This window comes from Heterocephalus glaber, unplaced genomic scaffold (genome assembly GCF_053883595.1).
Source record: "Heterocephalus glaber isolate CG9 unplaced genomic scaffold, H.glaber_assembly_v1.0 deba00001461, whole genome shotgun sequence".
Classification (NCBI taxonomy): Eukaryota; Metazoa; Chordata; class Mammalia; order Rodentia; family Bathyergidae; genus Heterocephalus; species Heterocephalus glaber.
The window spans coordinates 19532580-19650318 of record NW_028258308.1 but is presented as its reverse complement, the minus strand read 5'-3'; the positions used below and the strand labels follow the sequence as shown (position 1 = coordinate 19650318).

Genomic DNA, 117739 nt, shown 5'->3' with positions numbered 1-117739 from the left:
TTACCACTAAATATGATTCTAAGGATTAAGCTTCCAATACAAGAAATTTGGGCATGCATTCAAACCACAGCAATCACCAATACCTTCCATGTGCCTAAATATTTAGGTTAATTTTCTGACTATTTAAATTGACTTCTCAATGGCATTCATTATATTGAGTCCCTGATGCTTCTTTGAAACACCCTGCCCTACTTTTACTTTGGGAATTCTGCATTATCTTGATTTTTAATCTCCTTTTCTGGCTGTTCATTCTCAGGGTGCTTTGTTGGTTTTTCTTCACATCACAGACCTGTAGATTTTTAAGTGCCCAAGGCTCAAAAATTTTTTATCCCTGGGCCGGGATTTAGCTCAGTGGTTCCACTGCCTGCTTTGCAAGTTCTAGGTCCTGAGTTCAATCCTCAGTACCCCCCCCAAAAAAAATTTACCCCTACACTTCTCTACATTCACTCTCTTGGTTGTCTCATCCATTTCACATTTAAATAAAATTCCCAGCAGAATACACAGATGATAGTTACCATATGATGCCTTCATTTACAAATTTTAACTTTATGATGGTACAAAATCAATGCACATTCAGCAGGAACTAGACTTGAATTTTAAATTTTGATCATTTTTCTGGCTAGTGATGTGACAAACAATAATCTTGTGGTGCTGAGCAGCAGCAAGCTGCAGATCCAATTGGTTGTGTGGTCCTGAGGGTAAATAACTGATATTCTAGTGTACTGTGTAGTCAGCAATTTTTGGATACAAGTATACATTACATGAAAGCACCAACACTTTATTATAAAATAGGTTGTGTGTTAGGTAATTTTGCCCAACTGTAGGTTAATTCTGAGAATGTTTAAGGTAGGCTAAGCTATGATGTTTGGGAGGTTAAGTGCATTAAATACATATTTGAGCTAGGATATTTTCAATTTACAGCAGGTCTATCAGGATTCAATCCCATTCTAAGTCTAAACACATCTGAACATGTTGATAATTTCCAAATTTATACACACTATCTATACTTACTCACCTGTACTAGCTTCAAATGTCCAATTAATGAACATGTCTCCTTGGCCATCTAATAGGCATCTTTTTTTTTTAAATGCATTGCTTCTGTTTAGATAAGCATTTGGAATCCACAAATGTGTGAATGATGTGGATAAAGTATTTCCATTATACAAAGATTTTGATTTCTTTTTTTTCCCCTTAAATTCTTTTATTGGTACATTGTAGGTATACAACACAATTACATTTCTCATTGGGAACTTGTACCATTTACATGATGCATCTTGGTTCTTATTTTTTCCCCTTTCCTAGCCCTCCCTTCACCCCCTCCACCCGTCCCTAATTACAAAGACTTTATTTCCATTTTTTCCATTTTTCAGCATTTTTTCTTTCCCTTCTTTCCTTTCCCCTGCCCCTCCCACTATCCTTACCCCTTTGGACCTTTTCTTCCTATTTTGCATTATCGATTATTCATTCTAATCATTGGTACATTTTAGGTATACAATATAATGACATTCATCATTGGAAATTTGCACCTTTACATAATCTCTCTTGGTTCTTATTTTTCACCCTTGCCCAGCCCTCATGTCAACCGCTCCATTCATATTTTTCCATTTTCTCATGTTAATTCCATTCCCTTCTTTCCTTTCCGCTACCCCTCCCACTCCCCTTTGCCCCTTTTCTTTCTAGTTCACATTACCTATTATACATTTTAGTCCTTATTTACACTTTCAGTTTCTCACACCAGAGAAACTATTCAGTATTTATACGTGTGTCCTATTTATTCCACTTAAGAGTATTCCCTCAATGTGGATCCCCTTAGCTATGAATGTCTCTAATTTCTCATTTTTGATGGCTGAGTAGTACTCCATTTTATAAAAAAAACATATTTTCTTTATCCATTCTCCAGTTGATGGGCATTTGGGCTGTTTCCAATTTTAGCTATCACAAACTGCGCTGCTATGAACATGGGTGCACATATATCACTGTGGTATGATTCTTTTAATTCTTTGGGGAAGATCCCCAGCAGTGGAATAGCGAGGTCAAATGGGACTTCCAGTCCTACTTCTTTGAGGTATCTCCATATTGATTTCCACAGTGGTTGCACCAGTCTACACTCCCATCAGTAGTGGAGAAGGTTCCTCTTTCCCCACAGCCTCGCCAGCATTTGTTATTGGTTGATTTCTTGATAGCAGCCTAGCAGCCATTCTTTCTGGAGTGAGGTGGAATCTCAGCGTTGCTTTCATTTGCATCTCTCAAATGACCATTGATGGTGAACATTTTTTCATGTATTTATTTGCTATTTCTACTTCTTTGTCTGAGAAATGTCTGTTCATTTCAGATGCCCAATTTCAGATTGGGTCTTTAAATTTGGGAGGTCTGATCTTTTTAAGTTCTTTATGGATTCGAGATAGTAGACCTTTGTCTGAGGAAAAGCAGGTGAAGATTTTTTCCCATATTGTGGGTTGTCTCTTCACACTGCTGGTGGTTTTTCTTGCTCTGCAGAAGCTTTTTAATAAGAAGAGATCCCACTTGTTGATTTTTTGTGCTAGTTCACAGGCAACTGAGGTTTTATTAATAAAATCTTTTCCTACACTGACGTCTTCAAGAGTTCTACCTACCCTCTGTTCCAACTGGTTCAGAGTTTCTATTTTAATATTTAGATCTTTAATCCATTTTGGTTTTAGTTTAGTGCATGGTGAGAGATACAGGTCTAGTTTTAATCATTGGCAAGTTGAAACTCAATTTTTCCAGCACCATTTATTAAAGAGGCTGTCTTTCCTCCAGTGAGGGTGTTTGGCTCCTTTATCAAGGTGAGATGGTTGAGTGTGTCTGGCATTATTTCTGCATCTTCTGATGTGTTCCACTGGTCCTCAGGTCTGTTTCTTTGCCAGCACCATGCTGTTTTGATCACAGTAGCTTTGTAGTATAGTTGCAGGTTGGGGATTGTGCTACCCCCTGCCATGTCTCTGTTACCTAGAATTGCTTTTGCTATTCTGGGTGTCTTCTTGTTCCAAATGAATTTTTGGATTGTTTTCTCAAGGTCCATGAAGTATGCTGCTGGGATCTCAATTGGAATTGCATTGAATCTATATAGCAGTTTTGAAGTATGGCCATTTTCACTATATTAATCCTTCCTACCCAGGAGCAGGGGATGTCTGTCCATTTTCTGATATCATCTTCAATCTCTCTTTTCAGAGTGCTATAGTTTTCAGAGAACAGGTCTTTGATTTCTTTCATCAGGTTGATTCCTAGGTATTTCAGTTTTTTGGATGCTATTGTGAAAGGAATTATTTTCCCTATCTCTCTCTCAGTGAGTCTGTCATTGGTGTAGAGGAAAGCTATTGATTTTTGTGTGTTGACCTTGTAATCAGCTCCTTTACTGAATTTGGTTATTAAGTCTAGAAGACTTTTGGTGGAGTTCTTGGGGTCTTCTATATAGAGTATCATGTCATCTGCAAATAATGACAATTTGACTTCTTCCTTTCCTATCTTTATTCCTTTTATTTCTTTCTCTTGTCTAATTGCTGTGGCTAATGTTTCCAGAGCTATATTGAACAAGAGTGGTGATAGTGGACATCCTTGCCTTGTTGCTGATTTTCATGTGAAGGATTTCAGTTTTTGACCATTTAGTATGATATTGGCTGCTGGTTTTTCATAGATGGCTTCTATGAGTTTGAGGTAGAGACCATCTATTCCAATTTTTTGTAGGGTTTTTATCATAAATGCATGTTGGATTTTGTCAAATGCTTTTTCTGGGTCTATGGAGATAATCATATGGTTTTTGTCCTTGGCTCTATTGATATAGTGTATTACATTGATTGATTTGAGTATGTTGAACCATCCTTGCATCCCTGGGCTGAATCCCACTTGATCAGGGTGTATGATCTTCTTGATGATCTTCTGCATTCTATTTGCCAGTATCTTATTAAGGATTTTTGCACCTATGTTCATTAGTGAGATTGACCTATAGTTCTCCTTTTTGGTTGGGTCTTTCTCTGCTTTGGGGATCAAGGTGATGCTTGCTTCCAAGAATGAATTTGGGAGTATTGCTTCCCTTTCAATTTCATTGAAGAATTTAAACAGTAGTGGCAGTAGTTCCTCTCTAAATGTCTTGTAGAATTCAGCAGTGAAGCCATCAGGGCCGGGGCTTTTCTTAGTTGATAAGTTTTTAATTACATTTTCAATTTCATTTGTTGATATTGGGTTGTTTAGAACTTTTAGGTCTTCTTAGTGCAACTTTGGTAATTCATATGTATCTAGGAATCTGTCCATTTCTTCTGTGTTTCTTCTGTGTTCTCATAGACATCTTAGATATGACATGTCTCAACATTCTCCCAAACTTGTACTCATACTCTTCTCAATTTCCGTAATGTGAACATGATTTCCAGGTGATAACCCAAAAGCCTTTCTTATTCTTCATGTAGTTACATTCCATATAAAATATAATGATCTCAGATTCTAAAATGCAGATTTCTTACCAACCTAACCACTATCACTTAATCTGAAATATTTAATATCTCCTGTCACATTCTATCACTCTGTCTTCAAAATTTTGGTGGCTTATTTCAGATTACTGACCATTTCCTACAGCATCAAAAATAGACTTAATCTCTCAGCTCCCATTACTTCACTAATTTCATCTTGTATTATTCATCTTGCTAATAGTATCACATGTCCCCCTGGCTTCTTTGTTGTCCCTTAAGCATTCCAACTATGGATCCTGTTTTGGGCATGTTTGTCTTGTCTTCAATCTAGAATTCTTTCTCTCTATATTTACATAGTGTCTTTTCTTATATTTGAGTTTTTGCTTGCCTTGGTAATCTAGCCTTCCCTGATTGCACTGTTTACAATTGCACTCTGTCACTTTGCTTTGTTTTGTTTCTTCAGAGCATTTATTGCTAACTGACCTTACATTATGTTTTTATTTATTTGTTTGTGATCTATCTCAACTAGAATCTAAATTCTTTTAGAGCAAAAACTTTGTCTTTTTTAGTCTTCTTTAGTCTTTTTTAGCTAAGAACATTTTACATAAAGTAATAAATATTTGAAAAAGCAATAAAGCCATTGTGATTATCATTTTAAAAATCATCTGAAATAAATATTACGTTGGAGTATATATATTTTGAATTCACTGGGAAAGATGTGCTATGCAATTAGATATAATTGAATGAATGCTTGTGTATTAGAAACCGTGAGAAATAATTGCATAAATTATATACAAATTGAGAATGTAAAGATGCTTTTACAAATGTGAAGAATTTTTGAAAACTTTCAACACTTTTATATTTTATTTAAAAATATGAAGAGTCTTGAACAATGATCTGAAGACATAAGAAAACACTGACAATAAAAAATTTACCCAAATGATTTATGATATTATAAAAAGGTATCTCAATTGGTATAGAACTCCTTTCTAGTTCAGAATGACATTAAAATGGATGCTTCTTTTTATAGTCTTTACAAAATCTAGCCATTTTTCTCTGTTATTTTATAGTTTACCAGATGATTTTTAAATTTTTTCAATTCTACTTTGGTTTTGCACAAATTAACAAATATTTTAATTGATGCAGTCGCTAACCTGAATTCAAAAATTGATAATAGAAGTAATTAAATTTGATTTTTAAAATTCTTAGCACAAATTCTGAGATATGGCTCATTTATCAAAGTAGATTATTATGAACATATGGCCCTAATTTTCATATTATTATAATTTTTTAAAACACTATCCTTGATAAAAATATTATTTAGTAACCTCTAAATATCATTTAACATATAAATAAAAAATTTAACCCAGGTGAAAAAAATAAATGCTACAAGAACTTCACTTCTGGAAGAGAGCCAGGTTCTTATAAAATCTCTAATAGCACTTTATCTTCCAATCAAACTGTTTGGAAGATAAAATTCAAGATTTTTGTATTTTTCAGTTTTTTGTCATCATATAAATAATAAGTTCTCAACCGCAAACCTCTGAAGCCAAATAAATTAAAGCAATCATTGGATAGACTTCGCTGATCTTGATTCACTCCCTGTTCACTTAGGCTGCCTATCAGCCATCTCTCTTTCAAGTTTGGGCTGAATGGGGAAGCAGCTGGATGGTGCCTGGAAGCTGTACAAAGTAGCCTGAGTAGTTGGGAGAGAGCAGGGTGGACAGCTCTTTTTGGGGCAATGATGGACCTGAGAGCAACTAACCAGGGATCCATTGAACAGATTCTTAGGCCACTCACCTGTCCAGAAATTCCTCAAAAATCGCTCTATCAAGATTGGTATTTTCTCTTAAAAGCTTCCATAGCTAATGCTGAGAAGTAATTAAAAAAAATTCCCCAAGTGCTTTGATCTATTTGGTGTGGATGACTAAGCTCTGGACATATTTATTCCCTAGAGTTAAGGAGTTTTGGCCATTCAAACAGGTCTGGATGTTTCCACTCCCAAATAGGTTCCATGGCTATGGAAATTGGAGTGGAGAATATAAAGGAGACAATATTCAGTGGAGGCAAATTACAGGTTCATTTTTTGTCACTATGATAAAAGATGATGCTAATTGTAGTCTCAGCATATTTTTCCCATTTCCAGGCATCTATAAATAGACAACAAACCCCTCTCCTTAAAGCCAGAAATAGGTCTGAAAATAACTCATTGTATGTTTATGTCATATATATGTGTATATAAAGTTTTGATTTGAAAATTAGAGCAACAAAGTATAAATATGTGATGGAGAAGAAGAAATTATGCTGATTTGAGATGTGAGAATAGCAAAATGAATCTAAAAACTCATATCACTATAAAAGGAGCCTTGAGTCCAACTGACATTTCTCCTTTACACTCTCCACTCCATTTTCTGTATAATGTCAGACAGGGAGGCTTTCTCTGAAGAAGTACAGCCAGGAAAGATGCTGAAGGAGGCTGCTGTTTTAAGAAAAAAAGGTTAAGGGGTCTCTTTGCAGACTGTGATGACAGAAAGACCTTGGTGCTGTAAAGCCTTCCTTCCAGATGGACATTTCCATATGAAACCATATGCAATAGATTTTAATGATGTTTATGTTCATCTTTAAAAATCTATAAATGTGAGTGTGTACATGTACCAACTCCCCAAAAGAAAAGTAATCATTATGTAATGCAAACGTGTAATAAAAAATTTTAAATCTGAAAAAAAATCAATAAATGTGAAGCATTTTTAAAAGGACTGCTTAATTTGAAAATGAGAACTGGTAAAACAGAATTGACTTAAGGGAATTAGCCACTGACATTTCTTAAGGTGGTTCATAACTAAAACACTTTTTAACAAACACATAAGAAAGTCAGCACAATGACTGTAGCAACCAGAATCTTTGCCAAATAGACTGTCTCAAATGTGACTTTATCCTTTTATAAAGAAGAAAGTGATCTCTTTGGTTAGGGTTTTGATGAATTACTAAGAGAATTAGATCAAAAAATATGTTAAAGTACAAACTTACAAAATGGTGTATTCCTAGATAATATACTTATATATTGTTAGTATATGAGTACGTGAACACAATAGTTGTGTGTATAACTGATAAAGTGATGGAATTTAAACACATTATTATCTTCTCAATAAAGCCTGAAAAACCTCAAGAATGCTTTCAGTAAAGATTAGGGAGTTTGACCTTTATTCTCTGTGCAAGGCAAAGTGTTCAAAATTAAGTTACTGTTTCCATTTCTTTTGGGTAGACTGACATCTCAGACTGTCAGACAAATAGTATAATACTTGTTCTTCAGCTTTTCAAGTGGTAAGTGATATGCTGAGGTTTAGAATGCTCCAGTACGCATAGCTCTGATGAAGAAATATCAAGATGCCACTTGGAACTTCTTTCTTGAAGTCAAAATCGTTCTCTGAAAAGATTTAGGGAGATACTGTGAACCTGAAATATAACAAAGAAAGTAATTCTCATTAAAATGTTTAAAAAAACATCAACTCTCAAGAAGATTGTTTTATACATTCCATGTAGATGATACTTTTTAAACAGGAGAAAATATTTTATTTTAATGTCAGTTTTGCACAAACCAGGAAATAGTCATATACAAAAACAGCCATTTGGAGTCCTAAGAAAAAGGCAAGTGCTCTCCTTTACGAACCCTAAGCACCAGCCATGTGCTCTCCTCAGCTAGCACCCCCAGAGTTAGGGCCCTAAAGCCCAAGTTCAGCAGGAAGCTTGGGCAGCTCCCCTATTTTATAGGAGTAGCCATGCCAGCTGACTTCGGAGATCTTTCCCACTACCAGAGAATACCTCTACCCCAGGATCTACATTACTTTTCTTTCCAACACAGAACAAATGACAAGCTGATATATTTATATCTTCCTGTGCTTCTTGACCTGGAAGCAAACTTAACAAAGAGGCCATGTGCCTGCATATTAGAGAAAATAAAAATCAACACTTACCCATACAGGAACATGTCTTTTGTGTACTCTTAGTCACTTTACAGATGTGAGCAAAGGCCTCTGACCATCAGCGATAATAGCTATCTTTAGTATTTGCTGAAAGATTAGGGGTACAGGTTTCTCTCTCATCTCAACTGTCATATGCCCCAAAAAGCCTATTAGACATCTTCACCTAGCATGGCACAGTCAGCATCTCAAAAGCTGACTTCAAAATTCCTCTGGTTCCCGCTTTAAACACAGCTAGTCCTGGCCATCCACAGAATCTCAGTTGTCTGTTTTCACTCCCTCTTACACCCATGCCCTCTGGGAAGCCTCTCTGCTCCCCTTACTAACAGAAGATTGAGGCTGGTGGTTTCTTTGAGTCACCACTCTTGCGGCCCTTCCTTCCCATCTTCCCCCATGACACTGAATGTTTCTTGATGGAGTTTCTGATGTTGGACCACAGAATGCAGACACTTGCTGTTTCCTCCCCCATGGTCAACATAGGCCTATCCAGTTAGGCAACCTTCAATTTCATTTTCTAAAACTCAAAATATTACAATTACATCATTATCTTGATAGGTGGCAAAATCTTACCTGTCAAAACACTCTGACCTGTCCACGTGTGGTGGGCGAATTCCATCAGGGTCAAGGAACCTTTTCGAGGTGTATCTGACTGTGAGGAAGGAAATAAAATGGTAGATGAGCTTTATTTTTTCAAAATTTTTTTTTAAAAATCGAAGTTATGTCCGCCACCTGCCTCACAGATGCAAGGTCCTGAGTTCAATCCCCGGTACCAAAAAAAAAAAAAATCAAAGTTATGGTTAACAGAGAACCCACCCGGAAGGTGTGAGTTGTGCTGGGCCTTGAAAGCTGCTCCAGGGCAAAGGTTCTTTCATGAAGAGGTGATCGCTCTACACAGTCAGGCATGGCACTTAACACACGGCTCTGTGGGTGCCTCCCTTTGTACTAAATGAAAGATAATAGGTTCTTGTTTAGAATAAGTGCATTCCATAGGAAGACAAAAGAAAATCTATAGAAGCTTCAATCATTTGCTCATTTATTCATTGACATGTTTATTTGGTAATTTTATTTAGATATTGCTAAGTATATGGACTATTAAGGGTCAATAGTTACATGTCTTAATTACATTCATTGTTTTATTAAACCACTTAAAATGGTAGCACCACAATAAATAAACAGGGATCAAAAAACTTAACTGCAGATACAAATTTTCTATGATGAATGTGACCAATATGTATGACAAATATGTTCTAATAAAAAATAAAGTTTAAAAAAAGCTTAACCTCATAAAATTCTTAATATTAAATTACACCAGAAATGTAATTCTGGATTTGTGAAGCATCAGACTTGTTTATTTGACATTCACCTTCTTTTATTAATTCATCCTAAATTTAAATGTGAAAGCACTGTCGCCCTTGCCTTCTGGGACTAGGCTCTATTGCTGGGCTCAGCTGGCACAAGGTTAGGTAAAGGGACAGGCAGATCTGTCTTTGGATATTGGCATGCAACTTGGCAATAAAAATCTCTTGGCTGAGTTGGCTTTCGCTCTCTGTCTCTCTGTCTCTTTCTCTTTCTCTGTCTGTGTTCTTACAAGTGGGATTCTGTGTGTTTTATAAAGTAGATATGAGTTACTTATATCAGAGTGAAGCATCCAGGGGAAGCCTGGCTAGACATATTTCCAGAAGCACACTGTCCCCAGATGTGCTGTGACAGCAGGACCAAATTGAGCTTAAGTGAAGAAGTCACTGCCTCTACCCTGCAGCAAACATGCCAAAGGTCAGTTGTGAAAATGATGAGGGTAATAATTTACTCGGCTATTAATCTATGCCTGGCATTATTTAAAATCTATGCCTGGGTCTTTCTAATCCTTATAATTATTCCTTGAGATAAGAAGCATTATCACCCTTTTATAGATGAGAAAACTAAGATTCAGGGAGATTAAACTAACTTGTACCAAATCACTTTGCACGGCAGGATCCAAACATAGACCAGCCTTCCTTTGACCCAAAGTGACCTCCACTCTCTTGTCATCACTACATCATCTTGACTATCAGACATTTCCTTCATACCTGGATTTTCTGATTCAGTTCAAGCCCCATTTTTATTTCACAAAATGATGAATGAATCCTCTCATCCCCTGTAAATTCTCATAAATCATTTACTTCCTGGAAACAATCATGAAGACAGAATACAACTGATCAGATCATTGCCTATGTTACTGATTTCTCTGGGAAGTACCAAGATTTTTTTGTTTTCCAACAGGTTATCTAAATGGTTACACTTAAAATGATATCTGACTTACGGTTATAGACCAGGATCCAGAAAGTGCTGTGTTCTGCTCCCCACTGTCTGAGCCAATGGGGGGCAACCTGCTCCGGGAAGTTTGAATTGGAGAGGAAGACATATGGTCCACACTAGTTTGCCTGTAAATACAACAAAATACAACTGAATATCCAGGTTCTGAGAGACACAGGAATAGACCCTACCATGAAGCTCTCAATCTGAGCTACTTACTGATCACAATCTACCTTCCAAAATCAGTGCTCAAGAAGAACAAGCTTTATTTCAGGACAATAGATGTGAGGCTACTGGGAAACAGATTGCTGCCTACACTGTCAGTGGGGCTGTAAAATGGCATAACTACTCTAGGAAGCACTTTGGCAAAGTATTTCAAGAACCTTAAAAATATTTATAACCTTGACATGGTAGTTTTCCTCCTAGGACTGTACCCCTAAGAAATAAGTTAAAGACATCCTCATTAAGACAGATATAAGATGATATTCACTGTACATCATCAGAATGAAAATACAGGAAAAATAAAAGCTTGTACTAATAAAGAAATTCATACATAATAAATTGCCATAGACTCATATGTTTGTTTTGCACTCATTAAAATTATGCTTTTGAAAATATTTGATAACATGGAAAATATGAGGGATATAATGTTAAGTGAAAAAGTGTTACATTACACAACAGCTAATGCTAATGTTAGGAGAAAGAGAAGAAAAAATATAATCCTAGGCAAAACTGATAGGAAATTTATCAATGGCTGTCATTGCCATGTTTATATGCGACGAGCACACAAGTGATCTTTGATTTCTGTTCAGAGTTTTGATTTTGTTATCTTTCACAGTGAACTTTCAGTACTTAGATAGCTAAGGAAAATATTATTTAATAAAAATGAACAATAAGGACAGAGGGTGTAGCTCAGTGGTAGATAGCTTGCATAGCAAAAGGCAGATCTTGGGTTAGATACCCAGCACCACAAAAAAGAAAAAGGGGAAGGGAAAGAGAAGGGGAAGGAGAAGGGAAAGGGGAAGAGGAAAGAGAAGGAAGAGAAGGAAGAGAAGGGGAGGATAAAGGAGAAAAGAAAAAATAGTGGAAGACAGCATAAACAAAATCATGGAAGTCAGAGGCTGTATAACTTGTATGCCTGTGGAACAGAAGGAAGATAAGGCTGCCCAGGATCAGGATAGGGGAAAGAAGTAACAAGAAATAGCTACGAAGATTCAAAGAGGGTGAGATCTCCTCTGAAGGGGGCAAGAAATTTGACTCATGTATAATATATTAAAATTCCATGGGTGGGGGAACAATTAGGGAAAATACTAATCCAAAAGGCACTCTTAGCATGGCAATAACGAAAAAAAAAAGTTGAAAAATGCTGGTCTACAGAGAGAGGGGCCAAAACATGGAGGGGATGTACAATAGGAAGGGTATAAATAATGTCAATAGGAAACAGCAGTGGTTTTTGATGAAAGTCATTAGCCCCAGGTAGGCTGGGGGAAGATTACAGAGCTGTTCATATGCTACTGACATGGAGTGAAGAGAGGGTGGGAGGTGACCACAAATGGAAAAGGAAGAGATAGTTTAAAAGAATGAACAAAGCCAACCCAAGCACAACTGGAGATATCAGTCTCAACCCGTGAAAGAAACAATGGTCTAGCAAATAGCTGAAATGGTGCTATAAATGCATCATGAGAAAGTCAAGATACTGAGTAATTGATTGTTGGAAGGTGCTCAGCCCTCCAAATCTTGAGAGGACCTGAGTGCTGCACCCTAATACCTCCCTCCCTTACAGTAGCAAGCCTAAGGCAAGTGGTCCAAGACTGAACCAAAGCCAGAGAGCACTGGTGAGTGTCCTGCCCCTGCCTCCCTGAGCTATAATCTTTAATATATTGTTCAAATTCTTTCAACCAGATTTTTCATTTTAGATTTGGAATAACCAGAAAGATCTGTGATGGGAAATAAACAAGATAATAAATGTAACCCATTTACCTGGTGCTGGTAACAAAGAAAGAAGTCAATGAACACTAGCTACTGGTATTACCAAAGGTACTGTCTGATAGTGAATAAGTCAGCTGGAAAGCTCCTTTGGAATTCTATGACAAAGGAAGAGACACATAGCTTTCTAATTAGAGAATGATTTTGATGTTAATTCGTAAGGTCTAAAGCTTTTCTGAAATTCCTACATAGGGTGAAACTTTTCCTTAAAGATAAATAAAAACAATATTTTAGGTGTATAACCCTTTTATTAGTAGTAGTAGTCGTAGTAGTATTGTTATTATTTTGAGACAGGGTCTTGCCATATTGCCCGGGCTGATCTCTTAATCCCTGGACTCAAGAGATTCACCTGGCTGTGCCTACCAAATAGCTGTGAATATATGTATGAAACCACACCCAGCATTATATAATTTTTATTTTCAAAGCATCTTATATACAGCCATGTGTGAAATAATCATAAGGATACTTTCCAAGAAATTCATCCTAAGGCAAATTTCATCAGGGTGCACATATCATACAATGTATCTACATGAACAGCTATGACATCACTAAGAAACATAATCTCACAGGGACACCATTACATATTTAGTCTGTATTGGACTTAAACATCATTATGCAATGCATGACTGTATACTATTTAAACCTCCTCATTAAAAGTCCTAATTATGTAATTTAAAAGCACTAATTAATTATTAGTTTTAAAGATGAGTCCACTGACATCCATCCAAGAGCACCCTACCACCAAAGTTTCATTTTATTTATGAGCTACAGGTACACTGTCTGACTTTTCATTCTAGTGTACAGCTACTTATACTACTGGAATAAAATTAGTGTTAAACACTGAAACAAATTTATTAGAAGAGAGTCTACATAAAATCTGATAGGGATCCTCTGTCCAGAATAACCCACCAGTCCTAACTGACAAGTGTCTCTGTCCTATGGGCCCTTCAGTTTGTCATGAAAGAAACAAGACTTACAGCTTTGTTCCCCTAAGAATTTCATCACTGTAGATATTGGGGGTTTTTAGTCTCTGTGAATCTGAAGTAAGAGAAGGCAGCCTCCTGTGCACCACTGTTTTCTTGGCAGAAGTTTGTAATCCTCTCACATCTGAGGTCCGCCCCATTCGGTGGCGAGCAGAGGAAAGGGCACTGACCACTCCTCCAGCAGATGATTTGTCCTCCTGCTCACTCCTGGGGAGAGAGAAATCCAGTTGTAAGTGCTTGAGAACAGAGAACACATCTACAGCAGTGGCTAGCACACACAGCACACACTCCCCTGAGTATGTGTTGAGTGAATGGACAGACTATCACTTCCAATTCTATGTGAAAGAAGAATCACTCAGGAAGAAAGATCTAAATTTCTTCCTGTTGGTAATCAAATTTCTTTACCTATTGGTAAAGCCCACAGATTAAGAATTCACAGCTATGGTTTGGTTTTCTCATCTCTCCCAACCTAACATGCAACAGTAATTATTTTGCAGTTGACATTAGAAGAATCTGCTTTTATTCTTACATGCTGGCTATACCCTCTCTGGAATGTGCTCAGGCACATCTAGAGCATGAGATCAAATGGGATCTTCCTTGTCGCATGTCTCTGAAGGCTTCAGTACTCAGTGTGTTACCAACATAGGGAAGTGGTTGAGTGAGATTTTCTTATACATACTGTGTTCTATCTGCAAAGTAGGTAGGTCTCTGCTGAAGAGGTTTTGCTTGAATTGTCATCACACCATTCAAGTCACTACAGAAATTGTTGGAGAAGCGATGAATCTGAAAAAAGTAAAAAATAAGTAAAAATGAAAAATCAAAAGAGAAAATATCCAGTACTATTACAATCACTGATGCCTGTCAGGAATCAGGAGGAAACAAATTGCACAAACTGGCTAATTTGAGAAAATTTTAGTAAAGGGACTATATTGTACACATATAAATCTCATTTTATAAGATTCATACTGCATACTAAACAAGGTAGAAAATACTATATTGGACTTAACAGAGAAGTTTAAAGAGATAAAAAAACATAATAAATAGTTAACACCTAAATATTTTGAGACAGTGTCTCAGTAAGTCTCTAAGTTACACAGGCTGGGCTCCTTGAACTTGCATCCTCCAGCACAGCCTCCCCAAGTGTTGGATTACAGGTGTGTGCCACCACAACCAGCTCAAACATATCTTTTGAACAGAAAAAAACAAATATTTATTGCAAAGCCCCCATACCCACAGAGTAAAAGCAACCCTAATAGATATTGTCTTACTCTCTGTTCTCTGAACCACAAACCCTGTTTGGGCAAGTCTCCTCTCAGTTTTTTTGAGGATGTTCCATCTATTTGCTCCTATTCTAGGTGCATATTTTTGTCTCTCCTTTCACTTTTTTAATTTAACAAACTGTACCTGCACTTAGGGCTTAGTTTATGTCTTACTCTAGTTAGGGAAAGGGATATTTTTACTCATAATTGTACAGCACTCATGATTTAAAGGACATCTAATTACAAAATAAAATATATAATAGAGGATTTGATTATAATAAAAGCTAATAATTAAGAGTGCCTACTTCACACTACACTACCCACTGTACTGTCTTATTTCCTTTAATTCTCACACCTTCCTACTGCACAGATGATACAGGTAATGAAACTGAAGTTTTAAGAGAAAGGGACTAATTTGAGATTATACAGCTAATAAGTGGTGACATCAGGCTCCAAACTTATAATCTATATGCAAAGCCCAACTTTTCAGTCTACTCTCAACTACAATTCTTCATACATGCATGTATGCGTGTGTGTGTGTGTATCTGTGTTTCATATGGCTTGATGCCCCCTCTAAACTGTAAATGGTATGTAGCTGAAGACCAGCCATCATTTCTAATCCCTTTTCTTTGCTCTGCACACAAGATCCGCTATGTGAAACATAAAGGTCAAATTCCCTAGCATACTAAAGACCTCCCATTGACAAGTCTATCCTTTCTAGCTTCACTTGCTACTTCCGTACTTCTTTGAATAAAGATATAATTCAAGAAAAAATCTACTGAGTGCTTGAAATATGCTAAATGCAGGAGATAGAGAGGCATGGGCGTTGGTGAGGACAGACACAGTAGACCCCCGGGACCAGACCCTAGATTCTGTACTTTGTAATTGTTGTGCTGACTTTGATCATTTGTTAAAGGGGCCTGATCACCTCACTGGGTATTGTATTCCATTTGGTGGACATTGTCCACAATTTGATTTTGTTCTGATATTCTGTATCTTAGGAGGTCCCGGGGTGGAAATGTTTAACCTTGAATGTGAACTGACAGCATAACAAATAGGCTGATCCATCTGTGCCTATGACTAAAGGGGGGGCACCTCTGTGCTTAAATATCCCCCTGAGGTTACAGACGTGAGTGGGCCTGATCTGTGATTCTGTGGACATGTCTCGCAAGGGCTAAGTAGGTGCTCTCGCCACGAGATAAATACACCCTTATGGCTGGATGGTCCTGAAAGTGCTGGTCACGCAGCCAGACAGGCGCCTGTGTGGGTTGTCTCTGATGGTCACCGCCTTTTGTTTGTCTTGTGTCTCCGTACAAGGGTAGCCACACACACACCAACAGTCTGATAGGCCGATCGTGGGGACAGAAACATCTCGTCCTACTGTTTTGGAATGCATGCTTAAGAATTTTAAGAAAGGTTATACTGGAAATTATGGTATTCAGATGAAACCCCAAGACTTAGAGCCTTTTGTGAGTTAGAATGGCCCAAGGTTTGCCCAGCTTGGACAACTGAGAGATCCCTAGGTGAGGGTCTCCTCTGGTCCATCTTGCTAACAGTCACCATCCCTGGACAGGAACATTCAGATCAATTTCCCTATATTGATTTATGTCTCAAATTGTGCCAAAGAATGCCTCCTTGGCTTCATATGTGCACCCTGGAAGCAAAAAGCAATATCCTGGTCCTCCGTCAGAAAGGGGACGATGCTGGAAAGAAACTGGCCCTTTCAGACCCGGACTGAGAGAATTTAGACTTTCCCCCTCCTTACCTGACTTCCCTGGCCCTTCCCTGGGCCCCTACGACAGACATCAGCACCAGCCCCTGTGGCCTGGCCTCCACCTCACCTGATTCAATCCAGCCTCTCCAAGACCCAGGTACCCCAAGGGAGGCAAATAAAAACAATGGAACTTAGGGAGCACGTCAAAAGTAACATCCAGACAGCTCAATGAAAAAAGTTATCTCCCTTGAGACTTTAACTGAGACCTTGACAGCTTGGAGCCTTGTGCACCGAGCCTGGGAGCCTCTCAAGCTTCTGCTCCATGGCCATCAGCGGCTGATGAGAACTGTCTAGTTCCCTCCTCAAAACTACTGCTTGCCAAATCTGCTGTCTTTCACACCATAGACTCACCTCTCTCAAACATGTAACATCGTTACAGACAAATCCTAGGGCTCCCCTCTGGGGGAGGTCAAGCTGCTTTCCCTTCCTTTTGAGTTGCTAAATTCACCGGTGCAGAGGAGGTGGGGACAAAAGCCTGAGAACTGCTTGGCTTTAGAGCACCAGAGGGTGCGTGCTGTGGTCAGACTCAGAGGACAGAATAGGGCTCACACTCAAATTGGAAAAAACTAAAAAAAGAAAACAAGTAATAGATTAAAAACAGCTTAAAAAAGCTCTGAAGAACATAAGAAGAAAAAAAACACTCTTGGCTTTATAAGCCAAGGTCAACGCTATGGTATCAGCTTAATGCTACCGTGAAGGTCTGGAATCCAAAACAAAGCCAGAAAAACTGCAACTGTGCTCTACCAGACAGAAAAGAGATTTTACAAGAGAAATCAAGTTACAAATTTTAGCTAATTGATAAATGTATCTTTGTTTTCAGTTTGAGTTGATGTTTAATTGGTGTGCTTAAAACATTTCTTGTACATTGCAAATTCTTCAGTTGTAATTACAGGGTTAACTTGCTCTTTTCTGTACCTTGTTGATTAAAAATCCCTCAAGGTCACTACCATTCTATTGGCAGCCAACCAAATTTAAAGTGTAACGATACAAGAACAAAAAAGGGACACTTTAAAATTTTAACAGCTAAAGACAAGTTTGTGATAAAAAGTCTATATTAAGTGAGATAAAAAATATTAAAAAGCTGTAAGTAAAAGAGATACAATTTTTTTGTTTTGGTACAGGGGATCAAACTCCGGTCCTTGCGCTTGCGCAGCAGGCGGCGAAACCACTGAGCTAAATCCCCAGCCCGATACAATTTTGATATAAAAAATTTTGTATGTTTGTCTTGTTAGAAAAATAAAAAAGATATACAAGACCAGAAGGCCTAAGTATGTCAAAAAGATGTGCGGAAATGATTTATCAAAAAAAAAAATGTATGTTTGTTTGTTGGTTTCAAGCTTGCTATAAACAGTTTACATATGTTTACATTGGTTGTCATCAAGGAGTTGGATTCTAAATGTGTTACTATAGTATGTGTACATTGGTCATCTTCAAAGGGTTTAAAGAGCCAACAGGTTACAAGATAACCTCCTCTTTTACAGTGAGTAAAAAAAAAAGAAAGACTGTTGGGAAGGGGCCAATGCCCTCCTTGAGTTCCTGAGGGATATAAAGTCTCATGGAAAAAAGCACAAATTTCTAGACCAAAGTGTGGTATTTGGGATTTGACTTAGGAAAAGGACAAAGGAGGCTTGGTCCAGAGAAAAAGAAAGTCGTTTACTCTCTGCCAAGACCCACAACCAAACAGCAGGATTCTGCAGACTCTCAGTCCCTGGGTTCATGGAGAAAACAAAGCTGCTATATGAGATGCTAAAAGACAAGGAAAAGGACTAAACAAGATCCATCCTTCGGAGAACTGAAAAAGGCTTTAGGCAGAACTCCTGCACTGGGCATCCCAGTTGTCACCAGACCCTTCAATTTGTTTTTAGATGAAAAAATCATGTTGCCTTGGAGGTTTTAACTCAGAAAATGAGCCCTTGGGAAAGACCCATTGCTTACCTCTCAAAAGCTTTAGAGACTCCATGACAAGGGGATGGCCTCCCTGTTTATGAGCTGTGGCGGCTGCAGTCATATTAATAAAAGAAGCTGACAAGCTGACTTTAGGGCAAGAACTGTGTATACTTCTCATTCAATAATGGAGTTATTAAATAGTAAAGGCCAGAAATGGCTCTCCAATAGCCGCATCACTCAATACCAAGCCCTGCTGTGTGAATAATCCCCACGTCAATGTTGTAACGGTAAGGCATTAAATCCAGCTACCTTCCTGCCTATGGAATTGGGAGCCCCTTAACATGACTGCATCAGCCTGACAGAAGAATTATGCTCCATTTGACCAGATCTCCAGATGACCCCACCTCCAGATGCTGAGTATGTCCTGTACAAGGATGGAAGTAGCTTCACGGAAAATGGAAGCTGCCGAGCTGGGTTTACAGTCACCACAGAGACCCCTTCCTCAGGGATGGTCAACACAAAGAGCAGAACTCTGGGCACTAACCCGGGCACTTTGTTGGGTGGAAGGAAAAAGAATCAATATTTATACTGACTCAAGATAGACCCTTGCTACCATTCATGTGCATGGCGCCATCTACTGGCAATGGGGGACTTCTCACAACAGAAGTAAAAGACATCAAGAATAAGAATGAAATTTTAAAACTCTTGGAAGCATTTCCAACAAGGTCTGAAAAAGCCTCTGAAGTGTGCAAAACATTGTTGAGAGAGCTAATTCCAAGATATGGACTCCCTCTGACCATCCACAGTGACAATGGTAAAAGTAGGAAGGATGAACAGAACTATTAAGTTAACTCTAAGTACTGCCTACAGACCCAGGGCCCTTGGGTAGATCTCTTACCCTTTGCCTTGATAAAAATTAGAAATGTGCCCAACAAGGGAAAGTTCTCCCCACTTGAGATCCTGTTTAAAAGGCCACCACCTTTGATTAAAAGCCTTAGGGACAATATACACAAAATAGGAAGTCTGATGCTTAACCAACAGCTTGAGGCTCTAGGATAGGCTTTTCATCATCTACACAAATATGGGGAAAAGGATAATATTCCCATGGACACTCCTGCTCATTTATTTGAGCTAGGGGACCAAATTTATATAAAAGATTAAAAAAAGGACTCCCTCACCCCAATGTAAAAAGGCCTTATGTTATTGTTACAACAACTCCCACAATGGTAAAATTTGCAGAAATACAGCCTTGGATCCATCATTCAAGAATTAAGGAATTTCATCTAGAAGACTCCTGAACGTGGCAGCCGGATCCAGCAACCCCGTTGAAAGCGACACTGCTGAGAATGCACTCTCAAAGCCCTACTCCTGTCACTCCAGAAGCTCACAGGTCAATGCATGGCTGAAGAAATTGAAGGAGATAATGTTCTCAAAAGCCCTGCTGATAGGCTGAAGTACAGCTAAAAGCTCATAAATAGTAGTACCGCTTAGTTGACTGGGACTTTTCTACTCACTATTGTTGTTATTTACTTTTATTATTGTTTTGTTATTATTGCTGTGTGTTTAGTTCTAATTGGGTTCCTCTTTGGCATTGCTCTGAGTGCTAGTGCCCCAAAAGACTGGAGCACTTGCCAAAAATACTGGCTTACTATCACATATTGATGTAGCATCCCACTTTTCTGTGTGCTTATATGTTTAAGATAAATACAGGACATTGGAACTTTGAACTGAGTATGTACAAGCCTAAAGATTCAAAGTTTGATGCCCAAACCAAACTAAGGTAATAAATGGAAACCCAAAGGGCATCCCCTGCCCATTACATTTGATGGATACTCACGCCAGCACTATGGCTGGCCAGAAGTGATAGATTGTGGAGGGCATAATAGGGAATGACTATACTGTGCAATGAGGTCAGAAGGGCGAACAAGAATGGCTATAAAGTTCCAAAGACAACAAAAGGCTTAAATGGAAAAAACACACAATCCCCAAATTGCTATACTTGTAAAGAAACAGAAAGTAACCCCATTTAAAATAGTTATACCTAAATAACTGAAAGGACAGGTTAATTTGCTGGCAGATATAGTACTGCAAAATAAAAAAGCCCTCAATTTATTAACTTCTAAGTATGGGGAACTTGCTTATATCTAGGAGAGAAATGCTGTTATTATACCAGTAAGTCTGGAGTAGTAATGGAATCTATGGATAAACTTAAAAGGGGGTTAGACAAAATGGAAGCGCAATTTGACACTGAAAATCCAAATTCATGGGGTGACTGGACTCTATCTAAATAAAAACCATGGTTAGCAGTCCTCGCTGGACCACTACTCACTTGCTACCCTTAGCTACAGTAGGCCCCTGGGTTATTAATTGGATAACCAAGTTCATCACACAGAGAATAAACTATCCAAAACTACCAGGTGTTAATCTCCACAAGATATGTAGAGTACAGGGACATTAGTAATCCCAATGATGAAGAATCATCATGAATCAAAACAGATGGGGGAATGTTTAAGGAAAGTATAAAATAATATAAAATAACTGCCTGCCTCATTCTGCTTCTGTAACTTGCTTCACTTGCTTGTTTTGCTTCTCAGAATAGCAATACCAGATGCTTCGCCATTAACCACAAGTTTGTGGGCACGAGATAAGCCACTGCCTGCAACATTGCCTAACCGCATAACAGTGACCGTGCCTCACAAGCAAAAATACATGTAGACCCTAAGCTTTCTGTAAATCACATGACTGGACCTAGTTTAAAGTATAAATGTAAGCCTCCAATGTGTCCCAGGGTTAGCCATTGAAGGCATGTTCCTGTGGGGATGGCCTGCTAGCAAATAAATTTTGTTGTTTTACCCTCAAAAAAAAAAAAAGAAATATGCTAAATTCTGTGTCCAGAACTCTCACGTTTCTAAGGTTGATCCTAACAATAATCTCTGAGGCAACATATTATTATTTTCATTATGCAGATAAAGAGATTAAGTTTAGAAAAGCTAACACATCCAGAATAATACTCTGAACAGGCCTCTTGATTCTAAATTCCATTGTTGCCACCACTGTGCTCTGCTATGTCCAGCCTTCTGCCTGCCAAACCCTCACTCCAATCACTGGTCCCCAAACACATTCATCTTTAATTCACCCATGCCTTAGTCTGGCCTGAAGTGGTCCACTCAGTGTTTCTACCTACAAAAGCTCCTCCCATCTCTTCATGTTTCTTCTCAGATTTCACCTCCAGTGTTAAGGATCAATCCCCATCCTCTAACCAGGATGAATTATTATCTGATTGTTCTACAATGCTTTTTTACATATCCCTCACAGAATGTATTGCATCTAATTTTATGTCGTAATTTTTGTTTCACTAGGTTAGGTGCTGTATATTCATCTGTATATTTCCCCAAGCACCTAACATGGTATGCCTAATGCAAACAATAACTATTCAATGAATCCAGTGGATACTCATTAATTCTTCTGTCACTGGTGGAAAGGCAGGAAGCCATTTATACCTTTAAATTGGCTAAAAATTTAGGGGAAAGTATTTTGCCTCTTGCAAAAATATTCCACATTTCAGAGCAGTGACCACTAAAGCAGGTGGCAATTCTATTAAACATCATAAAATAATATTACAATTTAATCTTATTGACAAATACCCAAATTACCTTGATCACAGAATTGAGTAGAACAACACTCTTGATAGACTAAGGTGAGAGATATGAAGATTAAAGTATTAAGAGAGACAGGAAGTAAATGCATCTACCTGAGGTGGATTCAGTTGCGAAGCCAGGGACACACAGCGAGTTTCAGAACTTCTGGATGGGGGGACACTTGACACATCTGTGCTGATACGGGAAATGAGCACATGTGGGGATCTAGTTTCAGCTGCTTTCAATTTTTCTTTATTTTTCCCTTCAATGGAAAAATCAGTATTATAAGCAACATCAAATTATGCAAACACTTAAAATTCACTCTTCAAAGAGAATATTTGTTCTTAAATTACCATAAATTTATGTTACAGCCATTGATTACAAAACATTACAGTAGAGAGCAGAGAGCCCTGAGGAGCAGCTGGCTAATGTAATTACACTGCACTGGTATTATACAGTAAGTAATAAAAGATTCTCAGTCTTATAAAAAATACAACTAATCTCTCTAGCTGGAGAAGGACATTAAAATGAACAGAATTATTGCCCCTTACTGTATCAATTGATAACCTAAAACTAGTTATTAATATCCACTATTAATACTTCTATCTTTTTTTTGCTCAATTTTAAGTGGTTTAGAGAACATTTTATAAGATGAAGTGAAGATAAATGAAGTGATGACTAAATTAATTGTTTACATTTTACTTTATAAACAATGTCATGAAAAATTTTTTTAAATATCATGATTAAAGATGAGTTTGGTAAGTTGTTTTTTAACCACAATATGTTTCTGCGATTTCTCCAGAGTGCATACGTATTATTTTTGTAACCCTCCCAAACAATAATACCCTTTTGAAGTGAATAAAGATCACATAAGAATATAGGCAGTTGGTCTGAGGATTTAGCTCAGTGGTTCCACCTCCTGCATCTCAAGCGCAAGGTCCTGAGTTCAATTTCCGGTACCAAAAAAAAAAAAAGAATATGGCCAGTCAGCTCACTTTTCTCTCATCCTAGACATTGCAAGACATGGCCAGCTTGGGAGCACAAAGCTGAAGGGAAGAGGGGTTTTTTTTGTTCTGTTCAGTAGGCCAAATTCTACAAAGAAGTACCTGTGAGTGTAGTTTCCCAGTTCTTTCTAATTAGTTCTTCCAATATTTCTACCACATTTGTCCAGACATGATCGAATACTCCTGCTGCCACAGTATCTTTGATACAGTCATGAGGGGAGATGGGAGGAAGTCCGTGTCTATGCCACTTCCTGCCACAGTGAGCTGGCTTTTGTTCAAGATGTTCATCACCACTAAGGATAAAAGTCCATTCTAATTACTGGTAACCAGGTTAAAGTTACACTCTATCACCTATTCGTCATCTATCTATTGTAATGAATGTATATGTATATATTTACAAATGTTAATAAATATAACATTCCTTTTTAAGCAGCATATTGTTATTTTTAATATATACAACTTTTGTTTGTCAACTATTCCTCAATAAAGTCAAGGAAAAAGTAAAGCAAATAATTTGTTCTATTTTTTCCCTGCTCTCTATTTCATTTATGTCTGTTCCAATCTTTGCCACTTCTTTTCTTCACTCTGGGTTTAATTTGTTCTTTTTCTTGTTCCTTCAGATGCAAAGTTAGTTTATTTGAACTCTTTCTTTTTTAAATTGAAGGTGTGAATTGCTATAAACGTCCCTCTTAGAACAGCTTTTGTTGTATCCCACAAGTGTTAGTATGCTGTATTTCCATTATCATTTATCTCAAGATATATTTTTGTTTTCCTTTTGATTTCTTCTTTGACCCACCAGTTCTTCAGGAATATGTTGTTTAATTTCTATGTATTGGTGAATTTTCTAGATTTCTTCCTATTACTGAATTCTGGCTTTCCAAGAAAAGAAGCTTGATATGATTTCTGTCTTCTTAAATTTGTTAAGACTTATTTTAGTAACTGGTTATCTTTTTAACAATTTTCAATCACAAAGTAAATTTTTATCCTACAATATTTTTAGCTTTTATGTAAAAGCAAAATAAGTACATTTAGTATCGAACTTCCTCATTCTTCTTTCCCCTACCAGATACTGGGATCCTGGAGCCCCCAGAGCACTTGATAGGGTCGGCAGCCTTATCCAGTTTCACTAGCAGCAGGACACAGCTCTGGTTTTCTATCATCTGAGCCATGTGTCCAAGAAGAAAGGGACTTACTGCTCTAGTATATACACTTACTGCTAGGAACTGAAAAACGGTGGGGGATGCACATTACTGTTAAAAGAATAGAAATCTTCTGAATAGGGAAAAAATACAAGAAACACTAAATGAGCATTATCTTAGTCACTTTCCCATCATTGGATACAATAACTGACACTCAAAGGAGGAGAGGTTAATTTTGGCTCATGGGTACAGTTTCTGGTTGGCTGGCTCCAAGGCAGAAATGGGGTGGCAGAAGGAAATGGGAAAGGAAAAGACACTCAATTCATGGCATCCAGAAAACAGAGAAAAAAAGGAGGAGTCAGAAACAAGAATTTACTCTTCCAGGTCCCCCATCTTCTGACCAGACCCTACCTTCTAAAAGCACATTCAGCTCTGAATGCTTCAGTGGATTAATCCCCTAATGAGTATTAGTGCCTGCATGATCCAATCACCTTCCAAAAACCCAACTTCTGAACACAGGAGCCTTTTAGGGGGACATTCTAGATCTAAACCATAACAAGCATGTAATAAAAATAAAGGTCAAATAAATTAACATTATACTATGGAGTCAATGTCAAATAAAACACTATTTACTCCTCTTTTCTGTCAAATGCAAAATACTCTTCAATCTTCCCATCCACACCATAAACCTCTTCTTGCAGGGATGAACATGCCACTAGGCTGGCACTCCCCGTGCCATCAGGGCCTGGCAGGGCAGAGGCTTCCAGTGCTGCTGGCACTATCTGAGAGCCAGAAATGCACAGCCTGTGGGGGAAAAAACCGATTCAGCATGAAAGTTTGTAGGACACAAGAATGTAATGCTTCAATGATCAAAACAGAGCTTTAAATTATCCATAAAGTCAAAATCTTACATTTAAAAAATTGCATTAAATATTACATTTGACAAAACTCATATCCTTAAAATCATTTTAACACAGGCATCATAAAAATTTTAAGGGCCACTTAAAAGATTAAGTTATTCTATATGTCTGAGTCCTCCGTGCTATAATGAAATGATGCGAAGACACAGTGAATGTATGTGAGTGGCAAAAAGAGGTTTATCAGAGTCTGTTAGTGAGCAAAAGAAAACAAGCTAGTGTTTTATTTCTTCTGCTTCGACTGCCTCGAGGCTTAGGATTTGTCATAATGAGGTGGTGTTTGATTCTATTACACCTTTCCAGTGCCTCTGGAACTATATGTGTGTGGTCCATACATGCTTTCCTTATCCACACACATGTATATACACACATCACCAACTTGGGATCAGAAACAACTTGTAAAAATCATTCTCTCTACCTGTCATTCACTGAAATCTAAATCTGCATATTTGGTTGTCCTAAGGATCATGAGTGAGATAAACATGAAAAACATGACTAAAATACAGTTACAAATAGTTTTTGGGAGTAACATATGTGTACATACTCTCTGACACTGCTGTTGGGTTCAGGGGCCGCAGGTACAGGTTTGTGACTGGCAGAACTTGGCAGGCTGCCCTGAAAGTGTTGGAATCCTTCATCAGTTGGCAGGATGAGCTGTCTTCCTAATACTCTGCAAGGGAAAAAAAGAAGCTAAGAAGCTACTACCACCTTTGATCAGACGAGGGAAAAATGTTTTGTGACCTTTAAATCATGGTACAAGCTGAAAGAGCTGGTGCACACCTGTAATCCTAGCAGTGTCGGAGACCAAGGCAGGAGGATTGCAAGTTTCGAGACCAGGCTGAGTAACTCATCAATAAAAATGGAGAGCACTAGGAAGTAGTTCAGTGTGAAGTCCCTGGCTTTAATCCCCAGTACCACAGCAAATAAATAAATAAATAAATAAATAGTAGGATACAATAATGATTTTAAAGACATGGGCATGTCACAAGGTAGTATGTATTGGCCCATGAGAGGCATCACAGTGTTAGAGAAAAAGCCAGCTGTCTGAGGAGGAAGGACAGTTTCTTCTGACCACAGACTAAGAGTCTGAGGTAAAGTTCCTCCACTCTCTCACAGCCACTGATTTCATTTGATTGTTTGTTCTTCAGATGCAAAATAGAACCACAGTTATCTTGCAGGACTTGTGAGCAGGTTAAAGATAATCTATGTCAGACTCAGGTGTCTAAGGCAAAGATAGAGATGCTATAAATACTAACTAATATATCTAGCAAAATATGTACCTTGCAACCTTTTCTTTTTCTACCTGACCTCTGTTTTAATCTTAACTATGTAAGATAACAGGGACAGGATAAAGTTTGAGCTCCCAACTTTTTGGTAAGTGCATCATTTCCCAAAAAAGTACACAGCTACCAATTACTATCTCGTAGGGCATATTATACTCTTTTAGGCAGGGGTTTATGAAGAATTGGAAAGAAAAAAATACTCAGTCATGAATTTTGTAAGTTATCTAGTCAAGCTAACCAGAAAATTCAAGCCCATTTCCATAGTGACCCTCCCTACATCCGAAATGGTGATGAGATGGAAAGATTCATCTACTTAGTCTTTTAGAGAATACTCTTCCCTCTTGAGCTGATCTCCAGTTGTTCTCAGTAATGACAGAAGCCTATTGCTCATGTACAATATATTGAATGTGAAGGTGAAAGATCACTTTGACTATTCTTACATGTGTTACATATGAATGCAATGTCTTTATAAGCAAGAGCTAGATTTGCTTCTCACAAATTTTAAGGATACTTGAGTCATGCCATGTCTTGATATTTCCTCAGGCATCATAGTGACAGACGGGACTTGTGAGTAAATGACTGTGTTCTGGATGCCTATTTTGATGGGGCAAATGGGGCTGTCAGTCAAAATGTACATCAATCAGAAGATTGTCTACAAAAATCCACCTTGGAAATGTCTTCAAAGGATATCTCTACCTTAGATGGAGGGATCTGCTTGCCCACTCACAGCATTCAGCCAGTAGGTTCTGGGTCTGAGCACCTACTTTCCCTTCAAATAACATTTCCTCCACCTCCCAAAATAATTGTTGCACTTTCTGAGCATTGGCTTTGTCAAATTCCTGAAACAGAAAGGCACAGTTAGTAACAACAGAAAAAGTTATACAAATATGAGTTTCACAACTGATGCCATTTATATATTTAAAATAACTCATTATATGGGGGGGAAATACAATAACATGACAAGAATGTGGACTTCTACCTTCACAGACAGATATACCAGTGCTCCCATTCTTACTTTTTTGACCAATTATATCTCATTTCAATAGTTATATCTCCACTTTTTCTTTTTCTTTTTTGGTACCAGAGATCGAACTCAGGACCTTGCACTTGCGAGGCAGGCAGCAGAACCACTAAGCTAAATCCCCAGCCCCATATCTCCACTTTTGATTCCCTTACTGTAAAAGAGATGATTTCTACCACATGAATTATGAAAGTTATTTGAGATTTTACATGTGATGTGTGATCAAAAATATAGCAAATGTTTAAATACAAATTTAAAAAATTATTACAGTCGAAGACATATTGCCATTAATCCCCTCAAAATACTCCCTTTCAATTTGAACACACCTATCCCATTATTCTTTGCACTTTCTGAAGCAGTTCTGGAAGTCCTCTTTCATGAATGTATTTTCATGGGTGCTTTAATGTTCTGAGTCATTTAAAAACTTTTATGGAAATTTCTGTCAAATAAAAGACATTATGTTGTGTCTTTATCCACCAGATCTGGCACCACATAACTTCTTGCTCTTTCTCAAAGTCAAAATTACCATTACAAGTAAGTATTTTGAATCAATTTAAGACAACAGCACAACTAAAGATACTTACAAAAGAGGACAGACTTCCAGAACTCCTTCAGAAAGTGCCAAGAATGATAGGATAAGTATGTTCAAAGGAAGAAGCACTGATGGCAATGTTTCTTTTACTGTAACAGTGTTTTTAAAAACTGTACATATTCACTGTATATATATATATATTTTTTTCTTTTTTTGGTACCAGGGATCTAACTTGGGACCTTGCACTTGCAAGGCAGGCGGTGTAACCACTGAGCTAAATCCCTAGCCCTCATTGTATTTATTGATCACACATAATAGATACAAAGATACAGAGAAAGTACACCTGTTGACATAGACATTAATATGGATGCTAAAACTTACACACACTTACATACCCACACACACTCAGATACACCCATGTACATACAGACATGTCTCTCATATAGTTCTGCTTAATGTACTTAGCCCATCTGAAAAATACAAGCTCTTTTTTTCTTCTGATGATACAATGGAAAATACAAATTACTTTTGTAGAAAGAACCACTGACCTTTTAATCTATAAAGGAGAGAGACTTTTAAAACTCCTTAGTTATTAGGGTGAGGCCAGAGTATTTTTTTTTTTATCTGACTTGGGCAATGCTATAACGAGAGAAATAACCCTGCACCACAGGCTCCAGGCTGTGTTTTCTTCTAGGAGTATGTGAATCCAAAATCTAATCCACAGCTCAAAGCACCAAAGTGCGTATCTAGTTGGACATACTTGACCCAAAATGGTTAGGGTTGATTTCAATACATGATTATTCATTACATTATTTTGTGTTAGTTCTTCTCTCAAATTGATAATAAATTAAATTCCCAGATTACAGGGGAGTTGTATTAATTCTTTTAAATGCAATAAGAAGAAAACCAATAATACTTGTCTCTTAAAAGGTGACTAGATGGCTGGAGCATGTGAGGAGGCTCACTTATTCTGCTGTGTTGCATTTTGTTGCTTTTGCAAATATTTCCTATCAAAAAGTAATTTAAAATTTTAAATTAAGGTGAAAAGGAAATTTAGGGCCTGGAATAATTTAAATTCTATATATGGAAGTCATAAGAATCTCCCTTAACAATCCTATGAAAATTCGTGCTGAAAAACCCTAGATTTGGACATGATGAAGCAATTTTTCTCAGCCTCCTTCCCAGGGGCATGGCCATGAGAGGAAAGCGTGAGAGGGCATGTCAGCAAACTGTCATGAGGGTGGGAGTCACACATTCTTTCAAAAGTTGTCTGAGTGATTCTGAGCTGCCTGCCTTCCAGACCCCTTCTGCGGCCCTCACACTGCCCTCTCCATTAGGAATCACTGCTGTCCAACCACATGAGGAAGCAGATTGACACGTGCTATGAAGAAAGGGAAGAAAAGCACATCCCAACAAGGAGGAAAACTAGAACCCAAGATGCCTTAATGGAGGCTCTTCTATAACCAGATGGGCTTCTGCAAAACTGTATCCTAGGATTCTCAGGGACACTGGTGGGGACAAGGAGGCAGGAGACTGTGGATACAGCATAGTGTATAACAAAGCTGGAGGTGCAGCTAAGTACTCATATATAAAAGTGATAATGCTTTTATAAACAATGAAGTTTTCTTGAGCATGAGAAAGTAATTTTTCATTATCAATTGTAATAACAGATTTATCCAAAATACTCTCAAACATACATCGTCCCTCCAAGAATAAATGGAGCTCCTCTCTGTAGAGAAGCCAGTGGTCGAACTCTGTGTTGAAGATCCAGCCCATGAGTTGTGGGCTTCTGTGGGTGTGCAGCTTCCACTGGATGAGAATGATGATGGGGATTCACTGCAGGAATGAACATAAACAACAGAAATAACATGCACAGTACTGGGAAGAGATTATACTGTACATCAAGCAAGTGGCTTGGCTTCTCTGGACCTATTTCTTCCTTCTTTCCTTAAATGCATTTGTTAATTTTGTAGTGCATTAATCTCAACATATTTTTGCAATGTATCACTGTCACTTATTTTTTTGAGACAGAGTCTCACTATGCAGTCCAGGTTGGCCTTGAACTCACTATGTAGCCTAGGTTGGCCTCCAATTTGAGGCAATCCTTCTGCCTCAGTCACCCAAGTGCTGGAATTACAGATATGTGCCACCATGCCCAGCTGCACTTTACTTTTAGAAATTCATGTGGCTATCCACTGATGTTGTTTCCCACCTTTCTTACGGGCATTTTTTTTTAGTCAGCAGCATTTAATAAGTTAATGGGTTAATTCTTACCTGGTATATTTATCAATGGCTTTCTGCACGTTTCTTGTAAAATATGTAGGTAAAGGATCTTTGTTTTTCACAGCAAAACTATGCTTTCTAGCTCCTTCTGAGAGTCCTCGTCTGCAAAATAAAATAAAACATGAAAATTCTCTTTAATGTAATAATACAGTTTTATTTACTAAAACATACTTTTCCTTTCTATAAAGTTGCCTCTCTCCTACAGCACCCTCCTAAACACAATGTGCATGCACACACACACGCATCCTCAAGAAACTGGGACCCCAAACCTTGACATTTTAATTTTTCTTAGAATCAATTTTCCAATAATTTGAATGCATCTTTATGTGAGCTAGAAAAAATACAACAACTTTTAGTGCATCAGCCAGAGAAGTAAATGTTGCCCCAAACACTTGACAGTATTCCAGACAGCCTTCCTCCAAATCATAAGCCTTGACCAGTGAAACACGGGCTGGATTTCAGCTTGCCCTTGACCTGGTCCCTTATCCTTGTAAAACTCAACCAGCACTCCAATAGCAAATCATTAATCCTGTATTAGTTCTGAAATATGTCCAATTATTTTCGACCACTAAGAAGCTACATAAGCATCTAGCTCAACTTACTTTAGCATCTTTGCTTGGTATGTATTCTGGGTTTTAGAAACTTGGAACATGTTAAAATTTAATGGAGAACTAAAACAGAAAAACATATGAATGTTAATAAATTATAAACTTAACTGTGTGGCACAGTTGAAGTTAATCATTAAAATGCTCCTTCAATGAACCTCTTAAAATATTTACCTTCCTCTAGTCAAAATATCTTCCTAATGTTAATAGTGTACTACTTCTACTCTTTTAATAGAAATTTTCCCATGAAAATAAAATCTGTGTTAGGGTAAGTTATCGTAGTGAATTAGAAAAAAAATTGAACTTCCAATATTTCTAACAAGAACGCTATTCTGGTTTGAATTTAAAAGAAAAAGGTGTTTTTTTGTTTTTAATTAAAATAGTACCTAATTTTGGGGAAGAGGGTGTGGCTCAGCGGTAGAGCATTTACTTAGCATAAACAAGATCCTAGGTTTCCTCCCTAACCTTACAATAAACAAATAAATAGGACCTGGGATTTAGCTCAGTGGTTTCGCCGCCTGCTGCGCAAGCACAAGGACCCGAGTTCAATCCCCGATACCAAAAAAAAGAAACAAAAACAAAATAAACAAATAAATAGATAAGCGAAATGGTACCTAATTATCAATATTTATACAGTATTTTAAAATATAAGTGGTACAATTCCTGCCCTTCTTTGTGTATCTATGTACTCTACAATAAAGGGAATTCTTAAAACAAATTAAGACTATAAGCAGACATTAGCCAAGACCCTCTGTCCTCCAGAGATATATTTTGTGCAACAGAGAATAATAGAATTATATGATCATTTCCCTTCCCTTCCCACTACTTATGCATCTTCACATAATCAAATAATTCTGAGGATAAAGTGTTAAATATACCAGAGAAATGAATAAATGACAAGCTTTTATGGTATTAAACTGCTTTACTTTTAGCCCTATTCATATGTTTTCAAACCATTAATTATTTATCATTTACACTGGGACTCAATAACTTTTTAGGTAAACAAAATATTAAACAATTAAACATTATAAAATATTAAAAATTAACTAAAATTACATCAAATAGATCAGTTTTGACCAATAAGTACATACTCAAATATGAGTTAATGTTATTGAGACATAATTTTAAAACAGCATGATAAATAACTAAAATTTGTTTCTTCATGATATCTTTATAACAGTGGATTAAAATTTTCTCTCCACTGAGATTTAGGGAAATTTACTTCTCCTAGTCTCAAAATCCTTGTGTGCAAGGGCCAGGGATTTAGCTCAGTGGTTCTGCTGCCTGCCTTGAAAGCTCAAGGTTCTGAGTTCGATCCCGGATATGAAAAAAAAAAATCCACATGTGCAAAACAGCAAATATAGGAGTCTCCCCCATATCGCAGAGGTTACATTCCAATACCCCCAGTGCATTTCTGAAACTGCAGAGAATACTGAGTTCTATATATATTGTTTTCCCCTTTACAATGTATACATCTATAATGGTTTAATTTATAAGTTACTCGCAGTAAGACATTATTAATAACAATTAATAAAATAGAACAGTTGCAGCATTACATTATAATAAAATTGACATCAGCACTACTCTTGTATTTTAGGGCCATGATAAATAAAATAAGGGTTACTTGAACATAAGCTCTGCAATACTCTCACAGTTATTTGGTAGCTGAGAAGTTGCCAGTGGGTAGTACATATACCTGGACACCCTGACCAAAGGGATGATTCACGTCCTAAGATGAATGGAGTAGGATAGTTCAAAAATTTTGCTACTCAGAAGTTTTCCATTTATTATTTTTGTGCAATGCTTGAATGCAGGTAACTGAAACTGTAGAAAACAAAACCTCAGATAGGGGACAGGGATGGCTACCTTACTGCCAACTTTGTTGGTATGGTTGTGACACATGAAGTAGATGAAGTATGTAAAGGCCAAAGAAAAGATGCTTAACTTTCAGTGGCCAGGAAGCAGAAAAGAAGTAACTAGGGACAAGAATATGTCCTTCTAGGCCATGGCCCCAGGGACCCACTTCCAACCAGGCCCCGCCTCCTAACAGCACATTCACCTACTGAATCCACTAATGAGAATAGCACTGCTATGATCCAATCACCTTGTACACACAGAAAAATGTGTGGGACATTTTAGATCTAAACCATAACAATTGTCTATATAATCAGTTCTAGATCCATCAGGTCTATCACTGCTATTATTATCATATGCTACCATATGAAAACATTCTATTCTTGTTTCTTTGTACCTTCCCTAGCATTTTGTACTATATAGATCTATTTTCGAATTTTAATTTTTTTCTTGTGATCTTGACACCCAATGCTTATCACATAAGCAATATTTTATTGAGAAAATCAATAGGCAAAGGTTACGTTAACAAGGAAAACACAGAAGACATTATTGCTCTATAAGTACTCTCAATCAATTCTCATGCTTATTGCAAAAAATTACAGTGTATCTAGATATTAAAATAGTCTCCAAATTCAGCATATTTCTGAAGTATTTTAACATTTTTATAGAGAAAACAACATAGTTATTCATATAGCTGATATCCCCCAGAAATGACTTCTATAACTAAATATTAGCCTCTGTTCACTCGCTACTATTTCTCTTGCTTATAATTTATCTGCCTTTGGTGTCACTTGAAATCAAATTTCACTAATCTGAAGCATGCCAATTTGCTTTATTTTTAATAATAAAAAGAAAAATATTTTTCAATGGGGAGCTAATTTTTTTCCTACTCATTGGGAATTGTAGGAGACAGGGCAGTGGAAGTGGGAAGTCCTGCAAGGATTACAGAGATTGCCATAAAACAGATGCTTTAAACACTGTGTAATTCCACACCACTGCTCCAGTTTTTCTCTCCTTTGCTCTTCCACGTTTCATCTCTTGAAGAGTTCAGTGTAATAGCATAAAATTGAGCAACAATGTAGAAGAGACTTGGTGTTATGGCTTGTGTCTGGATGTCGCCACAAAGCCTCATTCAGCCACAAGTAGCTCTTTGGAGGTGGCTGGATCTAGGGTGTGTGTTGCTGGGATTAAGGATGTGATGCTAGAATTGATTCATGGTGTGGTCCTAGGATTAAGGCTGCCCCCTAAAGGGGAGTAGACTTACAATGGACAGAAAGAGGACTGTTGCTTGTTACTTGCTGCCTTCTGCTGGCCATGCACTGCTTCCCTCTGCCATGCCACCCTGCCTTGGAGCCAGCCAAATATGAACTGAAACTTCTACCAATTGTGAGCCAAATAAGCCTTTCCTTCTTTAATTTGGGGGGTCCAGTCTTTTGTCACAGTAACGAGAATGGTGACTGAGACATTGGGTGAAAAAGAACATGAGCCCATAGCTCAATGACTGCTCAACATGGCCAAGAAGAGAGACATGAAGTTCCTACCAGGGTGCAGGCCACTGATTTGCAGGTTTCTCTAGGAACTACAAGTTACTTACTAATATCATGAATACCAAACAGATCCTTTAAATATGTCTTTTTAATACTATGTTTCAGCCCTTAGCTTTCTCTGTCATAAACTATTATTCTGTGAATAATGTTGAACATCTTTAATTCCTTGTAAACTATTAACTTCTATACATGCTAAACAGTCTTAAAAAATGTACAAACTTCAGGATGCATCCTGTCTGGCTTGGTTACTTTTCTCACTGCTGAAAGAAAAATATTCAACACACAAAGTTGAAAGAGGAAAGGTTTATTTCAGCTCACAGTTTGTCCATATGGTTTCAGTCCATAGTCAGCTGGCTCCAAGGGAAGGCACCATGGAAGAGGGGTATGGCAGAGGAGAAACAGTCCATGGCAGTCAGGCAGAAAGCAGTGAGGGGCAAGCCTCCCTTTCCTTTTTATCTCATCCAGGTTACAAGCCTATTGGATGGTGCCCCACATACACCCAGGGTGGGTTTTCCCATTATCCACATGTAGAACTATGCTAAACCAATCAGTGTACTAATTTAGTTATTACACACCCTAAATCCGAGCAACTCCAACAAGCCCCACCTATGAGCACATAGGGGTCATCTAGATACAGTACAAGCCATACCCGTGTCCTATAAGTATCGTAAAACTTGAATGTGGTGGGATTTCTATTACAGTTATATTACTTACTACATAGGCATATGACAATTTTGTGCTTGCTTGCTCCTTTCTAGGTTTCTTATATTTTAGTGACAACAAAATATTGCTTCTAGTCACATTTCATGTGGGCTTGAGACCTAGGTTTACTTATGGTGGACTGAAGTACAAGCATCAAACTGTGTTGTACTAATTTGTGCATTAAAATGAAGGCTGAGTTTCAAGCTCCACGAGTCACTCTATTCTAGCTCTCAGGAAAATGATTTAATTATCCATTTTACTTTTTTAAGGTTGCTTCTTAAGAGCCCACAAACCTCTTCCACGCAGCCCCGGAGAAATTCAAATGGTAAGCAATGGTCACAGCTTTCAAAATGATGCGCTTGGATTTGAAAGGATTATCAAGAATGAGCAGCTCCTCTGACCTGGTTAACACCCAGGGTGGTCTCCTGGACTATGTGGCAAACACAGGCAAGGGTGACCAGCAGGAAGTGGCTCCTCTCACATAAACACTCTGGGTGCCCTCCCTTCAGGCAAGTCTAAGACCAGCCTTGGCTATGGGGACTGAAGTTGCCTCAGATGCAAGGAGTGCTTCTGGGAGCAAGTGAGCAACTTCACTTGGGGAGGCCAGATGATGTCAGCACGCCCGATTTCAGGAATGGATTCTGGAAAACACGGACCAGATGGATTCCTGCTTTTCAGGCAGGAAAAAACAACGCACACTGCACAAAAAGAGGACATGACAGAGAACTAAATTCCACCCCCCACCCACCCCCCACCCAGAGGAAGACTTACCCAATCACAATCAGCCCCAGGCCTTGGCTCGAGTCCCCAGGTCCCGGCCCCGCGCCCCGAGGCCTGGGCGCCGCGGGGCGGTGGCATCTCTCGCCGGGCCCACGCAGGCAGCGGGCGGCCGCTCGCCCCCGCGCCCCCGGGGCCTCGGCTCCGCGCCCGCCCAGCCCTGCGCCCAGCCCGCTAACCCCGCACAGGCAACCGAGACGCGCCCAGGAGCCCAGGGGCGCTGCCGGCCGGATCCACTTGGCCCATGGGCGCTGCTGCTCTTGGGACGCCCAGGACACCTTCTCCCTCCAGATCCTTCTGCCCCGCAAAGGCGGATTCCGGCGCTGCAGGCGACGCCTCCCGGCCACTCCGCGCCCGCCTTCTTCTCTTCCTCCCAGGCTGCCGCACTCTTCACCCCGGTCAAGCCAGCCCCTGCGGGGGTCTCCCGCACCTCCCCTCGGGATCCTGGCCTGCACTTTCTGCCCCGCCTACTAGCTCCTGCTCTGTGTCTGCGCGCCTTTCCCCAAGCACCCTATCTCAGGAAGAGCACGAGACTGCCCCTTCTCCCTGCCAGAGGCCAGATTTCATGATCCGGTGACCAGAGCTTTTGTCCTCCTAGTGCTTGACTCACAGCTCTCTCTGAGTCTCCAGCGCACGTGCGGGTCTGCTCTTCCCTCCCCTTCCTGGGGTCTCTCTGAAGAACAGAGAGACTTTCTCTCCAGACAGAAGGGTCCTGCCTTATCGCTTCGAAATAGAATTTTAATTCACTAGAGAAAGGCAGAGAACTATAGAAGAAACAAACCCATTAAAAGATGCTTAGATTGGGGTGGGTGGGCGCATGAGGTAGAAAAACAAAATGAAGCCCCCCCCCATCTGGTGAAGGCAACACCATTACTCAATTAACAGGAACTCTGGTGCTAATTATGTTCATCAAAGATTTATATCCTTTCAACTCCTGTCTCGCTATCTGAAAATAGATGCCTTTTGTCACAAACTCAGCCAATTTCCTAGAAACCACAGAGCATCCTTGCTGTTTGGTTTATTAATGTGTGCTTGATTCAATTTTGGAGTCACACAGCTATAACAGAGTCGCCGGACTCCACAGTTCCAGACCGTGAAATCAGCAAACCGTCATTTTTTATAAGCTAAGGGAAACAGGAGTGAGGTAACTGGGGTAAAGTATATTCTGGAAGCCAAGTATCCAAGTAAGTACTATTCATGGCATTACTTTCTCCACTAAAAATTTTTAATGATTACAATTAAGAAAGCAGATGCTGGTACATTTTCCATCCTTGTACTCCCCTAACTATTCTGCTTCAAGAACTGAGGCCGTCTATGCTTGTACAGGACAGAGAAAACCATCTATTTCTCCTGCATTTATAGGATATGAATATATATATTACACATATACCTATATCTATATATCTCCACCAAAACAATTATATTATAAACTCTTTGGTTTTCTTTTAATCAGAGCTCTCTCCAATTGTCTTAAGTCACACTCATAAGTCACCTTTCCAAGCCTTGCAGCAATTCTCTTAAAATCTTTAAAAGCCTAAGGTTTACCTTAGGTTTAGAGGGTCTATGAGAAGACTAAATCTCTCTGAGTCATAGCAAACTTCTGATTTCAACTCCATACTCCCAAATATTTGGTCTGTGCATGGAGACCATTTCTTAGTTCTCCCAAGGCAGTTTTATGTTCAGGTCCAAAAGTCCTGACTTGTATTTCCTAAGATTCCTGCTCAACACCTGGACAATTCCTTCTTTTATTGGTATCTCTTTTTGCTCAAATTTCAAAGCCTAGAGCAATATTGCTTGCTTAAAGATGAAAGTGATAAGAATCTTCTCTTTGAATTGTTCTAGACCACCACTGCCTGGTAGATATATAATTTGAACACATAATTTTAAATATTCTAGCACCCACATTAATAAAATTAAATGAATAAAATTAATTTTAATGTTTCATTTAACCCATTATATCTAAGATTATCATTTCTTTGTATAATTAAAAAGACATTTTGAATTTTTGTTTTGGTACTTAGTCTTTGAAATCCAGTGTGTATTCAGACTAACTATAGTGCAAGCATTAGCAATAGTATACTACTAGTGTAGTGGCCACTATATGGGATAATAATTCTATAAGATTTCATGATTTTTATTTTTAAGAACAATAAAAATTTTAAGACTATATCATTCTTATCCCAGTGTGAAGTTACGAAACTTTAGATAAGCAAGATATATAATATATATATATATTTCTCTTCTAAGTATGCTCTTATTTTTAGTAGTGGTTATAAACACAATCAACACAAAGTTAAAAGCCTAATTATCAGAACCGAACTACTGATTCTGCTAGCTCATCCTTGAAGACACACTGAAATATATTTAGGCTATAAAAAAAGATCCAATATTCTATATTTGAATATGATTTATAAAAGAAAACATATTTCTCTTAATATTTGGAATAGCTAATTTTATAGGTCAATCTGAATGCACCATGGGAGATAAGTATTTGGTTGAACATTATTCTTGGTGTTCCTGTGAGAGTTTGGGGGGCAAGATTAACATTTAAGTCAGTAACCTGAAAAGTATATAAATGATTTCAAATTCTTCTTTGAGTATTTTGCATTCTAATTGGAAGGGCCCCGGGATTGGTAATTATAGTGATTGAATAAGAAACCTCAATTCCTGATAAGGAAATAGGATCTGCTTTAGTATAGTGTCAGAGAATTGATTAGGTTAAAGTGAAATGATATTTGTGAAGGTTAATTTCAGCTCAGGGGTCTTTGAATAAAGCAGATAACCCTCCATCGTGTGAATGGTTTCATTTAATCCATTAAAGCCCTCAACAGATCAAAGACTGACCACTCCTTTGAAAGAAGAGATGTGGGGCTTAGCAGTACTGTTGTCAATGTTGGTTCATCAGTTGTGACTAATATATATGTCTTTAAAAGACATTTTTAAAGAATCTAAAAGTATTCTAACAATTTAAAAATTTTATTTGAAAATACTTGCATTAATTTTCTCTATACTTCTTTTTTGTAGTGATGAACCCAGGGTTTCATGCATCCTAGGCAAGCACTCTGCCCCTGAGGCACACCCAGCCCCTCTTCTACACATTTAAAACATTTTCAATTTAGTAACTATTTTCAAAGAAGATGAATAAAAATATAATGTTTTATTATTTAAATGTGAAGAGTATAAAAACCTTAGAAAGTTCTGGGTAAACTATGCAGTCCACAGTCTATATAAAATAGAAAAATGTAAAACTAATGTCATTTAACATAAAAGTGAAAAAAATTACCTGGGTGTTGAAATTTATGAGGACATTATTTTAAACAATTACAGGAAATTAAAATAAATTATATATTATATTAAATAATCATAGAATTTTTAATGAAAAAAACCTGCAGGAATAGTTTATGCAAATCAAGATTCAACTCCATGCTACATTGGCCTTAGGATTAAAATGTTTTCATGCAATATTGACAAACAGCCACTGGATGTCACCATTTTCGTTATTTTGTTGGTTTAAAAACCTTGCCTACATGGAATTTAATAGTGTTATCTTCTGCAAGATTTAAGATTCACTAAATTTTCATTGCAGAATAGATGGAGAATCCTGTTTAACAGGTCAGAAATCACTATTGCAATGATTAATAACTGGTATGCACAGTGCACAGAAAGTGTCATGATACTAGAATCCACCACTGGTAGGTGAAGTATGGTCCCCCTCGGCCCAGACAACCAGGACTGGAGGCCTCACCTCCTTGTAAGCCTCACTACCATCCTAAAGGTGGCTACTCTTCTGTGCAGAATAAACTAAAGTCAGCAACATCACATAAATTGTCAAGGACAAGAAGTTTCATTCAGATCCCAGATCAGTTCATTCTGGCTTCAAAAGTTTACCTAATAAAGATTTGTCTTGGGCCAGGGATTTAGCTCAGTGGTTCGGGTGCCTGCCTTGCAAGCACAAGGTCCTGAGTTTGATCCCCAGTACCAAAAAATAAAAATAAAAAAGATTTGTCTCAAACCCAATTTGCTAATTTCTGTTAAAGTTCCTTTCATCACATGTCTACTGAATTTTAAGCACTTCAAGTATGTTCTATAACAGTGAAGGAAAACTTTTAGAGCTTTCAATGATAACAAACAGCCAGTTGTGGCACAAGCCTCATAGGTTTGCCACTACTGTTCTATAACAATAGTAACATTTCTTGACATGCCTGGCCCTATCTGAAGCACCCGATATAAGGTTGTATATTTGTTTCACAGTCATTCCCTGGAGGAAACATTACTGTTAGTATCATTCTGCAGGTTAGAAAACTAAGGTGTAGAGAAGTTGGTGGACCAGCAGGGCCCACAGACTGTTAGGCTATGGGTACCATGGTTTACTCAACACATACACCAGGGTACATAATGTGTAACCCAAATCCCTCAACAAATTATATGAAGACACTAAGGCTCACTATGTTTAGCAAAGAATATAAAGCACTTTTTAAACTCATAGAAAAATTGTCTCTTCAAAAGATGTAGCAGATGAAAATTTGCAAGACTTTTAGTGACAATATAAAAAATTTGAAAGTCCTAGGTAATCTACAAGGTTTCACAAGCTTATCTAAAATCTCAGGAAGATATAATTAGTATTTTATTCAATAGATCACCTAACTTTTGAAGCCCAAAATTTTGAAATAAGTGCTGAAATCTATAAAGGACAATAATTATTAGGCAGGACCATAAGAAATTATAAATATTACAATATTTTGAACCAGAAAAACAGAAATTTCATGTTTCAACCTAATACACTGAATAAATGTGTTCAATAACATTCTTGATATCATATAATTCCTTGTATTTAAGGATTTTTATACTTTTATCAGTAGAAAGTGAAAGACAGAAAAATTCTGAAATTTTATTTATTTTTATTAAAAAAAATCAGTCTTTCAAAATAAAAACAACTGTTCAAATATATTCTATGAAGAAGTTTTTCCCAAACTATGGTATCAATATGTTCAAATTTTCCTAAGTTATGTTTTTTTAATTATTGGATTTGTTTTTTTTCTTTTAAATAGTGTAGCAGAAAGCAAACATTTTGTAGTAATTTCTAGATCTCTAAATTAGTACTGCATTTTATGTAATTGGAATATTAAAATAAAATTGATCCTCATTATTCTCTGGTTTGTTATTTGTGAATTCATCTACTTACTTAAATCTATCTGTAATTTCAAAATCCATATTAGGGCACTTTTATTTTCCTTGCAAACCTGTGGAGAATGATGAAAAATTTGAGTCACCTGAGGCATGTGCTCCCAGGTGAGGTCAAGCAAGGTGACTCTGCATTCTTTTCTGAGCTCTCACACTATAAACAATTATGTACTCCTAGGGGTCTATTCAGTAATGTGTTTTCTGAAGTTGTGCTTTCTTGGTTGGCGAATTTGCTGTCTAAAATGGTTCCTGGGCGTTGTGCTGAAGTGTGTTCAGTGCTCCTTAACACTGGAGGCTGTGAGGTGCCTTGGGAAGGAAATCCATTATGTTAGACACGGTGCATTAGGTGTCAGTTATTGTACTATCATTGTTCATGAGTTTCATGCAAAAAAATCAATCATATTATTGGGAATAATTACAATCAATTATTTTATCTGTATCACTGTTCATATTTATAAAATGCTATATAATGTCTTCCAAAATTTGTTATCTGACTTCAAAACTTCATTAAAATGTCACAAACCTTCAACAATTTCAGAGTACTAGAATTGGGAGCTTGTATAAATTTCATATTTAACACCTAAAGTAACAAAGTCTAATCACAGTGGATAGTGCCCACTGTCTTCTGTGCACACTGCATTTTGCATATCAGATCACAGTTGAATTCAGTGGTTCTTAAATTTTAATGTGTGCTCAAATCCTGTGCATGTTTATTAAAACATAAGTTGTTGGACCTTATTTCAGAGTTTCTGTTCCAGTAATGCAGGAATGAGAATCTGGATTTCTCATAATCCCAAGGGTTGCTGCTACTGTTAGACCAGGTGGGCTCACTGCTCAGTTTCTGTTTTACAAGTCTATCCTTCCACCCCATTCCCGCCCACACTCTGCCCACTGAAACTGCTTGAGCCCAGCAGTTAGATCATATTTAGCCTTGCACTTCAGGCTCAGAACATAGGCTGTTAATCAGTGTGTTAGGAGTAAAGGAACTAATCAAAGCCTTCACGGCACAGAGGAGGAAAGTGAGACCATGGCTACTCAGTGCAGACCAGGACAAAAACACTAGAGTCCTGCAAACTGCTAGCACATGAAGCTATTAGTCAATTAGTCAAGCATTCTCCTATAATATAATTGACACCATGAGTAAAATTCATTTTATCTTTGGGTGGGGATTCTAGCTGAAGAAAGCCATCTCCAGACTCAAAACAACAACAGAACTGGCCAATTTTGTGGAAACACAGGATACTTAGAAAAAATTGAGGACTGATGCAAAGGAGACAATTTGGAGATGCAGAGGTTCCTCTTCTTCACACTCCTGGGCTCACAACTGACCAAAGATGAAAAGGGAACTCAGAGAGCCAAAAACTCTCAGGATGACTATGATTTTGCTGTTTGTCTCATTCCCCCATAAACCCAAATGTCAACTCTTCCCCTACTTTCTGCATCACTTAGAAAAGAACCAGACATGAAAATGCTTCACATGAAACTTTATTTCTCTTTTAGAGGAAGATTCCAGCCTAGGAATTTGCAAAGGTAGAAAATGAAGACCATAAATTTTTCACATTTTAATCTCAGAGGTTGAGAAGTTTCCAGCAACAGCACCTTAAAATGTAACTGAATGCAATAGGTTCACACCTTGGTGAGTGCAAAGCTGATAACCAGGAGATAAGAGTGAAGGTTTATTGCTGGCAGCAAGTAAGGAGAGCAATGGGGATAATTCTCAAAATAATGTCTCCCTGAACAAAGAAAGCAAAAACCTTTTGTCAGGAAACGTACATATTCCTGTATGAAAGACTTGTCATGCATCACATGTGGAGGTGGTCACATTCCTGAGCATGTGCAACTTCTAGGTTATACATCATATATTCATAAAAACAGAAGGCAGGAACAGCCCTGGGTGGAGAATGTGGTATACTGTGAGACCAAAAGTGACTCCATTTTGCTAATGTGAGACCAGAATGACTCCATTTTGTCCAAAATGGAGCAGTCTTCTTTGTTCTTTCAAATTAATGATTAAATGTGCTTAATCTGGGACAAAAGACATGATCTGTAACTCAAGATTCCTAAGCTCATTACTCGGCCATCTGTTTGCCCTAGAAACAAGTGTCCAGGGCCCACTATCTATAGGACAATCTGTTAACGTGCTAACTATCCACACAAGGTGGTCATGACCATCAGTCAAGATGTCTGCTGACCATCAGTACGTGACAGTAGACCACTAACCTTTGTCCCCATTTTTCTTGTAAAAACCTATACATAATCCCCTTCAACCCCCAATGAGCCTGGCCAGTCAAAATTCTACACTTCATACTTGCTAAATGTTAACCAATCATATGGCTGCTAATGACCAAAGCTTGTTGTAATCTCAATAAAAACCTTGCTAATTTGGAACTCGGGGCTCTCAATCTCGATCCGCTGTGTCGGTGACAATTGAGAGTCCCTGCTTAAGCTTGAATAAATGACCCTCGTGTGCTTACATCGGAAACGGCCTCCTGGTGGTCTTTGGGACTTCGTAATCTGGGCACAACAATACAATGAGCAAAATCGCCTCCAGATCACCTAAAAAGAGTGAATCAGAGAGACTCCAAGATTTTGTCTGATTCTTTGTAAGTTTCTCTGGGAGCCTTTATCTGAAACAAAACAACCCTTCAAATCAACATTAACAGTCATTTAAAGTCTCCCAACTACAGCCATCTTTCCTTCTCCCATCTATCCACCCCCTTCAAGGATAGGTGTCTGTCCTTAAAAGTACCTGCCTGGCTGCTAACAACAGGGATTAGCTAAGCAGCAATCCTGAAATTGTCATAAAACATAAAAAAGATTGGCTTCTTGCTTCCCACTCATTAGAATAGCTATTATATTTAAAAATGGAAATAACAAGGGCTGGGGATTTAGCTCAGTGGTTCTGCTGCCTGTCTCACAAGTCCAAGGTCCCAAGTTCAATTCCCCTGGTACCAAAAAAAAAAAGGAAATAAGATGTGTTGGCAAAGTTGTAGAGAAACTAGGTCCCTTGTGCATTTTTGGTGGAAATGTAAATTGTTGTAGCTACTGTTGGAAAAACACTTTGGCAGCTTCTCCAAAATTAATCATGAATTACCATATAATCCAGCAATCTAGCTTCTAGCTATATATTCAAAAAGATCAAAACCAGGGACTTTGATGCCCCTATACCATAATAGTATCATTCACAACAGTCAAAAGAGAAATAATCCAAGTGTCCTTCAATAGGTGAATAACAGATTGAAAAGCAAAATGTAATACACATACAGTGGAATGTTACTCAGATTTTAAAAGGAGTAAAAATTGAATTCATACTACAATAGGGGTGAACTTTAAAATATAGTGCTAAATGAAATAAGCCAGACAAAAAGGGACAAATATTATATGATTTTTATTACATGAGGCACCCAGAGTATTCACATTTCATATAGACAGAGAGCAGAGGGCTGGTTGTCAGGGTGTAGGAATAGAGAGGAATGGGGAGTTAGCTTCTGTTTCAGATGATGAAAACTTCTAGAGATGGATAGTGGTAGTGTTAGGGTGCTATGGAGGAACAGAATCAAAAGAAAACATATGCTTAATTGTGGAAAAGAATTTATTAGATGGGCTTACAGGATCAAAGGCAGAAGAGTCCACAGTGGCCATCTCAACACTGGAGAACCTTTGATTATGCCCAAAGCAGGCCATCAGCATGCGGGCTATAAAAAGTTAACCCCAAAATTGGCTTAAGAAGTGAGTCTGACCAAAGCATATGAGATTACACACAGCTGAGGTCAGAGTGACACCCAAATTCCATTCCCAGACTAAAACAAAAATTCTTTATCTCTTCTTTTACAAGCCTTGCCAGCATCAACAGTGTATCCCTGGTGATCACATGTAGGCCCCTCACCCCAACCTAACAATGATTGTGTCACCAATAAATATTGACAGTTTTGGCTGGCCAGAGCCTTTGCTTGCTCAAGCACTGGTCATCCCAGTTCCCTGTCTCTGTCTCTATAATTCTGTCTCGAAGTCCTTCTTCTCATCATGTATTGTAACACTGAGCAGGATATTGCGATCTGCTGCAGAGGACCAGAGGCAGGAGAGGCCACAGTGTCCATCTCAACACTGGAGAGCCCAAGGATCCAGTAGCTGCTCAGTCCAAGAAACTGGAAGCCACAAACAAGAGGGATCAGGGATGCAGCCTTTGTCCAACATCCAATCTGCATTGGAAGGCTGAATAAACTGGAGACCCATTTCCAAAGGTGACAGTGAAGACTGGAGCTCTTCCAAAGTGAGAACACTTCTTTATTTTTTACCTTTTTATTCTTCAAGTTCAGGCCTATTGGTTGATGCCACTCACGTAGGGCGGGTTTTCTTCTTTCAGTTTGTTGGCCTACATGTCAGTCACCCACAGACATACCCAGGGTTGTGCTTTACAAATCTGCTAGGCATTTTTTCAGTCATTTAAGCTGACATATTGTGATTAATGGTCACAATGGTAATGGTTGTGCAACATTATGAATATTTAATGCTACTGAATTATACACTGAAGTTGGTCAAAATGGTACATTTTATGTTATGCGTGTTTATTGCAATTTTTTAAAAAAATCACCTCCCAGATTGAAGAATAAGTTCAGTGACTAGAAAGGTAACACAAGAGCACTTTTCCAATCAATAACTGCCTAGGGAAGTTAAGGGAGAGGTTGAAGCCCATGTCTTTGTCACATTTCCTAAGGCGTGTCAGTGACAAGGATAGCCTGGCTCTACAAAACTGCAAAGCCAATTTAAGAGCATAATACCAATGACTTTTTGTTCTTTAATAGATTCATATTAAAATGCTGCCTTGCCTGTGTTTTAACAGCACATAAGTTATTGTATGGAAAAACAAAGGTTTCAACAATGTTGAGGAGAAAAGGGATTCATAAAAATCTTTGAAACTAACTTTTAGGAATTTATTTACCCTGTATTTTCCTTATCATGTTGACACAAGAATGATTTATGATTTTTAAAAGTCTAATGAAATCTGGAAGATCTATTATAATAAGAATATCATTAAAATGATAAGTAAAAATTGTACAGCATTTTTCTTCTTAGGAGAATGAAAACATTCTTTTAATCAATGGCATGTTAGATTGAATGGAATTCATAGTTTTTGATTTTGAAAAAAGTGTTTTTTAATACTAACGGCTTAATTTGCAGAAATAGATAATAAATCTTTAAATATTTGCCTTTTATTACAAAGTATCAAGCTGGAAAATAATATTGTATCAAGATAATGTGTCAAATGATTAAGATTAGTAAGTCTCTGCTGTGGAAATGATACATTTATCTGTATTGCTAAATTTCAATCTAGAATTATTTGGATTTTTGTGGTTCAATCTTTTGTGGAGATAAGAGATAAAATCAGAACAGAGCTAAATTTAACTAAAAAACAAATTCGAAAGGACTTTATTTCTAGTAATTGATTATAGTTACAGGACCAGCTGGCCTTATAAAACTTGTTTAAGCTAATTAAAAATCTTCCTGTACGTGGCCTCTTTTGATTCACAAAAATTCTTAATTTTAACATAGCGTAATTTATAAATCTTTCATTTTTTTGGTCACTAATCATTTCTTCCCATTAGCACAGTGAGCTTTACCTATCCTAAGGCCTTAAATTCTTCTAAAAGCATTATTGTTTTACCTTTCCTTTTTAAAGCTATGATGCACTTGAAATTGATTGTGTGTGCGTGTGTAGTGTGACTTAGGTGATCAAGTTTTATTTCATTCTTGAAGGATTTATAGTTGATTCTGCACTATTTATTAAAAAGACTATTACCTTAGTTGAGTCTGCCGTAACAAAATATCAGAGCTGAGTAGTGTAAATAACTAACATTTATTTCTCACAGTTTTGGAGAGTGGGAGGTACAAGATCGGGGCACCAGCTGGGTTCTTGGTGAGGACCCTCATCCTGGCCTGTAGAAGTTCATCATCTCCCCGGGTGCTCACATGGTCTCTTGAGTTAATGAGTGCTCTTGTGAACACTCCCTGGGTGCTCACTTGACTTCCATGACCTAATTCAAATCTAATTACTTCCCAAAAGTCCCACTTCCAAATATCAAGACACTTTGGTTAGGGCTTTAACATATGAATCTGGAAGGGACATAGACATCCAGTACATAATAATCATCTTGTCACCAATAGCTGCAATGCCAAATGTTGAAACAATAAAATATCCATATAGTACAAAAAGGTCTGTTTCTGGCCTATTGTACTCCATTGGACTGTTTTTCTAACATTGAACCAGTAACACACTATTTTATTCACTATAGTCTTTAAAATAAATTTGATATCAATTATAGAAATTATTGTGCTGTTCAAAGTTTTCTAAGGTAACTCGTGGTATTTTTCCTGGAACAAAGTGACTCTAAAGAATTATACATACATAGCTTCTGTGAAAGACAAGTAAAAGTCTCTCACTAAAGTTTTAGATTTATTTCTTTCTTTAGCTCCATTCATTGTTGATATATATATATATATATATCTGTAAACTCAAATTTTAGATTCTTTTTTTAGTAAAACAGGTTTTTCACTGATATATATATTTGATATATATTTGAGTTATAGCAATAATTGAGTTATAGAGATAATTTTAGCAATAATTATAGCAATAATTTTCTTCCTGTACTTTGTAATTCCTACATTCTTCCATTCAATCTCATCTATCACAATCAGATAGATAAGACAACACAAAAAAGCTTTTTTCTTGCATCTATAGCTGAAACTTAAAAAAAAAAAGGAAAAAAAGAAACTTTAGTGGCAGACATTAACTGCTCCAGATTTGTCAAATAGTACATTTTCATATATCTTTATTATATGTTATTAATTCTTACAAGTTAAGAATGTTTCTCAACTTATAGATTGAATTTTATTTTTATGAAATGGCCCTGGTGGCTTCTACTATTGTTTTGTTTTCAAGTCCGCTTGGTCTGATGTTATAGACACTACATCAGCTTTCATTTACTTAGAATATTTCCATGTACAAGCACTTCACCTATGCACTAATTTTTTAACATTTCCATATTCTAATATTTGAGTAATGGCATTGGTAAACAATATATAGTTGCTGTTTGCAGGTTAAATTCAGACATAATTATATTTGCTTCTTACAGCTGACTGAACTGGCTGGTGCTATCAATCCTGGGTCATCTTAATCCAATTAGGAGTTGAGGAGATTTAAAACTAGGTTTCAAGCCCTGTGAGTTTGGTCTATTCTCAGTTCACTTTAACTCCTGAGGGTTTTTAAAAATTTATTCAGCTTTTCTAGTTGCTCTCAGCTGCAACATGCCAGTCTAGAAGAGCTGGAAATAGAATTTAGGGAATTTTTGTAAGACATTTTACAGTGTATGATGTAAGTCACTGCTCATCTTCCAAGGGAATCTTCACTAAAATATAATTCTCCTAATTATTTCAGCAAGAATAATTTATTAATTCTTTATGAAGAAAGTAGAGTTTCATCCTGCTTCACAATCAGTGTGGGCAGAAAGAGAGCCTTCTCATACAGGCAGCAAATGTATGAATTAAAAGTATATTGGGAGCATGCATGCATGTGCATACACATTCACACACGCAAGGTGAAACTCAGTATATTATTAGCAAAACACGCAGCTGAAGTACATTAAATAAGCAAGACAAACATTTTAATCCTAAACAAACTGAATTTAATATTTATCTTGAAGTCACAAAAATGTGGATCATAACAGGTAGGGGTCCATTAAGGACAGCTCAGCTCTTACCCAAAATAAAGACAAAAATACCTGTTCCTTGTGATAAGAAGGAAAAAATGTACTGAGTTTTAAGATGTTCCATGAAAGTTATGCTTGGTTTGGTTTCTGCGTCACTCCAGAAAGACAGAAAATTGCAATATGAATCCTCTCACAGAGCAGTTTCTTCTCACTCATGTATCATTTTAAAAGCATGGTTCTTAACTTCACGATCATTTGTGAAGTGTGACCCTCCCAAAAAGTAGAACTAATTTTATAAATGATTTACGTTAGGAAATCGACTATTTTCAGACTAGCTCATATACAGTTCTTTACTCTTAGTTGTGTGGAGAGTGAGGGATATAACTGCAATGATAACATTAACCGGTGCTCATAAAACTGTCTTGAATGTAAACATCATTATCTGATTGGTGTAGGAGACAAAAAAATATATTGGGAGCTACTAGGCAGAGATCTAGTAATCACACTCCAGCTGTATGACGTCTGAGGGGCCAAGTTCCCAAAGACCTTTTGAGTTATAGAATCATTTGTAATGACTCCAAAGGTTTTTGCAAAAACTACCTATTCATTCAATCAACCTGTCTCATCCAGGATGGCGTTGGAAATAAACACACATCTGATACACAGTAGCATCAGTGTTCTGCTAAAACAACCAGAAGAAACAAAAGTCCTGACAAGTGTTTGCAAACTTGCAGGGTGTAATATTCCCTCCCTGGCTAGTGGTAAAGTACCAGTGTAATGCCATTAAGTATGGAATTGGAAAGAGATATACTGTACATCACTGGCTCCTGTCAGCCATACCATCAACTCCAGCACACTTCTGCCTCATGGGACAAGAGGATGACCAAAAGATCATTTGAACTACTACTTTTGCCTCTGCAATGAGCAACGTAAATCAGAACATCTGGAATTGGCACACATGACAATTTCATCATAAAATATCATTCTCTCCCTCAACAATCTCTTAAGTGACTTGGAAGCAGAAAATTTGTTCAAAATCACCACAGAATTTTGACACATTGTCAGTTTGTCAAAAACAAGCCTCTGTTAACACTTATACCTCTTACTAGTTAGAGTTTTCCAGAGAAACAAAACCACTAAGAGATAAACGTAAAGAAGAAGTTTATTATGTGAACCAATGCACGTGATTATGGGGACAGAGATATCTTGTGATCTGCCATCTGCAAGCTGCAGAACCAGGAAAGCCAATTCACATTGAATGTGAAGGATTGAGAACCAGAGAAATTGATGTATATGGATGATGTAAATCCCAGTCTAAGGTCCAAAGCCTTAGAATTTGGAGGTGGGGCTGTGGGTGCTGCTGAAATAAGTCCTGGGGTCCAAAGGCCAAAACCCAGAAGTTCTAATGTTCAAGAATAAGAGAGATGGATATTCCACCTCCAGAAGTAAGAGAATTTGCCTCTTTGCCTTTTCCTTCTATTCAGGCCCTTGGTGGATTGTATGATGCCATCTCCTCACTAGTGAAGGCAGATTTTATTCAGTTTGATTCAAATACTAATCTCTTCAGAAATATTCTCATAGACACACCTATAAATCATGTCTTACCAGCTACCTGATATCCCTTATCCAGCTAGTGAATGCCTAATATTAACCATCACACTCCTATAAGCAAGAGAAGTTTGAGAGAGTGGATAAATTCTATCAATCTAGGAAAGAAAGGAGAATTTAAGAAGGGAAAGTGGATCAGTTCATCTTCTTTGGTCACTAGGAGTGAGCCTTATTCAAGTTACACCTAGTAATGACTGATGGTAAGTGATAATAGTGAAAGAGTTTTTTTTTAAGGAATTATTAAACAAGGAATATTAAAAACAAGAATCTAGGGGCTGGGGATTTAGCTCAGTGGCACCGCGCCTGCCTCACAAACACAAGGTTGTGAGTTCAATCCCTGGTACAAAAAAACTCACAAAGAAAGAAAGAAACAAACAAGAATCTAGATCCCACAAAGAAATACCACACAAATAGGAATGTAAGGGAGAAACAAAAATGACTGGTTCTTGAGGATTGGAATTTTGATAACATGTTAGTCATTCAGCCTCCCAGGTGTCAGGAAAATAGGTCACCATCTCCCTCTTGATAAAGAGTCATGATTACTAATGCTTCCCAGCTCTTCCATGTTGCTTCTTCAATATCTTACCCTCCATCTCATATTTCTTTTTGACCTCTGCTTCCAAGCTTTTGGTTACTCGTGGTCTATATATCTCATGGCCTCTATTCTTTACCTTCCCTCAATTGTCCTTCTGCTTCAACTCTTAACAATATTAGTATTTGCTACCTAACACTTATTAAGCCTTGGCATTTTAGCCAAGCACTCTTCTAAGTGCCTTATGTGATTGATCTCACACCTGACAACAGCCCTGTGAAAGGGAGGTACGCTGCCTTTCCTCTAACTCAAATTAGGTTCTCTGTTCTCTTTGGGCAGAGCTTCCCACTTGCTGGCCAGCTAATAGACTAATCATTTCCCTCCAGGTTCATGCTGGCCAGATTAACTGTGGAAAAGTAACATCATTACCCCGTATTTGAGAAACTACCTGGCTTCTACCCTCTGCAAGGCCTATGGTCAGAAGTGATTGCTGGATATTCCAGAAAGGGTTGCAGGTATGTCTGGTATCCTAAATTGTGCTCATTCAGTGGGAATGAGCACACTCATAGTTCTAGATGGAGGGTGGCAGACACATATCATAAAACAGCAAGTTAAGGCCTGAGGTCCCATTATTATTTAGAGAAAAAGTACTGAACAAAAATAATAGTTTGTGAGATGCTGCCAATGAGGATTCATGATTGTCCAGTCATAGACCTGTTGTGGTGGACCCATTACCATCCTGTATTCTGGGAGGATGGAGAAATACTGAAAGCCAATCCAACCTCTGCCTTCAGCCTGGAGTAGAGTTGAATTTCCTACTCACAAAATCATTATTTAATATATTTTAAAATCTTATCATGGTTGTCCATTCCTGACAGGAATACACATTTTTGGGAAGTTGTTGACCCAGATAACAGAATGACTAATCATTTTGAAGTTTCTCACTTTTTTAGTGTGTATCCTCTTCTGCACTTCATATACAATAAAAATAAAATTCTCTTCTTTCACAATTAAAATATTAATTTTTAATTTCCATTCTCCCTTTTTTGTTTTAGAAATTTTGTTTCTTTTTTTAGGACTTGAAATTTTACAAAAGAAAGTCATTAATACCAGAGTCTTTCAAGAAGGATGGAAATACGATATTTGGAAAATTATGGTTCACAGATTTTAGAATATAATAGTCTAAAAATGTTGCAAGAATTTCTTTATAATCTTTTGGTTTATCATTTAGATGTTCATCATCTAATGATCTAAATTATTATGAAAAGTTCCCAATGAAAAGAAAACTTTTAACACTTGTATTGATATTAGAATAATAACAATTTTTATGTACCATCACCTATCTTCTTACTGTAACATTTTTTAAACATATGGATGAGTTGAATGATTTGTACAAAAACTCACACTTATCTCCTATATTCTACCAATGTTAATTTTCCATATTCATTTATTAACATATATTTTATTCTGAAGCATATGAAAGGAAGCTGATACTGTCATGCCAGTCTACACATAAATACTTTAACATGCACTTTCCAAAGGGTCATTCACCAACATTCTCTCCAATTTCTCTCCAATTGTCTCAAGTGTCTTTTACAGCTACTTTTTTAAACCAACATTCAAAGTTCCACATTTTAAATTCTTCTTATATCTCTTCAGTCTCTTTTAATCTAGAAAGAAAATGGTTCTTCCAACTTTCTTCTGAGATCCACATACTAGTAATGTAAAAGACAGCAGGCCAGTTATCTTGTAGAATGTCCTAGGTTTTGAATTCTTCGTATAGTTTCTTTACCACTATTTTTTTAAAAAACAATTCTTCATTATATCCTTATTAAAATTTATAGATGTTTTGGGATGGGGATTTAGCTCAGTGGCACCATGCCTGCCTTTCAAACGCAAGGTCCTGAGTTTGCTCCCCAGTACAAAAAAAATTTATAGACATTTTATCAAAAATATTCTCACAATATGAATACATAATTAGAACAAGTGAGTGTTTGAGGAAAGAAAAAAAGAAAAACAAGTATTATCTATTCAGTTCTCCTGGTAATCAAGTCAGATATAGGCATGATACCAGGCAAGAGGTCAATTTATTTGGAAGGTTACTGAGCTGGATCTGGATGGACCAGTATAGGAAACAGAATTCAAGAAGAGTGATCTTGAGGTGCTTGAGTCAGGTTCTCAGGAGCTTTACAGCTCATATCAAGAGCCAGGTCCAAGATTAAATTCCATCACAACCTCAAAACAAAAGAATGCAAAGTAGAAATTTAGTGACATCAGAAAGAAGAGCATGGAGAGAAAGACAACTGCTAGATACAGAATGGCAAAACTGTGTTCACTTTTCTTAGCCCCAAACTTGATGGTGTATACATGTAAAGTGGCTTTTAGGGTAGTCATAATGTATGTTTGTACACATTAAAATTCAATTACTATCAATATTTGTGTTACAATTTCAATAGGGCCCAATGATTCTGTCAATGTAATTTTTATTTGCCCCATTAATTTCATTGTGAGGAATTAAGTTAATGAATAATTTTTAAATTATCACTCCAATAAATTTTTAAAATAAAACTTAAAATTTGTATCCTCAATGTTATATCATTGATGTTAGATATCGAAGTAAAAAAATATCCAAAATATTAAGTGTTATGTGAATGAAATATACTCATTGGATAAGCATGAATATTAATGCCTGGCAAGGACTACAGTTGTCAATATTTAAATATGAGACATCTTCTAAACCTTTACTTGAAACCACTAATTAAGAAAATGCTAATGTGCAGGGAGAGATAGACTTTCTATTGGAGAGTGCCATATTTAATTGTTTTTTGCTTCTCTATTTTTTCCTAGTACAATGTCTGCTTATTGTCTGTTTTACTAGTATTATTTGATTTGATATTAAATATGTGCAAAATAATTCATAAGAAACAATTCTATAATAAACTAAAAAGTGAGTTGACACTAAAAGAATGCTTTATTTTTAAAAAGTCAAAATTATATAATAAGTCATTAAATGTATAATTCCCTACAGTCAGATTATTCAAAGATAGATACTACTGGCCAGAGATTTAGCTCAGTGGTTCAGCCACCTGCCTCACAAGCACAAGGTTCTGAGTTTGATCCCCAGTACCAAAGACAGATACTACTCATTTCTTCTGAAGTAGATTTTAATATTTATTGGCATGTTAAGTAATCCATTAAAAACACTTGGGTACCATGTATGTGTGAATGATACAGGTTAACTGTCTGGAATTGAATCTTACATTTTGCACATAGTAGCTATGTGGAATTGGACTATTTCTTATTCTTTCTAAGCCTCAATTTCTTTATCTGTAAAATGGAAATAAGATTCCTATGTTGTATGTTTTTTGGGGAATCCTTATAATGAGTATAAAACATGCATGCAGCATTTGGTATCTAATGAACAATAAAATACCAGCTATCATAACAAATGTTTGTACAACAGTACACATTTGAGCAATGCTCTCATCAATCATAAACATGATTATAAAAATGTTAAAATTACTAAGTACAAGGTCTGTCTGAAATATACTTTTCATTGAGAATGTATCATCTGATTTTGAAAAATGTACTTAATATACTAATATTACAGCTCTCTAGAATTTGTTTTATACATTAAGCAATGAAACTACTGTGTGTGTTTATAGAATGGAGATTATTTTATTCAATGCAGAATTTTACTTCAACTGGAATATGAAGAGTCCTGCAGATTCATGGATAATTTCAAAGGTTTCACATGCTCAAAATTAAGAAAATTAAATGTTGAGTTTAAAAAATGTTATGCAATCAGCCACACTCTCTGACATACACTTTAAGTCTTACATAAATCATAAGCTTACAGCATGCCCTACCGAGGTCCTCAGTCATGCAGAAGACACCCAATCACCCCGCTGCAGACAGGCAGCCACCTGGTTCCACACTACAAAGACGCAGAGGACAGTAGACCACCAGACCAAGGCACTGAGTCCCACTGCTCCCGGCCCAGAGGTAGGGGCTTCTGAGCCGCCATCCCACTGCTCCTGGTCCAGAGGAAGGGGTTTACCAACCACCATCCCTCCGGCTGCTCCCAGCTCACAGGAAAGGGCTTTTGGATCATCCCTACTGCTGCTCCCGGCCCGTGTCCCACCTCTCCCAGCTCAAAGGAGGTAATCTGTGCAGGTGCTAACAGCCACCTGCCCCAGTCAAAATGAGAAAACACATAAATAAGTCTCAAAACCAGACTTTCAGATCATCTACAGCAATCCCAAAGGGAAATGAGATGGAACACTCTGATACCCAACCACCTGGACCCACTGAACCGGCAACAAGAGGGGATCTGGAAAAAATGAAATCAGAAATAATTTCTCAGATAACAGGAGAAATTGTGCCCCTAGTGCAAGACATGATTAATAAACCTAGAGAGGAGCTCAGGAACATGATGGAATCCCAACATAAGAAACAAATGGAATCCATAAAACAGATGCAAATAGATTTCCAGGAGATGAAAAACTCCATTGAAAGTCTACACAGCAGAATGAGCCGATGTAAGGACAGAATTTCAGATAAAGAGGATAAGATTGCAATTAGTGACCAGGAAAAGAAAAATTGCTTCAAAATTATAAGGGAACATGAGAAATCAATCCAGCAGCTGCTAGATGATGCAAAGAAGAATAACATAACACTGATTGGGCTCAATGAAGAAACAGGAGAGAGTGGAGATGACATAAAAAACCTCTTCACAGAAATAATGGCAGAAAACTTCCCAAGCAGGGGAAAAGAACTTGACATACAGATAAGTGAGGCATATAGGATTCCAAATAGCCTTGATCAAAAAAAATCTACACATAGGCATATAATTGTTAAGATTCCAGAAACACAACAGAAGAACAAAGTTCTACAAGGAGTCAGAGAAAGGAAACAAATCACATACAAAGGAAAGCCCATCAGAATCACAGCAGACTTCTCAACACAAACCATCAAGGCAAGAAGAGCTTGGAGTGACATATTCCAAGCCCTAAAAGAAAACAGCCTCCAACCCAGATTGATGTACCCTGCAAAACTATCTTTCAAAATGGATGGAGAAATAAGATACTTTCATGACAAAGAGCACCTTACGAACTTCATGAATACCAAATCAGCACTCCAAAGAATTTTAGACAATATCCTAGGAACAGACATTGAGGATCACAACCCCAGGAGGCAAAGCAGAATGAACCCATCTGGCATGACAAGAAATTAAATGGCAAGGGGGAGAACCCAACAAAAAGAAAAAGTCATGGCAATGACAAGTCAATATGTTTCAGTTATAACCATCAATGTTAGTGGTCTCAATTCACCAATCAAAAAAAATAGACTGGCAGAATGGGTCAAGAATCAAAATCCAACAATATGCTGCATACAAGAAACACACTTAATTCAAAATGAAACTCATAGACTGAAAATGAAAGGGTGGAAAACAACACTGCATGCAACAGGAACCTGAAAAAAAGCAGGAGTAGCTATCCTCTTTGCAGATCAAGTAGATTTCAAACCAACACTGATTAAGAGAGATGAAGAAGGACACTACATCCTTGTAAAGGAAAGAATCCAAGAGCAAGAGATGACAATCATAAATATCTATGCACCAAACACTAGTGCACCCAAATATATAAAACAAATACTAAAGGACAAGAAAAGTCATATATGCACTAATACAATTGTAGTGGAGGACTTCAATACCCCACTGTCACAAATAGATCAACTAGTCAAAAATAAGTAATGAAGCAGTAGAACTCAATCGAACTCTTGAGCAAATGAATTTAACAGATGTTTACAGAGTCTTCCACCCCACAAAATCAGAATACACATTCTTATCAGCTGCACATGGGTCATTCTCCAAAATGGACCACATACTCACACATAGAACATGTTTAAGTAAGTGCAAAGGAAGTGAAGTTATCCCCTGTATATTATCAGACCATAGTGCGATGAAATTGGAGATCCATAGCAAAAGAAACTCAAAAAATTTCATAAACATGTGGAAATTGAACAACACACTTCTGAATAACCAATGAGTCACAGAGGAAATTAAAGAAGAAATCAGACAGCTCCTTCAATTAAATGACAATGACAATACAACATATCGGAATCTATGGGACACAATGAAAGCAGTCTTATGAGGGAAATTCATAGCAGTGAATACACATATTGGGAAAACAGAACGAGCCCAATTAAACAACCTGATGCTGAACCTCAACCTTCTAGAAAAAGAAGAGCAGGACAACCCCAAAGCTCATACAAGGGAGGAAATTATAAAGATCAGAGGAGAAATCAATGCAATGGAGACTAAGAGAATGATACAAAAAAATCAATGAAGCCAAGAGTTGGTTCTTCGAAAGAATCAACAAAATTGACAAACTCTTAGTCAACCTTATCAGAAAAAGGAAAGAAAAGGCCCAAACCCATGCAATTAGGAATGAAAAGGGTGAAATTACAACAGACCAGCAGAAATGCAGAGGATCATCAATACCTACTTCCAGAACCTATATGCCAATAAGATGGAAAACACAGAAGAAATGGACAGATTCCTAGATACATATGAATTACCAAAGTTGAATGAAGAAGACCTAAAAATTCTAAACAACCCAATATCAACCAATGAAATTGAAAATGTAATTAAAAACTTATCAACGAAGAAAAGCCTGGGCCCTAATGGCTTCACTGCTGAATTCTACAAGACATTTAGAGAGAAACTACTGCCACTGCTGTTTAAACTTTTCAATTAAATTGAAAGGGAAGCAATACTCCCAAATTCATTCCTGGAAGCAAGCATCATGTTGATCCCCAAAGCAGAGAAAGACCCAACTGAAAAAGAGAACTATAGGCCAATCTCACTAATGAACATAGATGCAAAAATCCTTAATAAGATACTGGCAAACAGAATGCAGAAGATCATCAAGAAGACCATACACCCTGATCAAGTGGGATTCAGCCCAGGGATGCAGGGATGGTTCAATATACGAAAATCAATCAATGTAATACAATATATCAATAGAGCCAAGGTCAAAAACCTTATGATTATCTCCATAGATGCAGAAAAAGCATTTGACAAAATCCAACATGCATTTATGATAAAAACCCTACAAAAAATTGGAATAGATGTCCTCTACCTCTAACTGATAGAAGCCATCTATGAAAAACCAACAGTCAATATCATACTCAATGGTCAAAAACTCAAATCCTTCACACTAAAATCAGGAACAAGACAAGGATGTCCACTATCACCACTCTTGTTCAATATAGTTCTGGAAACATTAGCCATGGCAATTAGACAAGAGAAAGATATAAAAGGAATAAAGATAGGAAATGAAGAAGTCAAATTGTCATTATTTGCAGATGACATGATACTCTATATAGAAGACCCCAAGAATTCCACCAAAAGTCTTCTAGACTTAATAACCAAATTCAGTCAAGTAGCTAGTTACAAAGTTAGCACGCGAAAATCAATAGCTTTCCTCTACATGAATGACAGACTCACTGAGAGAGAAATAGGGCAAATAATTCCTTTCACAATAGCATCCAAAACACTGAAATACCTAGGAATCATCCTAATGAAAGAAATCAAAGATCTCTTCTCTGAAAACTATGGAACTCTGACAAGAGAGATTGAAGATGATATCAGAAAATGGACAGACATTCCCTGCTTCTGGGTAGGAAGGATCAATATAGTGAAAATGGCCATACTTCCAAAACTGCTATACAGATTTAATGCATTTACAATTGAGATCCCAACAGCATATTTCATAGACCTTCAGAAAACTATCCAAAAATTCATTTGGAACAAGAAGAGACCCAGAATAGCAAAAGCAATTCTAGGTAACAGAGACATGGCAGGGGGTATCACAATCCGCAACCTGCAACTATACACAAAGCCACTGTGATAAAAACAGCATGGTACTGGCAAAGAAACCGACTTGAGGACCAGTGGAACAGATTAGAAGATGTAGAAACAACGCCAGACACACTCAGCCATCTCATCTTTGATAAAGGAGCCAAAAACCCTCATTGGAGGAAAGATAGCCTCTTTTATAAATGGTGCTGGAAAAATTGGGCTTCAACTTGCCAAAGATTAAAACTAGACCTATATCTCTCACCGTGCACTAAACTAAAATCAAAATGGATTAAAGATCTAAATATTAAAATAGAAACTCTGAACCAGTTGGAACAGAGATTAGGTAGAACTCTTGAAGACATTGGTGTAGGAGAAGATTTTATGAACAAAACCTCAGTTGCCTGTGAACTAGCACAAACAATCAACAAGTGGGATCTCTTCTTATTAAAAGGCTTCTGCACAGCAAGGGAAACCACCAGCAGTGTGAAGAGACAACCCACAATGTGGGAAAAAATCTTCACCTGCTCTTCCTCAGACCAAGGTCTACTATCTCGAATCTATAAAGAACTTAAAAAGATCAGACCTCCCAAATTTAAAGACCCAATCCAAAAATGGGCATCTGAAATGAACATGCATTTCTCAGACAAAGAAGTAGAAATAGCAAATAAATACATGAAAAAATGTTCAACATCACTGGTCATTCGAGAGATGCAAATGAAAACAATGCTGAGATTCCACTTCACTCCAGAAAGAATGGCTGCTATCTTGAAATCAACCAATAACAAATGCTGGGGGTGCTGTGGGGAAAGAGGAACCCTGCTCCACTGTTGGTGGGAGTGTAGACTGGTGCAAGCACTGTGGAAATCAGTATGGAGATACCTCAAAGAACTAGGACTGGAAGTCCCATTTGACCCCGCTATTCCACTGCTGGGGATCTTCCGCAAAGAATTAAAAGAATCATACCACAGTGATATATGTGCACCCATGTTCATAGCAGCACAGTTTGTGATAGCTAAAACTTGGAAACAGCCCAAATGCCCATCAACTGTAGACTGGATAAAGAAAATGTGTTTTTTTTATAAAATGGAGTACTACTCAGCCATAAACAATGAGAAATTAGAGACATTTATAGCTAAGTGGATGCACATTGAGGCAATACTCTTAAGTGAAATAAATAGGCTACACATGAATAAATTCCAAATAGTTTCTCTGGTGTGAGAAACTGAAAGTGTAAATAAGGACTAAATGTATAATAGGTAATGTGAAATAGGAAGAAAAGGGGCAAAGGGGAAGGAAGTGGGAGGGCTAGGGGAAAGGATAGAAGGGAATGGGATTAATATGAGAAAATGGAAAAATAGGAACAAAATCTTTGTAAATAGGGAGGACTGGAGGGGTTTAAGGGAGGGCTGGGCAAGGGTGAAAAATAAGAACCAAGAGTGACTATGTAAAGGTGCAAATTTCCAATGATGAATGTCATTATATTGTATACCTAAAATATACCAATGATTAGAATGAATAATCGAAAATGTAAAATAGGAAGAAAAGGTCCAAAGAGGTAGGGGTAGTGGGAGGGGTAGGGGTAGTGGGAGGGGCAGGGGAAAGGAAAGAAGGGAAAAAAAAATCATAAGCTTCCAAGGTGGGGTTTATCTTTATGTTCATCTTCATTACTGATACCATTTAGAAGTTCTAGATTATTTGAAAATAGCTTCAAAAGTTATGGTTACAAATTTAAGGAGACAATGATTCTAAGAATGCATGTGTATATATGCACATGAGAAGAATATTTTATTTAGTTCACCTTAGCCTCAAAGATTTGTTTATTCAACAACAGTAGGAAATGTATTTGCTTGACAACCTTCCTTTTCATTGCCAAAGGCCATCATCAACTTCTCTAATTTCAGTGATATTTACTCCTTGCAAAGGCTTTAATTTTTGTGCTTTATTAAACATGATAAGTGGACTGTTTCTATCTCTTCAGAATAAAGGACAACTTTTACTTATTTTAGTACGCAGTATTTGCCAGGAAGAAAGAAAATGTTCTCTGTATGTGAAGGATACATGGGAGGGCACTCTTAAATTTTTACTGGTATTTTTTCCCTAGTGTTTTCATTTTCCATTGTCCCTTCCCTTATAGAGAAAAACTGAAGATTTTGGGGGGGTTTTGCTAATTACTTCAGAAAATAGAGAAAGTAACAGGCTGACTCCAGGTGCTCCCAAGACTCCAAAAAAGTAAGACAGCAAGACCACTAATGTGAAGGGTCTTCATGGATACATGCAGGAAACCTGGGTTATGAAGTAAGAAGAGATTACCTACCGATGTCTTAGTGGATTCAGCAAGGACAGAGGCTGCCAGTGAACATCCTAGTTCCATGTAAACTCACCAGAAAGAGGCTCAAGCTTTCACAAGGATGAAAGAGAGCCCAGGGAACTGAAGTTTAGTTTTTACCACTATGGCAAAATCTGAACTTAAAATAGAAATTAAATTTGATTTATAGAAAAATTTCCTTATATGGTATGAGATAACTGACCTCATTATGACATGATTCCTTCTTATATGATTCAGAGGAAGCAATAAATTACAACCATCTATTTGTTTAAGCAAGGCATTCTCCACAAAGATACACTATAGATTGGCAACAATAGAAAAGAGCTTTGCATGTTCCTGTCAAGTTCCTCTATTTGAGAATTATTGTCTGTAGGTTATGCTTTGTGAGAGAAATTGCTATTTTGAGTTGAGAATGAATAATAAAGATTATGATGGAACATAAGCATTGCCATACAATGCCAGCTCAGATTTTTTAAAAAGCATCAGAAACTCCCTCCTTTGTAATAGTGGATTCTTGGCCACAGCTGTATCCCCACTGCCCTGGCTCTCAAAGTCACTGTGAACTAAGCATATTCTCCGTGCTAGATCATTTAAAAATTTAGAAAATCTCATCTTTAATCAGAGGCTAGTATTTGAATATTATTTAGCTCTGTATTTTAGGGAGAACAAAATATAATCATTTGGTTGTGGATTTTTTTTTTTTACTATCTTGGTGTCCTGACATTTCATCATCAGGTTGGTCAAAGGTATGTTGTAAAGTCTACTTAATGCTTCTCAAACTATTTAAAAATTTCTTCCAGTTCATTGTGGATACTGTAAAAACATAATAAAGAAATAGAAAAATAAAATGTTAAAAAGATGCAAAATATGATTACAAATATTTTATTAGACTCACTAGAAATAAAGCTGCTCTATTAATTACTATAAAAGTTTATAAATGCTTATTGTTACTCTCTTTTTGCTTTGATTACTTAAAAATCTAGTTCCCACATTAATTGTACAGGAAACAGATTTTTATTGGCAATTAAAGTTTGGGAAAAATATATTAATCTTCACTCCAAATCATAGCAATAATGTATACTTTGTAGGAAAGATGCTGATTACTGGTGACAAATAAAATATATTTAAAATAATGAACATTATAAAATAAAATGATAGCAATAACTATATACTGACTGCTTATATACTAGCCATCACATGGAGAATTTTGTATATATTGACTCTTTTAATATTTACAAAATCTATTTCAATAGGTATTATTATTTGCAAGAAAAAATGAGGCTTGTAGAAGTTGTTACATAATGTAAATACTTAATTCGCATTTTTAAGATTCTAAGAAAAATTATAAAGTGAGATTTGAAGCAGTTTCAACCTATGCACTAAAAATTATGCTAATTTAAATTAACTATTAGTGTTGTACAATTCTAAAGGATTCAAATCCCATATATGATTGTTGTTATGTATTTGGCACATATCAAGTGCTGACTTTTATATTAGAAAAAATTCAAAACATGTTCTTCAAATATATAGCAGTACACGGACTACTAACTCAAATGTAATTTTCAAGATTTTAAATCCTGAAAACGTAATAGTGTTCCTTTTGATAACCTGAAATTTCATAAGTGTTGTCAAACGGTTTCTGGTGAAATGTACACAAATGCTTCTCAAACTATCTATAATGTTGTCTGTTTAAAATGTTTCCAATTAATTCTGAACAGTAAATGAAATTGTTTTATTTGGATTTAAGCATGTGCTGGACATGGAAAACCACCTCTAGTTCATTAGTACTTTTAATGAAACTAATGATCCAATGACTGTAGTAGAAATTAATTGTCATATGGCAATAGTCCAATGAGCTCACCATTCATCTCTGGGGAAATGCAAAGTCCCAGCAGAAAGCATTATTAACTTTGGGAAAATTAAACTCCAAGACAATGAAACAAAAAGGTCCAAGACGACAACTATTTTTTAAAGAAGGACATTAAAACTGTTTCTAGATTTTTGACATTAGGAACTCATGATAGTAGATTACATGAAAGAAAATATTTTGATTTATTCATTTAATAAACACTAAATGACTTTGTGAGCATATGTTGCCTTAAAGATCACAAAATGTCAAACGAAGAATACAGTCACAGGATTACAGGGTAAAATGAAGAATTGTTATACAAAAGGTCAGCCATGTGTGAAGTGTGGTGCTACTTACTATTCTGCATTGTCCCTAAAAATTAAAAATTTGATCCCATGATGTTAAATACATTTCCTTCTTAGTGTTACATGATACTCAGTAGTGATGCTAATTAAACTAGCAGGGTTTTTTTTGTTAGTCTTACGAGAAAAATAACTATGAAAGACTAGCATGTACTATAATTTGTTCTCCAATAACTGCACTAAAATATGCCATTTATTTGCAGTCACATGATGAATATAATAAGTCATTTGTATTTCTCATTCTTTTCTTCACTTGGAATATTTCCTTTAATAAAAAATATTCTCAATTTTCATTTCCATGATGAGAAGCAAGTGGTAATTGTAGATAACTTTAAAATTTTTTCTCTATGTGTTAGGCAATTAATGTATTATTTAAACTAATTTTTGGAACATTCTTTTTTCAGAAAGTCTCATTAACATCTTCATTTTATCAAGGAAGAAGAACTGGGAGTGCAAGACAATGAAGTAGAGAAAGAGAACCCAATATTCTACCTCCCAGTTCAGATGTAGTAGCTAGTTTGCCCTGTGAACAGAAAGGGCAGGCCTCTGTTCATGGGTTCTTCCTTTATTGAATCCATGTGTCAATGATCAAAACCCATGCTGTGCTAATCAGCATCTTAGTAGGAAAAAAAAAGCAATGAGTTGCAAAAGAGTTTGTATAGTTTCCTTCTCAAATAACTTTTACTACTTCTAGTTTTACCAGAGGCCAAGTACAGGATCCACTTAAACCTAAAACACAAAGTTTATTTTAAAATATACATATACTATACATCATAAATTTCCTTTATAACTTTATACATTGGATAACTGAATGCAATTGTCTTAAATTAGATCTGTGTTTCTTAAAATTTGTTTCTATTTGTTTTACATATTCTCTCTAATCACTCTTTTTTCCTCTCCTATTTCTACATTGTCTCCCTCTTTCTATATTCCCACATTAAAAAATTAAATACTAAATTTCAGTATTATCTGAGCAGCCTAACAGCAATAGCTACCTACTAATTGACAGAAGATCTGCCAGCGAGATGATTTAAAATTTGTTTTTTTATGATGTTTATTTATTTGGTGTTATAAATAGCCACCACAGAATTCCAGGAAGGAAAAATATACTTCAAAGTGCCAAAAGTTTGTAGTAATGAAAATTTGCTCTAATTCTTCCTTCAGCTTGTCTGCTGTCCTATTTCTCTGCTATAGACAGGAGGAACGTACGTCACCAAGGAGATTCTTAAAAACACATCCGAGTGTATATTATTTCTCAATCTAATTACCTAAAATTCACTTTATTCACTTTAAGTGAAACTGGGTGCATCTGCTAATGCAGAATAATGTCTTCCGTAAATAATACCAAATTCCGTGCTATTCAGAAAACAATCTGAGAATGTTTGGACAATATAGACATAGCTAATATGTTCAAGAACTGAGACAGACACCACTTCTTTTACTGGCCATAATGCCTGCCTATTCCAGTGCCTATCTGTTAAATGCACTGAGACTACAGTTTAAGGTCAGTGTAGATCTGTTGGCTCATAAAACATTAATTGCATAAATGTTAAGGACCAGTAGCTAATAACAAAGGTCTAATTCCTTAGGTATATGGACTCTAGCCAGTTTTCTAAATGCAATGAATTCTCCGCAGAGGGGAAAAAAATCAGTTGATAAACACATTTTGTAATACAATATTTTAAATGAAAGGAGACAAGCTAATGTTACTCGGCTATCTGTATCAGCACTGACACGCAGTTTTGTTAAATTGCAATAGTATAAATTGTGAATGAATTAAAGTCAGTCTTAGAGTAAAAATTGTCCAGTCAGAACTCTTTGGAGGGGGAGGAGGATACTTGTGTTACTATGCCTGACTCTTCTTACACTAGATTACAATGCAGACACCCCCATCTGTGAATGGGCTCCTCTGATGTAACTTTAACCATTTCACTTTTCTTCTGTAACATTCAAAGGGCTGAAAATTTCGTACTCCCTTAAAAATAGCTAGCTATATTCTCTGCACATTAAGAATTAAAATTCACCTTAGTTCTATAATACACAGCCTGCGATAGTAACGTGTTCATCACTGCTTTTGGTATTAACTCAGAGCGCTATAGCAAGGACTGAAGACCTCTATGGGATACAGTCAGATGTATCCTGAGCATTGCAAATCCCCTTTGTGTCTGCCAGTGTGCTACATATGTAAATTGACCAGATGTCACACAAAGGCAACCCATCTCTCTTGGGATAAGACTTGGGCTGATCCTTGGAAAGTAGGCAACACAGTGTCTTGTTGCTATTAAAATCAAATCGTTGGTGCCAAGGTGTGTTTCTCACACATTTGCTATACTATGCAGGAAAGAAGGGACTTTACAGTCCTTTTTAAAAGTCCTTTTAAAAGTCCTTGAGAAAACCGGACTGATAATTATCAATGCTTCAGGTAGAAAAGAAACATTAAATTCTTTCTTGCCTTCAAACCTTCCTTCCTCTCCCCTGGTAAGCAGCAGAGGATGATTTTGGCAAAGTGGGGAGCAGCGGTTTGAAAAGACCCCAAATCCAAGGAATATGGACCCCCTAAAAGTGCAAGAAGCGCCCGGGGAGTTCGAGGAGTTGGAGGAAGTTATTGCAAATAGCGCGTTTTCTGAGTTTACCTGGGAAGGTGGGTGTGGCAGATGGAGAGAGCGGTTCCAAATCAAAGACGGACACCTCACTGCTACTCACCCTTCTCCTCCGTCCTCCGAGTCGCTGTCCGAGCCCCACTCCTCGCCGATGTCCGGCAAGGTGAAGAACAGGGTCTTGGGGCCAGACCCAGGCGTCTTCCAAGCGCTGGGCTCTCTCTCTCCGGAGCCAGGCAGGCGAGGCTGCCGGGGGCTCTCGGGGCGCGACCGCGCCAGGGCCACCAGCTGGGCCGGGGACCCCGCGGCGTGTCGGTGGGCGCTAGACAGGAGCAGAGGCTGGGGCGCCGGCGGGATTTTGGCTGTACTGGGGCTACCGGGCAGGGGGAAGGGAGACCCTACTGCTTCTGCCGCGCGGCTGGCGGCCGAGACTCGGGCATAGGAAGCGGCGAGCAGAGGATGCAGCGAGGTGGGTGGCCCCCGCGAGGCCGAGGCTGAGTCGGGAGCCAGCGCGGGGAGGAGGGTCGAGGTCGAGGTCGGGGTCGGAGTCGGGGTTTGGACGGCGCCCGCAGACCCTGCGCCTCCCAAGTGGCTGGAGGAGGTGACCGGAGAGGGGACCGCGGGGGACGCCGTCGAGGTCTTGAAGATTTTGGCAAAGAGAGACCCGAGATCCAACACAGCAACCTTCATGCTGTGACCTTGGAAATGCTGTTCTTGCTGCTGCCGGAATCTCAGGAGCCCTGGGAGCCGGGCTGCAGGGCTCCATCCACCAAGGCCCACCCGTGGGGATCTGGACCTGGCGCCGAGGCCCTGCGGGGAGCAAGGATGCTGGAGTCCCGGGGCCCCGCCAAGCCCCGGAGAAGTCTGGTTCTCTCCCGAGCCCGAGCCCGGTGAACAACTTTGGGCGCTCAGCTCCTCACAATTGGGACAGACCTTTCGCGACGGCCTGGTCCTTCCACTGAGGGACCAGGGCCAGCGATCCCTTCTCAGGCTCGATGTGGCGAGAACAACCTGGTCCGAGGGTCTGGGAGCCTAGCCTGGGCACCTCTACCCCGGCCAGCGCCACACGGGCTTAGAGTGCAGATTGCTGTGGCCTCAGCCCCCGGTGACGCTCGACGGGCCCCTGGGACCGCGCAGGCGGTTGCTAAGCCAAACAAAACCCTGCTAAGCTCACCGCTAATTGGGCCCCAGACTGTAGCTCTGGGCGGCTTCTACAATAGAAACCCTGGGTCCCCTCCTTGATTTCTGCCTTAAAGGAACAGTCTCGGATTTCTGCATCATTGGTAGAGCTTCGCCAGATTCCCCAGCTCAGGGCTGAGAACAAGAGGTTGAAGATAACCCGGGAAATATAATCTTGCTCCCAAAAGGTTCTGGAATTCATCGTGTCTGGCAGAGCCAGAGGTGGTATGATCAGGGCCAGTTCTCCGATGTGAGGGACAGTGAGCAAAAAGAAGCATTCAAGGACCAATGTTTGAAAGAGCAGGGGCCACTGGCCCACCCCCAGGGTCCTGCCCAAAGTGTGAGGCTAGAAATGGCGTGTGGGAACAGCAGAAGATGCTTCACCCCAGAACTTCACCCGAGAAACAGAATTGGGCTTGAGAGGTGAAGCAGGAAGATTCACATACGGTGACCAGGAGACTGTGTAACTAAAATGTACACTGACCACACTCATCAGAATGACTATCTACAAATGACAAACAGAGTCAGATTGGAAGGGTAAGACTTCTTCAGTGGAATGAATAGCATTTTGCTTAACGTGAAGAAATCATTGTGAAGCTTCCTCAAAAAACTAAACATTGAAATTCCATTTTACCCAGGTAGCTCCCTTGTAGGTATCTTCCCAAAAGTTAAAATTACCACATTACAGGGATACATGCATACTCATGTTTACAGCAGTGCAGTTTATAATAGCTAGATCTTGGAAATAGCATATATGTCCAGAAACATAAGGAAAGAAAAATGGATAAGAAAAATGTGGTATTTATACACAATGGAATACTACATTGCCATAAAGATAAATATGAGGCATTCATAGATAAATTATGCAACTTGAGAACATAATGTCATGTGACAAAGATCAGACACACAACCTCAAATAACCCATGGTTTCTCTCATAGGAGAAACACCATAAATATTATATGGAGAGCAAAATAGAAGAGAAATAAATAGGAAGCAGGGAAAAGTTCAAGTACTTCCCCAAATTACATATTCTATTGTTTCAAAAATGTTTTAATATATGCTAATTAGTTTCATTTATACTACCAGTCTATAGTATCTTAGTCATTGTAAATAAAGCTTTGTGTTATCTGCTGTTTTGTGAGAATCTTTTTAGTTTATGTCTTGTATTCTGAGTAACTACTTTGAAGATAATGATACAGTGTATTAACTATTGTTACCCTTTTTATTTTGTTACAAAATTTTGTTTCATATTTTCATAAAATAAAAAAGGAAAAATGCACCTGAAAGGTAGAGTGTGTGTCAGCTTCTACAGCAGTATGAGGTTAGAATTAAAGAAGGTTTAAAAATATTGAGTTATCCATTGATATGGGGTTTCAATTTTTTTTTTTTTGGTACCAGGTATCGAACTCAGGACCTTGTGGTTGCAAGGCAAGTGCCAGAACCACTGAGCTAAATCCCCGGCCCCAGGGTTTCAATTTTGATCTCAGGAGATGCATTTTTTCATTTGGGATAAGGGAATTCTGGCAGATGAATAATCTGGTAGTGAATAAATTGATATTTGTGATTATAAACTTTAGTTTTTAGTAAGATATCAAACTGGATTCTGAGCTGTGGTAAAATTCCATGGTGATTCCAAGTTTTGTGTTTTCTTGTAGACAGTAAACTAATTTTCTGTTTATGATATTGACAATCTCCTATAATCACTTTTCTGCATCCAATTAATAGCATCAACAAATACGTATCAGGCACTTTTTCTACTTCAAGATTGCATTAAGCATTGAGAGGCAAACAAAAAAAGATGTGCTTTTCTCAGAGCATGAAATAATGATTTTCTTATCAGATGCTGTATGAGGTGAATACCCTAGAAAATATGTACAGTGAGTGGTGGCCATTTCAGTCAGCACTGGCCTGGGGAAAGCAGAGCATTTGTGTGAATGAGAAGAGACAAAATAAGGTTGGCTCATAATTAGATGTCGGAGAGGCAAGGGTATGCAGTTGTCAGCATGTAAAGCACACAGTGAAGAATCAAAATGAGGGAAAGAGAATGTAAGTCACAGACACAGCAGCAACGGAAAGTAGAGGTGGAGGTCCCAAGGTCAAACAGGAAAGCTATGCCAATGCTGTTATAATGCAAGGCCACCAGAAGTAGGCTGCTGTTGGGTCATCAATATCTCCCATTTATCTCCTCTTTGCTCTCTTCCAGCAACTCACCAGGTAGCCTCTGGAGTGCATCAGGTCCATTAGAACACTGGACCACTTCATACAGCTCTTTGGGAGGTGAACCACTTCTAGATTTTTTGTTTCACAAGGATCTTGATTCTGACTCATACATCAGTTAAATCCTGAACATATTAGGCTACTCTCAATGAAAACAGAGGTCATTTCTGGGGTATGAATTTTTACTGTCTAAGCATTGAGTCCTCTGACTGATTCTGAACATAAGTAAAATAACTTGAAGGGACAGGCAGAAAGAAAGGGCCATTGTCAAATGAAGCCTGATAGCATGACCCAACTCATTCATTTTTTCTTGGAAGCAGGTCCTGTTAGCTGGCATATCTGAGGATTTCTGATTTTTCAGGCTCAGAAATCTGATTGGTCCAGCACCTTCACAGCTCACCAACCTGTACAGATGAAACCCCTCTAACCTGACTCATAAAACCCAGTTGCAGAGTGTTATGTCTTCTGCTCCCTCCTTATGAAAGGAATTTCTGTTGAGCCCAAGTTAAAGTTATTTCTTAGATCTAAAATGTCACCCAAAAGTCTCATGTGTTCAAAGATGGAACCTGATTAAAAGAACCAGGTTGCTGAGGTTATGAGCTGGAAAGATCTATTCTTGTTGCCAGCTCTTCCCTTTTCTCTCTGGTTCTGGGCCACCATGTGGTGAGCAGCTTTCCTCTGCCATGCTAATTCTTCCATGCTATTTCTGCCTTGGAGCCAGCTGACCTGGAAAGGAATCCTCTCAAACTGTTAGCCAAAGTAAACCTTTACTCCTTTAATTTACAAGTGTCATGTTTTTGTCCCTGCTATGGAAAGCTGACAAATACAGTTTGAGTGACTTTTAGGTGAACATGGAGCCCAAACAAGGGAAGTGAGTTTTGTAGTTTACATAAAGGGAACATTAGTCATAAGAAGAAATCGTGTTCTTCTTGTAGGAGCAACCCTATCTGTACAATAGTACATTCATTCATCCATCTGATACTTTTCTTAGTATCTGAATATTGTTAATAACACTACAAAAAAGCTGCATACTCTTCCAGATTCCATCCTTTTATGTATTTATGTGTGCATGTATCCTATTTGTTATGGGTTGAATTGTATCCTCCAAAAAAGATATGTTGCAATTTTAACTCCCCATTGCTGTGGATGTGAACTTATCTGGGTATAACATCTTTAGAGATATACAGTTGTCTTCCCTTATTCATGAGGGATACATTCAAAAATCCCAGTAAATGCTTGAAACAGTAGAGAGTACCAAATCCTATACTTATACACCTATGTATATTTATACATATACACTTATGATAATGTTTTAATTTATAACTTAGGTACAGGAAGATATTATCAACAATAACTAACAATAAAATAGAACAACTATAATAATATGCTGTAATAAATGTTATGTGAATCATTGCTCATTTGTTCTCTCTCTCTCTCTCTCTCTCTCTCTCTCTCTAAAACTATCTTAATTCCTCATTGTGTGATAACATGTTTAGATTGCAGTTAACCTTACATAACTGGAATCTTGAAACATGAAAACATGGATGAGAGAGACTAATATAATCCAATTAAGCTGAGGTCATCAGGCTAATCCAGTGTGACTGGTAAACTCTAAAGCAGAAGGGAATTTGAACACAGACACACATGTTATGGCAGCAGCAGAGAGTCAAGTGACACAGAGCTGCAAGCCAAGGAACTCCACAGACTGATAGCCACAACTGAACACAAGGAAGAGGCCAGGAGGAATTCTATCTTACAGGTTTCAGAGAACACAGACTCAACAGATACTCAGTGTAGGACTTCTTATTTCCAGAACTGTGGGAAAATAAAGCTCTGTAGCTCTAAGTCCCCAGTCTGTGTCAAATTGTTATGACAGCCACAGGAAATGAATATACTATGGGATACTAATTTGGGTGATACAGCATGAGCACAGTGCCTTGCTGGTACTCCTACTCCTACGAAGGTCTTTAGTGCATGTATTTGTTCTAAAACAAACTGGCCATAAATTAAAATGATAATCCTACGTGTTTCAAATCTATAGAAAGGATGACCAAAATCATAAAAAGGAAGGAGAGAGAGTGGGATCATTTTCAGTTAAGATTGCTGATGTAGCTTTCTGAACAGCCAGCCTTATGAAATAAAGAGACAATGAATGAATGATGGGTCCTTTTGTTTGAAGGTGCTCCCTTTGAAAAGGACTTACAATTGTAAACATGATAAACAATTCTTAGCAAGATCTAGGTCTTTTATACCTATTGTTCATCTATCAACAGTCTTTCAGACAAATGCTCGATGCTACTAGGCTTCTCTGTTAATTACCAGCAGCCGTTCTCATGACATGAGCCTTAGGTGATGGATCACAGTGGTGTGGCTAATCCATTATTTCAAGAATAGTGAGATGAAAGTAAATACAGTAAGTGGTTTTACCTACCTCAGATGGTGTTAATTTTATGTCAAAGTAGTGTTTTATATAATCATATTCTACTTAAATTCATTAAGAATTTGATTATTTTTCTGATGTACATAATAATGCCTGGCTGCATCATTGAAAAATTATTAGAAAGTTATAACAAAGTTATGATTGGATTGCTATAAGAAACCCAAAGTTAAAACAACCACAGTGGTTAATCTGTTTATGAAGTTAAATTGCCTTCATTAACATGTCACCAAGGAAAGAGACTATAAAGAGAACACTGTCAAAAATTGATCAGAAAAATTTAAAACTTCTGAATAATAAAAGACAACTGTTAGGCCAGGGATTTAGCTCAGTGGCACTGAGCCTGCCTCAAAAGAGAAAGGTCCTGAGTTCCGATCCCTGGTACCAAAAAAAAAAAGACAACTGTGGATTCAACAAATATTTACTAATCACCTCAAGAAGAATTATAGTATGGGAGACCATGAGCCTGGACTGCTCTGTCTCTGCCTCTTACCAGTCCTGAGGCTTCTGTTTGTTTCTTGTTCCTTCAGTTATAATTCAGGAGCAATAACAGTAGTCCCTTGTGAGAGTTATATTACTTAACACATGAGAGGCTAAGGAATAGAGCCTAGCAATAGTAAGCTCTCAGGATAAGTTAGCTCTTATCATATGTGACAGCAGGTTACACTGAATAACTAGAGAAAAAGATCTGGAAGGAAATGACAGCTGCGTTTCCTTCTTAATGTATTCATTTTATAACAGCTGAATGTTTAAAAAATGTCTCAGGATTTGTTTTGCATGATAAAGATTTTATTGATATTTGTTTAAGGGCTCTGGATCCTACTGAGTGACACATATTAAAATAATAAGAAGAGGAACTTAGTCAACATTTCATTACCATAGCAAAATATGTGCAATGGGCTACTTTTATAATAAACAGATTTACTTAGATCACATTTTGGAGGCTGGGGACATGTGTAGAATAAGGATCATATCAAAGTCTGGAAAGCAAAGATTGTAAGAGGCCAGGCTTGTTTCTTTTAGAACTACCCTCTGTGGAGAACTAACAAGGAACCACATGAGAACTACCTTAACTGCTCATCAGGACATGTACCCAAAGACCCAAGGAACTTCCACTAGGTTCCACTTCTTAGTTCCACATTTCCTAATACTGTCATCCTCCAGTCCATGAACCTTTGGAGGATTCCAAAATTCTATTCAAGCCATGGCAACATGCCCCCAGAATGGAGCATAATTTAGAGAGAACACAAGAAAAAAGGGAGAAGATTGAAAATAAATAAAAAGAGAAATAACACAAGGTTGATGGAGGCTACATTATACTGATTCTGCTGTTTAGGTTTGGAGTGTGATCTATGACATCTCCTGGAATTTATTCAAAGGTACAGTGCTCAAAACCCACTGTACCAAGATTACCAGGAGGTTTAATTTCTTACCCATAGTTCTGGGCCATCCATTAAATACTTCCTTTATGTACTCCACTGTTATGCTCCAAAGTTACCAGGTGCTCCCTGAGGAGTGAAGATACACAAGGGAGCAGGCAGTCCTGCTGGCTCCACTCTCTTTCAGGCTGGGACATAACATTGGTAGCACACACTTTAAGGCCAGACAGTGCCACAGGAGCCACCAGAGATGGATGACTTCAAAATCGCTGCAGTCATTAAGCTCCAGGCCAGGAGGTTGAGAGGTCTAGAGGGACCTCTGTTTCCTATGACTGCTTCGGTAACAGTGTTTCTCCAAGGAAGACGATCTCATTTGACCCAGTATTTATCTCAGTTGAGGCTGCTTTCAACCAAAACAAATTGTGCAGAAGAACTCTTTAAACTCCTGTGTACCAAAGAAGGGTGGGAGAGTGGAGAAAGGCTCTAATGATCTAAGGGCCTCCTCTGAAGTTGCACAGGCAAGGTAAAGTCTCTTCTCCTACCCACAGTCTGTGCAGATTCTTGTACCCACAATACTAGATCTCAAGGTCACACTCTCTTTAGACTCCTTAAGAGCTTAAACCCTTTCCATCCAAGAATACTTGGCACAGGGCTAGTCTAGCTAACTCACCATCTTAAAGAATAAGTGTGCTTCTAATTCTAACCCCAAAACCTGATCTAATCATTGTGACTGAAAAATTAAGCTAAGAAAAGATGGAGGTGGGACAGCAAGGAACACAGCCACAATGGGCAGACACATGGATGGAAGTTGGAAAGGGCAAGGCTGTTTGGGGGAGCTGCAAATAGTTCTAGATGCCAGTATTCATTCACTTAACCATTTAACCACCCAACTGGCAAGTATTTTGTGCATACTTACTGTGTGTCAGGTACTACACAAGTATAAAGAAATGGCTGGACATGAAGTAAGAGAAAAGAAAAACAAGATCATGAAAAAGTAAAATCTAAAGTTTTAAATAGTGTTCTGAAATTCTTTGTATCATTGTTGCAGGCTGAATGTGCAGGTTTTTGGAGCAGGGATTGCAGGGTTGATGGAAGTATGAGGGAATTCTGGAGCATATTGATTTTCTTTTGTTTATTTCCCAGAAACATAACTACTAGATATAAAATTTCCTGGTAGTAAAAAAATGTTCATCGGCACAATTTCCATTTATCATTTGTTTTTCCAACAGCTTCTTGCAGGAGTTTCCAGCAGGCTGACAGAGGCCCAGGTGGGAATGTAGAAAACTCTACCTGTGCAAGAGTTTGGGCTTTTGTTTTTATTACCAACTGGAGTTTTCTGATTGTGAAGCTGGACCACCCTTTGTACTACCAAAGAGTGTCTGTGGCAAGCCTGAAGTTTCATCCAAATGACAGAATTTTTTAAAAAAGAGAAAGCTTTGAGAGAAGAAAGCATAATATATTTTTCTTTTTGTACAACAAGCCCAATTTGTTGAATAACTATCTACACATGTCTTGTATGTGGACATAAACTACTTTGCTTGCCTGGCTTCTGTCTTTGGGAAATGGCACTCACTTTTTTGGGTTTGGATTGCTCCTCATACTAGTCTGTTCAGATGGTTCCAGAGGGTGCTGCCAGCCACAGGAATTGAGTCCCATAGCCATAAACATGGACATATATCCCAAGCTGGAGCAGTCAGAGCCCTTTCTTGAGGTTTTAAAAATTAGGAGCAGGAAAGAGAAATCATCCACTGTTGATGTGAATTGGCAGCCTCAGCCTTGGGTGCTGTGGTTTGGATGTGGTTTGTCTCCAGAAGGTCCATGTGCTAAAGCTTGGTCTCAAATGTAATGGTGCTGAGGTGATGGAATTTTCAAGAGGTGGGACCTGCAGGAAGGTCATTAGTTGACCTTCAGACCTTCACAAATGGATCAGTGCCACCTTAGAGGAGTGAGTCAGGTTTCTTGGGGCTGGATTAGTTCTCCTGAGAGAGGGCTGATATAAAGCAAAGCCACTCACATTCTTGGCCTCAGGTGCATAATATTAGTTTCCTTTCTGCTTCTCCACCACACTGTGACACATCCAGGGGTTCCCTAACCAGACACCATGTTGTCTGGACTTTCCAGCTACAATAATCATAAGCCAAATAAACTTTTTTCTTCTTCAAAATTACCCAGCTACAGGTATTTTGTTATGGCAGCATGAAATCGTCTAAGACACTGGGCAAACATGTTTCCAGAAGTACAAACCAATTTAACCAACAATCAGAGTAGATTCCAGATTTGGTGGGGCTTTAGCCCCTGGTTCTAGCTTCCTTGAGGTCTAGTAAAATCCCCACTCTTTCCCCAGTTCAGTTATATCTCTAACAACTTTGTGTTTTTGTCACTTAAAATCAGGTAGTCACTAACAGAAAATAAGATTTATCCATAAGAAGTGCCTTGACAGCCTGGCACTTATACATAGGTTGAGTTATTCTCCTATTGGATTTAAACCACTTCACAGAATGCCATCCTCAGACAAGGTTACTTTAGGTTGTAAAATTCAACAAAGGAGGATCACTTCATCATTTTGACAGGATACAGACAAAAAATAAAAATAAAAAAAGATCACTGAGCCATTCTTCTTTTGTTTAAATGATTGTAGTTTCTTTAGAAATTACAATTTTATATTTTTTCTAGCCCCCTTACTAATAAATTTCCCATCCTAAACCCAAATCATATACAATAGGTTCTTCCAAACACCCTCTAACTGATTCACTCCATCGTGTGTTTCCTCCCTCAGTGCACAGAGTCAAACCACAACTTGTTCAACTGCAGGTATGTTTCCAGTGCCTTTGACTACAAGAAATTAACACTGTTAAAATGTTCCTTGTTTAAAAATATTGATGTTCTATGAAGCCATATGTTTTCCAGAATTTCTGAAAGACACTTTACTTAATAGGCTGGACACTTTTACTTTTAAAAGGCTGGAAACTTGCAGAAGTGCCAAAAGAAACCAATTGAGCCATGTATCTTTTACTTCTTAAATAATTTAGAAGGTATGGATACTTGAGTGAAATAAAGAGATTTTCCTCTTGTGATTCTGGCTCTTTTTTCTCCAGCTGCACACTGTGTTAGCATCTGAGGGTTCACCAGTAAGCTCTCCTCTAGCATTTCTTCTGGGCAAAGGCTTTTGCTCTAGATCCACTCCTTTTCAGGGCTGCTTGCATTACCCATGAGTGGCTTATGTGAGAGTAAAGACAGTACTATCTTTTTGCCTAGATTTGTACCAATTCCAGGCCATTCCAGCCCAGCACTCTTGTAGGGTGGGTGAAGGCCTCTTCTGCAATTGCCGCCTCATCACAGTTTATCATTTTCTCTCTTCCCAGCCCAACTTATTTTGCTCCCTTCAAATCTGCTGGGTGCAAATTTCCATCCCTGAGTCTATTTCCTGTGGAGGTGACCTAGGATAAAAAGTAGATAGAGAATTCAACCCTGACTGCTCAAAAATTCTCATACGAATCTAGAAAAGTTCTATCATTAAAAAGGCTGATATTTCCTGCCCAGTGGACTTGAAATATGGTTCATTAAACTGGTGGAGGTAGGGGGTTAAGAGTATCACAGGACCAATATAGTATCTTCTTTAATTAGGAAGAGGAATCAAGGCTAGAGGCTTCCAAGAGCTAAGAGTGGCTTTTACATTGTGTCACCTAGCGTAATTAGTAACTAACTAATGTTGATTGTCCTGTTTTGTTATTTTAATACAGATGCACAGCCATGTGATACATGTTTTGAGAAATATGTCCTTAGGAACTTTTGATATTGTGAGAGCATTATGGACTGTACTGACATAGTACAGTGATGGCTGTGACATCACTCAGTGGTATGTGGGACCACTGTTGTGTACACAGTCCATCACTGACCAAAATGGCATTGTGAGGTGCATCACTGGGGAAGCTCATAGGAAAAAGAAATGCTTCAAAGCTCCTTTGTTATGTGAGAGTAAGCCTGGCTGTCTGAATTGTACAATTATAAACTATATTCCTCTATACAACTAGTTATCACTTACCTAAATCTATATCACAGATCCTAGGAGAGAATTTTGTTATAATATCTACTTTTAATGACTGAAACTCATAAAATCACAACTCTAAAATACCTGATTCATTAAATCTAGTCTTCTGTCATGCTCTCTGCAGCTCGGTTCCATCCTTACCAGCATTCCGTTGTCTCCCAATACAAAGTTCATGTCTCCCTCCCTGCGTTGCATCTTCTTACTCTTTCTTTTATCTTACTCTCCTCTGACCCAAATCCAACCTCTCTTTGAAGAATCTTACTCCATCTTAGGAGCCTTCCTTATCCAGGTTTAACATGGATAATCCTTTCCTACCCTATCACCTGTTTCTCCTTTCCTATAACTGTATCTCATATACTTTCATGTATGCTACCTCATAGTATTTAGCACTAGGCATACATAGCTGCTAAATAAATACCATTCCTAAGAGCTTTCTGAATATATAGTTTACATACCATAAACTCACCTATTTTAAGTATACAATTCAAGATTTTGGGGGGAAAACTTACATAGTTGTACAATCAGGACCACAATCTAACTTTAAAATATTTTCATCACCCTCAAAAGATCTCTAGTGCCTATTGAAATCATTCCCCATTTCTGTCCCTCAGCCTAGATAGCCACTCCTTCACTTTCTGCTTCTATAGATTTTAAGAAAGTCTTTTTGGTTTGAAGTATCTATATTTACTAATCACTTGTTATTGAGCCTCATTTACAGACACTCTAGAGCTGGGGATTTAGCTCAGTGGTTCTGGCACCTGCCTTGCAAGCACAAGGTCCTGAGTTCAATCCCCAGTACCAAAACAAAACAAAACAAAATACAGACACTCTAAATAAAGTACATATATTTGAATAAACCTTGTCAAATATGTGGGATTGAAAAACTCTCCTCACTAGTAAACTTATCACATGTACTTCTTATTCAATCTAAAAGATATCTTTCTAGGCAAAACTTAAATATTCAGATTTATTTTACATTCAATAATAATGATTAAGTTGGTTTTGTTTTACAATGTGAAAAACAGGAAGGTATTGGAGTGAACAGATTACACGGTGGCATTCTGAGACTATTCAAACAAGTCAAATTGCTTGTAAAAATTAAATAGGAAGTGAAACAAGCATCCTTTTTTGCACTCCCCTTGTCTTTAGCCCAAGGGACATGGACTCCTCCTGAGAACAATTATAACGGACAGCATGCAGATGTTCAAGACATCACTTCCTAAATAGGTCAAATATAAGTCAGAGTGTACACCTTTTATTTTTTTTTTTTACTTATATTCATTTATCTTAACCTCTTAAATGTTAAGTAATTCTTTAAAAAAATTACATTTGAACTCAATTTAAATTTTGGTCATTTTATCAACTATCTTATAAGTACACAAAAAAGAAACTAAAATCAAAATTATTTCTTGCCCTGTTTTTAACCAATGATTAATTTATAGAAATATTTAATTTAAAAACATTTTAATAAAAAGTTAAGAATATTGGTAGATAACATAAAAGTACGTCAAGAAAAGAAGTAGTCATGGTTTTTATTTTATAATGTCCAAATAAAATAGGATTATATCACATTGAAAAATAAATCTTATCTAAAATGCTATGAAACAAGTGTCTAAATGTTAGGGTAGAGAATAGTGAAAATTATTCCTCCATGTATTCACACTGTTAGCTGACTGTAGACTCTTTCAGAACCAACAGTACTTTGAATATTACTTATTCCAAGATTATGTGAACGTAGCCCTAAGAATCTGAAGTATTTAAATCAAAGTTTCAAAATGTGACAGCTCATGTTTCTTAAATCTAACATAACTTTTAATTCAATGGTATAATAATGAATTCATGTGAATATATTATACTGCGCTTACCATCACTAATTATTTAAGATTTTGTTTATAATTGTAACTTTCAAGATCGAGAATTGAATTTCAGTTGGACCAACACTATCTCCTGAGTCTGTGTGGAGGAAAGGGAAATTTTTTCCACAAAGACAATTTACTAAGTAACCTTGAGGAACCAAGCATTTCTGCAGTATTTTTAAGTAAGAGAATTGTTTCTTCACTCCAGTAGCAGAAACCTAAGTATTGGGAAAATATAAATAAGTGTTTGCTATAGTATTTATCTTACTAAGTAATTAAAATGAACTGTGAAGGTTTTATGTCCCTTAATATCAAATTTTAAAAGTATTTAATGTTTAGCCAAACCAACATGGGGATACTAAAATGCAAAGCTTTCAAAATGAAAACATCGCTGTTATTAAACTTAAAAAAAAAAATCTTACTCTTATATAACTGAAAAAGCCTATATCCATCAAAACAATTATCTTAATTCTAACTATATTCTCCAAACCCAAAAATGATTTTCTTTAAATGAGAAGGAGTTTAAAACTCTTTGAGGCTGTAATAGGCCTCAGTGGACAATTCTGTATTCATTAGTAGAAGATGTTCTTCCTATATGCTTAGATATTTATTATGATTAGATAAGTCAGCTGTCAATAAGATGACTGAAACAGGCAATTTCTATAAAGAGAAATAATTACAATATAATGCCATCGCATATACATATGAATAATCAGATTACATTACTTTTAGGTAAAACTTAAATTTACCTTAAACTTGTTAAATTGAAAAGTTACTCCGTTGGTCATTTAATCTCTAAACGAATTTAATACGCTGAATTTCGGGATCCAAGTGCTACTTGCAATTTATGGTGAAAGGCATTTATCCGTTCCTTCTGAACTGGCCAGTTCAAGATGCAGTGAGACTTAAACATTCCTCTTCTCAAAAAGAGTGCATGGTTAAGCTTATGATCTGGAATGTCCTCAAGAAAAACCAATATAATGGAATCTAGATTTTGTTCAATAGCCTGATGAACTGCATGATGCACCTTGAATCTAAGTAGAAAAAAGTTGAAAAATGAAATAATTAGTACACAATTTAACAGACAAAAGCCCAACAATCTAAAATTTGATATAGAATTTACTTGACTGTGTCACTAATAATCAAGATTTTTCCCTTAATTTTACTTTTAAAATTCTATGAATTGTAACATTTGAAAGTTCGGTAGAAAAACAAGTATGTATTTAAAATTTCACAATGTTCACCTACCTTTTGCACAGTGGATCTTTTAATAGATGCTGTGTTAGAACAAAAATAATTTTTCTGCTTCTTTTGATGCTATTAACAATTGCTTCAAGTCCAAGGACACCTGCTTCAAAGTCCCTTTCTTCCAGACAAAATTTGAGAGATTGGTCTTTTTCTTCCATTGGGGAGAAGTTTTCCCAGACCCAATCTCTATCTTTATAGGCATGAACTATATATGCTGTGTATTCAAATTGTTCTGGCTGCCCATCTACTTCCTTGAAACCAAGAACTCGATGGACCAAAACATTCCAATAAAAAGATATCCTCCAGCCCTCAAAATGGATGAGCAATACAATAAAGATAAAAGATAAAAGCAAACTGGTACTGATCACAAAAAAGAGTTCAAAGGGGGCACTGTCTTTGCAGGGTGCTGTATCAAAAAGCATCACCGGGAACCCATGATATTGAGGTGGAGTGTTGCAGATGTAATGACTTGATAGTTCTGAGATGTTAGTATGGGTCTTATTAATCCAATTAACAAACCAAGCAATGCTTTCACATGTACAATCAAATGGATTAAAGCGCATATCTAAATAAGTCAAGTTCTTGAAAACTGGTTCAAAAACGTTCTTCTCAACTGATGTTATGAGATTCTTTTGAAGGTTCAGGGACTTCAGAAACATCTGATGGTCAAAGAGAGATGGTGGAAGTACGTTTAAATTATTCAATCCTAAATTGATGCTCTTAAGTTCAAACAAGTCCTTGAACATATCTGCTGGAATTTCATCAAAGCCATTAGACTCTAAGTCAAGGATATGGAGGTGGGGAAGACCCTGTAGAAAATGAACAGGACCACCAGGGTTTGCATGTTTCCAGAGCCTTGCTAAGTTATTATGCTGCAAATCCAGAATTTCTAGCTTCTCAAGACCTTCTAACATGTCATCATTGATGCTGGCTATGTTGTTGTTGCTTAGATCCAGAATGGTCAAGTTATGAAGACTGCGGAAAGGTGAAGGAGAGCTGTCCACATTTTTAAGGACCACTCTTCGGAGCATCAGTCGTTGGAGTCCTGGGACCGATGCAAAGGATTTGCTAGTCAGTTGTAGGTATTTGTTGTAGGAAAGGTAGATTTCAAAAATATTTCCTAGACCTCTCCATTCCTGGCCTGTGAGTTCTTGCTCAATTTCATTAAGGCCAAGGTCAAGTACTTCTAGGTATCCCAAGCAAGAAAAAGTACCACTCTCTATTTTTGAGATTTTATTTCTGGTTAAGTTGAGCACACGTAAAGGAGAATGAGCAAGTGATAAAAATGTTTCATTTGTTAAAGTTTGCAAACTTGTGAAAGTGTTGGATAGACTTAAATATTTTAGATTTATCAATCCAGTGAACATACTGCGTTTTATGCCTGGAATATTGTTATCCTCCATGTTAAGGTACTCCAAACATTTTAGCCACTGAAGAGAAAAATCATCAATCTTTGGAAGTAAAGCAAGGGATATACTTTGTTTAGTAAAAGATCGTTTCAAATTCAGGTATCTCACATTGAAAAGCCCATAAAAAGAGTGAGAAGACAAATGTGCTACATTATTATATTCCAGGAAGAAATATTTCAGATGTGGAAGCCAAGAAAAGGAACCATTATCAATCACATTTAAGTAGTTGTGGGAAAGGTCGAGCATGGTGAGGTTGGTCTGCTTTAGTCCAAAGAAAGTTGTGTTGCTTGTTCTATATAGCTGGATATTACTCAGAGACAGATTCTGGATGCTTGTATTTGATAATTCCAAACAAAGCTTCTCTGTGAGACTAGGGCCCAGTTGAGCATTGTTCAAAAAGAGACCAAATAATTTTCCAATCACATGAAAACACCCTGGAGAAAACTAAAAGTGAGGAAATAAGATTAATCAAGGTATAATAAGCTTTCTATGATTCTTGGAAAACATAAGTATAATTGTTTATTCAATTTCCCTCCCCTTTCAACACATCTGTCTCCATTCCTGTAATCCCCTCTGCCCTTTCTCTGTGCTTGTCATACCACCCCGTGCCCCCAGCCCCTGGCCTGCCCTGGTGACTGGCTAATTTATACAAAGCATTCACATTTTGTTTACATGCCACGGCTTTGGGAGATCTTCCCTGACTTCCACAGCTAGGTTAAATCCTTGGTACTTTTACATCATTGCACTGAATACAGTTGTAGTTAATAAACTATCTGTGAGGTCACCATTGGAGCAGATCCTGGTTGTGTTTTTGATCACTTATTGTCAGTGACTATAAGAAAGAAAGAAATATATGGATGGTTTTTTATTGGGGGTGGTGATTAGTGGGTACTGGGGATTGAACCCAGGGCCTTTGCACTGAGCTATATCCCCAGAGCTTTTAATATATATATAATGTATAATATATAATATTTTTTGAGACAGAGTCTCACTTAGTTAAGTTGCCTAGGCTGGGCTCAAATTTGTCATCTTCCTGCCTCATTAGTGTTGGGATTGCAGCCATGTGCCAAAATATCCAACTGGATAGCTTTTATTATGTAGCAGTGATTATTATGATTTAGACATAAAATGTCCCCTAAAAGTCACCTGTGTTCAAAGTTGGGGCTTCTGAAAGATGACTGGATTGTGGGAGTACCATATCCACTAGCGGATTAATCCAGTCAATGAGTTCACAGTTGAATATGCTATTAGGAGGTGAGAACCAGCTGAAGGAGGTGGGTTGCTGGAAGTATGATGTGGAAGGTTGAATTCTTGTATATTTGTCCCTAGAGCGTGTGCAATCAGCCCCCCCTTCTCTATGTTTCCATCTCGATCTGTCTCTGTCTCTCTGTGTCTCTCTCCCTTTTTCTGTTTTTGTCTGTCTGTCTCTCTGTGTCTCTGTTTCTGTCTCTCTGTGTCTCTCTCTGCCTCTGTCTTTCTGTCTCTCTCACTCTCTCTCTCCTTTCTCTATGTTGCCATCTCTGTCTCTGTCTCTCTGTGTCTCTCTCCCTTTTTCTGTTTTTGTCTGTCTCTCTGTGTCTCTGTTTCTGTCTCTCTGTGTCTCTCTCTGCCTCTGGTCTCTCTCTCCCTCTCCCTCTCTCTCTCTCTTTCTCTCTTGTGTGTGCTCCCCCTTCCCTCCCTCCCTCTTATTCCTGATTGCCATGTGTCAAGCAGCCTTTCCTTGTCATTTCCTTCCCCCATGCTGTTTCTGAACCCACCAAAACTGTGAACAAAAGTAAATCTCTCCTCCTTTAAGTTGCAGGTGTCAGGTATTTTGTGCTAGTGATGGGAATGTGACTGATACAGTGACATACACTTTTACATCAGGAGCTCAGAGTTCCAGCTATCTTTTCTGTCTTTCTACCCAGGTTTCCACCTGACTATACTTTCCTATCCTGTTTCCAAATCCTTTCCACATGATCCTTCTCCCTTATCAGAAGCTGTATCTGTTCTACAACTCAGTGCTGAGCCAAGAAAACAGAAGCTGGAGAGATGGAGTCCACAGGGGACAATAGCCAGTTGCTGGCAGGAGAAGCCACCAGGACAGCAAAGGAGCTCTGATTTCTAATGTTTCCTGTGTGTGATGTTCTGGCTAATGGGAAAAAATGTGAAAGAAAGTATGCTACATCGTAAATAAAAGGAAGTAAGATGGAAACAAGAAATTATTTAGGACGTATCTACATGTTAGCATTATTTTGCAGGCACTAAAATGAAGTCTTTGAGTTATTCTTAATTACATGAGATATTCATGATATAATATTTATTTTAAAAGCCAGGAGACACCATTACTCTCAAGAGGCAAACATAGCATAGAAGTTAAGAGTATGGGCTGTGGCTACACAGCCATAAACCCAAATCTGTCACCAGGTAGTCATGTAGGGGAACTTAGATATGTCACTTAGCCCTTTCCATCACAATTTACCATGGTACAAAATGACAATAAAAATAAGTTGACTAAAAGGACTATATACATAAAAGATTTTAAAATTTCAATATATAGCATGAAGTTAATATTCTAAGTCCTCTATGAATTTCAGTTGCTTTTAAAGGTAATTATTTGAAGAAGTACTGGAGATAAATACACCCAAATATTAACAATAGTTGTTTCTGATTGTGAACTTTTCAATGATTTTTATTAACTCTCATTTTTACTGGCCCTCATTACTTACGTCTTTTATAAGACTATGGAAATAAATTGAAAAAAGCTATTTAAAAATAAAATGAGTAGCTTGTACAAAATATTTTATTATTTCAGGATAACTTTATACATAGTCTATTTTTATGTCTGAAAAATAATATAGCTTGTAAAAAGATGTTTTACTTAAAAGACTTCAACTATTCTTATAATCTATAAAGGTATAAAATGTAATCTTCCATGTGTATGAAAATAGTTCAACTGAAGACTGTGGATTCAAAAAGAGATAGTTAATGCCTGTAATGGCATACCCCATTACAGGAAGGTTTTCATAACACAGTGCTAGATGTCACTAAGCACTCACTGCATGCCAGACACTGTACTAAATTCTTCACTATACAGTCCTATGAAGTAATGTTGTCATTGTACTGTTTGAAAGCAAGGAGCCAGACACAGAAAGAATTTGAATAACTTTCCTGATTGCTCAATTATTAAAAAATAGCTTCCATAGGGCATCTAACTCAGCTCTAAAACCTGCATTCTTAGGCTATTATACTATTTTAAATCCTCAGATGTTTCATGAGATAAAGAGTATCATTTCCACTTTAAAAGTAAGGAAATTAAGGCCAATAAGTTTCCCAAAGTCAAAGAATGGCACAGAGATTTTAACCCCATTTTACAGCAGGGCTCCATCTTCTAACCACTTACTATTAAAACTCTATTTTGACAATGGCCCCAATGGCCCCAGGCAACATGTGAAGGATTTCTGGAAAACATGGCGAAGGGTATATGATTTCTTCTCTTGAAATCTTTAGATTCTTATCAGTGTGACAAGGTTAGAGACTACACATATCTAAGGGTGGAATGCAAAATAATTTTACCTTACTTCTTACCTCTTTAATTTGATTTGATGACAAGTCTAATTTTTGTAAGGAAGAATTACCAAGGAAATCAAGTTCTTCACCTCTTAGTGAATGAATTTTATTATTTGATAGTAGAAGTTCCTGGAGATTTTCTAGTTGGAGCTGAGTTCCTAATTGTGTAGATGATAAACCATTATGAGACAGATCTAGTTTGAGTAAATTCTGAGGATAAAAAACATATATATGTTAGAATCTTGCCATCAAAATCAGCTTCTCTAAATGTAAGTGAGTCTAAGAAATATATCAACAGTAAAATGTCATCTATTATTCTGCAGAGAATGGACAGGAGAAGTAATATATAATCTTTGCTGTGATTAAAAACACCACTATTGCAAGGATTCAGTATTTTTATTTAAAGAATAATTTTGCTTTACCAAAATAAAAGGATTTAGACCTATTCATTTATGAGATAAGACAATTCATAATTTACTTACTTATAATAGATGTTATTTACAATGCAAAGAATATTCATGTGGCTTATCAAACATGTAGTGTTATACATTAGCCTTAGCAATAATTAACAGAAAAAAGAAGGAAAACTGTTTCCTTAAGAAAAATGAGTAGAATTTTGCCACCCATGAAATCCTAAAAGCAGGTGTGCACTACCATGTCCAGCTAAGATTTTTATATTGAAAAAGATTCATAGTTCACAACACATCAATATTTGTTTTATTGTTTGTTTGTATTGTGGGATTAAAAAAGTAGCCTGACTCACTTTTGAATATGTAAACTTCAAACTCAGGTTAAAAAGTAAGACAAAACCTCATAGCTCTTAGGGGAAAATCTAATCTGTGTTAAGCAGAAAAATACTGTTATTTATGCTTCTTTATAAAGTAACATTTTGCCAGTATTTTCTGTAATCACATTTTGAGGTCTTTATGTCCAAAGATGCTTCATCCACATCAGACTCTAATAGGAAACAAGAAAGGGCTTAAAATAGCTAACCAACTGGCTAAAGGAAGTACTGAATAACTGCCTCAGACTTACAGATAATAACATGCATTTTCAGATTTAAAATCCAAAGTGCTAAAAAGTGATACTTTGAGGAGATTTCTTAAATAAAGAGTAAGAAATTTTTTGTTGAACAAATTACTCTGTCGTGTCAGTCTGTTAGCTCTATTTAAGTCAAAACTTGTACTTGATTTTTATCTTTCGCTATTTCCATATTAAATCAGTAGCATTGCAAGGGCATTTCCATGTTCCTCCCAGAGAGTCTGATGCTTCTCTGAGCTTGACTTATAACTCTTTTATCTAAGTCCTATTTCTAATAGGAGAACACAAGAGAGGAAGACTTCTTTAAATTTAAGAGAGGCAGATTGATTTAAGGCTATAATTTCAAAAATATGTTGTATCAAATGGCAGTATTTGTGTATGAGTCCCTGCAGTCCCAAAGGGGTAAATCAGCTTTCTTATTCTTACCTTGTTATTTAGGTATTTAGTCAAAGGATGATGAGTAAGTGACTTCAAAACTTAACATTAGATAAAATATTTTACATTTCTTAGATGGAAATAAACACTTTCATCTTACCTTTTGGTTTTTAAAAGGATTGTTTTGAATTTTCTGGATTGAGTTGGACATTAAACGGAGTTCAGTCAAATTCATGCAAAACATGAGGGTTTTATCAGAGAGATGAGATAGCTCATTATGTTGGAGGTTCAAAACTTTCAAAAAAGGCAGATTTTGGCACAGTTCTGGCTCTAGTTTTGAAATGCTGTTAAATCCTCCATCCAAGACAGTAAGTTTGCTATATCTTGTAAAATTGGCAGGTGGCAATCTTCTGAGCTGGTTGTGGGTCAGATTCAACACTGTTATGTTTGTGGGAAGGTTGTCAGGCACCTGCATCAGCTTCAAATGACTGCAATCAGCTACTTCACGTGTCACTGTGCATTTGTTGGTCGAGGTGGTACACAAAATCCAAAGGGGCCACAGTCCCAACAAGGCATAGATATTATAAGGCAAAGGCCCTTTCATGATTCTGCTCAGTGAAAGAAATATAGAAAAGTAGTGGATAATTTTGCTAACACATGCTTTCAAAAATATTAATATATTCCTTGTGAAGATATAACTAAAATTTGGCTAAGTATAATATTTTTACTCATAGCTTATGTTATTGAACTGTATAATATACAACAAGTGCAAATAATTCAGAAAGGTAAAAATTCAAAAAAATTCAGAAAGGTAAGACATGAAATATGCAAATCCTTTCTCATTCTTCACTTCCACCCAAGTTGTGGTGTTCCAAGGTAACCTCTCAGGACAGTTTCTTTTCTTATTTTTGGTACCAGGGATTGAACTAGGAACCTTCCCCTTTTGAGGCAGGTGGTGGAACCACTGAGCTAAATTCTCAGCTGGATAGTTGCTATTTTAAGTTCTCATAACTACTTCTATAAAAAATGATTTACTTGCCCTTCTACTTCTTTACTAACTTTAAGCATTTACTTCCCATTACAAAGATATGGTAGTACAAAGATACGGTAGTTAGTAATACTATTTCTTCATTCTCTTCACCACTTTTTTATTTTATTGAATGTACTGTTACATTTATAATTTTAAAGATTACACCTAAAACTCCATTTATGAAGCAGTCAACTTTAGACTACATATTTTAAAAATTATTTTTATTAACACAAAATAATTATACACATTTATGGGGTACAGTGTGATTATTTTAATATATATACATGATGTGTAATGATCAGACCACAGTAATTGGTATTTCCACCACCTCAAACATTTACCATTTACATTGGAAACATTCAAAATTCTTTTTAGTAGCTATTTTCAAATATGCAATCAAGTATTGTTAACCATCATTATCTTACCGTGCCATAGCATACTTGAAGTTATTAATCTTTTCAACTGAAATCCAGTATTTGCTAACCACCCTCTCTCCATTTCCTCCCCCACACCCTTGCCAACTTTTGGCAATCACTCCTGTACAATTCTAGGAGACTAAGTGCTTTAGCTTCTACTTACAAGTAAGAACATGGGGTATTTGCCTTTTTGTGTCTGACTTATTTCACTTGACATAATGTCCTCCAGGCTCATCAACGTTTTTACTAAGTGTTTTCTTCCCACTATAAAGATAAAGAACTTAAATTATACTCGTCCTTCCATCTCTTCACAACTTCTCTTATATTATCTTTAATTTTATCTAATATATTGCTGGGGTTTTTTGAGTATGTTTGTGGTACATAATGAACATATTAGCTGTGAGTAGTTGGTACATATACATGCACAACACATTTTAATTCTTTTTATCCCCTCCTCTCCCTCCCTCCTCCCAACATCTCTTGGTCATCTTCTCATTGCTGGATTTATAATTTTAACGGCTATACCTAAAATTATACTTCTTGGTCAACCAACCTTAACAAAATCTCTTCATGCCTCGCTTTGTGATACAGGAAATGCACCCTTGTGTTTTCTCTACACTTCCATCCTTACATTTCCTAAAACTGTCAGCTCCATCTTTGCTCAACATTGTCAAATGTGAAATGCTAGCAATTTATCCCTAGACTCTGATTAAGCAGGCAGTGCTTGGCCTAGATGAAACTGTGAAACCTGAAGGTCGTAAGTATCATTTAGAGTTTCACCTATACAGCATGAATATGCTGGACTAAAGGATGACTCATGTGCCTGGTGGAACTAAGGGAGATGGTGAGATCTCACCTCACAATTCAGAACACTGTGCAACGTAAAACTTATATTTGTTTCTGGACTTTCCTATTTAGTATTTTTGGCCTTCTGTCAACCATAGGTAACTGAAATAATGGAAAAAGCCACAGGTAAGGAAGGAGTCTGGACTTTTTCATTTTTCCTCTTTCTTTCTTTCTTTCTTTCTTTTCTCTCTCTCTCTCCTCTCTCTCTGTCTCTCCCTGTCTCTTCCTGTCTCTCCCTGTCTCTCCCTCTCTCTCTGTCTAACTCTGCCTGTAGTTTTATTTCCCTAGCAAAACCAATATACAAAAAAAAAGAAGCACATTTGAGGCATTTAAAAATATCTAGGACATGATTTATATTTTTGGATCAACACAATAACCCTCTTCATATAACAAATTAGAAGATAAAACATAATAAATATAAAAGTCAATATTCATATTTTAAAAAACAGTGTTTGATTTAAATTATTGCTCACTTAGAAAATAGAACAAATATTCTCTGGTTAGGGATGCTCACATTAAAAATGGTATCATATCAGTATCTACTGTATACAAAATTCTGGGGTCCAAATATAATGAAATTTATAATAATTACACAGAAAGCCACCATTTAGCTTTCCATGATGAAAAATGGAAAAGAAGTGGTTGAATTACTTCTTCGGTAGTAAACTTTGTAGGACATACAAAGTGTTCCTGTTAGCATCAATTATTGTAAAGTTTTTTTATGAAATATTAAGGTATGCTTACATAATCATTACCACACAAGGGAGAGAAGAGAAACTAAAGCTCTAATTTTAAACAACACCAAAAACAATATAAACTAGTACTATAATAAAACATTTAAACAGTACTAAATAGAACAAATTAAATTCTAAGTTAGGTATTATCATTAGACTTCCTCTTAGAAAAATCAGTTCCTGGGCTTTTAGATGTATTTCCTTGGAAAAATAATGAACATCCACCCTTTTCTCAGTTACATGTTGGGTCTGTTTCCATGCTGTTTAGTAACAATCCCATCAGACATTCCTGGGTTCTCCTGAGGAATCTCCAAGGAGTCCTGTCTGCATGTTCATGGTGGGGGCCACTGGGTACTGGGTTTGGCTTATAGCAGGATAGCCTCTGCTGTTTCTTTGATGGTAGATGCAGCTCTCTCCAGCTCTTCCTCTGTCTGTTCCACTGTGACCACAACTCTGATGCTCAGAGAGGGGAGGCACTTCTCTTCTTTCTCCAAATAGTATGCCTGAGTTAATGCAATTCTTTTGTTCATGCACTGGTTTATGATTTCCTGAAGTAGTTTCACATCTGTCTTTCGAGACCCAGTACTGTCTTCCAGGTGTAGGTGAAACGCTAGCGAAAAGGATTCCCCCACCACTTTTAATCCAGAAATGCCTTGTAAAGCTTCATGAATCATTGGCACTTTTTCTTCAAAACTGAAAAACTATCTGGATTCTCTTCCATGATGTTGAGGGCCTCAATGGTAGCAGCAGCTAACAGGGGAGGTAAAGAAGTTGAAAAGCAGTACCCCTGGCCAGAGAGTCTCTGGTGGTTGACTACCAAAGGCCTACCACAGCAGAAACCGGCAATGGAAGCAAGTGAGTTCTCCATGCTGGCCCTGATAAGGTCAATGTCATCAATACTGATTCCATAGTACTCAGTGACTCCTGGGCCATGCTCCTCAAGAACTCCAAATGAAAGGCTTTCCTTCAGAAAAATTCTTGCTTTGCTTGTATTTTAACTTGCTAAAATTTATTTGTAAACTCAAGTCAACCACTATCTATCTCCACAGTGTCAGTGGACACGCTCACCTGCAGGATGGATGGCCGAGCTACCTGACACACACGTTCTCATGGTCCTCTCATAGACACTATTTATTGCCATGTTTTATTGCCATGTTTTTCAGTTTTGTGCTTTTTGCTGGCAACTGCTGCTTAAGATGGCCCCAGATGAAGTGCTGTCTAGGCTTCTTAGTGAAAGAAGGATGTGCTGTGCCTCATGAGCAAATGTTGAAGAAGCTCCATTTGGGGAGGAGTTTGGTGTGAACGAATCAGCAGTGTGTACTAAACAAAGTATCAACTTCTGAAGAGGACAAATACTTCCAGTATTCATATACAATCCTTCTACTATGATGAACCATTGAGTTACATGAGCCTTGTGAGGATTCTTCTGATCTTCAATCTCTTGTTCTTTTAGCAGTTTCTCCAGGTCAGCCACATCATTATGATTAAATAACTTAATGTTGTTACATGAGGCCTGTAATCCTTTCTTTTTTTTGTTTGTTTTTTTTTGTTGTTGTTTTGTTTTTTGTGGTTTTTTTGTAATCCTTTCTTAATAGCAAAGCAGGCTGCTCTATCTACAAGTATGATATCCCCTCTTTTAGAGTAAGCTGGAATTGCGCTGGCTATGGTGGAAAAACCATATGAGTATATAATAGCTTCTTCAGTTTTCATAAATTTTGCTAGGTACTCTTCCAAATCCAAGTGAACATCAAATGTGCCACAAAAACCTCTAGGTCCACAGGTCCCCATGCCATACTACTTTAGAAATGTTAAAGCTGCTGCCTTAGCCTGAAGGTTATCTAGCAATCCAAGGAAATTAAAGGAGGCAAAGTTTATACATCATTTTCCACTCACCACAATCTTGAGGCTTGGAGGGAGTTCGTAGAGGTTTTAGTTCATAACTGGCTGGCTCCAAGGCCAGGATGGCAAACAAGCATCACAGAGGAGAAACAACATGGTGCACACAAGGCAACAAAGGTAACAAGAGGTATGGTTTTAGCTTTTATGTGAAGGTTTATGATCTCTTCTAAATTTTGTGTATGGCTTAAAGTAGGAGTCAGGATCAATTTTTTCATGTATAACGTTAGTTAGCCTACTTTTTAAAAAAGACTTTCCCTTATTGGATTGTTTTTGCACCTTTCTTTGAAAAACTAACAAACACTTAAGTGCGGGTCTATTTCCGTACTCTGTACTCTCTTCTACTGAAATATTTGTTAATACTACACTATTTTGATGACTATAGCTTTATAGTAAGTCTTTAGTCTAAAATGTTAATCCTTTTGTTTTGTTAATTTATTAGATTGTTTTTCCATGCCATGATTGATGAGAATTATCTTATATTTATTATGTACTTATTAATTATCCCTCTTTACTAGAATGTAAAGCTAACATAGTAGAGCTGTAAGTTTGTTAAATTCCACAGTGTGGTCTCTGCCTAGAACAATGCTGGAATATGGTTGTGTATGAATAAATTAAAATATATTAAATGAAGAGCCTACCATGATCATTTAATCAACCTAAGAAATACAGTCATACTTTATTTTGATGGGATGGATGTCCTAGGTAGTATTCTCTGGTATGATCACTACTATAGTTTCACTTTCAGAGGTTTTATTTTTAAATTTTTATTGTTAGTAGTACCTGTTTATAGTACTTCATGATTACATTCATTGTGGAGAGTTGGTACGTGTATATAACACGTCTTAATTCTTTGTATGTCCTCTCTCCTGTCTTCTCTTCCCCTCCTCTTTCCATCTCTTGATCCTCTTCCCATTTGCAAAAGATCTATCTCCCTGTTTCCCATTATCGATCTTTTACTTTGGATATTTAAAATATCAAATGCACCCTCAACATGTGAAAATAAATCAATGCCAATAATACTTAAATTGATGTCCCACATGATCTAAAATTCATGACACAAGAATAATTACAGATAAATTTTAGAGGATAAAATCATTCTTAGTGGTTAACTGCAGAAAAACAGACTAATCTGAGTACTTAAAATTTTACTAATATTCTTTTAAGAAGAGTGGTTTGTCTAGTATTCTAATCTGGTCCTCAGAAAAAATAAACAGCTTTCATAAAGTAATATTCCACTTGTATGATCTTAAAAATACTGAACCAGAGCCGGGGATTTAGCTCAGTGATTCCGCCTCCTGCCTCGCAAGTGCAAGGACCTGAGTTTGATCCCCAGTACCAAACAAACAAACAAACAAAAAATACTGAACTAAATATTTTTAAAGCTACACACAATTTTTATGTTCATAGGCTATAGAAACATCATAGCCCTGAGTAGCAAGGATGTACATTACCAAATTGTTCAGATGCATGGAGCTGAAATGATGTATTCTGAAAATCAAGGACCAGTGCTCCTACCTCCCACCTTTCTGACTTTCTCTCAAAGCCCTACCATTACCAGCAGATTCTTCTACCTCTTCTTGGCGACTCACAGGTCTGGTCCCTGCTATATATAATCTCCTCCTTGTTAAGGGACTCCTATCACTCTGGGAGGGCTTTAGATGGAAATCCAAATTACTGAGAATCCATACTGACTAATTCATTTAGCTAGCATGCCTCTGAAAGTCCCATTCTGAAGACACATTTCATTGATGAGAAACACTTGGCAAATAGTAACTAAGCAAGATGTGTAGAAAAGGAAAACATATGGAAAGAATCTTATAAAATTTTCACAATTTTGATCACAGTCCAGAAACAAACTAACAAATATTCTAAACATTCAAAGGAAAGCATATAATTAATTTCTTCCAAAGGAAAAAGATATTGATTGATACAAAACTTTTCATCAGATAAGCTTCCAAAATTTTTAAGGGAAATTATTTTGAACCTAAAATGTCATATCCAGCAGAACAATTAAAGAAATGAAAAAAGAATTTTGAGATAGGCAAAAATTCATAACCATATAACCTGTATGAAAAAGTTATTCTAGGACATAACATCAATAAAAAATATAATTTAAAATGAAATGAGAATGAAAAGAAAGTTGCTATTGTTTTTCAGATCTAATTGGAACAAAGAAAGCAAAAAGAGAAAAGAAGAAAGAAAAAGAGGAAAGACGGAAGGGAGGTAGGGAGGGAAGGAGAGAGGATTGCAATTTTGGAAAAATTTTTGAGGGGACACTGTATTATGTTTCTTTGTCCAAATAAGAGACAGTATTGCATTATGGTTAGGACATGGAATTTGGAGCCAGACTATCTGGAGTTAACCACTAGTTACAGATTGGATTGTAAATGTTGCCCCTTTTTTTTGAAAGTTAATACATAGGTACCTAGATGCAGATGCATGCCAACACATAAAGATATTGTAATACTATGAATCAATTTGCTGAAACTTTAATATTACTGAAAGCTGACTATTTTTACCCGAGTACCCCATAATTGCTGATGTTAACTTCTGATCTTTCAATGTATATGAACATTTCCCCTCCTTTCATCTTCCTCCTCTTTTCTTTATTAAGTGAAATAAAGCCATTTACTTACCTTTAGGAACACCTGAATGGTATTCTTCTTTTACAGCACATTATCATTAAATGCCAGCTCTCCTCTCCTCTCCAGCCAACAAAATTGAGAAAAGGAGGTAAGTTTTTTTTTAACATCTGGGGATTTTTGTATTTTTTAAGGGAAAGATCTGATTTTTTTAAAAAGAAAAAAGCCGTCACAAAATAATTTCCACAGCTTCTCCAATGCGCATTTTCAGGTACAGAACTCTACAGAGCAAACAAGCTAAAACTACCACATAAACATTGTATCATGTCAATCGGAGATTGCTGCTGTTACTTGGATTCTGAGTTATCATTCTCTTCTCTTCATACCTGTATCACCTCCCTTTTTATCTGTTTTCCTTGCTGACTGATTCTGACACAATGTCAAATACCAGATAAAAAAACCCTTGACTGCTAAAGGCAAAGTGCATTCTGTCTTCCCTTAGCAGGAAAAATCCAGACCCCCATAAAGACTTAAAATATATACCTGCATTTATTCGGATGACTGCTGGCCATTTCTGTTTTTCATTAGTCCAATCCAGACGTTTCCTCAGGGAAGTGCATGTTGCAAGGTTGCTGCAATTTCGAAAGTGAAACTAAAGTTAATTTCAAAGAACAGAAAGAAAGGCTCTTGTATTTGTTGTACTCAGATATGGGAAGGGAGATGGGAGAAAAGAGAAAACAAAATACAGAATAATCCTAGTGAGGTGCTTCAGTTGCTTCTTAAAAATGTCTCTTTTAAGATTGTTTTAGGTACAATGGCCTGGAATTTATTGAAATGGTCACAGTTTTAACCAGGGAGAGAGTTGAAAGGATAGGAACTCCTTGCTAGTGTGGGTGAGGCTGACATTCTGGAAGTTAATGAATACTGTCCTTACGTGAAAGTGAATTCTGCTTTTGCATACTGCTGTAAAACTGTCAGATTCCAGTAGTATATAGTCAGAGGGACAGAGAAAACCTTGAATCCCTACTTGAGGCTAAAGCACCTTTCCATTGATTATTTTGTTTTAGCTTCCAGCCCTTAAAATAAGCAAGGCTGAATTTAACCTCTTGATCAGAAAAGAAACCAAGTTTCACAACAAAGAGAAGTGAAAGCAGAGAAAGCTGAGCCAGTCCACCCTTCTACCTCAGCACCTGCTAGGGACCTAATAGGTGTGCCAGAAAAAGTTCAGGTTAACTATTACTTCTCAATTAGCTTTAATGGCTGCAATTAGTTAAAGGAACAGGTTTGCAAGGAAAAAACTTTCAGTATTTCATTACTGATGCACAGTGATATAACCAGATCATTATATAGAAAAATAAAAGTTTGAAGGATGTGTTGAGAGCACCTAACCCAACTTCCTTGTTTTAGAAATGAGAAAAAGAAACCTAAAGAAGTGCATTATTTGCCTGAGGATATATCAGGTTACCACAGTGATTCTTGGGACAAACAAGCACTAAAACAGCCAGGGAAATTTGAAAACATGTCACTAGCTTGAATTGATTGCAGAATACACAGCAAGAAACAAATTTATATCATGATATAAATTGCTCTCTGCTGGCCCCTGTCTTAGGGAAACCACCCTGTGGTTGTTGCGCTCATGGCTACATTTAAAAAATTTTTTCAATTGTAATGTAATATAGTACAATAGTACTGTAATAGTTTTATAATATAGTACATAAGCAGTCGTCCTGAGTAAACAATTATTCATCCACTGGGATGTGCAAGAAAACAAGTAATGCTTACTGCAATTCAGAAGATTTCATCTCTGTGAGCTCTTTGAAGGCAGCACACAGTATATTCTTTGTATTGTAACTTTCCAACAACTTTTCTGTAGTAGACTGTTGCCATGCACCTTTTCAATATTCAACCATTATGTGGTCTTCTACACTAGCTCTGGGCCTAGCCATGTGGCCAACCTTGCCCACTGGGATAGTAGAAAGCATGAATCACAGCTTGATTACCAACAATGATCACCAAGGTCTGATCAAGTACTGGTACACTGGGACTTATTTCCTTATCCCCACTCCCAGCTCCTAGCATGCTTCTTTTTGTAACTCCTAATTATGTACTGAGAACCCAGCTTAGCTGTACAAAGGATACATAGAAGAAACTGAAGCTCTAGCTAACAGCCCTAACTATATACCCAGAAGACAGCTAGCATCAACTTGCTTGACATATGAGTAAGCCACCTGGAAGCATATATCCCACCTCAGCTGAGTTACTACAGCTAAGGTCACAAGGAACAGAAATAAACTATCCTCAACAAGTCTTGTAAATTCTAGAATAGTTAGCCAATAAATTATTGTTGTTATTTTAAATAAAAAATCGGAGTGGTGTGTTATGTTTCATTAGACAATGAAACACATTTCTTTAATAACATTAGGTATCCATCTCTTATGCTTTATGATACTTATACTACGTATTAACTTTTACATGATGTTGATAGACTAAGGAATGGACTTCAAGAAATAATTTTTACTGATGGTCTCATAATGCAATAATTGTTACAAGCTTAATACCAGCTCACACCCAGATATTACTAGTTCTCTATTCCTTTTCCCTTCTAAATACAATATAGATTGTTTTCTCTCCACTGTACATTTCTTAATTACGTACTAAGTTATCTAGTCATTAAGGTGATGAATGCTACAGGGAAATGCTTATTTTTCCCTTTCTAAGACAAGTAAAAAATGTAAAATATGTTCAAAAGTGCAAAATAACAAATACAGGTTTACTAGCAGTTCATATAGCATTATAGAGCAGCCAATCTCAAAGTAAATGTGAAGCTTGTTATTCCCAACATACCTCAGAATTCCCAAAAGAATTATAGAAGGCATATTTTCTTAAACTTGCTAAGTCTATAAAAAAAGCTCTAGCAAGTTTTCTTCTTCGACCCAAGAGAGTTCATTTTTATGAGAACTCAGTAAGATAATATGTACAAAAATCTGGAAAAATGAATAGAGGACACAGAAAATTACAGAGCCTACAAATAAACAGATAATAATTTACTTTTTATCTATTTATTAAACTACAGATGTAGTATGCTCCTCTGCTTCCTCCTAATAGTAATTATCTAAAAACTACTCATTCCTTTTAAATGATATTTACAATCATTTTAATTATAGGTAAATAATTTTTTATGATCAAGTATAATGTATAGCCGGTAGGAGGGCTGGTTGCTTCATATAAGATTTATAAGGGAAAACTTGATTATCATTTTTATTATTGTCAGTATCAGTATCTAATACTAGACTATTAGTATTAGCATCAGTCTAAACAGTAGACTACTGAAAGCTTTTTTGTTGCTTATTTGGGGTTTTGTTTTGTTTTGTTTTGTTTTGTTGAGACAGAGTCTAGTTTTGTGGTGTAGGCTGGCCTCAAACTCACTAGCCAAGGCTGTCCTCGAACTCCTGGCAATCCTTCTGCCTTAGCCACCAGAGTGCTGAGATTACAGGCATGTGCCACCACGCCACACTACTACTGAAAGCTTTATGGAGCTGTCCTTACAATCTTCAATATGGATTATATTAGGCATGAAAATTGCATAACTGTAGCTTTTGACCACTGAAATGATGGGACAAACAGTAGACTTTCTTCTCAGTGCATCTATCTGAAAAGTGAGGTTAATATTGAACAGTAATTACACATTGCCCAACTCGGTGAGGACAGAATGAAAAGAGAATTGATTTCTGAGAAATAGTCAAACTTATGCAGCAGTGAATGTGCAATGCATAGGTGTAATTTAAATTGGTCCTAAAGAATCTCAGAAGTAAATCTTTATTAATGAAAATAGAGATTAGACTAGCCTTCTCTAGGTTAGCAGGAAGCCATACCTTTTCATTATTAAAACTTCATGTGAGCATTTAATGTAACTGTTATACTATTAACTGAAATAATAAATTTCTCTCTGAGCTTTAGACAGTCTTGTGAACTGTGCTCACTGCTCTCCCTTCACAGTCACCATTCAGAAAGGCCAGCGTCCTGTTCTATGTCATATGAAACTCTGAAAGGCACTTCTGTTCGATTGGAACACTTTCCCTAAAGAAAAAAACGCAGTTCCTCTTGCCACTGTCATCCATAGAACCCAGCAAAAATTTCAACAAGGGAGGAAATACACTGTTCCCTTTCCCTACTCTCACTTATGTCTACTGAAAAGAATTCAACTTGTACTTCCTCTTGAAAAAGAAACCACAAGAGCTTGTGGTTTAACCTAAATTTTAATTTATTTTTCATTTTTTGTAATTTTACATACTAGTTGAAAAGTAGTGGTATCTTTTTAATGAGCTATGCACAGCTTCATTTCTTTCTTGTTTTAAAAAAGCACTTTGTTGTGATATACTTGACATACAAAATCTGTACATATTCAGTGCATGCACTGTTAAAAGTTTGGAAATAACCTGTGAAGCTATCACCGCAATTTCTAATTTAAGTCTTATTACCCCTACAATTCTTTACTCTCATTTATTTACTTTCAGTGATAAGAACTTAATATTTACCCTCTTACCAAATTTTAAAGTTCAATACAATGCTGGTAACTATAGGCAGATGATGGTTAAGGTTAATTGTTAACTTCATTCACTTGGTATCAGCCTACAGGATTAGTAAGGCACTCTTCTGTGTATGTCCAGGTATGTTATAGAGACATGCCCTAGGTGCTACACAAAGCACCTGGGCCCTTTCTCTCAGCTGCTGTTCTGCTGCTTTGCTTCCTGGCTACCATGAAGTAGGCAAGTTGCTGTGCCATGCCTTTGTGCCTTGATATTCTGCCTTTACCAGCAGACCATAGAGTAAACTTTTGAAATCATGAGACAAATAAACCTTTCCTCTTCTAAATTGTGGGTGTTGAATACTCTCTCTTAACAATAGGAAAGGTAACTAATACATAAAATTGGTACCAGAGAACGAGATAGTTGCTGTGACTATACCTGACTATGTAGTTCACACTTTTGGAATTGGTTTGTGGGAAGAGTTAAATTTTGGAGATGTACTCTAGGGAGGGCCTACAAGGCTGTAAGCAGAGCTGGATGGGCCATTCTGGTTAGAGCTCAGAAGACCAGAATCTTGATAGAAATGCAAATAATAAAGGGCAGGCACATAAGATATCAGATGGGGACTCTCTTTGAAAATAAATGAGAGATCATGCATGTTACATTCTAGCAAAGAACTTGTCTACATTTTGCCTATGTCCTAAGACTTCACAAAAGCTAAATGTAGGAATGTTGACTAATTGATCTGGTGGAGAAAATATCAGGGCAGCCCAATATTCAGGCTGTGACATTGATATTAATGGCTTTTAAACCAGATTTATGGTGAGAATCAGGATCAAAAAGTAGAGCAAGGGCCGGGGATTTAGCTCAGTGGTTCTAGCACCTGCCTTGCAAGCACAAGGTCCTGAGCTCCATCCCTGGGACCACAAAAAAAAAAAAAAAAAAAGCAGAGCAGAACAATTTGAAAATCTTAATTTTTTGACTTGAAGAAGTCACAAGTAAAGTTGGGGCCAAAGGAGGTGTGATTGTTTTTTAACACTATAAAAATAATCCAGATTGGTTCTCTGGGATTTGTCTTATCATTCTTAGGATTCCAAACACTCAAAGGCACTGCTACCATGATCTGAGGGGGCTTGGCTTCTCTTCCAGCTAGTGGCAGACCTTGCCATTGGCCATGTATTACTGGTTGTTCAGACACCCAGAATACGGAAGCTGTGTGGTCATAGAGGCTTCTACCCAGGTTTGAGAAGAAGGTCTGGGAGGTCAGGAAAGGAACTCCTTACAGAGCAGTGCATGACGCTGTGGGAATAAGACTAAGGTGAAGTGGAGACTCCAAGAAAAGTCAAAGATTCCAGGAATATGGGTCATCCGCTAAGGAAATCCACAGGCAACAAGCAGGCAACCCATAAGGCTGATGGGATGCAACAAGCAAAGCCATAGGGACAGAGCCACATAGTCCCTCAGGAACTCACAACTTACCGTGCTGAGCCTTGGATGCTGAGGTACAGGACTCAGTCAGTGCTTGCTCTGCTGGTTTTTGGTCTTTGTATATTCTTTGCTATCCCTCTTTCCTCCCTTTTGGATGGGAATGTTTACCCAGAATCATTGTATCAGGGATTTAAGTGGTTGCTTTATAAATTTTACAAGGATTTATAGCTAAGACCTTGCCTTGAGTGTTAGAGACTTTGACTCAGACTTTTGAGCAATACTGGAACAGTTGAAATTTTGGGAAAGGGATTAGTCCATTTTTAGTTGTGTGCAGGGTAATTATATAACATTAGGTGGAGTTTTGAACTTGTTACTGTCTTTATTTGGAGATTAAGTATGGTTTAAGGAGATGTGTTTGGGTGTCAAGTTTTCAAAAGATGTAATGTGAAAATGAAGTTTAATTATCAACCTGATTGGCTTGGGAGCTGCCTAAGAGATTAGCACAGCACATTTCTGATGTGCCTGGGTGGATTAGGGAGGCATGACTTTGAGGTCTATATATGATTCCTTCCTCTGACACTATTTCCCTGCTATGCTTCCTAGAAGCCATAAAATAAGCAGCCTTGCTCCACCATAGCCTTCTGCCATGATGTTCTGCCTTGGAGCCAGAAGACCATGGACTAAGCCTCTAAATCTTGAGCCCAGTAAACCTTTCTTCTCTTAAGTTGTGGATGCCCAGCACTTGGTCAACTGCAGGCATTATACTACAGTAGTAGTTTTTGAAATTTTGACAATTCTGAAATTTTAAACTTTTGATTAATATTTACCCCTCCTCTCAGCTCCTGGCAACCACCTTCTATTCTCTGATTTCATGAGTTTGACTGCTCTAGATTCATAATGTAAATGATATCTCATAGAATTAATCATTCAGTATCTGACTTATTTCACTCAGCAGAATGTCCTTTATATTGTTGTAAATGGCAGAATGTCCTTCTTTTATAAGACTGAATAATATTCCATTATATGTATATATTTTCTTTATCCATTCATTCATTCATTCACTGATTAACATTTAGGTTACTTCCATGTTTTGGCTATTATGAAGAAAACAGTATCAGAAAAAATAAAACATTTAAAAATAAATTTATTTTTTAAGTTTTAATTTTTATTAGTACATTTTTGCCTTACAGAATGATTACATTCATTGTAGGGAATTAGTACATGTACATAACACATCTCAATTCTTTTTTCCCCTTCTCTCTACCCACTTTTATTTTGCCAGCATCAGATTCATTTATTTATAAGTCAGTGCAATAGTAATTATCTTATATACAGCTTAACAACCAGACTAATAGGACAAAAAGTGTATAAAACACATAAGCCACATACTAAGTCAAGGTAGTGAAAGACTTGAACACCAAGAACTTTAAAACACAGATAACATAAATTAGAACAGAGACAAAAAAATGGAAATATACCCTATTTTCATGGATTACAAGGATTATTATTAAAATGTTCATATTACTCAAGGTAATCTACATATTCAGGGCAATCTTTATCAAACTCCCAGGGGCTTTTTCTTTTAAAAAACAGAAATAGAAAATACCAAGGAATACAAAAGACACCAAATGTCCAAAGGAACTTTGAGCAAGAAGAACAAAGCTGACGGCATCGCACATCCTGATTTTAAGATATATTATAAAGCTACAGTCACTGAGACAGGATGGTCTTGGCATAAAAATAGACTAATGGAACAAAATGGAAAGCCAAGAAATAAACCTATACATCGATGATCAACTGTTCTTGGCAAATGTACCAAGAATACCCAACTAGGGACAGGGCAGTCTTTAAAAAATGGTGTTTGGAAAACTGGATATCCAAATGTAAAGGAAGAAATTGGAGCTTTGACATACACTCTACATAAAATTAACTTAAAATAGATTAAATTCTTAATTATAGGACCCAAAACAATAAATTTTATAAGAAAATAGAAAAAAGCTTCTTAACATTGGCATTGGCAATATATTCTTGGACATGACACCAAAATCCTAGGCAACATAAGAAAAAGTTGAAAAGTTGGTTATATCTTGCTGTCTCTTATAAGATGGTGAAGTGAGTTAGTATAAACAGAATCTTATTCTCCATTATTGACAGGACTAAGGGCTTTTCAGGTTCTGTGCCCTGAATTTGATATTAATTTACTAAATTTACTAAAATCCTAGCCACAATTTTTCATGCATTTTAAGCATTCTGATCAAACTGGAATAAACTGATGTTCACTAGATATCTAATGAATGAAAGCATAAATATCTGACAAAATCATTAAGAAAACATATTTAACAGAAGGAAATCCAAAGTATTAAAAGCAACTTATCATTTGTTATCAGATTGAATTATCATTGGTAAGAGTTAATGATTATGCAAATTGATCTCATTTTTATAATGGGAATATTCAGTCATCAAGGAAATGAAAAGAAAGTTCAGTTGGAAGGGATGCACAGTTGCTTTTGAGCATACTTCTTGGTTTTCACCTAAGAGAAACTGTTATCTCTACCCAAGTATGAGCTTATAACAAGAATATGAGAACCGGTCTTTAAAAAATGAGAAGTAAAAGTAAAGAGAGGGGGAAAAAGGGGTGCCTTGCTATCATAAAGAGCCAGAGCTAAAATAGGTAAAGCCAACAAAATTTACAAAACTCTAATACAGAGTTTATAGCATGTCTAAAATGCTAGGCATATGCTTCGGTTTATTCAGAAATGAGTCTAAATAAGAATTTAGTATAATTTAACATTATAGAAATGGTAACATTTATTTTTCTTGAAATTACCTGTTTATGCCATTCATCCAATTTTCTACTTGATTTTCATATTTTTGTTATAGATTTTAGGAAGTTCTTGGGCTAGCTCAGAAATTAAATTTTTATCTAAGTGTTTTACAAATTTGGCTGGATATGTTTTTGCTTTTGATTTTTAAAAAGCAATTGTCTCAACTGCTCGAAAGATTCTTAAAGGAATCACATCAGCAAAATGTCAGAGCGGGAAGCTTAAAAATCACTCTTCTCCCATCAAGCCAACAAAGAACAACCAGAAATTGGCTGGACTAATCTTATAGGATTTTGAAAAACAGCCAAGTGAATAAAGAACAAATCACCTGAAAAACAAACCTGTAAGGCATTTTCATTCACCCTAGCTTTCTACATTGGCCCAGCATGGTCTTGGTCTAGAAGAAATTGTAGCTTAATTCTTAATTTTTCCTGTACTGGAGGTTACAGTACAGAAGGGGCTCCTTCCATGACTCAATAAATAAAGGGCAGCTGGGTACAGAGGACCTTAGGCTCAGAATCTGTTCTGGGGCTATAGACTCAGCCTGTTCTGGTCTTTTTCTGGGGTGGGAGGGAGGATGCAAGGAGAGGGCCCCTTCTGAATTAAACATAGGGCTCTTGGTCTCCAAGGACACAACCCACAATGGCCTGAGAGCACAGGGAGCATGAGGTTTGCTGGCAAGAGCAGCAAAGTATGCAGGACCAGTGAAGAGGTGGGATCAATACTACACCTGAGCAACAGCAACAGCAGTGTCATTTTCCTGTTGTAGGACAGTTCAACCAACAAGTCTTCTACAATGATTATGTGAAACATACAAACAAGGTTTCTGCCCCAAATAATAAGTACTAAATGTCAAAAAATGACAGGCCCTTGAAATAGGCTTCCAAAAAACACAGGCTGTGGCCAGAGGCACAGCAGAATAACCAAGTCTGAAAAGTGTGACTCAAATGACTTATCATTTCCTAGTGTACTAAGGTGGCCCCACCTGGACTGGTATCTAGAAATCTGGGCAAGGAGACAGGTGGCAACTGCAGGAACACAGCAGCAAGCAGCCTGACTAAAGCACAAGTTTGCCAATGATCTGTGGTTCTGGTTTAAGTTGCTATCACAGTGGTTAAAACCATAGTAAGATAAAATCTGGTTGAGGTTGTTAGTTTGTTTAGATTGTAGACTGACTAATTTGAATGGCTTCACTGACCACTGGGACATAAGTTCCCCTAATTGTGTGGAAACTGGCTCTGAGGAGATTAGGCAGACATATAATGGCTTGGAATGTGAAAACTCAAAAAGGGAAGAGATTGGAGAGTGGATGAAATTAGCTGCTTAAGAAGGGGAAATGACTGAACTCTAGTTAGGGCTTAGATCTTCTGGGAAGAAGACCACTTAAAATATTAAAACAAAATCGTGTTACATCAAGAAACCAGGAATCAGATAAACTTCCTCAGCATAATGATGATCATTATGTAAAACATACAACTAACATCATACTCAACAGTAAAAGACTGAAAGCTTTTCTTCTAAAATCAGGAGTGGGACAAGCATCCCCACTCTGGCTGCTTCTTTCTATTCAGTAAAGCATTGGAAATTCTAGCTAGCATATTTCAGCAGGAAAAGGAAATAAAAAGCTTGAGAATTGAGAAGAAAGAACCAAAATGGTTTCTGTTTACATTTGACAAGATCTTATATGTAGAAAACACCAAAGATCTCTCTCTTTCTCCCTCTCTCTCTCTCTCTCTCACACACACACACAAACATTTGTGCTGATTAATATTACTATCAAACTACAGTAATAAAAACAGTTTTACTGGCATAAAGACAGAAATGGAGATTCATGTAATAGACTAGAAAGTCTAGAAATAAACACTACCATACATATTTAGATGATTGTTGACAAAAATGCCAAAATCATCAAATGGAAGAACAGTTTTTCTGCCAGTAGTGTTGAAAAATAGTGTATCCACATGCAAAAGAAAAGAGTTGCATACTTACCTTAGGATATGAAAAATATAACTCAAAATAACTCCAGTCCCTAAACATGAGAGCTAAAACTGTAAAACTCTTGAAAGAGAAAACCTTCATGGCATTGAACTTGCCAGTGATTTCTTGGATATGATAGCAAAAGCACAAGGTAGAAAAGAAAAGAATATATATATATGTGTATGTTGACTTTCACCAATATTAAAGCTTTTGTGCATCAAAGGACATTATATCAAGAGAGTGAAAAGGTAACCCAAAGAATGGGAGAAAGTATTTTCAGAATATCTGATAAGAGAATAATATCTAGGTGGACCGTGGAACATGGCTGAATAGAGGGGGAGCTATGTTGGAGCTACTTAAAGGAAATCAACTGAAAAAACAGCTCAAGCAGCCTTGGGCCATGGTGGCAGGACAAGGGTGGGAAGTCAGCACTACCCCCACCCTGAGAGCAGTGCATGAGAGGAGCCAGCAGTGTGGAACAGAGGAGGCTGTTCAAGGTTCGAGAGGGGCCAACTGTGCAAGGGACTGGAAGGAGCCTCAGGCTGTCTCTGTCTGAGGGCTCCACAGCAACTGGGAGAGCAATCCAGAGACAAATGGAGCAAGGAGATGTGGGGAGGCCATACAGAAATCTACTGGCAAAAGACTGGATGCAGCACCCACATCCACAGGTCAAGATCAGTCCCACACTCAGTACTAATCCTGCTGCAGACCTGGAGGGGCTACCCAGCACAGATTTGGGCCCTGATTTGGACATTACCACAGAACTGTGGGCACCAGAGGAATTTTTTTTTCTTCTTTCTCTTTTTATTAGTTTTGTTTTCCTTTTTCTGTCTGTTTTGGGGGGAGGATTGTTTAGATTTTGACTTTTATTATTTGTTTTGTTTTGTCTGACCTGTTTCTTTCTTTCCTCCACTGTCTTTCTTGATTTTTTTTTTTTATATTTTCAGGTGAATGAATATTGCCACTAGTCTTTCTGGTTTGCTATGATATTCTTTTGCTTTTTCCATTCTCTTTCTCTCTCTTGTCCTCTTCTCTAGTCTTCCAAAGCTTGGGTGATCATCCTTTGTCTTTCAGCCTTGCTTCTACTATATTTCTCTTCAGTTATTGCTCTGCTTTGTCCTCTATCCCTCTGAGATTTCCCACTCACAGGGTAAAATCACTGTTCCAAGGGTAAATTCACTGCCTACAAGTTCCTGGTTTATATTGCATGTTGTTATATAACTACAGATCTTGGTCCTATGGTTAAGAGTACCAAAGTAGCAATTACCACAGTTTGTCAGTTCCTAGGATGTGCTTGATGATATTGTTATTGCTAATCGTACTACATTAGCCAGGATGCTATACCTGTTGTAATCAGTTGTTCACCCTTGCATGACAAGACTGTGATTGTCTGGGGTCATAATCCAGTGATAGTCCAGGGTGATAGTCCAGTACCAAAGGACTGGATGTTGAACCAAAATAGACAGCAACTTCTTATCCCTAATAAATTGGGTAAGTAGGATCTTGTGTCAGGCACAAAGACCAAGAGCCAGCTACACCTAGAAGACATTTTTGAGGGAGAGAAATTTCCTAGGGAACACTCAATACTAGTGATAAAGTTATCAAATGTTAAGAAACGTACAAGTATCAACACAGAAAACAAATTAAAATCCAAAATAGAAAATGATAAGACACAGAAGCAAAATGCAAGCCCAGACCTCCAGCCCACCCAGGACAAAACCAGAGGACAATAAAATAGAAGAAATCAGAAGCCATCCACTTGAATTTTCTGAAATGAGAGCAGCAGAAGTAAATGAATGAGGCTACAAAGACAATCAGAGAAGAAATAATCTCACAGATTAAAAAAAAAAAGAGACGACAATCATAATGAAGGACCTGCTCAGCAAATTTAGCACAAACATAGATAATAAAATAGAGGAGCTTAGGAAAATGATGGAAACCATAAATGGCTAACATAGGAAAGAAATGGCATACATAAAACAAATTCAGATATCTAAGAAATTAAAAATTCCATTGAAAGTTTGCAAATCCAAATGAATGAAGACAGAATATCAGACCTAGAAGACAGGATTGTATTGAGCAATCAGGAAAAGAAAGATCTCTTTAAAATAGCAAGGTACAATGAAAAAAAATCCAACAGCTGCAAGATGATGCAGAGAAAAATAAAATAAAACTAGTTGAAGTCAATGAAAAAAGAGTCAGGACAAATGACAGGAAAAAAACTGTTCATAGAACTAATGGCAGAAAATTACCCAAGCATGGAAAAAAAATAAGTGATGCATATAGAACTCCAATTAGCCATGATCAAAATGAATTCACACCAAGGCATATAATAATCAAGACTCCAGAAATTTAGCATAAGAACAGAACATTAAAAGCTGTTAGAGAAAAGAAATAAATCACCTATGAAGGATAGCCCATCAGAATCACAGTATACTTCTCAACACAAACCTTTCAGTCAAGGGGAGGGGACTTCAGGTGAAGTATTTCAAGTCCTGAAAGAAAATAACCTCCAACCAAGATTGATGTACTCTGCAAAATATCTTTTAAAATCAATGGAGAAATAAGTTACTTGCATAACAAAGTGCAACTGAAGAAATTAATGACCACCAAACTAGCTCTGCAAAATATTCTAAAAGATATTTTAGAAAGAGATAATGAAGACCACAATTCCAAGAAAACCAACAGAAAGAAGCCTCTAGACAATACAAGCAATTAAAAAGGGGGAAAAGACAGGGAACCAAAAATAGGAAAATAATTTGACAAGATAAGCCAATACATATCAGTAATAACCATGAATGTAAATGGTCTCAGTTTACCAATCAAAAGAAACAGATTGGCAGAATGGACCAAGAAACAAGATCCAACTATTTATTGGATAGAGGAAACATATTTAACTAAAAAAGAAATTCATAGACTGAAAGTCAAAGGATGAAAAACCATACTTCGTGTATCAGGAACCCAGAAAAAAAAAGGATGAGTAGCTATTTTATTTGCAGACAAAGTGAACTTCAAGCCAAGACTGTCAAAAGAAACAAAGAATGTCACTACATACTTGTTATGGGAAAACTCCAAGAAGAAAAGATAACAATCATAAATATATATGCACCAAATACTGGTGCACTGAACTTTATAAAACAAATAATAATGGATATGAAAGATCAAATAAGCACTAACACAGTTGTAATGGGGGACCTCAATACCCCACAGTCACAAAGAGACAGATCATCTACACTAAAAATCAACAAAGAAATATTAAAACTGAACAAAATCTATGAACAAATGAACTTAGTAGATATCTACAGAGTGTTCCACCCTACAATATCAGAATACACATTCTTCTCAGTTGTGCACGAGATGTTCTCCAAAATAGACCACATAGTAGCTCATAGAATGTGCTTAAGTAAATGCAAAGTTATTAAAATTATCCCATGCATATTATCAGATCATAGAGCAATGAAATTGGAAATCAATGGCAAAAGAAATCACAAAACTTCATAAACACATGGAGAATAAGTAACACCCTCCTCAATAACCAATGATCCACAGATGAAATTAAAGAAGAGATTTGATAGTTTCTACAATTAAATGATAATGACAATGCACCATACTGGAACTTATGGGATGCAATGAAATCAGTCCTATGGGGGAAATTTATACCAGTGAACTCACATCAGAAAAACAGAGTGAGCTCAAATAAACAACCTAATATTGAAACTCAAACTTCTAGAAAAAGAAGAACAAGTCAAGCCCAAAGCTTATATGAGGGAGGTAATTATAAAGATTAGAGAAGAAATTAATGCAATCAATACTAAGAAAACAATACAAAGAATCAATGAATCAAAGAGTTAGTTCTTTGAAAGATTAAATAAAATTGATAAACTCTTAGCCAACCTTATCAAAAGAAAGAAAGAAATGACTCAAATCCATGCAATTAAGAAGGAAAAGGGTGAAATCAGAAGGAATCCTGCAGAAATCCAGAAGATAAAAATATCTATTTTAAGAAACTTTATCCTAATAAGATGAAAAATACAGAAGAAATGGACAGATTCCTAGATACATATGAATTATCAAAGCTGAATCAAGAATATATAAAAAGTCTAAATAACCCAATAATAGTCAATGAAATTGAAGAGGTAATTTAAAACTTACCAACAAAGAAAAGCCCATGTATGGATGGATTAAATGCTGAATTCTATAAGAAATTTGGAGATCTAATGCCACAACTCCTCAAATTCTTTAATGAAGTTGGAAGGGAAGCAATACTCCTAAAGTCATTACTGGAAGCAAGTATTACCCTTATATCAAAATCAGAGAAGGGTCCAACCAAAATGAGATCCACGGGCTAATCTCCCTAATGAACATAGGCACAAAAATCCTCAACAAGAAACTGACAGAGTACAGCAATCATCAAGAAGATTATACACCACAACCAAGTAGGATCCATCCCAGGAATGCATGGATGGTTCAACATATGCAAATCAGTAAATGCAATATACCATATTAACAGAGCCAAGGACAAAAATTACTCGATCATCTCAATAGACACAGAAAAATTTTTGACAAAGTCCAACATCTATTTGTGACAGAAAATTGGAATAGTCTTTATCTCAACCTGATAAAAGCCATCTATGACAAACTAGCAGCCAACATCACACTAAATGGTCAAAACTGAAAGCTTTCACTCTAAAATGAGGAACAAGACAAGATGTCCACTATCACTACTCCTATTCAATGTAGTTCTGGAAATATTAGCCACAGCAATTAGACAAGAGAAAGAAATAAAAGGAGTAAAGTTAGGAAAGGAAAAAGTTAAACCATCATTATTTACAGATGATATGAAGTCCTATATATAAGACCCAAAAAACTCCAGCAACTGACTTCCAGATTTAAAAACCATATTCAGTAGTGTGGCTGGATACTAAGTCAACATTCAAAAGTAGAGGCCAGGGATTTAGCTCAGTGGTTCTGCCACCTGCCTTGCAAGCGCAAGTTCTCAAGTTCAATCCCTGGTACCAAAAAACAAAAAAGAAAAATCAATAGCATTCCTTTGCACAAGTAACAAATTTTACTGAAAGAAATTAAGGAAACCACACCTTTCACAGTAGCATAAAAAAATGAAATACTTAGGAATCATTCTAACAAAGAAAGTAAAATATCTTTACATTGAAAATTACAGTACTCTGAAAAAGGAAATCAGAAAGGATATCAGAAAGTGGAAAGATTTCCCTTGTTCATGGGTAGGAAGAACCAACACAGTAAAAATGACCATATTCCCAAAATTGCTAAACTGATTTAATGAAATCCCAATCAAAATTCCAACAGCATACCTCACAGAACTAGAGAAAACATTCCTAATTTCATTTGGAACCAGAAAAGACCTAGAATAGCAAAAACAATTCTTGGCAACAAAGGCAAGGCAGGGGGCATCACAATCCCTCACTTGAAATTATACTAAGAGGTACTGTGATAAAACAGCATGGTACCGGCAAAAAAAAAAAAAAAAAAAAAAAAAAAAGGAATTTCCAGAGTAAAGAGACAACCAACAGAGTAGGAAAAAAATTTTGCCAGCTGTTCCTCAGCAAAACACTGATAACAAGAATTCATAAAGAAATGAAAAAAATCAAACCCCCTAAATTTAAAGACCTGATCCAAAAATGGGCATCTGAAATGAATACACATTTCTCAGATGAAGACGTAGAAACAGCAAATAAATATATGAAAAAATGTTCCACATTACTGGTCATTCATGAAATGCAAATTAAAACAACACTGAGATTTCATCTCATGCCAGAAAAAATGGCTACTATCAAGAAATCAACCAACAATAAATGCTGGTGGGTTTGTAGGAGAAAAGAAACCCTGTTCTACCATTGGTGGGAGTGTGGACTGGTGCAACCACTGTGGAAGTGAGTATGGAGATACCTCAAAGAACTAGGATGAGAGGTCCTATTTGACCCAGCTATTCCCCTTCTTGGTATTTTCCCGAAAGAATTAATAGCATCATACCTTAGTGATATATGAAAACCCATGTTCATAGCAGCACAGTTGGTAATAGCTAAATCTTGGAAACATCCCAATTGCCCATCAACTGATGAATGGATAAACAAGCTATGGTGTTTTATGCAATGGAGTACTACTCAACCATAAAGAAGGATAAGCTAGAGGCAGTTATAGCTAAATGGATGCACCTAGAGACCATACTCTTAAGTGAAATAAATTGGACACACGTGTAAATACTAAATAGTTTCTCTGGTGTGAAAAACTAAAAGTGTAATTAACAATCAAAATGTATAACAGATATTGTGAAATAGAAAACATTCAAATGGGAAGGAGCAGAAGGGGTGGAGGAAAGAAAATAAATGAGAAAAGAAAGATAATATGGAAACAAAGCTCATGTAAATAATAAGGTGAAAAGGGGTAGAATGGAGGTGAGGGGGATGAGAAAAATAAGAATAAAGATATGTCATGTACAGGTACAAATTTCATGCAATGAAAGTGATCATTATGTATATATAAATTATACTAATAAACTTAATAATAAACAGATTACTATTTAGAGTATGTAAAGGACTGTAATCCAACAATAAAAAATAAAACAACCTAGTTAAAAAAGGACAAAGGATGAGAATAAACATTTCTCCAAAAAAGATATGTCAAATGGCAGTCAGCATATAAAAAATGCCCAACATCTCTAATAATCAGGGATATGGAAATTACACCCACAATAAAATGGCACTTCACACCCAGTAAATTGGCTACTGTAAAGCAACAACAATAAAACAAAATAACTGTTAGTGAGGATGTGGAAATATCAAAAACCTTGTACTTGTCTCATAAGAATGTAAGAAGTGCAGCTACGGTGAAAACAGTATGTAGCATCTCAAAAAGTTAAAAGCCAAATTACTATATGTTTCTAAAATTCTACTTCTAGTAAGTTCAAATGAATGAAGAGCAGAGATGTGTGTGTATGTGTGTGTTACTAAGGATTGGACCCAGGACCTTCACAGACAGCTCATTCCCTGCCCTTTTAAAATTTTTTTTTTGAGCTGAATATTTTTGCATTAGCGCTTCTGCCCAAAATTGTTCATCCCATATGTATTTTTTAATGTAAGTACTGCTTTCAGTATAATTTAATTGGAAATATATATCCTAGGCCTCAAGTTACTAATTTATGACTTAATTTTAGTAACAGAATTTACCTGAATTTAGGCAAACTCCTGTTTTCGTGCTGCTAGTTGTGTCAAATTCCACCACAAGATGGACATCAGAAAAATTCACAAGTAGGAAGTAAGTTTTTATGAAAATCATGATATTCATTCAGATTATTTTGAACAACTGTTTCCCAAGTTTTCAAATATACTAAAAAATGAACAATATACATAGCTCCTGCAATTCACATTTCACTCATTTGTTTTAGCATATAATTATCCATCAATTCATTCTTCTATTAATTCATCTAAATCTCTTATCTCATTTATCCATCAAGTTAGGCAGCATATACTTAACTATAGTTCAGCATTTGCTCACTGCATTTTTAGGATATTTATATATTAATGACTTATCACATGATACATGTATATTCTTACTAGATACAGAACATCATTATCTTGGCCCCAGAAAATTCTTCTTTCTCATTTGCTGTCAGTATATACTGACAGTATTCTACATACTACAAATACCCTACAGACTCCTCCACAAAGCAACTACTGTTCTAATTTCTTTTTGCCACAATTTTTTCCTGTTTCTAGAATTTCCGGTAGATGGTATCATACACTTTGTGGTTTCTTTCACTTAGCATAACACTTTTTTCAAATTTTAAAATAAATCTTATTTTATCTTATCACTCCCCCCAAGCCTCCTCCCCTCCTTATGTACAAAAGCTTTGTTTCCATGTTTTCCATTTTCACTTTCTTGTCCCTTCCTTCCTTTATCCCTCCCTCCTCCCTTGTTCCCCTTCCCATTTGAACACTTTCTTCCCATTTCCCAACATCCATTATACATTTCAGTCCTTATTTCCACTTTTGGTTTCTCATGCCAGAAAAACTGTGTGATATTTAAATATGTGTGTCCAATTTATTTCACTTAAGAGTATGGTCTGAAGGTGTATCCATTTAGCTGTAAATGTCTGAAGTGCATCCTTCTTTATGGCAGAGTAGTACTCCATTGTGTACAAAAACCACATCTTCTTTATCCATTTGTCAGTTGATGGGCATTTGAGCTATTTCCAAGATTTAGCTATTACAAACTGTGCTGCTGTAAACATAAGTGGGCATATATTGCTGTGATATGATGCTTTTAATTCTTTTGGGAAGATAGCCAGCAGGGGAATAGCTGGGTGAAATGGGACCTCTAGTCCTAGCTCTTTGAGGTATCTCCATACAGATTTCCACAGTGGTTGCACCAGTCTACACTCCTACCAGCAGTGGAGAAGGGTTCCTTTCTCCCCACACCCCTGCCAGCATTTGTTATCGATTGATTTTTTGATAGCAGCCATTCTTTCTGGGGTGAGGGACATAACACTTTTTTGCATTATCAATAGTTCGTGTTCTTTTTTTCCTGCTGAATAGTATAGTTGCTTAACTAGGTAGTCCCTTTATTATAATTTCATAGTTTATTTATTCATACTCCTGTTAACAACCATCCTGTTTTATTTGTTGGCTTTGTCTATTGTGGAGCTATTGTGCTCAATTTGGGGTAAATCTTTTGTGACATTCGTTCTCATTTTCTTAGGTAATAACCAGGATTAGAAATGCTAGAAATTTTTTTTTTTAATTAAAAAAAGGGCCAGGCCTTTGCAAAGGTAATCATAGCATATGATACTCTAGCCAACAATGAATTAGTTCTAATGCTCTGCATCCTTGTCTATACTTGCTATTGTCAGTCTTTATAATTTTAGCCATTTTGTCCAGTTTTGCAGTGATTATAACTGGCCTTCCCCTGATAACTAATATTGTGGAACACATTTCCATGTAACTCAGTGTATTTTCTTTATTCTTTTTGAAATATCTGTTCAAATATTTTCTTCCTTTTAAAAACTTGGTTCTCTTTTTTCCCTTTGGCTGTCTTATGTGGTGTCTGCATCTGATCTTGATATGTCTGGCATCAGCCCTTTTCTGGAGAGGGACCAGGTATCTCTGGACTATTGCACAGCCATCCCATGGGAGGTCCATCAAGAAAGCACTTTGACTTTGGCTTGCCCAGCATGTGCCTCATGAAACATCACTGTGTCAACAAAAACCTTCCTGGAAAGGTGGGAAGTATAGTATCCTGCTATCTCTTGTGGCATTTATTATCCAGCCATATCCCCAAATTATCACTCATACAAACCTTAGGGTACTAAGAAATAAACCTTTCTCTGTTTTTTGAAAACTTGAATTTACTAATGAATTTAGTCTTAAAGTATGAAAAAAAATCATCTCTAACATAAAAGTAGATGAAAGATTTTAACCTTTCCCTAAATAAGGGGTCTGATATCAGGTTTAACAATGTTCATAATAAAACACACTTTTGCCCCAAATCAAACTACTCTTGGACACCTAAAAAGAAAACACTACTTTGGCCCAGTGCTCCCTCATATGCATTCATGAGGAAAAAGAAATTTTGCTGTTGCAAAATTGAAGTTTGATGACTCAGAACATTATAGGAGTGGTTTGGTACTTATATAGAACAGAATTCTTCTCAGTAGAATATTAAGAAACTTTAAATAAAGCTTATAGAAAAAAACATATGTAGCTAGGTATGGTAGGGAATGACTGTAATCTCAGCTACTTAGGGAGATGAGCAGAAAGATCACAAATTTGAGGCCAGGCTGACAAACTTAGTGAGATCTTGTCTCAAAATAAAATAATAAAAAAAGACTGGGGATATAGCTCAGTTATGGAGTGTGTGGCTAGCATCCATGAACCCCTAGGATCAATCCCTAGCACCCCTCCCCCCAAAAAAAGAAAAGAAAAAAGAAAGAAAAATTTAAAAATGAATATAACTAGAGAGAATGGTTCCTCCTAAATTTTGGGTTATTTTTTGAAAGGCTTTTGGCATGGTGTAATGGGAAACACAGATTACAGCATTAATTCCAAGGAATTATATTATTAGCTAAGGAAGAACAGAACTTGATAATCCCGCTTTTTGTGTTGAGGCTTCAAGTCTGATGCTGCTTAATTAGGACATTGAGCGAAGCTTTCCGCAGAAAAAACTGTCACTTGGAGGTACCTCATGTGATCAATGTGCTGGTAATGTTTGGTCCTGGTATGACAAGATATATCAATACACGAGAACTGCATCCTTGCATTTGGAAATGGTACATGAAGCTGTTTCTTTCTTTGCCTTACAGCTTCTGTGTGTTTCAAGTTTAAAATCATTGTTTCAGCCATGCTGTACATTTTGCAACACTGAATGATTACTCCTGGATATAGTAAAATACTACTCTAGTGAAAAAGATAGGAAGCTGGTTAAGGGTCATAGATTTAAAGAGCGGGTTCCACTTTTAGATTTGTGAGGTCATGAATTGAAAGCATTTCTGATAGAAAAAGCAGCAGCACAGCAAGAAAAAGTAGTTTTATAATCAAAAAGTTGTTTGATTATACAAGAGTTGTCTCATAGTTCCATCACTTAATGACTGTGTGTGACACTGACAGGTCACAAAGCTCTCTAAGCCTCAGTCTCCACATATGAACAATAGCCTTAGTGATCTGCCTAAAAAAACACATGATTATGAGGATTTAATGAAATAATGTTGTTATGTATCTGACATGTAGGAAATAATAATTACTATTATTGACCAGTGATAATTTTACTTATTTAATGAAGTCATCAATATATTTATTTTAATCAAATAAATTCATGATAATGTATTTTATTTAACATATTCCCTCATTTTTGCCAGATATGATTAAATGTGTATGATATCCTTCCTTGTTTCTTTGTCTTCTTCTCTTCCTTTCTTTCCTCCTTCCCTTTCTTTTTCCCTTCTTTTCTCTAGAAACATCTATAGTCTGTGTGTTATTGTCAAATGAACCAATACTGAAGTTAACATGTCAAGGTCACATTCTAGGCAGTTTATTCTCATTGTTCTGGCAGCTAAAAGTATGACCTACTCATGAACTTCCATGTCATAATTGAATATAATTGCTGCCTTGCCCTAGATTTAAGGACTGCCTCGCTGGCCATGGAGAAGATGTCATGCATAATCTTTTGCTTTGGAACAACTTATCACAGTTGTGCAACCAGAGAGATTGGCTTTGGCCATATTCCTCATTCATTTTCTGGTTTTGCCGTGCCACAGATTCTTTGGGTTTTCAGACAAGAAGTAGTGTGTCATTTCAAGATGCAACACTAGATGGAGCAGAAATCCATGTCGTGTCAATATACAACACTAGATGGAGCAAAGTGATCTTTCTTTTGCATTTCAGTCCCAAAATTTCAGATACTGTAGCAACAAAGTAAAAATTTCATTTTGTAATTAGATAACTAAATAAGCCAACCAGCCAATCTTAATAAGCTAAAATTAAAATATTTAAGATATTTGAGTTTTCTCTTCATCCACCCCAATCCTTCCACCCAACACCCCTACCACTACCACTATCATTTTCCTTGTTTCATCCTACAACATCCCTTGAGATTTGGGCTCCCTTGAAGAGATAGAAAAGGTGGAGGGTTTTCCTGCTGGTTGAACAGGTGTAGCTAAAGGATCCACAGGGCTTATTTTCCTTTGTAGAAACACTGGAATAATATCAGTGTTTATGAGTCAGCTTTCCAGTTGCTGAGACAAAATATCTAACACCAGCAACTTAAAGGAAAGGTTTATTTTGACTCACAGTTTCAGTGGATTCAGTCCATGGTCAGTTGGCTCCGAAGCAGAAATGACATGGTGGAAGTGCCTGGTGGAGGAAAATGGCTCAACCCATGACAGCCAGAGAGCAGAGAGATAAAGGGAAGAGCCAGAGAGTTATGCCCTCCAAAGGCACTCCCTCAGTGATGCACCTCCTTCACTTGGGCTACGTTTACACATCCAGCTATGAACTTAACAGTGGTCAATCACTGATGAGTATAACACTCCCATGATGCAGTCACTTTCCAAAAGCCCCAGTTCTGGATACCTGAGATATTTGGAGGACATTCTACTTAAAGACCATAACATCTTACATCTAGTCGGTCTTCTTGTCTTCTGGGTTCTGGAAGGCTGACGTGTTGGGCTTGTGGATAATGTCTGGCAGCAGAGTCCTTTATCATCCCCTTATTTCATCAAGCTCAGTTGTGTGCCTGCGGTGCATGCCAGGCCTTACTTCCACCTTCCCACTTGCCCTGTAATACCTCTCCCTTTTCCTAGAAGAGCACATCTTTTAGTTATGTTCATATGGACAATAAATGAATTGAGTCAGATTATCTCTAGAGTCATTTTCCCAGCTTAAGTATTTATATTTCTTGGCCAGAACTGTTACACCTTTGTCCTTCTTCCTTTTTGCTCCCCGTATTTCATGTCCTATATAACATTCCTCCAAGTTTATGATAAATAAACACTGTTTAGTCAATGAATGGATAAGCATATGAACAACCAGCTTCCTAACCTCATCCACCTATCTTCAGTATTTTCTTTCTTGTTCTCTTTCTCACTCCTACCTCATTCTATTTTATTGTCTTTATTAATTGTTCTTTGCCAGTAATTGAATTTAGGGCCAAGAGTCAAATTCCTTCCTTACAAGTTAATTCATTCATATAATCTTTTCTGTGGCTCTCCAATGCTTCCTGCTGTGTCATTTAAATAGCTAGTGTTCTGTATTTTGGTTTCCACATTTATCTTTGGGCTTGTGTGCATTATATCTGGGCTCATTAAAATGA

At 37.1% G+C, this 117739-nt stretch overlaps 2 protein-coding genes and 1 pseudogene across 11 annotated transcripts; all 3 read right to left on the bottom strand.

Annotated features, from left to right (window-relative positions):
• Positions 1-7596: 7596 nt before the first annotated feature.
• Fam149a (family with sequence similarity 149 member A) lies at positions 7597-66966 on the bottom strand. 4 transcript variants are annotated; one of them, XR_002397676.2, is made up of 15 exons: positions 66010-66966; positions 30385-30495; positions 29808-29946; positions 27254-27396; positions 25819-25944; positions 24991-25161; positions 23321-23511; positions 22328-22476; positions 14336-14439; positions 13651-13863; positions 10695-10815; positions 9209-9337; positions 8966-9044; positions 8390-8485; positions 7597-7871 (listed from the first exon to the last, which is right to left on the bottom strand). XR_002397676.2 is itself a non-coding variant. In XM_021265061.2 (15 exons), the coding sequence occupies exons 2-15, from the start codon at positions 31043-31045 to the stop codon at positions 7798-7800; spliced, it is 1800 nt and encodes a 599-aa protein (XP_021120720.2). In that variant the 5' UTR covers positions 31046-31064; positions 35873-36343; the 3' UTR covers positions 7597-7797. The 4 variants fall into 4 exon arrangements, 3 of the variants coding, with proteins under 3 accessions (XP_021120720.2, XP_021120719.2, XP_012930655.2); XM_021265061.2 differs by lacking the exons at positions 8390-8485; positions 66010-66966 and adding exons at positions 30996-31064; positions 35873-36343; XM_021265060.2 differs by lacking the exon at positions 8390-8485 and having other exon boundaries at positions 66010-66964.
• Positions 66967-73844: 6878 nt separating this feature from the next.
• Positions 73845-95271, bottom strand: Tlr3 (toll like receptor 3). 7 transcript variants are annotated; one of them, XR_002397675.2, is made up of 7 exons: positions 95084-95271; positions 94693-94781; positions 86803-87250; positions 85245-85436; positions 80269-82121; positions 79770-80054; positions 73845-76553 (listed from the first exon to the last, which is right to left on the bottom strand). XR_002397675.2 is itself a non-coding variant. In XM_021265059.2 (7 exons), the coding sequence occupies exons 4-7, from the start codon at positions 87244-87246 to the stop codon at positions 79826-79828; spliced, it is 2718 nt and encodes a 905-aa protein (XP_021120718.2). In that variant the 5' UTR covers positions 87247-87250; positions 88252-88352; positions 94204-94272; positions 94693-94982; the 3' UTR covers positions 78681-79825. The 7 variants fall into 7 exon arrangements, 6 of the variants coding, with proteins under 6 accessions (XP_021120718.2, XP_087073257.1, XP_021120717.2 ...); XM_021265059.2 differs by lacking the exons at positions 73845-76553; positions 95084-95271 and adding exons at positions 88252-88352; positions 94204-94272 and having other exon boundaries at positions 78681-80054; positions 94693-94982; XM_087217131.1 differs by lacking the exon at positions 73845-76553 and having other exon boundaries at positions 78681-80054.
• Positions 88362-94197, bottom strand: LOC147826745 (serine palmitoyltransferase 1-like; annotated as a pseudogene).
• Positions 95272-117739: the final 22468 nt, after the last annotated feature.

Excerpts from the sequence above, each read along its gene's own strand:
- Fam149a (XM_021265060.2), bottom strand. The coding sequence starts at position 66,593 with ATGAAGGTTGCTGTGTTGGATCTCGGGTCTCTCTTTGCCAAAATCTTC. Across the intron at positions 25,162-25,818 it reads CCCAACAGCAGTGTCAGAGA|GCTGTGCATTTCTGGCTCTC; the intron begins GTATGTACACAT and ends TTTCCCCCACAG. Across the intron at positions 13,864-14,335 it reads TACTTTGCAGATAGAACACA|GAGTGAGCAGGAGGACAAAT; the intron begins GTATGTATAAGA and ends CTCTCTCCCCAG.
- Tlr3 (XM_087217131.1), bottom strand. The coding sequence starts at position 94,721 with ATGGCCAGCAGTCATCCGAATAAATGCAG. Across the intron at positions 87,251-94,692 it reads AGTCATCCGAATAAATGCAG|AATCATGAAAGGGCCTTTGC; the intron begins GTATATATTTTA and ends TTCACTGAGCAG. Across the intron at positions 82,122-85,244 it reads CATCAAATCAAATTAAAGAG|TTTTCTCCAGGGTGTTTTCA; the intron begins GTAAGAAGTAAG and ends CCTCACTTTTAG.